The sequence below is a fragment of the Salvelinus alpinus genome, chromosome 14 (genome assembly GCF_045679555.1).
Source record: "Salvelinus alpinus chromosome 14, SLU_Salpinus.1, whole genome shotgun sequence".
NCBI classification, from domain to species: Eukaryota; Metazoa; Chordata; class Actinopteri; order Salmoniformes; family Salmonidae; genus Salvelinus; species Salvelinus alpinus.
In genome coordinates, this window is record NC_092099.1 from 33,867,040 (window position 1) to 34,011,218 (window position 144,179).

Sequence of the window (144,179 nt, forward strand, 5' to 3'; positions counted from 1 at the left end):
TGTATTGAGACGTTCGACAAGCAGGTGTCCACATACACTACATGACCAACAGTATCTCTATATCCGGCTGGCCTTTATTTTACCCAGACAAGAGCGACCGCAGGCTTCCTTTTCCCTTTTCTGTTCCCTGGATGTAAAGCGATTTTCCGCACCTGAAAATGTCCTTGCCCGTTTCATAGGCAGTCAACCCGCCTATCGAGTCGTGCACGGCGAACCGTGGTTGGCGCGCGCCTATCGCGCCCCACTCCGTATTTTTTTTTTTATACCTAAACAGGAGGAAGCATGCGCCAGAGCTCGCGGGAGAGAAAGAAGAGCGTTGACAGCACCGTCGCATCTTCGTTTTTCGAGGTTTAAGTCAAAGGATTACAGCATCAATTCTTCTCGTCCAGAGTCTATGAAAACTTCAGTTTGAAACGGTACGATACAGGCTGGCTTCTTTGTGAAATACTTGCGTCTTATGCGCGTCGATTTCTGTGTGTTTCTGACAGTGTGTGATTGTGGTAGGCCATCTATCGAGGATTCGCTGCTGGTAATGTCCTGTTCCAAGGCAGCTGTGTCACCTCTTATACCAACTACTGCATGGTTACAACGATTAACCTAGTGAGATATTTACATCTGTACAGAGGTTCTGGTGTGATTGATTAGGAATTGAGAGGTTGTGGTGTGATTAGGTATTGAGATAAACTGACAGAGAGAAAGATAATGCCTCTAGCACGCTAATATAATGTTTCCATGCCATATCGAACATGTTGAATGTTTCCATTTATTCCAGGCTATTTGTTGATTGACATTGGCATGGTTTTAGAGACATACAATTTGATTATTGAAATATTATGTTCTGCCAGAGTTATATAGCCTAGCGGAGCCTAAAATACAGACTTCCAGCAGGGCATGGGAGCCACGCAAATTGATGGAACCACAATTCATAATTGATAAACAGTTTAGCCTACTATTCGATGTAGACCCATTTGCTAGTTTAATCCACTGTTTTGAATGTTTTTTTTTTTTTTTACAGACAAATAGAAAACTGTTGGCTAAATCTGGGATCTATTTAGGGTCAAATCAGCCTAGCATGCTAGTACTTCAGAAAACCGTTATTGGTATGGCGAGAAAGAGCATGTTGGTTAAGTGGATCCAGAGAGCGATGCTTTTACTTTGCTACAGTGATGGTGAGTCAAACACTTCAGCTCGCTGCCTGGTGGATGCCCTTGATAACACGTCACCTGGGCAACCGATTCAGCACCAAGGAGAGCGGAGAGAGGGGGGGGTGCAATCATTCGGGGAACGTTAGTGTGGTTAGATTGGTAACACTCATAGTGCTGTGTGTAGACTAAGGGAAGTGAATATAACTCAGCATGAATTACACAATGTGCCTAATGGAACCTCGGCTAAGAGCCTTTGGATGAAAAATCTTATTTAATATCTCAGTTAGTAATATCTCAGTTAGCCGCACTGTATGTGTGTGTGTCTGTCTGACTATGCAAGAGAACATGAGTCATCTATAGAACTGACTGTACCTACTATTACATTAGATGTGCCTTCTTATGAAAATACAATTATACAGCTGAAAGCCAGTGCAGCTGGTAACAAAGGACCATCATGTTGGAAAGGTTTGTCCTTGAAGTCTGTATTAGATGTACTTTCCATATAGGCATAGATATAGACAGGCTGTGGAATTTAAAAAACACATTTTCCCCTGAGAATTACAGTAGAGAGAGACAGAGTGCAGGGGCTGGTGGTTGAGCTAGTCTTAATTGAAATTGCAAATTACATTTTCCATCTATTAATTGAATTGTTGCAGGCTGCAAATATGGCCAACCGTATTAATTGTATTTATTAAGGACAAAATGCAATGTTTGATTACAGATTAATTTGAGATAATATAATTATGATATGTCTAAATACTAAACAGATGGGTGAATTATGAAAAGCAGAGAAGGCCTTTCAGAGACCAAACAAACATCCTTCACTGCAGGCTGGTGAGTGATGTTACATTAACGTGATTCAGACAACTAAATATTAACTCACAGATTGGAAGAGAGAGAAAGGAGGAGAGGGGAGAAACTGGTATAAAGTTGACAACATAACAACATCAGTCAAATTTCCCAGGGGGCATTGGGGTTGTTTTGGAAAACATGGCATGAGTTCAGAGAAGATAACTGAAGTCAGTAAACAGCCTCAACCATTAAAACAATCACCACTGAGCAGAGACCGAGAGAGAGACCGAGAGAGAGACCGAGAGAGAGAGACCGAGAGAGAGAGAGAGACCGAGAGAGACCGAGCGAGAGAGAGAGATGGGAAGAGAGAGACTGAGGGAGTGAGAATGGAAGATTGTTGAGTCAACTCTTTACATTCACACCTCTCTATATTGAATGAATCCAGTGACCTTGCATATTATTGCTCTATGAATGGCATAATATAACACCAAATCACAGAGTTAACAGGATGGCACTGCTGTTCATTTTGTACACACAAACACAGCTCTACCTCCATTGACCCCACACTGTTCCACACACACACAACCACTGGCACTGATTACTGTGGCAGTTACTGATGAGCTGTTACATTATAGCCTGGTTCTGCCCCTTTAAATAGGTTCAATACATAATCAAGTCTACAATTACAGAACTGATTCAGAACTTGTGTTTAAAAGAAACACAAGCTGTGTTTGCCATCGATCCCCAGCCAAGGGAATTAGACCTTCTCTCTCTCTCATCTCTCTCTCTCATCTCTTGATTTTAGTAACACTCCCAGCTGGGTCCTGTAGGCAGACACAAACTATGTTTGGAGATTTAACGGGACAGAATACACAGCTGCTGTGTGTGTGAGAGTGTGTTAGCTGCATGTCTGTATCTTGCTGTCGTTATGGAGCCGAATGGAAATGGACACTGGAGAGCCTGAGGAGGAGATGGTGATGGGATTACCCATGGCATGCCTCTCCTCTTCACATGCATTCACATGCACACACACACCCTCAGTGGTCATTGTGTGAATTAGAAAGCTCTTCAGTCACAGTGTTTCCTTCGCCCAGGGCTCTGACTGCTGTTTCCTCCCTGGCTGTCTCACACTGTGGTGGGAGAATCTCCCCTCATGTGTGACTACTGTCAGAGATGGCCTGTGTGAGTAAGTGTGTGTGTGTGTGTGTGTGTGTGTGTGTGTGTGTGTGTGTGTGTGTGTGTGTGTGTGTGTGTGTGTGTGTGTGTGTGTGTGTGTGTGTGTGTGTGTGTGTGTGTGTGTGTGTCTGTCCATGTGTGTGTGCCTGTTTGCCTGCCTGGGTATGTGCCTGCTTGCCTGCCTGTGTTTGTATGTGTGTGTGCCCAATTTTAAGCTTCTGTCAGTCAAGGAAAGTTGAACTCAAGTCAGTCAGGCTGAGACTTGGCAGCAGATCAGACCAGGCACATCTAATTGGGATTGAAGCACATGGAACAACAGGCAGGAAATACAATTAGCTGCCTCTCTGCCTGCTTGCCTGCTTGCCTGCCTCTCTGTCTGAGGGGGAGGGAGGGAGAGAGAGAAAGAGGGGGGGGGAGAGAGAGAGAGTTCAGCTTTATCTGACTATTAGCGTGTTTTTATCGTGTGTGTGTGTGTGTGTGTGTGTGGTGAAACGGAAGTGGCATGCATTCAGCACAATCTATCTTTCATCAGTTAACATGATCCTTTTAAATCTGTAAAACAGCTACATTTCACACAGTATGCATGTTCTGAACAGTCACATTTTCCTTTGGTTGAAGTTGTTTTTATTTCTGTGTAGAGTCGTTATAGTTAATTAATTGGCTGTGGTCTAGCACTTCCAGTCCTGTTTAAAGATGGAGATAATACTGTGGTAAAAGAATGAGGCTAGCTCTTTTGAGGGGTGTTTTTCTACTTCCCCCCATGATATTTAAGTCCTTTAACTAGGCTGGGGTCTGGCTGGCTGGCCGTGTGTGTGTGTGTGTGTGTGTGTGTGTGTGTGTGTGTGTGTGTGTGTGTGTGTGTGTGTGTGTGTGTGTGTGTGTGTGTGTGTGTGTGTGTGTGTGTGTGTGTGTGTGTGTGTGTGTGTGTGTGTGTGTGTGTGTGTGTGTGTGTGTGTGTGTGTGTGTGTGTGTGTGTGTGCGTGCGTGTGTGTGTGTGTCTGAGTGTGACTCTTGCTTTTAGGGCTGGAATTTTCAGTATGTGCATCAGGGTCTGGACTGTGCCTTAATTTGTCTTTGGAGGGAGGTGTGTGTGTGCAAGTAGTGTACTCCCTGTGTGTGTGTGCGTGCGCGTGTGTGTTTGATGTATTAGAGGGGTTAAACAGGGGTGTTGTAGATAAGGACCAGACTCTCGCTCTTCCTATTACCAAAGAAGAATGACACCGCTCCCCCACACACACACACACACACACACACACACACACACACACACACACACACACACACACACACACACACACACACACACACACACACACACACACACACACACACACACACACACACATACACACATACACACATATACACACACATATACTGTAGTATATACTGTTAAAACTTCTTACGGCTGAGATCCCGTTAACGGGATCGACTTGACAACAGCCAGTGAAAGTGCAGGGAGCCAAATTCAAACAACAGAAATCTCATAATTAAAATTCCTCAGACATACAAGTATTTTACACCATTTTAAAGATAAACTTGTTGTTAATACCACCACAGTGTCCGATTTCAAAAAGGCTTTACGACGAAAGCACACCATCTGATTATGTTAGGTCAGTACCTAGTCACAGAAAAACACAGCCATTTTTCCAGCCAAAGAGAGGAGTCACAAAAAGCAGAAATGGAGACAAAATGAATCACTAACCTTTGATGATCTTCATCAGATGACACTCATGGGACTTCATGTTACACAATACATGTATGTTTTGTTCTATAAAGTTCATATTTATAGAACAAAAATCTTAGTTTACAATGGCGCGTTATGTTCAGTAATGTTTTGCCTCCAAAACATCTGGTGATTTTGCAGAGAGCCACATCAATTTACAGAAATACTCATAATAAACATTGATAAAAGATACAAGTATTATACATGGAACTTTAGATACACTTCTCCTTAATGCAACCGCTGTGTCAGATTTCAAAAACACTTTACGGAAAAAGCACACCATGCAATAATCTGAGTACGGCACTCAGACACAAAAACAAGCCATACAGGTACCCGCCATGTTGTGGAGTCAACAGAAGTCAGAAATAGCATTATAAATATTCACTTACCTTTGATGATCTTCATCAGAATGCACTCCCAGGAATCCCAGTTCCACAATAAATGTTTGTTTTGTTTGATAAAGTCCATGATTTATGTCCAAATACCTCATTTTTGTTCGCGCGTTTAGTTAAAAAAATCCAAATTCATGACGCGCAGGCCAGACGAAAAGTCTAAAAATTCAATTACAGTTCGTAGAAACATGTCAAACGATGTATAGAATCAATCTTTAGGATGTTTTTAACATAAATCTTCAATAATGTTTCAACCGGAGAGGTCCTTTGTCTTTAGAAACGAAAAGGAACACAGCTACCTCTCACAGGGACGCGCCTGAGTGAGCTCATGGCACTCTGCCAGACCCCTGACTCAAACAGCTCTCATTCCCCCCTTCTTCACAGTAGAAGCATAAAACAAGGTTCTAAAGACTGTTGACATCTAGTGGAAGCCTTAGGAAGTGCAATATGACCCCATAGACACTGTATATTGGATAGGCAAACCTACAAACCTCGGATTTCCCACTTCCTGGTTGGATTTTCTCTCAGGTGTTTGCCTGCCATATGAGTTCTGTTATACTCACAGTCATCATTCAAACAGTTTTAGAAACTTCAGAGTGTTTTCTATCCAAATCCACTAATAATATGCATATCTTAGCTTCTGGGCCTGAGTAGCAGGCCGTTTTCTCTGGGCACCTTATTCATCCAAGCTACTCAATACTGCCCCCAGCCATAAGAAGTTACATGCAAGACAAGCCATCATGAGTCTGATTTGATACGTATCTATCTAACATTCTATCACATTAGCCTTGGTGATGTTTTTCATTTATTTCACCAGTCAGATTAGGCTATTTGGTGCTGTTTTTCATTTATTTCACCAGTCAGATTAGCCTTGGTGCTGTTTTCCATTTATTTCACCAGTCAGATTAGCCTTGTTGCTGTTTTTCATTTCACCAGTCAGATTAGGCTATTCGGTGCTGTTTTTAATTTATTTGACCAGTCAATATAGCCTTGTTGCTGTTTTTAATTTATTTATTTCACCTATCAGATTAGCCTTGGTGCTGTTTTTAGTTTATATCACCAGTCAGATGAGTCTTGGTGTTGTTTTTCATGTATTTCACCAGTCAGATTAGCCCTGGTGCTGTTTTATCATTTATTTCACCTGTCAGATTAGGCTATTTGGTGTTGTTTTTCATTAATTTCACCAGTCAGATTAGCCTTGGTGCTGTTTTTCATTTATTTCACCAGTCAGATTAGGTTTGGTGCTGTTTGTCATTTATTTCACCAGTCAGATTAGGCTATTTGGTGCTGTTCTTCATTTATTTCACCAGTCAGATTATCCTTGGTGATGTTTTTCATTTATTTCACCAGTCAGATTAGGCTATTTGGTGCTGTTTTTCATTTATTTCACCAGTCAGATTAGCCTTGGTGCTGTTTTCCATTTATTTCACCAGTCAGATTAGCCTTGTTGCTGTTTTTCATTTCACCAGTCAGATTAGGCTATTCGGTGCTGTTTTTAATTTATTTGACCAGTCAATATAGCCTTGTTGCTGTTTTTAATTTATTTATTTCACCTATCAGATTAGCCTTGGTGCTGTTTTTAGTTTATATCACCAGTCAGATGAGTCTTGGTGTTGTTTTTCATGTATTTCACCAGTCAGATTAGCCCTGGTGCTGTTTTATCATTTATTTCACCTGTCAGATTAGGCTATTTGGTGTTGTTTTTCATTAATTTCACCAGTCAGATTAGCCTTGGTGCTGTTTTTCATTTATTTCACCAGTCAGATTAGGTTTGGTGCTGTTTGTCATTTATTTCACCAGTCAGATTAGGCTATTTGGTGCTGTTCTTCATTTATTTCACCAGTCAGATTATCCTTGGTGATGTTTTTCATTTATTTCACCAGTCAGATTAGTCTTGGTGTTGTTTTTCATTTATTTCACCAGTCAGATTAGCCTTGGTGCTGTTTTCTTTTATTTCACCAGTCGGATTAGCCTTAGTGCAGTTTTTCATTTATTTCACCATTCAGATTAGGCTATTTGGTGCTGTTTTTCATTAATTTCACCAGTCAGATTAGGCTATTTGGTGCTTTTTTTCATTTATTTCACCAGTCAGATTAATCTATTTGGTGCTGTTTTTCATTTATTTCACCAGTCAGATGAGTGTTGGTGCTGTTTTTCATTTATTTCACCAGTCAGATTAGCCTTGGTGTTGTTTTTCATTTTTTTCACCAGTCAGATTAAACTATTTGGTGCAGTTTTTCATTTATTTCACCAGTCAGAATAGCCTTGGTGATGTTTTTCATTTATTTCACCAGTCAGATTAGCCTTGGTGCTGTTATTCATTTATTTCACCAGTCATATTAGCCTTGGTGTTGTTTTTCATTTATTTCACCAGTCAGATTAGTCTTGGTGCTGCTTTTCATTTATTTCACCAGTCAGATTAGCCTTGGGGATGTTTTTCATTTATTTCACTTGTCATATTAGCCTTGGTGCTGTTTTTCATTTATTTAACCACTTAGATTAGCCTTGGTGCTGTTTTTCATTTATTTCACCAGTCATGTTAGCCTTGGTGCTGTTTTTCATTTATTTCACCGGTCAGCTTTGTCTTGGTGCTGTTATTCAGTTTTTTCACTGGTCATATTAGCCTTGGTGCTGTTTTTGATTTATTTCACCAGTCAGATCAGCCTTGGTGCTGTTTTTCATTTATTTAACCACTTAGATTAGCCTTGGTTCTGTTTTTCATTTATTTCACCAGTCAGATTAGCCTTGGTGCTGTTTTTCAATTATTTCAACAGTCAGATTAGCCTTGGTGCTGCTTTTCATTTATTTCACCTGTCAGATTAGCCTTGGTGCTGTTTTTCATTTATTTCACCAGTTAGATTAGCCTTGGTGCTGTTTTTCATTTATTTCACTAGTCATATTAGCCTTGGTGCTGTTTTTCATTTTTTTCACCAGTCAGATTAGCCTTGGTGCTGTTTTTCATTTATTTCACCAGTCAGTCTAGCCTTGGTGTTGCTTTTCATTTATATCACCAGTCAGATTAGTCTTGGTGCTGTTTTTCATTTATTTCACCAGTCAGTCTAGCCTTGGTGTTGCTTTTCATTTATATCACCAGTCAGATTAGTCTTGGTGCTGTTTTTCATTTTTTTCACCAGTCAAATTAAGTTATTTGGTGCTGTTTTTCATTTATTTCACCAGTCAGATTAGCCTTGGTGCTGTTTTTCATTTATTTCACCAGTCAGATTAGCCTTGGTGATGTTTTTCATTTATTTCACCAGTCAGATTAGCCTTGGTGATGTTTTTCATTTATTTCACTTGTCATATTAGCCTTGGTGCTGTTTTTCATTTATTGCACTAGTCATATTAGCCTTGGTGCTGTTTTTCATTTATTTCACCAGTCAGATTAGCCCTGGTGCTGTTTTTCATTTATTTCACCAGTCAGTCTAGCCTTGGTGATGTTTTTCATTTATTTCACCAGTCAGATTAGCCTTGGTGATGTTTTTCATTTATTTCACTTGTCATATTAGCCTTGGTGCTGTTTTTCATTTATTTCACTAGTCAGATTAGCCTTGGTGCTGCTTTTCATTTATTTCACCAGTCAGATTAGCCTTGGTGCTGTTTTTCATTTATTTCACCAGTCAGATTAGCCTTGGTGATGTTTTTCATTTATTTCACCAGTCAGATTAGCCTTGGTGATGTTTTTCATTTATTTCACTTGTCATATTAGCCTTGGTGCTGTTTTTCATTTATTTCACTAGTCATATTAGCCTTGGTGCTGTTTTTCATTTATTTCACCAGTCAGATTAGCCCTGGTGCTGTTTTTCATTTATTTCACCAGTCAGTCTAGCCTTGGTGTTGTTTTTCATTTATTTCACCAGTCAGATTAGTCTTGGTGCTGTTTTTCATTTTTTTCACCAGTCAATTAAGTTATTTGGTGCTGTTTTTCATTTATTTCAACAGTCAGATTAGCCTTGGTGCTGTTTTTAATGTATTTCTCCAGTCAGATTAGCCTTTGTGCTGTGTTTCTTTTATTTAACCACTTAGATTAGCCTTGGTGCTGTTTTTCATTTATTTCACCAGTCAGTTTAGCCTTGGTGCTGTTTTTCATTTATTTCATCAGTCAGATTAGCCTTTGTGCTGTTTTTCATTTATTTTACCAGTCAAATTAGGCTTTTTGGTGCTGAATTTCATTTATTTCACCAGTCAGATTAGGCTATTTGGTGCTGTTTTTTATTTATTTATTTCACCAGTCAGATTGGCATTGGTGCTGTTTTTCATTTATTTCACCAGTCAAATTAGCCTTTATGCCTTTTTACATTTATTTGACCAGTCAGATTAGGGTATTCGGTGCTGTTTTTCATTCATTTCACCAGTCAGATTAGGCTATTTGGTTCTGTTTTTCATTTATTTCACCAGTCAGATTAGTGTTGGTGCTGTTTTTCATTTATTTCACCAGCCAGATTAGCCTTGGTTCTGTTTTTCATTTATTGATTTCCCCCAACAGATTAACCTTGGTGCTGTTTTTCATTTATATCACCAGTCAAATTAGTGTTGGTGCTGTTTTTCATTTATTTCACCAGCCAGATTAGCCTTGGTTCTGTTTTTCATTTATTTCACCAGTCAGATTAGCCTTGGTGCTGTTTTTCAATTATTTCAACAGTCAGATTAGCCTTGGTGCTGCTTTTCATTTATTTCACCTGTCAGATTAGCCTTGGTGCTGTTTTTCATTTATTTCACCAGTCAGATTAGCCCTGGTGCTGTTTTTCATTTATTTCACCAGTCAGTCTAGCCTTGGTGTTGTTTTTCATTTATTTCACCAGTCAGATTAGTCTTGGTGCTGTTTTTCATTTTTTTCACCAGTCAAATTAAGTTATTTGGTGCTGTTTTTCATTTATTTCACCAGTCAGATTAGCCTTGGTGATGTTTTTCATTTATTTCACTTGTCATATTAGCCTTGGTGCTGTTTTTCATTTATTTCACTTGTCATATTAGCCTTGGTGCTGTTTTTCATTTATTTCACCAGTCAGATTAGCCCTGGTGCTGTTTTTCATTTATTTCACCAGCCAGTCTAGCCTTGGTGTTGTTTTTCATTTATTTCACCAGTCAGATTAGTCTTGGTGCTGTTTTTCATTTTTTTCACCAGTCAATTAAGTTATTTGGTGCTGTTTTTCATTTATTTCAACAGTCAGATTAGCCTTGGTGCTGTTTTTAATTTATTTCTCCAGTCAGATTAGCCTTTGTGCTGTTTTTCATGTATTTAACCACTTAGATCAGCCTTGGGTGCTGTTTTTCATTTATTGATTTCCCCTATCAGATTAACCTTGGTGCTGTTATTAATTTATTTCACCAGTCAGATTAGGCTATTTTTTGCTGTTTTTCATTCATTTCACCAGTCAAATTAGCCATGTTGCTGTTTTTCATTTATTGATTTCCCCTATCAGATTAACCTTGTTGCTGTTATTCATTTATTTCACCAGTCAGATTAGCCTTGGTGTTGTTTTTCATTTTTTTCACCAGTCAGATTAGGCTATTTGGTGCTGTTTTTCATTTATTTCCCCAGTCAGATTAGGCTATTTGGTGCTGTTTTTCATTTATTTCATAAATTAAATTAACCTTGGTACTGTTTTTCATTTATTTCACCAGTCAGATTAGGCTATTTGGTGCTGTTTTTTATTTATTTCACCAGTCAGATTAGTCTTGGTGTTGTTTTCATTTATTTCACGTTTTTCATTTATTTATTTCACCAGTCAGGTTAGTCTTGGTGTTGTTTTTCATTTATTTCACCAATCAGATTAACCTTGGTGCTGTTTTTCATTTATTTCACCAGTCAGATTAGCCTTGGTGCTGTTTTTCATTCATTTCACCAATCAGATTAACCTTGGTGCTGTTTTTCATTTATTTCACCAGTCAGATTAGCCTTGGTGCTGTTTTTTTAATTTTTTTATATCACCTATCAGATTAGCCTTGGTGCTGTTTTTCATTTATTTCCCCAGTCAGATTAGCCTTGGTGCAGTTTTTCATTTATTTCACCAGTCAGATTAGCCTTGGTGCAGTTTTTCATTTATTTCACCAGTCAGATTAGCCTTGGTGCTGTTTTTATTTATTTTTATTTCACCTATCAGATGATTAGCCTTGGTGCTGTTTTTCATTTATTTCCCCAGTCAGATTAGCCTTGGTGCAGTTTTTCATTTATTTCCCCAGTCAGATTAGCCTTGGTGCAGTTTTTCATTTATTTCCCCAGTCAGATTAGCCTTGGTGCTGTTTTTCTATTATTTCCCCAATCAGATTAGCCTTGGGTGCTGTTTTTCATTTATTTATTTCACCAGTCAGATTAGCCTTGGTGTTGTTTTTCCTCTCCCTTTGATGCTCTGCTAGGCATCTAAATTATATTCTGGGTTGGAAAGCCTTATGAGAACATTCACTCCCAGTTGTTTTGTGATTCCTATCTTCAAGTCATGCTTTTTGTTGTTAGAAGTAGGGGGAGATGAGGGCCCTATATGCAATGGTTTCAATGGCATGTGGTATTATTATTCGTATCGAAAATGTTGTGAAATATTTCACAAGTTGTTGGACAGAATAAGTACCATGAATACCATACAGTTTACTATATTTCCAGGTAAATAAAGGAAGTTAGTTGTCCCCACTGTGGTGGCCATTGGCCAACCAAGCCATCCTCATACTGTTTGTGTTCTGGTCTACAATCAGAGCAGGGGGAAGGTTTGGCATCTCTTCTCTCTACTGACCAGACATGTACTGCCATAGATACTGCAGCGCATCGTAGAATATCACGTTACACACTGATGCTGTTATACACTTAGTTGAGTGTTTGTGCGTGTGCTTTTGTGTGTGTGTGTGTGTATAGGTGAATGTGTGGTTGTGTGTTTTGGGTTCATTACAAGGTTTAGATACTGTAACATCATGTAGATACACATAGTATACCAAACATTAGGAATACCTTCCTAATTTTGAGTTGCACCCTTTGCACCCCCTTTTGCCCTCGGAACAGCTTCAATTCGTCGAGGCATGGATTCTACAAGGTGTCCTAAGTCTTCCATATGAATGCTGGCCCATGTTGACTCCAATGCTTCCCACAGTTGTGTCAAGTTGGCTGTATGTCCTTTGGGTGATGGACTGTTTTTGGTACACAAAGGAATCTGTTGAGCATGAAAACCCCGCCAGCGTTGCAGTTCTTGACACAAGCTTAGCAGCTACTACCATACCCCGTTCAAAGGCAATTCAATATTTTCTCTTGCCCATTCACCCTCTGAATGACACACACACAATCTCAAGGCTTAAAAATCCTTCTTCAACCTGTCTCCTCCCCTTCATCTACAGTGATTGAAGTGGATTTAACATGTGACATTAATGAGGGATCATAGCTTTCACCTAGATTCACCTGGTCAGTCTATGTCATAGAAAAAGGTGTTCTTAATGTTTTGTACACTCAACGTTAGACTGAGGCCTGACCACTTTGTGATGTTCATGATGTTCTGATAGGTTAGGGCTGTGGTATGGAGAATGCAGTGTGTGAGTAAAATCTAAACACATTTCAGACAGGCAGTCCAACTGTCCTACAGATACTTATGGAAAGCATTCTTCCACTGCTAGAGTGTGTATGTGTGTGTGTGTGTGTGTGTGTGTGTGTGTGTGTGTGTGTGTGTGTGTGTGTGTGTGTGTGTGTGTGTGTGTGTGTGTGTGTGTGTGTGTGTGTGTGTGTGTGTGTGTGTGTGTGTGCATGCATGTCACTGCTTACTTGTTTTAATTCTGAATCTCTCTCTCTCTCTGTGTGTGTGTGGACATCAGTACATAGAGCCAGTATAGAGACAGTGAGGGATGTGTCCTTATTACAGGCCAGTCTACAGTGGGAACAAAGAGTGATCATTGCAGTCAGTCTGTAACACTGGGAACAAGCTGCCTCTCTCTGCTAGCCTGACAGAGACAGACACTCCTGCTGTCACAACACTGACTGGGCTTTACTACTGGAATAGCCTCAGAATATTTCTCCCTCCATCCCACGTTAATGTTAAACCAAACGAGATGGATGTAATGCAGTGAGAGGTGTAGGTTTTATTAAAACAGTTGTTGAGGGAGAGGATGAGAGCTGTCTCTGCAACCCATCCCCCATCTCTCTTCTCCATCCCCCTCTTCTTCTCCATCCCCCTCTCCTTCCCCATCCCCCTCTCCTTCCCCATCCCCCTCTCTCCTCTCTCCCCATCCTCTCTCCTCCTCCTTCTTCTCTCTATCCCCTTCCCTCTCTCCTCTGTGTCCTTGTTTGGACAGGGAAAGGGGGGATACCTAGTCAGTTGTACAACTGAATGCTTTCAACTGAAATGTGTCTTCAGCATTTAACCCAACCCCTCTAAATCAGACAGGTGCGGGGGGCGAAGGCCAGTGGCATATGCTACAGGTATATAGAGTAAAATAGGGACAGCGCTGCCAGAGGTGGTGTGTGTAGAGCCCTGCAAGCTGCTGTGGGGTGATGGGATGTTTCTGGACAGTAATGGACGCTGAGAATGGAAGGAATCAGAGTGGCTGTCTGTCTTTTCTATGATTGTGTGTGTGTGTGTGTGTGTGTGTGTGTGTGTGTGTGTGTGTGTGTGTGTGTGTGTGTGTGTGTGTGTGTGTGTGTGTGTGTGTGTGTGTGTCTGACAATAGGGGACAATAGACTTGCCTTCAAAATACTTGTTTATTGTTACCAATGTGTTTCGCCTTCATCAGGGAACAGGTTTTTTGTTATTCTTAAAGTCCCTGCTTCCACCAATCCTCATCTTAACCCGCATTTCAGTGGAGGGACGTTATGAGCAGAGGGTGATGAAAAGATAAAAGAGAGATGACCCAAAACTGTTAATGGACTAAAATAGGTCATCTTTCTATAGCGCCTTCTGTTTTAGTCTAGATACTTACATTTCTCTGTTTTAGTCTAAATACTTACATTTCTCTGATTTAGTCTAGATACTTACATTTCTCTGTTTTAGTCTAGGTACTTAAACTTCTCTGTTTTAGCCTAGATACTTACATTTCTCTGTTTTAGTCTAGATACTTACATTTCTCTGTTTTAGTCTAGGTACTTAAACTTCTCTGTTTTAGCCTAGATACTTACATTTCTCTGTTTTAGTCTAGATACTTACATTTCTCTGTTTTAGTCTAGATACTTAAACTTCTCTGTTTTAGCCTAGATACTTACATTTCTCTGTTTTAGTCTAGATACTTAAACTTCTCTGTTTTAGTCTAGATACTTACATTTCTCTGTTTTAGTCTAGATACTTACATTTCTCTGTTTTAGTCTAGATACTTACATTTCTCTGTTTTAGTCTAGATACTTACATTTCTCTGTTTTAGTCTAGATACTTACATTTCTCTGTTTTAGTCTAGATACTTACATTTCTCTGTTTTAGTCTAAATACTTTAATTTCTCTGTTTTAGTCTAGATACTTACATTTCTCTGTTTTAGTCTAGATACTTACATTTCTCTGTTTTAGCCTAGATACTTACATTTCTCTGTTTTAGCCTAGATACTTACATTTCTCTGTTTTAGTCTAGATACTTAAACTTCTCGGTTTTAGTCTAGATACTTACATTTCTCTGTTTTAGTCTAAATACTTTAATTTCTCTGTTTTAGTCTAGATACTTACATTTCTCTGTTTTAGTCTAGATACTTACATTTCTCTGTTTTAGTCTAGATACTTACATTTCTCTGTTTTAGCCTAGATACTTACATTTCTCTGTTTTAGCCTAAATACTTACATTTCTCTGTTTTAGTCTAGATACTTACATTTCTCTGTTTTAGCCTAAATACTTACATTTCTCTGTTTTAGCCTAAATACTTACATTTCTCTGTTTTAGTCTAGATACTTTAATTTCTCTGTGTTAGTCTAGATACTTTAATTTCTCTGTGTTAGTCTAGATACTTACATTTCTCTGTTTTAGCCTAGATACTTTAATTTCTCTGTTTTAGCCTAAATACTTACATTTCTCTGTTTTAGCCTAAATACTTAAATTTCTCTGTTTTAGCCTAAATACTTAAATTTCTCTGTTTTAGCCTAGATACTTTAATTTCTCTGTGTTAGCCTAGATACTTTAATTTCTCTGTTTTAGCCTAGATACTTACATTTCTCTGTTTTAGTCTAGATACTTACATTTCTCTGTTTTAGTCTAGATACTTAAACTTCTCTGTTTTAGCCTAGATACTTACATTTCTCGGTTTTAGTCTAGATACTTAAACTTCTCTGTTTTAGTCTAGATACTTACATTTTTCTGTTTTAGTCTAGATACTTACATTTCTCTGTTTTAGTCTAGATACTTACATTTCTCTGTTTTAGCCTAGATACTTACATTTCTCTGTTTTAGCCTAGATACTTACATTTCTCTGTTTTAGTCTAGATACTTAAACTTCTCGGTTTTAGTCTAGATACTTACATTTCTCTGTTTTAGTCTAAATACTTTAATTTCTCTGTTTTAGTCTAGATACTTACATTTCTCTGTTTTAGTCTAGATACTTACATTTCTCTGTTTTAGTCTAGATACTTACATTTCTCTGTTTTAGCCTAAATACTTACATTTCTCTGTTTTAGTCTAGATACTTACATTTCTCTGTTTTAGCCTAAATACTTACATTTCTCTGTTTTAGCCTAAATACTTACATTTCTCTGTTTTAGCCTAAATACTTACATTTCTCTGTTTTAGCCTAAATACTTACATTTCTCTGTTTTAGTCTAGATACTTTAATTTCTCTGTGTTAGTCTAGATACTTTAATTTCTCTGTGTTAGTCTAGATACTTACATTTCTCTGTTTTAGCCTAGATACTTTAATTTCTCTGTTTTAGCCTAAATACTTACATTTCTCTGTTTTAGCCTAAATACTTTAATTTCTCTGTTTTAGCCTAGATACTTTAATTTCTCTGTGTTAGCCTAGATACTTTAATTTCTCTGTGTTAGTCTAGATACTTTAATTTCTCTGTGTTAGTCTAGATACTTTAATTTCTCTGTGTTAGTCTTCTGTACTGAGCTCACGTCCTATTACCTGCAGTCAATGACCAAATGGCCTGGAATATTATTCATATATTTTATAATTACATCATTAATAACAATTATCCAAAAAAACATCTAATTGTAACCCTAACCCTAAACCTAACCCCTAAGCTTAAAATAGCCTTTGTCCTCTTAGGGATGTGGGAAATGTCCCCACAAGGGAGAATTATCTTTGTTTTACTATCCTTGTGGGGAACTGCGGGTATTTTCGGTCCACACAAGGGTGAAAGTACGGGGGTGAGAAAACGTTCACATCTATAACGATCAACCATCTGGAGAAAGCTAACTACAGCAAAATGTGTTTATCATAATAATATGACATCATTTAAAATATATATATATATTATATCCTCGTAAATTAGTAACACAGTACATGTTATTTTAGCTAGTGAACTGAATATTTATTTTGAGTTGATAATATGAAAACAACATCATTTTATGACCATAAAAAAGTTATATATTTAATGTTGTAAATTTCACTCAACTATAAGTATTGTTGCCTGCAATACAGTATGTTCACACAGAGCCTCTGGATAATCAGCAGGCAGAGGGAGGTGATGGTACACGTGTACCTGTCACAACTCACACACCTTTCTTGGAACCTCTGAATTAATGTTGCTTAGCAACAGGAGGAGACGGGCATCTGTTAAATTTGTTATTCGATTGATGTTTACCTTCACCAGCCTATCTTTTTAAGACACTAGAGTAGGAGCAGAGGCTAGAGGTGGACATGGCATTGGGCTGATCTCCTTGCACAGAGTGTTTCTAGGAATCCCAGTCTGTCAGCCAGTTATCTGTGTTGCTCTGTCACTGTGAGAGGAGGACTTTTGGATACAGACGGACATTAGAAGATAGGGGACCGCTCATCTCCCTCTTCTATCTATTATCGTTAAATGAAGTGCTCACTCACTCACAGACCTCCCCCAGGACACACACACACACACTGTGCTCACCCTCTCTCAGTCCTCCCCCAGGACACACACACACACTGTGCTCACCCTCTCTCAGTCCTCCCCCAGGACACACACACACACTGTGCTCACCCTCTCTCAGTCCTCCCCCAGGACACACACACACACACTGTGCTCACCCTCTCTCAGTCCTCCCTGAGTTGTGTAGACAGTCAGTGCAGCACCTGACTACTGAGTATTTAGTGTAATTTCATCTCTCTCTCTCCGTCTCTCTCTCCCTCCTTCATCCCCCTCTCTCCGTCTCTCTCCCTCCTTCATCCCCCTCTCTCCGTCTCTCTCCCTCCTTCATCCCCCTCTCTCCGTCTCTCTCTCCCTCCTTCATCCCCCTCTCTCCATCTCTCTCCCTCCTTCATCCCCCTCTCTCCGTATCTCTCTCCCTCCTTCATCCACCTCTCTCCGTCTCTCTCCCTCCTTCATCCCCCTCTCTCTGTCTCTCTCTCCCTCCTTCATCCCCCTCTCTCTGTCTCTCTCTCTCCCTCCTTCATCCCCCTCTCTCTGTCTCTCTCTCCCTCCTTCATCCCCCTCTCTCCGTCTCTCTCTCCCTCCTTCATCCCCCTCTCTCCGTCTCTCTCTCCCTCCTTCATCCCCCTCTCTCTGTCTCTCTCTCCCTCCTTCATCCCCCTCTCTCTGTCTCTCTCTCCCTCCTTCATCCCCCTCTCTCTGTCTCTCTCTCTCTCGCTCTCTCTCTCTCTCTCTTTCTCTCTCTTTCTCTCTCTCACTCGCTCTCTCCACCCCCCTCACTCTCTCTCTCTCTTGCTGTCTCTCTCCCCCTCTCCCTCCCCCTTGCTGTTTCTCTCTCCAGCTCTCTCTCAGCCCTTAGCTCCAGGTGGCTACTTACCTCACTCTCTGGTTAATTTCTCTAACATTTAGAAGAATTAGTTGCCGTCTGAGCGTGTCAGCGTGTCTTAAAATGTTTACTGGTCTAGCTAGAGCTGTTTTTCATGGGGTTGCCACAATTACTCAGGGCTTTTAACATGAACTATAAAAACAATATAATGTAATCGTTTGAGGAAAAAAAAGCTCCATTCTTAGCCAAAGTGATTTAAATTGAGTGTTTAGACAGTTTTGTAATCACATAGAGTTTATTATGATTTGAGTTGACAGGACAGAGGTGAGCATGTCGTTTTGTAATTATTTGTCTGAATGTTGTCTTAATGTGTATTATTGTGCCACATTATTCTCAGTTAGTGTGTGTGTGATTCTTTCTCCAATAAGCTCTCACAGTTCATCCATGTTTCTCAAACGTCAAATTTAGTTGTGGTTACTTCACTGTATCGTTCCAAGGTTAAGTTTAGGCATTAACTCCAAAAGGTTAAAGGGAAGAAAGAAAAAATAACTCAACTTCATATTCATCATCTCCAGCACCACTCCAACATCAACATATGTGAAAATTGCAAGTTTCTATTGTCACGTTCTGACCTAAGTTCCTTTGTTATGTCTTTATTTTTAGTTTGGTCAGGGCGTGAGTTGGGGTGGGCATTCTATGTTGTTTTTCTATGTTTTTGTTCAGTAGGTGATTTTCTATGTATTTGGCCTAGTATGGTTCTCAATCAGAGGCAGGTGTCAGTCGTTGTCTCTGATTGGGAGCCATATTTAGGTAGCCTGTTTTCCTTTGTGTTTTGTGGGTGGTTGTATCCTGTGTTAGTGTTTTCACCATACGGGACTGTTTCGGGTTGTTTGTTTTTGTACTTTTGTTATTTCGTTCAGTGTTCTGTTTGATTTATTAAATATATCATTATGGACACTTACCACGTTGCGTATTGGTCCGATCCTTGCTACTCCTCCTCAGACGAAGAGGACGAAAACCCGTTACATCTATGTTTTGTAGTAAAATAGATAGAGGAAGATACTTTTAGTCATGTGGTGTATGTGGACACCTGCTTGTTGAAAATCTCATTTCAAAATCATGGACATTAATATGGAATTGGTCCCCCCTTTGCTGCTATAATGGCCTCTATTCTTCTGGGAAGGCTTTCCACTAGATGTTGGAACATTACTGCAGGGACTTGCATCCATTCCGCCACGAGCATTAGTGAGGTCGGGCACTGATGTTGGGCGATTAGCCCTGGCTCGCAGTCGGCGTTCCAATTCATCCCAAAGGTGTTCGAAGGAGTTGAGGTCAGGGTTTTGTGCAGACCAATCAAGTTCTTCCACACCGATCTCGACAAACCTTTTCTGTGTGGACCTCGCTTTGTGCACAGGGGCATTATCATGCTGAAACAGGAAAGGACCTTCCCCAAACTGTTGCCACAAAGTTGGAAGCACAGAGTCATCTAGAATGTCATTGTATGCTGTAGCATAAAGATTTCCCATCACTGGAACTAAGGGGCTTACCCCGAACTATGACAAAAAGCCCCAGACCATTATATCCGGCAAACCCAGGTATGTCCGTCGGACTGCCAGATGGTATAGCGCGATTCATCACTCCAGAGAACGTGTTTCCACTGCTCCAGAGTCCAATGGCGGCAAGCTTTACACCACCCAGCCGACGCTTGGCATTACGCATGGGGATCTTAGGCTTGTGTGCGGCTGCTCGGCCATGGAAACCCATTTCATGAAGCTCCTGACTAACTGTTCTTGTGCTGACAATGCTTCCAGACAATGCTTCCAGAGGCAGTGTTGCAACTGAGGACAGATGATTTTTATGCACTTAAGCTCACAGAACGGGACCTCTGAGTGCGGATGTGGCCTACCACTTCGCGGCTGAGCCGTTGTTGCTCCTAGATGTTTCCACTTCACAATAGCAGCACTTACAGTTGACCAGGGCAGCTCTACCATGGCAGAAATTTGACAAACTGACTTGTTGGAAAGGTGGCATCCTATGACGGTGCCACGTTGAAAGTTATTGAGCTCTTCAGTAAGGCCATTCAACTGTCAATGTTGTCTATGGAGATTGCATGGCTATGTGCTCGACTTTGTACACCTGTCAGCAACGGGTGTGGCTGAAATAGCTGAATCCGCTAACTTGAAGGGGTGTCCACATACTTTTGTATATATAGTGTAAGTGTTTCCAATGACCTCATCAGTGTGAATCGTGAGATTTGAATCAATTATGAGTAAGCATTGCCTACTAATTGGTTGATGATGTCATTGAAACTCTTTCTCTATCTTTTTTACAACAAAACATAGAAACGCGCCATTTTCACATATGTTGATGTTGGGGTGGTGCTGGAGGTGATGAATATGAAGTTGAAAATTGTGAAATTTCCCTTAAAGGTAAGGGTTAAGGTTTGGTATAGGCTTAAAACTAAAATATCTTTCTATCGCTGGATTTGAACGTGCAACCTTTGGAATCACAGGCAGAAGCTTACGGCCATCCTCGTCCACAACACCTGAACAAAACCCAAACCTACTTGAAGGTAACAGCGCTCACTGTTGCCCCTAGTGGTCGGTTTCCACGTCATCTGCCGACGTCCTCAGACATGGCTAGACGTTGAAAACTGACTTGTATCACGGGTGACCTGGCTGTCTTTCTATCAAGTGAATATGATGTACAGTGGCAAGAAAAAGTATGTGAACCCTTTGGAATTACCTGGATTTCTGCATAAATTGTACATACAATTTGATCTGACCTTCATCTAAGTCACAACAATAGACAAATAGATAATAGACTGGAGTCAGGAGTCAGCTAACCTGGAGTCCAATCAATGAGATGAGATTGGAGATTTTAGTTAGAGCTGCCCTGCCCCATAAAAAACACTCACAAGATTTGAGTTTGCTATTCACAAGAAGCAGTGCCTGATGTGAACCGTGCCTTGAACAAAAGAGATCTCAGAAGACCTAAGATTAAGAATTGTTTCCTTGCATAAAGCTGGAAAGGGTTTCAAAAGTATCTCTAAAAGTCAGTCCACGGTAAGACAAATTGTCTATAAATGGAGAAAGTTCAGCACTGTTGCTACTCTCCCTAGGAGTGGCCGGCCTGCAAAGATGACTGCAAGAGCTCAGTGCAGAATGCTCAATGAGGTTAAGAAGAATCCTAGAGTCTCAGCTAAAGACTTACAGAAATCTCTGGAAGATACTAACATCTCTGTTGACGAGTCTACAATACGTAAAACACTAAACAAGAAAAAAGACATTGCTGCACATCTGAAGTTTGCTAAAGAGCACCTGGATGTTCCACAGCCCTACTGGCAAAATATTCTGTGGACAGATTCAACTAAAGTTGTGTTGTTTGGAAGGAACACACAACACTATGTGTGGAGAAAAAAGGCACAGCACACCAACATCAAAACCTCATCTCAACTGTAAACTATGGTGGAGGAAGCGTCATGGTTTGGGGCTGCTTTGCTGCCTCAGGGCCTGGACAGCTTGCAATCATCGACGGAAAAATGAATTCCCAAATTTATCAAGACATTTTGCAGGAGAATGTAAGGCTAGGTCCACAACAGAAGTTAGGTCAACAACAGAAGTTAGGTGATGCAACAGGGCAACAACCCATTAGACAGAAGTAAATCAACAACAGAATGGCTTGAACAGAAGAAAATACACCTTCTGGAGTGGCCCAGTCAGTCCTGACCTCAACCCCATTGAGATGCTGTGGCCTGACCTCAAGAGAACGGTTCACACCAGACATCCCAAGAATATTGCTGAACTGAAACAGTTTTGTAAAGAGGAATGGTCCAAAATTCCTCCTGACCGTTGTGCAGGTCTGATCCACAACTACAGAAAACGTTTAGTTGAGGTTATTGCTGCCAAAGGAGGGTCAACCAGTTATTAAATCCAAGGGTTCACATACTTTTCCCAACCTGCACTGTGAATGTTTACACGGTGTGTTCAGTAAAGACATGAAAAATTGTTTGTGTTATTAGTTTAAGCAGACTGTGTTTGTCTATTGTTGTGACTTAGATGAAGATCAGATACAATTGTATGACCAATTTATGCAGAAATCCAGGTAACTATAAAGGGTTCACAGACTTTCCCCCCCCACTGTATATGTGTGTCCTCTCCTGTGACTGGTGTGTGTGTGTGTGTGTGTGTGTCCTCTCCAGTGAGTGTGTTGTCTCCTCATTAATGTTGCATCAGTCTCCTGTGAAGTGCTCAGGTTTGAACTGTATTGAACTGTATGTGTAACATGATCCTCTTTCCCTTCCCATCAGCACCACAGCACAGGGAGGGTTTTGTGTGCGTGCGTGTGTGTGTGTGTGTGTGTGTGTGTGTGTGTGTGTGTGTGTGTGTGTGTGTGTGTGTGTGTGTGTGTGTGTGCGTGTGTGCGTGTGCGTGTGCGTGTGTGTGTGTGTGTGTGTGTGTGTGTGTTAAATCTGTACTGAGCTTTAGAGAGCCTCTAGGGCTATAGTGGGGGAGACATTCTCACACTCTCCTCACATCTGTCTCTCTCACTCTCTTTCACACACACACACACGCACACTGCAGTCTGTGGCGAGGGTAGATGTTTTCCATCCAGTCTAATGTGGTACAGTGATATCCAGCTGAAAGAATAGTTAAAAATGTAATGACTTTTGCAGAAGGCTGTGATTTCATTGGAAACAGTTGGGCGCGCAGGGGAAAATCTCTAATCCCCTTTATTGAAGGGACTCTCAGTGATCTTCCTATGGGAATTCTCCCCCCATAAGACTCTGTGGAGGGTGGCAGGAGGGAGAGAGGAGGGGGCAGGAGAGGGAGGGTTTCCATGAAATCCCTTTGTTTCAGTATTCCCATTAAAACTCAGCTAGGATAATCACATAATGCGAGATTTATAACATACGGCTAATCTCAGAATATGATCACATCTCTTCCAAATTTAAATGATATATCCCAAAAGTTTTTTTAAATGAAACGTGTTCAAGGTGTGATTTGATTCAGTTATAAAAAAAAATCTGAAGTTGCCTATATGTGTTTCTTTACCTTTTTACATTCCCAAAGATTTGTTTAACAGAGGTTTGGATTGGCTAACCTGGAGACAATGGAGACTGCAACAATTGATCTACAGACTCAGAAGACCCTTCCTCTGTCCTGTGATATGGCTGATAGCAGATCTACGCTGTAGTTATACATATTTAAAATGCAATAGGCTCTGCTTCACCTGTCTCTGTCCTGTAGGCAGGTCCAGTGGGCTGCAATGCATCGTGCATAATAACATATCACATAGCAACCTTGCTGTATCAGAGGATGAAAGAGGACATGAAGGGGAGAAGAGAGTATATCTGAGACAGTTTATGTACAGTAGAATGTGAAGCCTCTGTTCTATTTATACTCAGCCAGTCAGGAGACACTACTGGAGTCCAATCAGGAAACAAGGGCTTACTGAATACATTCTGTAGTGTACACATGCTATTCAATGAGGAAATGGAAGGATGCTATACACATTAGGGTTGAATATTTTCCTGGTATTTTACAAATGTTCCATCCCGAGAATAAATCACTTTTCTCCGTGTAACCCGGTATTTCCCGTCAAAACCGGAAGTGTCATTCAAAAGCATTATAAAGCATATACTGTAAATAGGCCTATGTCTAGATTTGATTAGAGCTTTGATTGAAAAATTCAATCCTGACGCTACCTGAGCCTGATGAGCAATACATTAAATACATTTTATGAGGCCTACATTAAAGTATTTTTAATGAGCCCAAGCCCCCCAAAAAACGAATGATTGTGCCATTATTCAATACATATATGATATAAGCTACTGCACATTACTTATGACAGCTAGCTAGCTATATGCTCTTTTAGGTAAATAAATGAAACTAGCTCCAGTAGGCTAATCATTTCGAGTGTGAACTGTGTTACTGTATTGTATTAGATGGACTGGAATTACACACATCGTTCAAACCATGATAAAGCAGGGAGAGAACAAGTGCAAAGTATAGGCTAGCAAATTTGATTTTAATTTTGAAATATAACCGGGCCTATTTGTTTAATTAGTAGACTGACGCATATATACCGTTTATAATATTTCCTCTAATGTTATTAGGCTACCTCCTCTTTCTCTCTCTATTGTTGCTTCATTCCTTCCTCGCTTTCAACAGTTAAATGAAATAAGTTTTGTTGTCCATCATTTTAATGACATCCTTGAATAATATAGGACTATAATTAGATGCAGAAGGCTTTCACTTCTCTTCACGAAGATTGAATGTTTATGGGTCTGAATAAATGACTGTTATAGCCTACCGCCATCGCGTGTTCTCTCTTCTTTCAAACTACCTGTGAGTTCTATTTAACATTCAGCAACAAATTGCTTGCATCCCTCTTCGCATAGTCTATTGGTATAAGAAATGCTAAAAAATTATGTCCAGCAAGCTTTTCTAGTCTAGCTTTTCCTGCATGGGACTCCAAGAGCTAAGGAGCGGTTTTTAAGGAGAGGCCAGCGGAGCACAGAGAGGGTATAAGTTAGAAGCTTATTAGGGGCTCCCGAGTGGTGCAGTGGTCTAAGACACTGCATCTCAGTGCTAGAGGCATCACTACAGACCCTGGTTCGATTCCACAGCCGTATCACAACCGGACGTGATTGGGAGTCCCATAGGGTCCAGCATCGTCTGGGTTAGGGTTTGGTCGGGGTAGGGTTTGGCCGGGGTATTTCCGGGTTAGGATTTGGCCGGGGTATTTCACTTATGTAAATAAGAATTTGTTCTTAACGGACTTGCCTAGTCAAATAAAGGTTAAATAAATAAATATTATCCATCATCAGTAATTAGCTAAATATAAGGCTAATACTGGATTGAAAGAGGTAGTCTAGGAGATCTATATATAGGGATATACAGTATATCAATCTAGATAAGGATTATCTATTTTGGATACAATTTGAATGTTGATAGAGAGAATGTCTGTGAGAGAGTGCTCGTGGGTGCACAGATTTAAAGCAATGATATTCGAGTGATAGGCTGTTTTAAAAGTCTCTGCAGCTGCAAAAAAATATATACAGTTGAAGTCGAAAGTTTACATACACTTAGGTTGAAGTCATTAAAATTCATTTTCAACCACTCCACAAATTTCTTGTTAACAAACTATAGTTTTGGCAAGCCGGCTAGGACATCTATTTTGTGCATGACACAAGTAATTTTTCCAACAATTGTTTACAGACAGATTATTTCACTTATAATTCACTGTATCACAATTCCAGTGGGTCAGAAGTTTAAATACACTACGTTGACTGTGCCTTTAAACAGCTTGGAAAATTCCAGAAAATGATGTCATGACTTTAGAAGCTTCTGATAGGCTAATTGACATCATTTAAGTCAATTGGAGGTGTACCTGTGGATGTATTTCAAGGCCTACCTTCATACTCAGTGCCTCTTTGCTTGACATCATGGGAAAACCTAAAGAAATCAGCCAAGACCTCAGAAAAAAAATTGTTGACCTCCACAGGTCTGGTTCATCCTTGGGAGCAATTTCCAAATGCCTGAAGGTACCACGTTCATCTGTACAAACAATAGTACACAAGTATAAACAGCATGGAACCACGCAGCCGAAATACCGCTCAGGAAGGAGACGCATTCTGTCTCCTAGAGATGAACGTACTTTGGTGCGAAGAGTGCAAATCAATCCCAGAACAGCAGCAAAGGACCCTGTGAAGATGCGAGGAAACTGGTACAAAAGTATCTATATCCACAGTAAAATTAGTCCTATATCGACATAACCTGAAAGGCTGCTCAGCAAGGAAGAAGCCACTGCTCAAAACCGCCATAAAAAAGCCAGACTACGGTTTGCAACTGCACATGGGGACAAAGATCGTACTTTTTGGAGAAATGTCCTCTGGTCTGATGAAACAAAAACAGAACTGTTTGGCCATAATGACCATCGTTATGTTTGGAGGATAAAGGGGGAGGCTTGCAAGCCGAAGAACACCATCCCAACCGTGAAGCACGAGGGTGGCAGCATCATGTTGTGGGGAGGAGGGACTGGTGAACTTCACAAAATAGATGGCATCAGAGAAGGACAATTATGTCGATATATTGAAGCAACATCTCAAGACATCAGTCAGGAAGTTAAAGCTTGGTCACAAATGGGTCTTCCAAATGGACAATGACCCCAAGTATACTTCCAAAGTAGTGGCAAAATGGCTTAAGGACAACAAAGTCAAGGTATTGGAGTGGCCATCACAAAGCCCTGACCTCAATCCCGTAGAAAATTTGTGGGCAAAACTGAAAAAGCGTGTGCGAGCAAGGAGGCCTACAAACCTGACTCAGTTACACCAGCTCTGTCAGGAGGAATGGGCCAAAATTCACCCAATTTATTGTGGGAAGCTTGAGGAAGGCTACCCAAAACGTTTGACCCAAGTTAAACAATTTAAAGGCAATGTTACCAAATACTAATTGAGTGTATGTAAACTTCTGACCCACTGGGAATGTGATGAAAGAAATAAAAGCTGAAATAAATCATTCTCTCTACTATTATTCTGACAATTCACATTAATAAAGTGGTGATCCTAACTGACCTAAAACAGGGAATTTGTACTAGGATTAAATGTCAGGAATTGTGAAAAACTGAGTTTAAATGTATTTGGCTAAGGTGTATGTAAACTTCCGACTTCAACTGTATATATATATTTTTTCAATAAAAAAATAAGGTGACCCCTGAAAGCCAGATGGAGATGGGTAAATTAGACGCACATTCTGTCTTTATATTACTATAGCATAGGCTATGCTGCAGCAAATGTAGGCCTACCTGTCACAAGAAAGAAAGTTACCAGGATGAGATGATAGGTCTACATGCATTGTGAACCGTGCTCCATACTGAGATGGTCTGTCCCCACCCTGAGCGTTGATGATTCATCATGCAGAGGCCATAGAGAAGCCAGATTTAGATATCAGATATAATTTAACAGTTCAATTTCATGCCATGCTGTTCATATAAATAATTTATTATAATTCACCAGTTTTCAATGAGGAAATGGAAGGAGGCTATACACATGCTATTCAATGAGGAAATGGAAGGAGGCTAATCACATGCTATTCAATGAGGAAATGGAAGGAGGCTGTACACATGCTATTCAATGAGGAAATGGAAGGAGGCTAATCACATTCTATTCAATGAGGAAATGGAAGGAGGCTGTACACATGCTATTCAATGAGGAAATGGAAGGAGGCTAATCACATGCTATTCAATGAGGAAATGGAAGGAGGCTGTACACATGCTATTCAATGAGGAAATGGAAGGAGGCTGTACACATGCTATTCAATGAGGAAATGGAAGGAGGCTGTACACATGCTATTCAATGAGGAAATGGAAGGAGGCTAATCACATGCTATTCAATGAGGAAATGGAAGGAGGCTGAACACATGCTATTCAATGAGGAAATGGAAGGAGGCTGTACACATGCTATTCAATGAGGAAATGGAAGGATTACCAGGACGCATACTCAGAATATACGCTGACCAGCTGGCAAGTGTTTTTTTTAGCCTCTCCCTAACCCAGTATGTAATACCTACATGTTTCAAGCAGACCACCATAGTCCTTGTGACCAAGAAAGGTAATCTGCCTAAATGACTACCGCCCCATAGCACTCACATCTGTAGCCATGAAATGCTTTGAAAGGCTGGTCATGGCTCACATCAACACCATCATCCCAGACACCCTGGACCTACTCCAATTTGCATACCGCTCCTCAACAGATCCACAGATGACGCAATGTCTATAGTACTCCACACTGCCCTTTCCCACCTGGACAAAAGGAACACCTACGTGAGAATTCTGTTCATTGACTACAGCTCAGCTTTCAACACCATAGTGCCCTCCAAGCTCATCACTAAGCTAAGGACCCTTGGACTGAACACCTCCCTCTGCAACTGAATCCTGGACTTCCTGATGGGCCGCCCCCATATTGTGAGGGTAGGCACAACACATCCGCCACACTAACCCTCAACACTGGGTCCCTCAGGGGTGCGTGCTTAGTCCCCTCCTGTACTCCCTGTGGCCACACACAACTCCAACACCATCATTAACAATCTCACCCTTAACGTGAGCAGGAACTGATCGGGGACTACAGGAAAAGGAGCGCCGAGCACGCCCCCATTCACATCGATAGGGCTGTAGTGGAACAGGTCGAGAGCTTCAAGTTCTTTGGGTTCCACATCACCAACAAACTATCATGGTCCAAACACCTCAAGACAGTCGTGAAGAGGGCACGACATAGCCAATTCCAATTCAAGAGGCTGAAAAGATTTGGCCTGGGACCTCAGATGCTCAAAAGGTTTTACAGCTGCACCATCAAGAGCATCCTGACTGGTTGCATCCCCATTTGGTATGTCAACTGCTCGGCATCAGACCACAAGACGCTACAAAGGGTAGTTCGTATGGCCCAGTACATCACTGAGGCCGAGCTTCCTGCATCCAGGACCTCTATACCAGGCAGTGTCAGAGGAAGGCCCTAACAATTGTCAAAGACTCCATCCACCCAAGTCATAGACTGTTCTCTCTGCTATCGCACATCAAGCTGTATGAGAGCTCCAAGTCTAGGACCAAAATGCTCCTTAACAGCTTCTACCCCCAAGCCATAAGACTGCTGAACAGTTAATCAAATGGCTACCAGGACTATTTACATTGACCCCCTTATTTTATTCAAAAAATGCACTGACTCTCTTGCACAGGCTGTACAGTGCCTTGCAAAAGTGTTCACCCCCTTGGCATTTTTCCTATTTTGTTGCATTACAACCTGTAATTTAAATAGATTTATATTAGATTTCATGTAATGTACATACACAAAATAGTCCAAATTGGTGAAGTGAAATTAAAAAAATAACTTTAAAAATTCAACAAAAAAAAACAGAGAAGTGGTGCGTGCATATATATTCCGCCCCTTTGCTATGAAGCCCCTAAATAAGACCTGGTGCAACCAATTACCTTCAGAAGTCACATAATTGCGTCACATGATCTGTCACATGATCTCAGTATATATACACCTGTTCTGAAAGGCCCCAGAGTCTGCAACACCACTAAGCAAGGGGCACCACCAAGTAAGTTGCACTACCAAGTAAGTTGCACCATGAAGACCAAGGAGCTCTCCAAACAGGTCAGGGACAAAGTTGTGGAGAAGTACAGATCAGGGTTGGGTTATAAAAAAAAATATCCAAAACTTCGAACATCCCACAGAGCACCATTAAATCCATTATTAAAGAATTGAAAGAATATGGTACCACAACAAACCTGCCAAGAGAGGGCCGCCCACCAAAACTCACAGACCAGGCAAGGAGGGCATTAATCAGAGAGGCAACAAAGAGGCCAAAGATAACCCTGAAGGAGCTGCAAAGCTCCACAGCGGAGATTGGAGTATCTGTCCATAGGACCATTTTAAGCCGTACACTCCACAAAGCTGGGCTTTATGGAAGAGTGGCCAGCTTTGTACTCTGGTTAGATGAGACTAAAATGTAGCTTTTTGGCCATCAAGGAAAATGCTATGTCTGGCACAAACCCAACACCTCTCATCACCCCGAGAACACCATCTCCACAGTGAAGCATGGTGGTGGCAGCATCCATCATGCTATGGATATGTTTTTCATCGGCAGGGACTGGGAAACTGGTCAGAATTGAAGGAATGATGGATGGCGCTAAATACAGGGAAATTCTTGAGGGAAACCTGTTTCAGTCTTCCAGAGATTTGAGACTGGGACGGAAGTTCACCTTCCAGCAGGACAATGACCCTAAGCATACTGCTAAAGCAACACTCAAGTGGTTTAAGGGGAAACATTTAATTGTCTTGGAATGGCCTAGTCAAAGCCCAGACCTCAATCTAATTGAGAATCTGTGTCATGACTTAAAGATTGCTGTACACCAGCGAAACCCATCCAACTTGAAGGAGCTGGAGCAGTTTTGCCTTGAAGAATGGGCAAAAATCCCAGTGGCTAGATTTGCCAAGCTTATAGAGACATACCCCAAGGGACTTGCAGCTGTAATTGCTGCAAAAGGTGGCTCTACAAAGAAGTATTGACTTTGGGGAGTTGAATAGTACAAGTTTTCAGTTTTTTTGTCTTATTTCTTGTTTGTTTCGGGAAAAATGCCAAGGGGGGTGAATATTTTCGCAAGCCGCTGTATACACGCACACATACTACACTGACACTGCAACACACCCACACACACCCGGACACACAAAACACACACACACATGCAAATTGACATTGCTGCTGCTCTCTGTTTATTATCTATGCATAGTCACTTTACACCTACCTACATGTATATAAATACCTCGACTAACGCTTACCCCTGCACATTGACTCGGTACCGGTACCCCTTTTATATAGCCTCGTTATTGTTATTTTATTGTGTTCCTATTTTTCCTTTAGTTTATTGAGCAATTTTTTTTAACTAACTTTTTTTAAACTCTGCATTGTTGGTTAAGGGCTCGTAAGTAAGCATTTCACGGTAAGGTCTACACTTGTTGTATTTGGCGCATGTGACAAATCAAATTTTATTTTATTTATGTACATGCTATTCAATGAGGAAACTGAGGTTATACAACCTGTTCAATTAGGAAATATAATGTTACTGTATACATGCTATTGATTCTCATTCTGTTTCTCCTTTATCTCACTCCATTGAGTCTAAATGTATACATACAGATGTAGGATTTTAATTTGAGCCAGTTTGCTACAGCAGGAAAATAATCTTGCAGCAATAGGACATTTTTCGTTAGGGCAAATCAAGTCTGACATTTTAAAGTGGAAATTACAAACTTTAGTAGCCTTTTTCAACCTTGAATACACTACAAGTCAGAAAATTCTCAGCAACAAAATAATGATCAAATGTAGATCCTACATTTGTATGAACAGTCATGTACAATTAGTACTGTTAACCTTCTGGAATTTCAAACCATCAGATATTCACTGCTGTTGATATCTAATGCAATCAGTCATAGACACTGCTACACCCGTGAGTGCTAGTGTGTATGCATGTGTGTGTGTGTGTGTGTGTGTGTCATTACAATATTATGGTGTGTCTCTCAGCAGGCTGGGGGATAAACCCATCTGTTTTTGTTGCTGAGTTAATGATGGGTGGAAAGAGAAAAATGTATTTGCCTTGCGCTAGGCTAAATGTGCCTGCCTTTACCTTGTGTCTGGCTGCTGGGCTGCTTGGCTGTTTGGTTGTTTGTACGTGTGTGGAAACGGTGACTAAGACCCAGCCTCTCCCTCCATCCCATCTCCCCCTTTCTTACATTGTCTTTCCTTGCCTCTCTCTCTCTCCCTCCCCACCTCTCCCTCCCTCCCTTTTCACCTCTCCTTCGCTCCCCACCTCTCCCTGCCTCTCCCTACCCACCTCTCCCTCCTCCCCCACCTCTTCCTGCCTCTCCCCACCTCTCCTTCCTTCCCCACCTCTCCCTGCCCCTCCCTCCCCACCTATCCTTCCCTCCCCACCTCTCCTTCCATCTCCTCCCTCCCCATTCCTCCCCACCTCTCCCCATCTCTACCTCCCTCCCAGCCATTCAGTATTACTGAGGTAATGATGGGAGTTGAGATCTGTTGACAAACTAGAGCAGCGATGCATTCAGACTCCTTTACAACACAAACGTTGTCTTTCTGTTTTATTGAGGACAAACTTAATTCAAGCAAGTAGCCTACGCCTGGAGAGTGAACGGGGGGAATGCTTAGATAGGATCATAGTGTATTCCACAACAGGAGAGAAAGGAGAGTGATTCTGCTTGATGCTCTCCTCTCTCTCAGGTTCATACACAGCAGCACAGAACAGAACAGTGCTGTTTTATAGATGAAAGTCTTTTTTCCAGGCTAGTTTCCACCAACTCTCATTAAAAGTACTGCGTTCCTTCTCCGTCTAAATGTTGCTGGCATGCTAATGGTAATGGTCAACTGGAGCCTTCTCCAAAAGCTCTTAGCTCTGATCCCTTCTCAAGCTGTTGACTGTTTTACTGATGGGGAAGAGAGCGAGAGAAGGAGGGGGGAGAGAGAGAGAAGGAGGGGGGAGAGAGAAGGAGGGGGAGAGAGAGAGAAGGAGGGGGGAGAGAGAGAAGGAGGGGGGAGAGAGAGAGAAGGAGGGGGAGAGAGAGAAGGAGGGGGGAGAGAGAGAGAAGGAGGGGGGAGAGAGAGAGAAGGAGGGGGAGAGCGAGAGAGAGAGGGGAGGAGAGAGAGAGGGGGATGGAGAGGAGAGAGAGGGGGAAGAGAGTGCTAGGGAGAGAGTAAGATAGAGGGGGGGGGGGTCTATAGACGATGTAACTCCTACAGTATGCAGTGAGTCTTGGCTTGGGTTACAGCAAGGTATGATAACATGGTTAAAGAATGGTTATGACTTCCCTCCAATGAGAGAGCAGAGATTCACCTCATTTAACCCTCTGAAGATTAGGTGGGTCAGTTACAGTAGGATGCTGTCAGACATCTGTCTCTCTCTGTAAACTATTAGAAGCTCTTCTAAAAGCTACTGGAGTATATTTCTTATGCATCCTACCTTATGCTTCCTAGCTACCATGTGCCTCCTAGCTATTGTATGCCTCTTAGCTCCTAGATACCCTGTGCTTCCTAGCTCATAGCTACCTTGTGTGTCCTAGCTCCTAGCTACCTTATGCCTCCTAGTGCCTAGTTACCTTGTTTGTCCGAGCTCCTAGCTACCTTGTGCATCCTAGCTGAGCTGGCTGTAGCTTGCTGTTTTTTTCCACCTCCATGTCATTAGCAGTGATTTATAGGTTTGCCTGTTGAGACACTGATGGTGCCATGCCACTACACCGTGTTAACCACATCAGAGCACCAGCCTCACCCCGCTCCTCCCTCTCTCTCTCCTCCTCATCTCTCCTCAGCCCTCCTCTTGCCGTTGGGTTGATTAATCACAGCACAACCCATGGGCCTCACTGCACAACCATCAAATGCAAACACGCACACATGCACACATACACAATCACACCCACATACGATTAGCAGACCTTTGTTTTAGCAGCCAGGGTATCAACAATAGCCATTGTATTTCCAGTGTATAGTATCCATTCTACCCAGACAGTGTAATAAATAGAGGGTTGTCAAGGGAGACCCAGAGCTGTTCTGTGACTGGCTGGTTATCTCACAACATTTCCTCCCTGCCATCAGAATGCCACTAGACTGCAGCACAGCCATCTACCAACATGTCTGCTCACACTGAACATAATTGCCTAGCACAGATGTGCCTGTCTGGCTGGCTGCCCAGTATTAAAGAAGTACATATTCATGCTCCCATTCACACTGGTATTCACTCCTTGATGTGGTGTGGTTAGGCTGTCATAAAAAAAGTGTGTGTGTATGCCTGTGTGTGTGTCTGGATGTAAATGTGTGTTTTAGTACTTAAATAAATCCACTGTATTCTCTGTCTCCCTCAGTATTTAGATATTATATCACATGAAATTCCCTGAGAGTCAGCTTGTCTGCTTTGCTCTGGGCATAGGAACGCCTGCTGTTGTCGTCCATATGGACACAGCCATGCTAGAGGCTCTGTGGCTCTCTCACCAACACACAGTCACACACACTAACCAATGTTTGTTATGTTGAATATGTCTCCTTCTCTGTAAAGAATTACACATCTTGTGTTGTTGGAAATTATAAACATATAGTTATAATTAAATATTGTTAAAACAAAGATATGGGGAGAATGGACAGATGGAGAGATGGAGAGATGGAGAGATGGGGAGAATGGAGAGATGGAGAGATGGAGAGAATGGGGAGATGGAGAGATGGAGAGATGGGGAGAATGGAGAGATGGGGAGATGGAGAGATGGGGAGAATGGAGAGATGGGGAGATGGAGAGATGGGGAGAATGGAGAGATGGAGAGATGGGGAGAATGGAGAGATGGGGAGATGGAGAGATGGAGGACCTGCTGTTTATGTCTGGATGTTAGGCCATGCTACAGAGGGCTTCACTGTGGTGTCTGTTTAAACTGACCTGGAGGGACCTCTGCCATACGGACACTACTGGCACTGAGATCATCAACACATGAACTCTGACTGAACTGAACGGCTGTTTGGACCCCAGGAAGAGTAATGGGAATCCTAATAAATACTAAATACTAAAGCCTGAACAAGATATTTAACCATACCATGATGAACTGACTTCTTCACAGATTCATCATCTAATCAGGTATTTTGTGTCCTCTCTGGGTGGCTCATTGTGAACAGTAATTTTATTGCTCTGTCTGTCAGTCTGTCAGTTAGTGTTCATCTCTAACTGCCCTGTTCTCCTCCCGTCTGCTGTCTAAGGGTCATCTCTGGGCCAGCAGGAGGGGCTTGCCAGTGTCTTCTTCCATGATGTAATTATCCCAGTCATGTCGTAAAGCAGTCTACAACTCAGTCCCGCCCTGAGCCACCAAACACACACGTACCCACCTGGCGCCCAATGGGTCAACCCTTGAATGAGACAAAAGGGGGGTGGGACAGTATTATGTCATTGTCTGATTCCTCTTCATCATATAGCCAGTTTTCCCAGCTGCAACAGTAAGGCTAGGGCAGGACTGCTCTCTGTCTCTGGGTCTCTCTCTCTCTGGTCCTCCCTGGCTTTGGGGACAGGGTGTGTGCTGCCTGCATGCTATCGCTGATCCATACACCAGATCTAACATCTGGACTGCCTGCACCTCAATAATCTACAGAACCTTCCTCTCCATTACTCCATCTATTCTGCACTGGTCTGAAAATAGAGAGGACAGGAGACAGAGAAGAGGGAACCACTTGTTGAGGTGCAGCATTGGGCTGACAGTGGTCTTGAGTTGACAGTTACATAGCTGCTTTACACCTGTTCCTGCTCTCTCCTCTCCTCTCCTCTCCTCTCCTCTCCTCTCCTCTCCTCCCTCCTGTCTGTTCTCAGGGACACTCCCCTGCAGCAGATGGATGGTTCTCAGCTGGCTCTAGAGGATATTGATCATCAGGATCTAAAGAGTTTCTCTCCATGGTCATTTTCATCATCTGAGCTGTAGCTAATGGATTCACTTCCTTCTTGTGCATTGTTCACTGAGTTTGAGTCAAAGAGGGAATGAACGGCCTATTGGGTTTGCAAGAATAGCCAATGTTAGCCAAGAATGTGTGTGTGTGTGTGTGTGTGTGTGTGTGTGTGTGTGTATGTGTGTGTGTGTGTGTGTGTGTGTGTGTGTGTGTGTGTGTGTGTGTGTGTGTGTGTGTGTGTGTGTGTGTGTGTGTGTGTGTGTGTGTGTTTAAATGGAAGGGCATCAGGTGTATGACATCACCAGAGCCAGATCATGGTAGTCTGAGAGAAGGTAATAACACTGGATTAACAACGGATTAACAGCCTCACTGTCGCAGCATTCTGTTTGCTCCCCCTCTTCCACCTCTCCCTCTCCTCCCCCTCTCCTCCCTCTCTCCAGCTGTATAGCCAACTCCATGTGACAGGAGAAGAGTAGAGGTAGTAATGGAATTTACATCTTGATATATCAGGCTGCTATAGCTGTATCTGGAGCAGAGGTGATGGATGGTCCTAACCGTGTGCTGCAACACCACACAGCACAGCATTGCCTGTGTGTGTGTGTGTCTCAGTGGGTGGGTGTGTGTGTGTGTGTGTGTGTGTGTGTGTGTGTGTGTGTGTGTGTGTGTGTGTGTGTGTGTGTGTGTGTGTGTGTGTGTGTGTGTGTGTGTGTGTGTGTGTGTGTGTGTGTGTGTGTGTGTGTGTGTGTGTGTGAGTGTAATTTACAGCCAGAGATGGTCACTCTCAGTCCACTCTATCACTGTGATGTATGGAGGAGAGAGAGAAAGAGAGAGAGAGGAGGATAAGATAGCAGGGAGAGAAAAGAGGAAAAACACAAAGGGAGAAATGCAAGGTGGAGGTAAAACAGGCATCTGGTGGAGGGCTGGCTGCAGAGTGGGACAGAGAAGGGAGAGATATAGAGAGAATGATGACTTGTTTTGCTGTGGCTGTAGCTTCTGTCCTCTGACTATAGAGGTGACTATAGATCCTAGGTGTCAGGGCAGGGGATGGATGGAGAGAGGTAAGGAATGGAAAGAGGGAGGGAGGGATGGAGGGAGAGAGGGAGGAACGGAAAGAGGGAGGGAGGGATGGAGGGAGAGAGGGAGGAACGGAAAGAGGGAGGGAGGGATGGAGGGAGAGAGGGAGGAGGGGATGGATGGAGAGAGGTAAGGAATGGAAAGAGGGAGGGAGGGAGGGAGGGATGGAGGGAGAGAGGGAGGAACGGAAGGCCCGACTGGCGCCATACACTCGTTCATCTCTGCCAGCCTGCTGCATATTTTGGGGGCAGAGGCCTGGGCATGAATATATGATTCTGGAGCTGTGTGTGTGTCTGTGTGTGTGTGATGCATTGATGCCTGGGCGTGAATATGATTTCCATGATGCAGTTGTCCAAAGGCCTTAAGGAGCAGGGCAATGCAAAGGCTGAGAGATAGTGTGTGCGTGCGTGCGTGCGTGCGTGCGTGCGTGCGTGCGTGCGTGATGCATTGATGCCTGGGCGTGACTATGATTTCCATGATGCAGTCGTCCCAAAGACCTACTTTGGAGTCCAACACTAAAGCAGCAGCTTATAGAGACTATTAAAATCACAACACTGCCTCTGTTGTTTTCATTTATCAGTCATCACCAGTCAGTCAGTGTGGATATGGAAAGTCTTTTGTCAATAGATTCATCTGTAAAAAAGTCAGTTTCAATGTGTTGTCCTTACTTTGCCTCTATGATCCGATACTAAACATGCTATACATTCTAGACTGGGCCGTCCTCCTCCTCCTCCTCCACCTCCACTCAGAGTTTCCATAGACCCTGCACATTCCTAGGGTTTCTGCTCCATATCACCATTGCTGCGGTTCACATCGCATGTGTTCTGCCCCAAAAGGACCTAGGCCTAAAGGCATTGGCTTCTGTGGTTTGTGATCTCATGTCTAGACCAGCTGTCTCCTGCCTGCTCACAGTGGTTCTCTCTTTCTCTCCACTTTGCCATCACACCCACAGCTGAGTCAAGGGAAAATATGACATATCTTCCTCTCCATCTCTCCCTCTCACTGCATCTTCCTCTCTCCCTTTTTCATTTAAAAGGTGCTCGGGACATTAAGGGGTTTCACTGATGTGAGATTAAACTGGGAACGAGGGAACTGCAGTATGAGACCTAGAAGGATGGGGAAATGATGAGAGATCGGAGAGGAGACAGGACACTTTATTCTCACTCTTCTCTTCCCACAAATCTTTCTCTCTCTCTCTCTCTCTCTCTCTCTCGCTCCCTCCTTCGCCCTTTCTCTCTTTGTGTGAGAACTAATGAGCTGAGCATTAGTTGTAGATAACATTACTATGGCAACAGGACTGAAATATCTCTCATCGAAATAAGACATCAATGTTTTATGTCATTCTCTTCCCAAACACTGCTTACTAACACAGACTGACACAGACGTGCTTCTACACCTGCATTGCTTGCTGTTTGGGGTTTTGGGCTTTGTTTCTGTACAGCACTTTGTGACGTCAGCTGATTTAAGAAGGGCTTTATAAATGAATTTGATTGATTGATTGATTGACCTGTAAAGCTGAGAAAATATGCATTTGCAATATGTACATGTTAGTAACTAAACAGGGGTTCTCAGAGTCTCTTAGTGTCTTTAGGAGAAATTGTCTGTTGTGGTCACACAGCTTTAGTGCTGCACTGTGGTTTTGGATGTTAAATCATGTGTTATTAGATAAGTATCTTCATGAGACGTTGTCTGTCTCTGCAAAACAATATTGGCATCTCCTTAACATTACCAGAGCCCGATTGCACAGACAACACATCACACTGACTGAGACAATGGGCCTCTGTTGAAAATCAGTTCTAACTAATATCTCAGAGTTGTCAGGATGTGTCAGAGAGTGTTTATGATGGTATTATATTTATTTTATATATTTTATATTTCTGATGGTGAGCACCAGTGTGTTGTAATCAGTAGATATGGTAATATGTCTTCAGGGAGCTCCAGTGATGAGGACAGATTGACGGCTCATTTAGGTTTGGCTCTGGTGCAGTGGGCGGACATCTTGGATTGCCTCAGCCTTCTCCCTCACTGGTTCAGCTCTGTCACTGGATTTTTGAGATACGACTGTTATAAGTCATTCTTGAAAGTCGTGCAGTTTGAGTAGCTATCTTTGTTATTAAGTGAACTACAGTACACTTGTGTGATGAGTAACCATGCCTGAGACCTCAAGACGCATGATAGCTCCCAGAGCGAATGCCTGAGTTTTAGCTCTTTGGGCTAACACAGTCTTAAGGTGTGTAGAAGACCTGGTGTCGACACACCAGTAGGTCACATCTTGCTGCCTTAGAGAGAATGTGTGCTGGTTAACACTGGAGGAGCATGCTTGGTGTTTCTGAAGCCTGCTCTGTTTTCTTTAATAATTCACTGTCCTCAATACTGACCTTAACCTGCCCCTTTCCTAGCCTCTTTATCTCCCCCCGCTCTCTCTCTGAGGGCTTCTCGCCGTGTCACTACTGTAGTGGACAGTCTAAACACGTCCTGTCCTCCTCTCTCCCTATGTGTTAATTCTTTATAGCTACAGTGAAAAAGACAAGGGCATGTCACATCCACGTGTGCTCTCATGCATAACACCACGGCTTGTTTCTACTTGTGTTAAATGGAGTTGTCTGCCAAAGGCTCTTTGAATCATGTTTGCCCTTGGAAATATGTTTTGAAGATCCGGGCGGTTAAGACTGGAGTTTGTTTTTCACACTAGCAGTTACACAGACTAGCAGTCACACTTCAGGCTTTATTCTGATGCCTCAGTCAACATCACAGATGAAAATGCAATCTGAACTGAAACACTATGAAATGAGAAGAGTTAGGCCCAAATGTGCGAAATGTAACTAGATACTGTATATTCTGGATATAAAGATATTTATAATGACCATTGGTAATCACATTTGAAAGTCAAATGCACCTTCAAAAAGACAAATGTGACTCACCACCTGGATTTGGTCTTATGTAGCAAAATGTGAAATTGTTTTTTACATTGGATAAAAGTAGAGACTCTACAAAATGGTATATCATACACTGCATTTTTGAGGAGCAATGGGAAAGTAATTATGCTTTGAAAGTTGATAAACTTGTAAACTCACTTTTGAGAAAATGGCCTTTGAATGTTTTGGTATCTAGTGAAGAGCTCTTCTTTCACACTTGGACTTTGGCCGTTGATTTGTTTACCTCTGGATAACATGAAAACTGCCTAACCAGCTCAGCTGGCAAAAATGTCATTAGGCTTTTTTGCCTACGTTTACTGACACCGGCCATATTCAACGGGTGTTGTACACTTTAGCTTAAGACATGTAGATAGCTAGCTAGATAGGTAAACAATGAACCTAGCTAGGTAAACAACATGTAAGATCACACACGTCACGTTAGCTAATGAGCCAGCCAGCTAACGTTAGCTAGTTAAACAACAATGAACATAGTGCCAAATCATGTCATTACTACCCTGCATGAATCTACTGGGAGCTATCCAACCAGGTTCAATGTTAGCTAGCTAACATTAGGCTGTAACTAGCAAAGCAAACGGCTGTGGGATACGAATAATAACGTCATACACGTAAAAAATTAAATTAAATAAAAAATAATGACAAAAACGGAGAGAAGAGAAGGGGTTAACAAACAACGTCTGTCACACACATTCAAAGTCAAGACAGTTAGCTAAGGAGCCAGCCAGCTAACGTTAGCTAGCTAGCTAACAGTGCACTGTAGCTTAAGACATGTAGCTAGCTAGCTAGCTAGGTAAACAATTAACATAGCTAGGTAAACAACGTGTAAGATCACACACTTCACGTAACGTTAGCTAACGAGCCAGCCAGCTAACGTTAGCTAGTTAAACAACAATGAACATAGTGCCAAATCATGTCGTTGCATGAATCTGCTGGAAGCTAACCAACCAGGTTCAATGTTAGCTAGCTGGTAACGCTAATGAACTTATCCTCTGCAGCAGAGGTAACTCTGGGTCTTCCTTTCCTGTGGTGGTCCTCATGAGAGCCAGTTTCATCATAGCGCTTGATGGTTTTTGCGACTGCACTTGAAGAAACTTTCAAAGTTCTTGAAATTTTCCGTATTGACTGACCTACATGTCTTAAAGTACGGATGGACTGTCATTTCTTGTTGCTTGTTTGAGCTGTTCTTATCATAGTATGAACTTGATATTTTACCAAATAGGGCTATCCCCTGTATACCACCCCTACCTTGTCACAACATTTACATTTACATTTACATTTTAGTCATTTAGCAGACGCTCTTATCCAGAGCGACTTACAGTAGAGTGCATACATTTTATTACATTTTTTTTTTTTTACATACTGAGACAAGGATATCCCTACCGGGCAAGAGCAGACGCTCTTATCCAGAGCGACTTACAGTAGAGTGCATACATTTTATTACATTTTTACATACTGAGACAAGGATATCCCTACCGGCCAAACCCTCCCTAACCCGGACGACGCTATGCCAATTGTGCGTCTCCCCACGGATCTCCCGGTTGCGGCCGGCTGCGACAGAGCCTGGGCGCGAACCCAGCCCAGCCTGGGCGCGAACCCAGAGACTCTGGTGGCGCAGCTAGCACTGCGATGCAGTGCCCTAGACCACTGCGCCACCCGGGAGACACAACACAACTGATTGGCTCAAACGCATTAAGAAGGAAAGAAATTCCACAAATAAACTTTTAACAAGACACACCTCTTAATTGAAAAGTATTCGAGGTGACTACCTCATGAAGCTGGTTGATAGAATGCCAAAAGTGTGCAAAGCTGTAATCAAGGCAAAGGGTGGCTACATTGAAGAATCTCAAATATAAAATACTACATGGTTACTACATGATTCCACATGTGTCATTTCATAGTTTTGATGTCTTCACTATTATTATACAATGTAGAAAGTAGTGAAAATACAGAAAAATGCTTGAATGAGTAGGTGTGTCCAAACTTTTGACTGGGACTGTAGGTAGGAACTCCCGAATGTCATTTTTGGTGAGTTTGAACATTTACATGCGAATGTGAACGAGAGACAAAGTTTTCACGCATGCTCGTCTGAAGGAAGAACAGTACTGTCTCAAGAGCATCATGTGTCTGTGTGGAGCCTGGAGTCGCTAGGGCAACGGGACTGCTTGCTCTATTCAAAGTAGATGGGGGAGGAGAAGACGGGCAAGAACAGAGAGGAGAAAAACAACCGATAGGAAATCAAGACGGTGGCAGCTGTACACATACAGTGGGGCAAAAAAGTATTTAGTCAGCCACCAATTGTGCAAGTTCACCCACTTAAAAAGATGAGAGAGGCCTGTAATTTTCATCATAGGTACACTTCAACTATGACAGACAAAATGAGGAAAAAAAATCCAGAAAATCAAATTTTTATGAATTTATTTGCAAATTATGGTGGAAAATAAGTATTTGGTCAATAACAAAAGTTTATCTCAATACTTTGTTATATACCCTTTGTTGGCAATGACAGAGGTCAAACGTTTTCTGTAAGTCTTCACATAATTTTCACACACTGTTGCTGGTATTTTGGCCCATTCCTCCATACAGATCTCCTCTAAATTCTCAAACATGGCAGACAGCTAACAATATTATGTACCTTAACTTTATTAATTCAGCCATGTACTTAGATTAACTAGCAAGTTACATTTAGGGGTTGGGTTGACGCAGAATTCTGCATTTTTCATGTAGGAAGAAAATATAAAACACATAAGAAATATCTTGCTGTGTTTTGTAAATACAGATGTAAAATGCTTGTTATTATAATTTCTGCTCGGCATCATACTAATTTTGTGCTCCAGTTGCACTTGTTGACTCGGATGAGAATTAACGATGGGATCCTATCAGTAGAAGATGCTCTGACTGATGTGTAGCTACTTTTTCCCAGTACTTTTCTCGGTGTAGCAGCCAACTTTTCTCAGGTAAAAATATTAACTTTAAGCAAAACATTAGGAAATGTAGCTGGCTACATTCTTTCTATGATAAAGATTAGAAATATGATGGCCATGTATTGTTTTTGCAAAAAATACCTTGCTTTTTCATTGTAAGCTAATTTACTTGTGCGGCTGCCAGCCAAACAGTGTTGCACTTCCATTGTCATCTGATGAAAATAAAGCTATTTTCTGCCAATTGTGTTGCACTAATGTATTTTCTGTGAAGGAAAACCATAGTTGCACGTCCCTGATCACTCTATTGATGCAAAAAAAACACTGTTGACTTTCATTATAAAACTGGACCCCTGTCAATACACAGATATGCCCCTGCTTACTCCTGTTCTGCTATTATTAAAATGTATTGAAAAACTTCAAATAAATTGTTACAATGGTATTGACACTATTGAAAAACCATCCCTTGGCTATTTCCAAATACTGTATATACGGTATAATGCCCAAGCCTAATTTTGTTATTATTCATAAATATTATATTGTTTCTATGATTCAGATCCAGAATAGCAGAGTGAGAGTAGTAACTGTAAATTAGTATTCAGTACTTAATTACATCTCTGTGCCTTTGATCACAGTGTGATAACAACTAGCACAAGGCCTGCTAGTGTTGACAGCCCTCACCACGTCTATCTCGCCAACCACAGCACAACACAGCAGAGGAGTACAGCAGCACAGTAGCACAGCCATTGTCAAGGTGTCAATAGACAACATGTCCCTCCTTGCTACTGAAGAAATGTACTAATGTCTGACAAATAGACGCTGTATGGTGGGGAAGGAAGAGGGGTTTGAAAGCACAGAGAACCTCCTCCCTTATCTCTCTCTCCTTCTCGCTCTCTATCATCTCCTTTCCCCTCTCTCTCTCCCTCTCTCTCAATCTCTCTCTTATTTTTCTCTCGCCTTAAGGCTTTCTGTTCTTTAATTGCTGTGTATCAGACGAGGAGTTGCTGCTGCTTGCTCTGTGAATAAGCTCCTCCATGCAACGGTGGTTCCATTACAATCACCAGAGACTCATCTGTACAGGAAAGGACTGTGTGTGTGTGTGTGCATGCAAATGGCTGTATCTTTGCGCGTACGTGTGTGTGTGTGTGTGTGTGTGTGTGTGTGTGTGTGTGTGTGCGTGCGTGCGTGCGTGCGTGCGTGATTCAGTGGTGGTAGCTTGCAGCAGCACCCAGAATAGATTTAGCTCTTTGTTACATACCGAACCATCTCAGATTCGGAATTGAATAAACGTTATTGTTTGCTGCTGTAGCTCTCAGGACAATAAAGCAGCAGGATTATTGTGGAGCGTTTAGTGAGAGGTTCGTGTCGACTGTGCGTTTCAGCGATAAAGAACCGTAGCTCATCCTCAGTGCTTCATTTCCTGTGGTTATTCATTAGCAATAAAATAAACATTCTAGCAGAGCAGTAATCAGTTTTTTTCACATCTCAGTGTTCTGTACTACCACACAGTCCTATAGCAGACTCAGCCACATAGCTAACATTTTACATTCTACTCATTTAGCAGATGCTCTTATCCACAGCGACTAGGGTTAAGTGCCTTGCTCAAGGGCACAGACTGATTTGTCACCTAGTCGGCTTTGGTATTCGAACGAGCAACCTTTCGGTTACTGGGCCAACAAGCTTAATCGCTAGGCTACCTGCGTCCAAAAACAAACATTCCTCACAGAGAGAGGAATAGGTTATAAAGACATTGTCTAGATTGTAAATCACATTTTTAGGGGTCTAGCTTGGTCATTCTGTCAGACCGGACGATTTAACCTTTATTTAGGCAGGTTATTCTGAACTCATTAATTTAAAATCTCTTTTGCACTAGCGAGCATCAGCTCGGAGGCTAATCATAGTCTGACAACGGACAAAAGAACGGTTAGGACATTGGTCACATCAGCGTGTGTAAGAGAGAGAAGGAGATGAGACCCGTACGTTACCACGCGTTGCGTCAAGTGGCCTGGAGTTCCAGGAGAAATAATTGGAGTTATCTCCAATTTAATTTGGATCTCTGCCGCTGTCTCTCATGCCTCTCTCCCTCCCCTCCTCCCTCCTCTGAGGAGTCTCTTCTCTCTCTCCCTCCCTTCCTCTCTGTTCTCCTTCTCTCTCCTCTCTCCTTCTCTCTCTCTCTCTCTCTCTCGCTCTCCTTTACCTCCCTCTCTCTCTCCTCTCTCTCTCTCTCTCTCTCTCTCTCTCGCTCTCGCTCTCCTTTATCTCTCTCTCTCTCTCTCTCTCTCTCTCTCTCTCTCTCTCTCTCTCTCTCTCTCTCTCTCTCTCTCTCTCTCTCTCTCTCTCTCTCTCTCTCTCTCTCTCTCTCTGAATTAATATGTGCAGCGAAAACATCTGTGTCTCTCATCAGAGCTCTGGAACTCAAACTGCTCGGCCTGTCCAAAACTTGAAGGTGTGTGTGTATGGAGGGAGAGACCTTAATGATTGCGATAGGGTCAGGGAGACTATGCTTAGGGTTGTATGTATAAGTATGTGTGTGTATAGGCGTGAACATGTGTGTGAGTGTCCAAGCTCCCTCTGATTGCAGTCTGTGTTGTATTTGCAACACTCTGCTGTTCATTAACATGGGGTCTCTTCCTGGATATTATTTGTCTGAGTGATTGGTTACACATGTTCAGCCAGGGTTGATACACAACTCCCAGCTCTCTACACTGCCTCCTCTTAGATGTGGTTCCCTGTGCGTGTGTGTTTGTGTGTGTTTGTGTGTGGGCATTTTTAGTTTAAACTTGATTATAATTAGATGGGAAGGGAACATACGGAGCTGCCTTAGCTCACTGAGTCTGTCAATCAGCCCGATTAGAGAGCTGCTATACAATACACTGCACACACACACACACACACACACACACACACACTTAGCCTACTGACTTTCTGATATTGTCTTTATCAACGTCTTGGCTTCTGAATGAACATTTTCTCATTGATGACGTGAATCAAACTGATGGAGATGTGTGTTGCCTAGCTGAGCTTTTCTTATCTGGTCTGTCTTTGTCCTCTCTCTCTGTCTCTCTCTCTCTCTCTCTCTCTCTCTCTCTCTCTCTCTCTCTCTCTCTCTCTCTCTCTCTCTCTCTCTCTCTCTCTCTCTCTCTCTCTCTCTCTCTCTCTCTCTCTCTCTCTCTCTCTGGATGTGTCTATTAATGGCACTGGCTGGCTTTGCAGTAGATGTCCTTGCAGGGAACTGACAGAACATATTCCCTGACACCCCCCTCCTCTTCTTCCTGACACCCAATTAAAACAATCATAATTATTTTTACCCTACTCTGCAAATGTGTGTGTGTGTGTGTGTGTGTGAAGAGGGTTTTAGGTTTACGTTGGTTTACATTAGGTTAACGTTGCATCTGTGTGTGTGTGTGTGTGTGTGTGTGTGTGTGTGTGTGATCTCCATGCCCTATGTGTTGTAGATGTAGCAGACATTATACTGCTGTGGGAACAAAAGCCACAACTCGGTTGTTGTTGCTCTCTGTGATCTAAACTCAGACTGTTGCCTTTTTTAGAATGATATCATTACCCTACACGGCTTGCCCCTTCTCTCTCTCTCTCTCGACTGTGTAAATATTCTTAGCCCAGATTGACACTGTGTGTGTGTGTGTTTTTGTGAAATGTCGAGCGACGCTAATTGGGCCGTCCTGCAGGGTTGGGGCTGTGAGCAACAGAAGGGAAGGTGTTTAAAATGCAGAGAGCAGTCACGGCTGGAGGAACGCTACAGCTCTCATACGCACACATATACACACCCTCTGGTCTCTCTCTCTCTCTCTCTCTGTCCATCTGGTCACTTTCTGTGTGACTAAGAGCCATCACCCCCTCACAAGCTGCAGGCTGCAACTTCCACCACCCCCTGCTCTCACGGTGTGAACATTCTCCAGCCCACTTTGCTGGAAAGCTAAACAATTGATATGCTGTAGATCTTAGTGTTTATACAGTTTATATAATGTACATCATGATGTTTTTGTACTGTGTCTGTGTATATAGTGTATTGCATTAGAAAGCCCCTACTCCCTGTCCCTGTTTCTCTCTATAGAGACACTCCCCAGCCCCAGTGGTGTGGACAGATCGGCTTAGCAACTGAGGGTCAAACAGATACACGAGGGGGTCCAGGAGCCAGGGACGGTGAGCCAATCTGACAGGGAGGATTGGATTCAGGGTTAAGAGTAATGTGTGTGTATATACTGTAGTATGTCTATGTATGGGTAGAGACAGTTGGCAAGGAGCCAACCTGCCCCTCGGCCTTCTGGGAGTCTGACTGTCACTCAACATCACGATCAAATCTAACACACTTCTCTGACAGACACTTCCCTTTGGGTTTCCCTGGTGTGTGTGTGAAAAAACAGGCCAGTCTTATGGGGTTGCCAGTTGTGAGCTTCTGGCATAGAGTTCTCATTAGCCAGCCCTATGAGGGTTCTCATGTCTCCCCAAGAACACTTCTCACAACCTGGCAACATATTGACAGAGCCGCCACTCCTCCCCCCTCTGGTCCTCTCCTCCCCTCCTCCCGTCCTCCTCTCCTCCTCACCTCTCCTCTCCACCCATCTTCTCTCCTGTCTCAGCCCTAAGTGGATTAAATGGATGTGAAATGCGAGCTGGAGCACTGCTAATAGCATTTCTTGAATTTTAAGCGTGCCATGCTGGATTGATTCACATGGTAAAGTGGCCGGTATTGTAACGGAGACAAGCAGTGTGTCTACAATCACTCTAATGGGAATAGTTGATGTCTGGGAGTTGTCTGGACAAACTGTACTATATTTAAACAGAATACACAATTAGCAGTCTGAGGCATTCACATGAGTTCAGTTTATCACACACACAACACCCAGATTTAGCCAGGCAGATCGCACAAGAGTGACTTCGAAATTGGACGTCTATCCATGTCCTGAGGACGTCGAGAAAAGCCTTCAAAACTGGCCACTAGGGACAACAGTGAGCACTATTATCATCAAGAAGGCTAGGGTGTTGTGGACGGGGGTGGTGGATGGGCGTAATCCCATGAGTCTGGATCAGAAAGTTGCGTGTTTGATCTGAATCAGAATGTTCAATCTGGATCAGAAGGTTTAATACCAGTGGTAGACACTCATTTTAAATGTTTTTGTTTTAAACTTATCCCAAACCTTAAACATTACCTTAATAATTTGGAATGCTTAAACGGGATGTTTAAATCCTATCAAAAACCTTACCCTCTAAATTTGACTTTTGGAGCAAATCCCATGACTCTGGATCAGAAGGTTGCGTGTTCGACCCCAGTGGTAGACACTTGTTTTTCCATTTTCTTCTATTCCGAACCTTAACCTTCGAAATTTGACGTTTGGAGAAACGTGGATTAACGCCTAATTCTGCAGTGAGACTGTGAGAGCTTGTTGGATTTAGCATACATGCTTTAATCTGAGTTGTGATGTGGCCACAGGCTTTGTTATGCATTCATTGTCTCTCTGTCGGTTCCATTTCACTGCAGTTGTGTTTGTGTGTGCGTGTGTGTGTGTGTGTGTGTGTCTGTGAGGGCAGTTGTGTTTTAGCAATATTATGAATTCACTGTCTTTCTTATTTACTCTCTACTGAGCGTGTGTGTATCTACGAGCATGCACAGAATACAACACACACACACACACACACACACACACACACACACACACACACACACACACACACACACACACACACACACACACACACACACACACACACACACACACACACACACACACACACACACATCACAGCGCAGTAGTCTGGCCCCTGTAACCAAGGGTGCTCCTGAATCCCAAATCCTTCTTTCCTGGGTAGCAGCTCAGAAGCTTCTTTATTCTTCAGAAACCCCACGTTCCAAAGCCAGCTCTGCAGGCAGGGAAAGAGAGAGAGAGAGAGTGCTGACCTCAGTATCAGGTGTTAATTGCTGGTTGTTGTGCTGTGTAGACGTTTTTTATGAGAGGCTAAAGCTGCTCTGTTTTAGAGCTAATAATAGACAGGGCTAATTATGAGTCCTGCCACGCTACTGTAACCTGATCAACTGATAATGGTGCTTTGGCAACACACAGCCTACAGCCAATAAAAACACATCACAGGAGTTGGGAGGCCTGGATATCTGCTATAGGCTAGATACAATACATCTATGTGCTTTCTACCATTTAATCACATTTTATTTGAATTGCGATCATGTTTATGTATTATTAAAACCGGGAGATATTTCCTAAGATATGTATTTAGTCCTATAGTGTTGATATTTAATATACCTATCGTTTATAGAAGTTTTCCTCAGATAGCTCCTCTGATGGTTTCAATGGGATTAAATGCATATTGGCTTTGCTTCTGTGACCATCCTCCACAGAGGGCTCTGATCTCTCTCTCTCTCTCTCTCTCTCTCTCTCTCTCTCTCTCTCTCTCTCTCTCTCTCTCTCTCTCTCTCTCTCTCTCTCTCTCTCTCTCTCTCAATTCAATTCAATTCAATTCAAGGGGCTTTATTGGCATGGGAAACATGTGTTAACATTGCCAAAGCAAGTGAGGTAGATATTATACAAAAGTGAAATAAACAATACAAATTAACAGTAAACATTACACATACAGAAGTTTCAAAACAATAAAGACATTACAAATGTTATATTATATATATACAGTGTTGTAACAATGTACAAATGGTTAAAGCACACAAGTTAAAATAAATAAGCATAAATATGGGTTGTATTTACAATGGTGTTTGTTCTTCACTGGTTGCCCTTTTCTTGTGGCAACAGGTCACAAATATTGCTGCTGTGATGGCACACTGTGGAATTTCACCCAGTAGATATGGGAGTTTATCAAAATTGGATTTGTTTTCAAATTCTTTGTGTATCTGTGTAATCTGAGGGAAATATGTGTCTCTAATATAGTCATACATTTGGCAGGAGGTTAGGAAGTGCAGCTCAGTTTCCACCTCATTTTGTGGGCAGTGTGCACATAGCCTGTCTTCTCTTGAGAGCCATGTCTGCCTACGGCGGCCTTTCTCAATAGCAAGGCTATGCTCACTGAGTCTGTACATAGTCAAAGCTTTCCTTAAGTTTGGGTCAGTCACAGTGGTCAGGTATTCTGCCACTGTGTACTCTCTGTTTAGGGCCAAATAGCATTCTAGTTTGCTCTGTTTTTTTGTTAATTCTTGTTAATTCTTTCCAATGTGTCAAGTAATTATCTTTTTGTTTTCTCATGATTTGGTTGGGTCTAATTGTGCTGTTGTCCTGGGGCTCTGTGGGGTGTGTTTGTGTTTGTGAACAGAGCCCTAGGACCAGCTTGCTTAGGGGACTCTTCTCCAGGTTCATCTCTCTGTAGGTGATGGCTTTGTTATGGAAGGTTTGGGAATCGCTTCCTTTTAGGTGGTTGTAGAATTTAACGGCTCTTTTCTGGATTTTGATAATTAGTGGGTATCGGCCTAATTCTGCTCTGCATGCATTATTTGGTGTTCTACGTTGTACACGGAGGATATTTTTGCAGAATTCTGCATGCAGAGTCTCAATTTGGTGTTTGTCCCATTTTGTGAAATCTTGGTTGGTGAGCGGACCCCAGACCTCACAACCATAACCAGAACCAGGTGTTCCAAGGTGGCTTAGCAGTTCAGACGTCTTTTTCCGTATTGTCGTGTCGTGTCCTGTATATATATATATTTACACCTTTTCTTCGCATATCTTTTATTTATTTTATTATCCAAGAACTCAACTACAAACGCTTTCCTGCAAAAGCTTTCCTGCAACCCGCTTCACCAATTACAAAAAGTATTATTTACCTCAATCTGAAAATCCATCGTGGAAGCTAGCCAGGGGCTAATTCAGAAGCTAGCCTGAAAGCTAACCAGAAGCTACTCCGATAGCTAGCCAGAAGCTAATCTGTAGCTGCCCCGAAATTAGCCGGTTTGCTGGCTAGCGTTGGTGTTTCAGCTGCCCACGTTTTGTGGTCATCAGCTATTCCTTTAGCTCGATAATCTACCGGCACTTTTGTGCAACGCGACTCGGACCGGAGCATTCCGGGACTTTTTTTTTTTTTTTTTTTTTCTCAGTTTCCCCGGATTCCAGCCGCAGGCTCTGGACACTTGCACCTTGATTTCGCAGCTAGCTAGCTGCAAACCGTGTGAACTTTAGGCTTACGTCGACCCCGGAGCAAACTCAAATCATGCTGGAGCTAGCCAGCTGAGGAGTTCCATCACCATCCGGACCCGTTTCTTTTGTTGCTGCTGCAGATACGGAACCCCACCGGGCCTTCACGACTGACTGCCGCGACTGACTGCCGACGTTATCTGCCCGAGGGATTTATCCAACCGGCACCTCCGTCCCGACGTTACCTGAACGCTCATCTGAGGCCCGCTAATCGTTAGCTGTCTTATCGGCTGCTATCTGAACAAAACCCCACTACACGGAACCCCACTAACCTACCGACGGAAACGCACGAGGTATCTACAAACAGACCTCCATCCTATGCTGCTACCGATAGCCATATACCCGGCCAGCTGTCTGGATCGCCACGACCCCAACCAACCTCTACTCACTGGACCCTTATTGATCACTCGATTAAGCATGCCTCTCCTTAATGTAAATATGCCTTGTCCATTGCTGTTCTGGTTAGTGTTTATTGGCTTATTTCACTGTAGAGATTCTAGCCCTGCTCTCTATACCATATCCAACCTCTCAGTTCCACCACCCACATATGCGATGACATCACCTGGTTTCAATGATGTTTCTAGAGACAATATCTCTCTCATCATCACTCAATACCTAGGTTTACCTCCACTGTATTCACATCCTACCATACCTTTGTCTGTACATTATTCCTTTAAACTATTTTATCGCCCCCAGAAACTTCCTTTTACTCTCTGCTCTAGTAGCTCTAGGCGACCAATTCTCATAGCTTTTAGCCGTACCCTTATCCTACTCCTCCTCTGTTCCTCTGGTGATGTAGAGGTGAATCCAGGCCCTGCAGTACCTGGCTCCACTCCTATTCCCCAGGCGCTCTCTTTTGATGACTTCTGTAACCGTAATAGCCTTGGCTTCATGCATGTTAACATTAGAAGCCTCCTCCCTAAGTTTGCTTTGTTCACTGCTTTAGCACACTCTACCAACCCGGATGTTTTAGCCGTGTCTGAATCCTGGCTTAGAAAGACCACCAAAAATTCAGACATTTTCATCCCCAATTACAAGATTTTCAGACAAGATAGAACGGCCAAAGGGGGCGGTGTTGCAATCTACTGCAAAGACTGCCTGCAGAGTTCTGTTATACTATCCAGGTCTGTTCCCAAACAATTTGAACTTCTACTTTTAAAAATCCACCTCTCTAAAAACAAGTCTCTCACCGTTGCCGCCTGCTATAGACCACCCTCTGCCCCCAGCTGTGCTCTGGACACTATATGTGAACTGATTGCCCCCCATCTATCTTCAGAGCTCGTGCTGCTAGGCGACCTAAATTTGAACATGCTCAACACCCCAGCCACCCTACAATCTAAGCTTGATGCCCTCAATCTCACACAAATTATCAATGAACCTACCAGGTACCACCCCAATTCCGTAAACACGGGTACCCTCATAGATATCATCCTAACAAACTTGCCCTCCAAATACACCTCTGCTGTTTTCAACCAAGATCTCAGCGATCACTGCCTCATTGCCTGCATCCGTAATGGGTCAGCGGTCAAACGACCTCCACTCATCACTGTCAAACGCTCCCTGAAACACTTCAGCGAGCAGGCCTTTCTAATCGACCTGGCCGGGGTATCCTGGAAGGATATTGATCTCATCCCGTCAGTAGAGGATGCCTGGTCATTTTTTTAAAATGCCTTCCTCACCATCTTGAATAAGCATGCCCCATTCAAGAAATTTAGAACCAGGAACAGATATAGCCCTTGGTTCTCTCCTGACCTGACTGCCCTTAACCAACAGAAAAACATCCTATGGCGTTCTGCATTAGCATCGAACAGCCCCCGTGATATGCAACTTTTCAGGGAAGCCAGAAACCAATATACACAGGCAGTTAGAACAGCCAAGGCTAGCTTTTTCAAGCAGAAATTTGCTTCCTGCAACACAAATTCAAAAAAGTTCTGGGACACCGTAAAGTCCATGGAGAATAAGAACACCTCCTCCCAACTTCCAACCGCTCTGAAGATAGGAAACACTGTCACCACCGACAAATCCACTATAATTGAGAATTTCAATAAGCATTTTTCTACGGCTGGCCATGCTTTCCACCTGGCTACCCCTACCCCGGACAACAGCACTGCCCTCCCCTCTGCTACTCGCCCAAGCCTTCCCCATTTCTCTTTCTCCCAAATACAGTCAGCTGATGTTCTAAATGAGCTGCAAAATCTGGACCCTTACAAATCAGCCGGGCTAGATAATCTGGACCCTTTCTTTCTAAAACTATCTGCTGAAATTGTTGCCACCCCTATTACTAGCCTCTTCAACCTCTCTTTCGTGTCGTCTGAGATCCCCAAAGATTGGAAAGCAGCTGCGGTTATCCCGCTCTTCAAAGGGGGGGACACCCTTGACCCTAACTGCTACAGACCTATATCTATCCTACCCTGCCTTTCTAAGGTCTTCGAAAGCCAAGTCAACAAACAGATTACCGACCATTTCGAATCACACCACACCTTCTCCGCTATGCAATCTGGTTTCAGAGCTGGTCATGGGTGCACCTCAGCCACGCTCAAGGTCATAAACGATATCGTAACCGCCATCGATAGGAAACAATACTGTGCAGCCGTATTCATTGACCTGGCCAAGGCTTTTGACTCTGTCAATCACCACATCCTCATTGGCAGACTCGACAGCCTTGGTTTCTCTAAAGATTGCCTCGCCTGGTTCACCAACTACTTCTCTGATCGAGTTCAGTGTGTCAAATCGGAGGGTCTGTTGTCCGGGCCTCTGGCAGTCTCTATGGGGGTGCCACAGGGTTCAATTCTTGGACCGACTCTCTTCTCTGTTTACATCAATGATGTCGCTCTTGCTGCTGGTGATTCTCTGATCCACCTCTACGCAGACGACACTATTCTGTATACTTCTGGCCCTTCTTTTGACACTGTGTTAACAACCCTCCAGGCGAGCTTCAATGCCATACAACTCTCCTTCCGTGGCCTCCAACTGCTCTTAAATACAAGTAAAACCAAATGCATGCTCTTCAACCGATCGCTGCCTGCTCCTGCCCGCCTGTCCAACATCACTACTTTGGACGGCTCTGACTTAGAATATGTGGACAACTACAAATACCTAGGTGTCTGGTTAGACTGTAAACTCTCCTTCCAGACCCACATCAAACATCTCCAATCCAAAGTCAAATCTAGAATTGGCTTCCTATTCCGCAACAAAGCATCCTTTACTCATGCTGCCAAACATACCCTTGTAAAACTGACCATCCTACCAATCCTCGACTTCGGTGATGTCATTTACAAAATAGCCTCCAAAACCCTACTCAATAAATTGGATGCAGTCTATCACAGTGCCATCCGTTTTGTCACCAAAGCCCCATATACTACCCACCACTGCGACCTGTACACTCTCGTTGGCTGGCCCTCGCTTCATACTCGTCGCCAAACCCACTGGTTCCAGGTCATCTACAAGACCCTGCTAGGTAAAGTCCCCCCTTATCTCAGCTCGCTGGTCACCATAGCAGCACCTACCTGTAGCACGCGCTCCAGCAGGTATATCTCTCTAGTCACCCCCAAAACCAATTCTTCCTTTGGACGCCTCTCCTTCCAGTTCTCTGCTGCCAATGACTGGAACGAACTACAAAAATCTCTGAAACTGGAAACACCTATCTCCCTCACTAGCTTTAAGCACCAGCTGTCAGAGCAGCTCATAGATTACTGCACCTGTACATAACCCATCTACAATTTAGCCCAAACAACTACCTCTTTACCTACTGTATTTATTTATTAATTTATTTTGCTCCTTTGCACCCCATTATTTCTGTCTCTACTTTGCACTTTCTTCCACTGCAAACCAACCATTCCAGTGTTTTTTTAGTTTTTATTTTACTTGCTGTGTTGTACTCACTTCGCCTCCATGGCCTTTTTATATTTTTATTTATTTATACATATATTTGTTTGCCTTCACCTCCCTTATCTCACCTCACTTGCTCACATTGTATATAGACTTATTATTTTTTCACTGTATTATTGACTATATGTTTGTTTTACTCCATGTGTAACTATGTGTTGTTGTATGTGTCGAACTGCTTTGCTTTATCTTGGCCAGGTCGCAATTGTAAATGAGAACGTGTTCTCAATTTGCCTACCTGGTTAAATAAAGGTTAAATTAAAAAAATTAAAAAAAATAAAGGGCAATGGGCTCTATGACTGATTCAAGTATTTTTAGCCAGATCCTAATTGGTATGTTGAAATTTATGTTCCTTTTGATGGCATAGAAGGCCCTTCTTGCCTTGTCTCTCAGATCGTTCACAGCTTTGTGGAAGTTACCTGTGGTGCTGATGTTTAGGCCGAGGTATGTATAGTTTTTTGTGTGCTCTAGGGCAACGGTGTCTAGATGGAATTTGTGGTCCTGGTGACTGGACCTTTTTTGGAACACCATTATTTTGGTCTTACTGAGATTTACTGTCAGGGCCCAGGTCTGACAGAATCTGTGCAGAAGATCTAGGTGCTGCTGTAGGCCCTCCTTGGTTGGTGACAGAAGCACCAGATCATCAGCAAACAGTAGACATTTGACTTCGGATTCTAGTAGGGTGAGACCGGGTGCTGCAGACTGTTCTAGTGCCCGCGCCAATTCGTTGATATATATGTTGAAGAGGGTGGGGCTTAAGCTGCATCCCTGTCTCACCCCACGACCCTGTGTGAAGAAATGTGTGTGTTTTTTGCCAATTTTAACCGCACACTTGTTGTTTGTGTACATGGATTTTATAATGTCGTATGTTTTACCCCCAACACCACTTTCCATCAATTTGTATAGCAGACCCTCATGCCAAATTGAGTCGAAAGCTTTTTTGAAATCAACAAAGCATGAGAAGACTTTGCCTTTGTTTTGGTTTGTTTGGTTGTCAATTAGGGTGTGTAGGGTGAATACATGGTCTGTTGTACGGTAATTTGGTAAAAAGCCAATTTGACATTTGCTCAGTACATTGTTTTCATTGAGGAAATGTACGAGTCTGCTGTCTCTCTCTCTCTCTCTCTCTCTCTCTCTCTCTCTCTCTCTCTCTCTCTCTCTCTCTGCCTCTCTCTCTCTCACTCTCACTTTCACACTCACTCACTCACTGCCTCTTTCTTTGTTCTCGCTCAATTCAATTAAAGGGGCTTTATTGGCATGGGAAACACATGTTAACATTGCCAAAACAAGTGAAGTAGATAATATACAAAAGTGAAATAAACAATAAAAATGAACAGTACACATTACACTCACAGAAGTTCCAAAAGAATAACGACATTACAAATGTCATATTATGTATATATACAATGTTGTAACGATGTGCAAATGGTTAAAGTACAAAAGGGAAAATAAATAAACATAAATATGGGTTGTTGTATTTACCCGGTAGATATGGGAGTTTAGCAAAATTGGATTTGTTTTTAAATTCTTTGTGGGTCTGTGTAATCTGAGGGAAATATGTGTCTCTAATATGGCCATACATTTGGCAGGAGGTTAGGAAGTGCAACTCAGTTTCCACCTCATTTTGTGGGCAGTGTGTCTATTCTTGAGGGCCAGGTCTGGTGATTCTTTCTCTCTCTCTCTCTCTTTCTCTCCTTCTTTCTCTCTCTCGTTCTGTTTAATGGTGCTTTTCTAAAGTCCTTATTAGAGGTCATTGAGCAGTGACTGTTGTCCCAACCATGCCCCTGTCTCTGTGCTGAATGGTACAAGAGGGCTGTCAGTCTTAACGTAGGCTCCTATAGAGGACAAGTGTAAGAGAATGTGGCTTTTGGCACGACTGCTTTACATATAGTAGGACTTTTTGTTTGAATACCAATTTCTTTGTGTAGAAAGGGCTGTTTACAAAGAGCACTGGCTTTCCTAGCGTGGCATTTTAGATGACCTAGCAGAGTTACTTTTTACTGTACCATGTGTTATGTACACTACTGTGCTGAGGGTTCATGTGAGCTAATATAACATCGCTGTCGAGTGAAAACCTCTTATCTCCAAAACAGAAACTTATCCGGAAATTGAAAAATTACCATATTTCCCATTAACGAACATACAATGATGAAACTTCAGAAGCTATTTTGAATAGAGTCACAATTTTCTTGGTCATAGAGTATTGAAACGTTCAGAGTACATTGAGGGGAGTTACTGCTTTCAATAAATGTACAAGAAATGAAAACTGTGTGATAGAAGTGTGTGTGAACACAGGAGTGTTTCCTCTGACTCTTCCTGTGCATCCTCTCTGTTATTATGTGTTATAATGTTACGGCAGATTTCCTCCTCTTCGTCAGAAGAGGAGGTGTAGGGATCGGACCAAAACGCAGAGTGGAAAGTGTCCATATTTACACTATAAGTAACAAAATAATAAAAGAGAATCTAACCGACAAACAGTCCCGTGTGGCACGAACACTGACACGAAATACAAACACCCACAAACACACACGTGAACCTCGGCTGCCTAAGTATGATTCTCAATCAGGGACAACGATTGACAACTGCCTCTGATTGAGAATCATACCAGGCCGAACGCACAAAACCCCAACATAGAAAACAACACATAGACAACCCACCCAACTCACGCCTTGACCATACTAAATAAATACAAAACAAGAGATAACAGGTCAGGAACGTGACATAACCCCCCCCCTCAAGGTGCGAACTCCGGGCGCACCCCCTAAAACTCTAGGGGAGGGTCTGGGTGGGCGTCTGTCCGCGGTGGCGGCTCTGGCGCGGGACGTGGACCCCACCTTAACAATGTCTTTGTCCGCCTCCTTACTCGCCCCCGTGGCCTCCTCCTAACAACCACCCTCCATGTCAATCCCACTATACCAAAGGGCAGCACCGGACTGAGGGGCAGCACCGGAATGAGGGGCAGCACCGGAATGAGGGGCAGCACCGGACTGAGGGGCAGCACCGGACTGAGGGGCAGCACCGGACTGAGGGGCAGATCCTGGCTGGCGGGCGGCTCCGGTGGATCCTGGCTGGCTGGCGGCTCCGGCGGATCCTGGCTGGCTGGCGGCTCCGGCGGATCCTGGCTGGCTGGCTCTGGCGGTTCCTGGCTGGCTGGCTCTGGCGGATCCTGGCTGGCTGGCTCTGGCGGATCCTGGCTGCCTGGCTCTGGCGGATCCTGGCTGGCTGGCTCTGGCGGATCCTGGCTGGCTGGCTCTGGCGGATCCTGGCTGGCTGGCTCTGGCGGATCCTGGCTGGCTGGCTCTGGCGGATCCTGGCTGGCTGGCTCTGGCGGATCCTGGCTGGCTGGCTCTGGCGGATCCTGGCTGGCTGGCTCTGGCGGATCCTGGCTGGCTGGCTCTGGCGGATCCTGGCTGGCTGGCTCCGGCGGATCCTGGCTGGCTGACGGCACTGGCTGCTCCTGTCTGGCGGACGGCACTGGCTGCTCCTGTCTGGCGGACGGCTCTGGCTGCTCCTGTCTGGCGGATGGCTCTGGCTGCTCAACACAGATGGGCAGCTCTGACGGCTCGGGACAGACGGGCAGCTCTGACGGCTCGGGACAGACGGACAGCTCTGACGGCTCGGGACAGACGGACAGCTCTGACGGCTCGGGACAGACGGACAGCTCTGACGGCTCGGGACAGACGGACAGCTCTGACGGCTCGGGACAGATGGACAGCTCTGACAGCGCTGGGCAGGCAGGCAGCTCAGACAGCGCTGGGCAGGCAGGCAGTTCAGACTCTGGCTGCGCTGGAGAGGAGGAAGGCTCTGACAGCGCTGGACAGGTGGAGCAACTGGAGAGAGACAACGGAGAGACAGCCTGGTGCGGGGGGCTGCCACCGGAGGACTGGTACGTGGAGGTGGCACCGGAATTACCGGACCGTGAAGGAGGACACGTGCTCTTGAGCACCGAGCCTGCCCAACCTTACCAGGTTGAATGGTCCCCGTAGTCCTGCCAGTGCGGCGAGGTGGAATAGCCCGCACTGGGCTATGCTGGCGAACCGGGGACACCATTTGTAAGGCTGGTGCCATGTACGCCGGCCCGAGGAGACGCACTGGAGACCAGATGCGTTGGGCCAGCTTCATGACACCCGGCTCGATGCCCAACCTAGCCCTACCAGTGCGGCGAGGTGGAATAGCCCGCACTGGGCTAAGCACGCGTACTGGGGACACCGTGCGCTCCACCGCATAACACGGTGTCTGACCAGTACGACGCCCTCTCACTCCACGGTAAGCACGGGGAGTTGGCTCAGGTCTCCTACCCGGCTTTGCCACACTCCGCGTGTTCCCCCCCCAAGAAATGTTTGGGTCTGACTCTCGGGCTCCCAACCGCGTCGCCGCGCTGCCTCCTCATACCAGCGCCTCTCTGCCTTCGCTGCCTCCAACTCTGCCTTGGGACGGCGATATTCCCCTGGCTGAGCCCAGGGTCCTTTGCCGTCCAGGATCTCTTCCCAAGTCCAGGAGTCTTGGGTTTTTGGCCGCTGCTGCTGCTGCTGTTGCTGCCCTTTTCCACTCCGCTTGGTCCTTTGGTGGTGGGTGTTTCTGTTACGGCAGATTTCCTCCTCTTCGTTAGAACACACACGTGAACCCCGGCTGCCTAAGTATGATTCTCAATCAGGGACAACAATTGACAGCTGCCTCTGATTGAGAATCATACCAGGCCGAACGCACAAAACCCCAACATAGAAAACAACACATAGACAACCCACCCAACTCACGCCCTGACCATACTAAATAAATACAAAACAAGAGATAACAGGTCAGGAACGTGACATATAAATACATTTATGAGGCATTATGAACCCCTCACAGACAGTGGTAGAGGGATAGCATGATATACACTGGAGTCAAACAAATATTTAACGCTGAAATTCGTGTGTGACAGGGCAAATTAGCATATCTATGGCGTGTGAAATTCGCTGTGTGTATTGCAGCTTTGGGCTGAAGTGAACCATTCATGCTCATGGATTACGCTTCGAACACACCGACTGCGTCATTGCATCACTGCTGCATAACATTTTGCGCAGCTAGGCAACTATACTGATGCAGGTACCTTTTGCAAATGGTCGCATGCGGTTGGACACATGGAGGAGAGAATAATTTTCGCAGTATCTTCAAAACCGTGTCTTTTTGACACAACTGCTGACAGCTACAGGGACATAAACACAGAAAATGCTGCTTGGAGACAAGTGTCCACGATAGTAGGATTGCCAGGTCAGTTTAGTAGTGAGCTTGTGCTAGATGTGGCTAGTTAGCGTTAGCTAGCTAGCTAACCTAGCTTGCTAACCTAGCCAATGAGGTGGTCGTTGGTCTCATTGTTGAAAGAGCCTACTCTGCCTATCTTTACTATTTATTATTGCATTTCGCTCCAAAACTGCATTTTGGAGGGAAATTATATTATAGGCTCTCACAATTAATTTGAGCATGTCATCGAATAATAACTGTTTTTATGTAATCACAAATTTTTACTGAATGTGTATGCAAAAAAAAAAACGACATTCATATTTTGCTACTTTCTGTCAAGTCCACTCATACAATTTGATGCATACGTTCGATTTATCGAACGTATGCACCACACAGAACGCACTGCAACTGCCTCTGCAACGCAATGCTGCAAGGCAAATGCAGCGTTCCATTGGAAATGAATGTACTTCTGGTGTATCGAAACGCAATGACGCAGTCGGTGTGTTCGAAGCGTTAGGGCTTTTTCCAATGTCTTCTCAAAGAAATGTGTCAATGTAAAAGGTAAAGATTGAAACGTTGAAGTCAGCAGTAAAAGTGACCTGAAAGATTATGGTGATAGGTGAAGTGAGAGACGGTGATTTTTTTTCCTCCTGTATTTTTAATGAACTGCCCAAGATGGCAAAGAGAATTCAGCTGGACACATATTGGACTTTCTCACTTCTGTGGAATCACATCTCTTTGAAACAAGTGAGAAGCTTATAACTCTAATGTTGATTTCTGAACGTTTTTGTATTCTTAGATATGGACATCCTGCATAACATTTGGGACTGATAAGCACCAGCCACATACCGGATGTGGAGCACATTTAGTTTCATGACACAAGGCGAGACCCAGATGCAGACACAGGAGGCAGATGGTTGGAGTCTTACAATATTTATTAATCCAATAGGGGAAGGCAAGAGAATAGTCGTGGACAGGCAAAAGGGTCAAAACCAGTTCAGAGTCCAAAAGGTACCGAAGGGCAGGCAGAATCAAGGTCAGGGCAGGCAGGATGATCAGGCAGGCGGGAAAGTAGTCCAGAGTCAGGCAGGGGTCAAAACTGGGAAGACTATCAAAAGATAATAAAAAAAGGAGTACGGGAAAAACACGCTGGTTGACTTGACTAACATGCAAGACGAACTGGCACAGAGAGACAGGAAACACAGGGATAAATACACTGGGGAAAACAAGCCACACCTGGAGGAGGTGGAGACAATCACAAGGACAGGTGAAACAGATCAGGGCGTGACATTTCGATCTCTCTCCCACTACCACACTGTCCTGTTATTAAAATATACCTAGGGTATGTCCATCCATCCATACTAGCGTACCACTTAGGATGCATGCCCAATACATGGACTCATTCTATGTAGTATGCTACATTCAGCTTGGAACAGAGCCGTCCTTCTCCCTGAAATGTTTTCCTCCTGTCCTCCATGCTTGTGTTCACTGTGTGTATATTGTTGTGTATCCTGAGCTTGTGTGTGTGTGTGTGTGTGTGTGTGTGTGTGTGTGTGTGTGTGTGTGTGTGTGTGTGTGTGTGTGTGTGTGTGTGTGTGTGTGTGTGTGTGTGTGTGTGTGTGTGTGTGTGTGTGTGTGTGTGTGTGTGTGTGTGTGTGTGTGTGTGTGTCTGCGCCCAGCAGTTCCAGGTCTGAGTGATGCTACGCCTGCTGGTGAAAGATTCAGAGATGTCAAGTGAGCTCCTGAATAATGAACAGGACAGGCGTTCTGTGAATATTTCATGCTGTGTGAAAGTGAGAAGAAATTCTCGGCGGGGTTGGATATTTACGGACAACCATAAGAGAGAAGGGAAGGAAGAAGAGAGAGGAGGAAGATGAAAGATCGGAGGGAGAGAAGGCGTCAGGGAATGAGGGAGAGTGTACAGAAGAAGAGGGATGTGCGATGGAGAGAGGAGGTGGAGGAGTGTACAGAGAAGGGAGGTTAGAGGTAGAGGAGAGGAGGTTTGTCAGAGAGAGGGGGAAGGAGAGAGGAGGTTTGACAGAGTATGGGGGGGGGGGGTGATGCAGAGGGGTGAAGAGAAACAGCCTTGTCACTTGCCAGGAGGGTAAGATGTTCCATCAGGCTGCAGTGAAGACGGTGGAGAGGAGAGAGAGAACAGGAGCAGAGGGAGGAGAGAGGGGGGGTGCATGTCAGAGGGAGGAGAGAGGGGGGGTGCATGTCAGAGGGAGGAGATAGGGGGGGTGCATGTCTTTATGTTTGTGATGCTACATTACCTCACTACTCAGCACGCTGGCACCACCTGGAGAGATAGAGAGAAAGAGAAAGAATGAGAGGGAGGGAGAGAAGAAGAGCCGGAAGACAGACAGTGGAGGATAAAATCTAGCCTAGTGTTTGCCCCCCGTGTGATAGTAGAGTAGATGTTGTCTGCTGTGGCCCATTGGATACATGATTGTCTATGAATAGGAACAGTATACAGTATAGCAGTTAGTGTGTAAAAAGCTGTTCAACGTAGTAGGCTCTGAACTGGGCTGATGCTGCTAAAAGCCCAGAGTCACAACAATGACATAGGCCTCATACCTGACCAGGACTGGAGTTACAAGCTGTTATAAGATGTTATGAGATATTTATTATAAGACAGCTGTGGAACTGTCCTCACAATGACTTGTTTTCACAATCCCGAAATGTATCCACCTCCCTTATAGGCCTGATTGCAATTCTACTTCCACTGTGTGTCTGTGTGCCATTATTATTTGAAGCGCTGCTCAGTGTTTGTAATGTGCTTGTGATGAGAACAGTGGCAGGTCCTATCAGCCTGAAAACACAGTAATGTGTTGACATACAGCAGGTAAATCCAAAAATAACTGTTTGTCACCCTAGTGAGGGGAAACGTTTCAGAAACGGGCATCGCATCCCAAAGCTTTTGAAGGAAGGCAACTGTTGTTAATGAAAAACTGTTCATATGATTGTGTCTTAATTACATCTGGATGGTGTAGCTGGGCTGACTTCATTTCCTGGTGTCAGAGTTGAATAATGATAATTACTGCGGGGTGGTCTGAGACGACGGTGGAGGCGTGAGCGGAATACAGATCACACTGCAGCTAACTAGAGCCCCTTAGGAACCACACAGAGAACAACACGCTTTGTAACAGGAAACATGGAATAAGATATCAACTGCTTTTTCACACCATGGACAGAATGCTATTCAGCCTTTCCTTGAAGAACTAGTGGTTAATTATGTTGATGGAATAGAATCCTCTATAGAGTCCTGTGTTCATTGGCTTACTGTAGAGGGTCACATTCCTCAATTACCTCATTGTGTTAATCAGGGATCAATCAGAATTCTGGCACATTTCACAGGGAAATGGGACGTTCCTACTCAAAACCATTGATTTTAAAGATGACAGTATGGCTGTGGCTGTTGGCAGTGTTATGGGGTCTGGGGGGCGGTGTAATTAGGTGGGAGGGTTAGGGGTTAAAGGTCATCGCTGACACACCCCATAAGACATTTGACAGAAAGCAGGATAACGTGATGTCATGGCAACTGAGTGGCTGGTCAGCTGGGTCTCATTTGGAGGTGTGTGAGTGAGAGAGTTTCATGTTTCAAGTTTTAATGTCTTTCTTGCAAAACTCAAAACCCAACAATGCAATAACAATAACAATCTATTGCTAGAAAAAAAACTGAAATAAGAAATACACAATTAAGTAAGTAAGTAAGCATACTATATTCAGGAAATATTTAAAGTCAGTTCCAATACCATATTTACATGTGCAGGGATACTGGAATGATCTAGGTAGATACATATAGGGGTAAGGGAACTAGGCAACAGAATATATGATAAGGGAGTTTTTCCTAGCCACCGTGCTTCTACATCTGCATTGGTTGCTGTTTGGGGTTTTAGGCTGGGTTTCTGTATAGCACTTTGTGACATCTGCTGATGTACAAAGGGCTTTATAAATACATTTGATTTGATTTATAAATACATTAGATTTGATAAACAGAGTAGCAGCAGCTTGTATGTGAGTGGGTGTGTGGAGTCAGGATAAATGTATGTGCATATTATGTGTGAGTGAGCAAGTGATGGAGTGAGTGTTTGTATGTGTGTTGGAGTGACAGTGTGTGTGAGTGAGAAGGACCATCAGAGTATGCATAGCAACAGTGCAAAGATTGAAATAAAAGGTCAATAAAGATGCAAGGTTAACGCAGATGGTCCGTGTAGCTATTTTGTTAGCTATTTATCAGTCGTATTGCTTGGGGATAGAAGTTGTTTAATTTGATTTATTTTTTATTTTATTTCACCTTTATTTAACCAGGTAGGCTAGTTGAGAACAAGTTCTCATTTGCAACTGCGACCTGGCCAAGATAAAGCATAGCAATTCGACACATACAACAACACAGAGTTACACATGGAATAAACAACATATACAGTCAATAATACAGTAGAACAAAGAAAACAAAAGTCTATATACAGTGAGTGCAAATGAGGTAAGATAAGGGAGTTAAGGCAATAAATAGGCCATTTTTTAAGAGCCTGTTGGTGTCAGACTTGATGCCCCGGTACCTCTTGCCGTACGGCAGCAGAGAAAATAGTGGCTTGGGTGGCTGGAGTCTTTGATGATTTTTCCGGGTCTTCTTTCACACCGCCTGATATAGAGGTCCTGGATGGCAGGGAGCTTTGTAGAGAGAGAGGGGAGAGAGAGAGAGGGGAGAGAGAGAGGGGAGAGAGGGGGGGCTGTAATGCTTAATGTGTGCATGGTTGTCTCTGTATGGGCGGAAGTAGGACATCAGTAACAATGTCTTTCTGATTGCATTGTTCTAATGCTATCTTAAGCTGCAACGGTTTGATTGAAAAACATTGATTTAAGCTGCTTGACTGAACTGCTCTCTTTTTCATCCCCAGGATTTAGCAGATGATAGATGGGATCCTATCTTTAACTGGGAGTCCTCCATCCAACTATCCTTCTCCTTATCTCTCCATCCTGTCCTGGTCTGGTGTGCAGCCTGAGGGAGCTGTGGTTCTGAGCAGACCTCTGGGAGGTAGACCCAGAGAGAGGAGCACACAGGACCTGCTATGGCCAGCGGTACGGACTATAACACTAGCTACTACACCTTCACTAATATGTTAACTACATCTCTGGTCTTCTCCTTCCTCTTCCTAACCCTCCTGTTTCTCCTGTCCCCTGCAGCAGCAGATGGTGTAGGGAGCCTGAGGAGCCTGGGGCCGGAGCAGCACCTCAGTGCCCATGACTATGTGGTGAACGACCACGGTGCCTGGGCCACCGCCATGAACAACCTGGGCATCGTACCCATGGGCCTCGGCAGGCAGCAGCTGGTCTCAGGTAGAGCATTGGCAGGCCTCCATCTCACCCCTTCTCATCGTCCTCACTCTCCTCCCTTATCCCCCTCTCCTCTGCTAACAAACTCTTCATTCTAATTTCTCAGTATTGTCAAGGCCATAAGAAAATAAAGAGTCCCCGTGTTTTGAAACGTTTGAGAAGATGGTAAAGGCATCAGGTGAACTGGGCACTTCCATCCAGAGCCTCCATGGTGGCATCCTACTACTCAATCACCTCCACAGCTCCACCCACTCAGGGCAGGACAGTCAATGATTACTCTAGAACTAGATAGATACCTTAGCCTATACCCCTGTGGCAGGATATCCAGAATGCAGCATGCTCTGCCAAACCAGCGCTGCTAATTGTTGTGTCCCCCATCAGCAGCTAGATAAGACATTATTAACTACACGTTGTTCAGTCCGTGCAGAGAGACTGACTGAGGATAGGAACAATACAAAATAAAATCTCTCTGGTCTCTTTTCTAATGGCCTGACTACATGTGTCTGTCTCTCTGCTGATGCTAATGGTGTGTGATAGCATGTGTGTGTGTGCATCCTATTGTAATTACCATTTTGACAGCGTAGCCAGCGAGGATAGAGAGAAATACATCTGATAAAAATTCATGAGCAGATTCATGAGCAGATTTCGGTCATAGTCTTGAGAGGTCGGAGAAATCCATCAAGACTGAGCTTCAGGATGACTAGCGGCGCTTCTCGTGAGGTGACTTTGCTTAATAGATTCTCACTGGATGATGTTTTGGCCTATGCACACACACACAGGTACACATGTACAACCACACACACACACCCAGGTACACATGTACAACCCCCCCACACAGGTACACATGTACAACCCCCCCACACAGGTTCACATGTACAACCCCCCCAGACACACAGGTTCACATGTACCCTCGCCCCCCCCCCCCCACACACACACCCAGGTGCACATGTAGAACCCCCCACACACACAGGTTCACATGTACAACCCCAGCCACACACAGGTACACATGTACAACCACACACACACACCCAGGTACACATGTACAACCCCCCCCCCCCCACCACACACCCAGGTACACATGTACAACCCCCCACACACACACCCAGGTACACATGTACAACCCCCCACACACACAGGTACACTTGTACAACCCCAGACACACACAGGTACACATGTACAACCCCCCCCCCCCACACACACAGGTACACATCTACAACCCCCCCACACACCCAGGCACACTTGTAAAACCCCAGACACACACAGGTACACATGTACAACCCCAGACACACACAGGTACACATGTACAACCCCAGACACACACAGGTACACATGTACAACCCCAGACACACACAGGTACACATATACAACCCCCCCAGACACACATAGGTACTGTCACGCCCTGACCTTAGAGATCCTTTTTATGTCTCTATTTTTGTTGGTCAGGGCGTGAGTTGGGGTGGGCATTCTATGTTGTGTGTTCTATGTTTTCTTTTCTGTGTGTTTGGCCGGGTGTGGTTCTCAATCAGAGGCAGCTGTCTATCGTTGTCTCTGATTGAGAACCATACTTAGGTAGCCTTTTTCCACCTGTGTTTGGTGGGTAGTTGTTTTCTGGGTAGTTGTCCTTTTCACCAAAGGACCAAGCAGCGTGGTATGGAGGAGCAGAGGGTTCAGGACTCCTGGATATCGGAGGAGATATTGGACGGTAAGGGACCCTGGAGACAGACTGGGGAATATCGGCGCCCGAAAAAAGAGCTGGAGGCAGCTAAAGCTGAGAGGCAAGGCAGCGATATGAGGCAAGGCAGCGCAGCAGGCACGAGAGGCAGCCCCAATTTTTGGGGGGCGGGGGCACACGGGGAGATTGGCGGAGTCAGGCGGTGCCTGACCAGTACCACGCTGCTTCCGGTAAGCACGGGGAATTTGCTCAGGTCTTGAGCCAGGGCGGATTGTGCCAGCTCAGCGCGTCTGGCAGCTCCGGACAGGAGGGAGACTCTGGCAGCTCCGGACAGGAGGGAGACTCTGGCAGCTCCGGACAGGAGGGAGACTCTGGAGGCTCCGGATTGGAGGGCATCGCTGGAGGGTCCGGACTGGAGGAAGACTCTGGAGGGAGGAGACGCAGAGACAGCCTGGTGCGTGGGGCTGCCACAGGGCCCACCAGGCTGGGGAGACCTACAGGAGGCCTGGTGCGTGGAGGAGGCACCAGATGGACCGGGCTGTGGGGGAGCACTGGAGCTCTGGTGTGCAGCCTTGGCACCACTCCTCCAGGCTGGATGACCACTTTAGCCCGGACCCTCCAGAGTGCAGGCACAGGTTGAACCGGGCTGTGGGTGAGCACTGGAGATCTGGTGCATACCACTCGCACCTCTCCCTTAAGCTCAATGCCCACATTCGCCCGGCTCGGGCGGAGCGCAGGCATAGGGCGCACTGCACCCTCCCAGCGCCCCGGAGACACAGCACGCAGAGCCGGCGCAGGATACCCTGGGCCAACCGGCGTACCGGAGACCAAACACGCTGAGCCGGCACAATACGTCCTGGCTGGATGCCCACTCTCGCATGGCACTTGCGGGGGGCTGGCCTATAGCGCTCCGGGCTATGAGCGCGTACTGGCGACACCGTGCGCTTGACACGGTGCCTGACCAGTACTGCACTTCTTCCGGTAAGCACGGGGAGTTGGCTCAGGTCTATCGCCTGACTCCGCCAATATCCCCGTGTGCCCCCCCCCCTAAAAAAAATGTGGGTTCTGCCTCTCGTGCCTGTTGCGCTGCCTTACCTCATATCGCCGCCGCTCAGCTTTAGCTGCCTCCAGTTCTTCTTTGGGGCGGCGATATTCCCCAGCCTGTGCCCAGGGTCCCTTGCCGTCCAATATCTCCTCCCATGTCCATTTCTCCAGATCGCGCTGCTCTTTGTTACCACGCTGCTTGGTCCGTTTGTGGTGGGTAGTTCTGTAACGGTTGTCTTCCTCTTCTGATGAGGAATATGAAGGATCAGACCAAAATGCAGCGTGGTAAGTGTCCATGTTACTTTAATATAACAGAACACGAAAAAAGACAAAAATAACAAAGTGAATGACAAAGAAAAACAGTCCTGAATGGTGAAACAAACACAAAACAGGAAACAACTACCCACCAACACAGGTGGGAACAGGCTACCTAAGTATGGTTCTCAATCAGAGACAACGATTGACAGCTGCCTCTGATTGGGAACCATACTAGGCCAAACCCAGAAATACAACACATAGAACAAAACATAGAATGCCCACCCCAACTCACGCCCTGACCAAACCAAAATAAAGACATAAAAAAGGAACTAAGGTCAGAACGTGACAATGGTGCTACGATGCTCCGAGATACATACTTTTAATTCGCGCTTTGTTTTACCCACATAATTTTTACCACAAGGACAAGTTATAAGATAAATAACTGCCTTAGTGGAACACGTGACAGCACGTTTGATTGGGATCTGTTTCCCTGTTTGAGGGTGTTTGAAGGATCTACATTTGTAAGTGCCATTGCATTGAGCACAGCCATTACACTTGTAGTTTCCATCCAGTAGGGGCGCAAATAGACGTTGTTCAGGGATATCTTGGTGTGGTAAATCAGTGTACCAATTAGTCTCTGAGATTTCTGCCCCACGAGAATACGACCAAGGGAAGGTCCGAAAACACATTACCGAGACTATCATCGGATTTTAGAATGTGCCAATGTTTGTGAACGATTCCCTTAATACACTGCTCAAAAAATAAAGGGAACACTAAAATAACACATCCTAGATCTGAATGAATGAAACATTCTTATTAAATACTTTTTTCTTTACATAGTTGAATGTGCTGACTACAAAATCACACAAAAATTATCAATGGAAATCAAATTTATCAACCCATGGAGGTCTGGATTTGGAGTCACACTCAAAATTAAAGTGGAAACCCACACTACAGGCTGATCCAACTTTGATGTAATGTCCTTAAAACAAGTCAAAATGAGGCTCAGTAGTGTGTGTGGCCTCCACGTGCCTGTATGACCTCCCTACAACGCCTGGGCATGCTCCTGATGAGGTGGCGGATGGCGGGCGGGCCAGTCCATAGCATCAATGCCTTCCTCTTGCAGGAACTGCTGACACACTCCAGCCACATGAGGTCTAGCATTGTCTTGCATTAGAAAGAACCCAGAGCCAACCGCACCAGCATATGGTCTCACAAGGGGTCTGAGGATCTCATCTCGGTACCTAATGGCAGTCAGGCTACCTCTGGCGAGCACATGGAGGGCTGTGCGGCCCCCCAAAGAAATGCCACCCCACACCATGACTGACCCACCGCCAAACCGGTCATGCTGGAGGATGTTGCAGGCAGCAGAACGTTCTCCACGGCGTCTCCAGACTCTGTCACGTCTGTCACATGTGCGTGTGAACCTGCTTTCATCTGTGAAGAGCACAGGGCGCCAGTGGCGAATTTGCCAATCTTGGTGTTCTCTGGCAAATGCCAAACATCCTGCACGGTGTTGGGCTGTAAGCACTACCACCACCTGTGGACCTCGGGCCCTCATACCACCCTCATGGAGTCTGTTTCTGACCGTTTGAGCAGACACATGCACATTTGTGGCCTGCTGGAGGTCATTTTGCAGGGCTCTGGCAGTGCTCCTCCTAATCCTCCTTGCACAAAGGCGGAGGTAGCGGTCCTGCTGCTGGGTTGTTGCCCTCCTACGGCCTCCTCCACGTCTCCTGATGTACTGGCCTGTCTCCTGGTAGCGCCTCCATGCTCTGGACACTACGCTGACAGACACAGCAAACCTTCTTGCCACAGCTCGCATTGATGTGCCATCCTGGATGAGCTGCACTACCTGAGCCACTTGTGTGGGTTGTAGACTCCGTCTCATGCTACCACTAGAGTGAAAGCACCGCCAGCATTCAAAAGTGACCAAAACATCAGCCAGGAAGCATAGGAACTGAGAAGTGGTCTGTGGTCACCACCTGGAGAACCACTCCTTTATTGGGGGTGTCTTGCTAATTGCCTATAATTTCCACCTTTTGTCTATTCCATTTGCACAACAGCATGTGAAATTTATTGTCAATCAGTGTTGCTTCCTAAGTGGACAGTTTGATTTCACAGAAGTGTGATTGACTTGGAGTTACATTGTGTTGTTTAAGCGTTCCCTTTATTTTTTTGAGCAGTGTAATTTGTTCAGAACACTTTGAATAGCGGGTAGTTAGAACGCAAGAATGCTTCTTTTGTACACATGTACAACCCCAGACACACACACAGGTACACATGTACAACCCCAGACACACACAGGTACACATGTACAACCCCCCCCCCCCCCCACACACACACACAGACACACTGTGAGAACTAGCCGAGTGAGGTTCTTCCAGACCAATAAGACTGTTACAACAGTTAAGGAGGACAGGGCTTTAAACACTCAGCTTTAAAATGTCCCCAACATCTGGTTGTAATAAATATGTATGTTTTGTTCTCAGTCCTCTCTAATGTTATTCAAGTCTCTAACAAAAGAACCTCTCTTATATTATATGGATCATATGTAATACTATACATGTTGAGTACCTATAGTTTGGGCCTCTGTCATGATCCCTAGTGAGTCTGTGGTTGAAATGTAACCACACTGATCTCACTGCTATTATGTTTTCACTGATGGATTTATATGACAAACGCTAAGCTCCTTCAAATGTACAGGTACTCTACCATTTTATTTGGACTTCAACTTGTTTCATGAAATCCATTAACAAAGTGATTTTCTCTAAGGATTTGGATAGTTCCACTGTGTTCAGTCCCTATATGTTGCAGCCCTCTTAGATGTCATTGTGAGAGCTGCATTGTGATGTTCATTAGAAGAGCACGGAAGGAGATTTGGAGGCTGAGTTTGTGTAAGCCCTGAATAACTGAATACATGGATTTAACTCAGGAAAGCTGAGAGTTGTATGGAGAAAATCTATTGTAATATGAAACCGTATATATAGAACTATTATTTCACTCGGGGGGGTGGGGGGGGGGGTCACTGCATTAAGTGTGATAGGTTATGTATTTCTTGAGGAAAACACAGATCTGTACGTGACTGGAAAGTCAAGGCACAGTTTGACTGGTTGATTTGATTGGTTTCACCTATCCAACCCTCTCAGATCTGGGATTAATTTGGGAAAGGATGGAAGGAAGGAAGGAAGGAAGGAAGCAGAGCAGCCCATCGTCACTGTAGTTCCATCGGGTCAGTACTGTACAGTCCTTCTCCTCCTTAATGAGCTGAGAGACAGCAGGGACGACTGGACAGCTGGACTGGATCCTCCTTCCCCAGCGCCAAGGAAAAGACGGATTAAGACTGATATCCTCCTGGAGTACAGACCTCAGGTCCAAGAGAGAGAGAGAGAACTGAAATGAGAGAGAGGGAATGAGAGACTGGGGGACAGCTCAGAGACCGGAGGAGAGAGAGCGAAGGGAAAGAAAAGAGAGTGGGGGAGAAGAGGAGGAGAAACATATTGGGGGTTATGGAGTGTGTGTGATGGATGACGTCTCACCTTCACAGTAATTACGAGCAGCTGTTTCCTGAGGGGAGATCCAGAGCCCAGCAAACTCAGCGTCCAGCCGTACACACAAACCTGCTGAGTAGAGGGGGAGAACAGAGGGAGGGAGGAGAGGAAAAGAAAGAGAGAGAGAGAGAGATGAAACAATGACAAATAAACAAAGTGTGAACTCTCTTACCCTGGCAGACGTAACAGAGCACGGCCGGGGCCAATGAGGAAAACTAACAACCTTGAATTATTTTCACCAGGAGGGTAAAAGAAAAGTCCAGAACAAAGAGAGAGGAAAAGAGAAACAGCGTTAGTGGATGATGTAAATTACCTGTTCAGATCATCACAGATGAACGTGGGGAGAGGAGACATGTCATTTACCTGTTCAGATCATCACAGATGAACGTGGGGAGAGGAGACATGTCATGTACCTGTTCAGATCATCACAGATGAACGTGGGGAGAGGAGACATGTCATGTACCTGTTCAGATCATCACAGATGAACGTGGGGAGAGGAGACATGTCATGTACCTGTTCAGATCATCACAGATGAACGTGGGGAGAGGAGACATGTCATGTACCTGTTCAGATCATCACAGATGAACGTGGGGAGAGGAGACATGTCATTTACCTGTTCAGATCATCACAGATGAACGTGGGGAGAGGAGACATGTCATTTACCTGTTCAGATCATCACAGATGAACGTGGGGAGAGGAGACATGTCATGTACCTGTTCAGATCACCACAGCGAACATTTAAATGAGTTTTCCACAGATCCACACAATCTCAGATTACTCCTGATCGTGACTCAGCAGATTTATCTGAGATAATCTTCCAGATATATTTCCTCGTTCGCTTCTCTCTACAACCTCAAGGATTTGCTGCTCCTCTTAAAAACTCCTCCTCTTTAATAAAACACACTTGGCTTCGCAACGCCAGACGCTTTCTCTTCGAGGCTTCGCCAGACACAGCCAGTAGAAGTGATTCTTTGCTTTGCAGCCTGTTAGGATAGTAAATACTGCAGTGTAGGGACTCATGTTGAGCATTGGAATCTTTGTGACAGCATCAAATAGAATCATTCTCCCTCCTACACACACACTCTTCACACTCACCTTTGCTGACAAACTCAAATCTGCAGTGAGGACTTGATTGAGGATTTCATAAATATGAAGTTGCAGTTCTACATTCTTCCATTTTAAATCTGTATCCATGACTATCTGTATCCTCACAGTAGCAACAGGCTTGTGTGACAGCTGCAGTCAGATTGGTTTCTACTCTAAGGTAGATCAGTGTCTGTTCTCTCTCTCATACCCTGTGTGACTGTATAGGGCCTGAGACAAGCAGCAAGGGATATTTCTGTCTTGTTCATTCTCCCAGTCTCATCATGCTGTGTTCTGAAGATATTAATAAGTGTCTCTCTCTCCCTGTTTCCTCCATACAGTACCTGTAACCAAGCCTTTAATTAAACCAGAGCTGGGTCTCATTGCTCCTCTTCTCTCCCTCCTCTCCTCTCCTCCAGACAAACTATTTTTCTCCTCCCTCTCTCCTCCAGATTCTATCTGTATCCAGGGTTTTGATCCAGGGCTGGGTCTCCTAGCTCCCATCAACCCAATGATGGCAGGTATCAGCCTGGTCTCTGGTCCCCCTGGTCCCCCTGGTCCCCCCATCATCAAGGAGATCATCCACTGCCAGAGCTGCACCCTGTTCCCCCAGAACCCCAGTAAGACTCGCACACGCACCAACACACACACACACACACACACCGTCTTGTACAGCTAACCATGTGGGGACACACAATTCATTCCCACTCAAAATCCTAACCCCTAAACATAACCTGTACCCTAACCCTAGCTACTAACCCTAGCTCCTAACCCTAATTCTAACCCTAACACTAAACCCCTAAAAATAGCATTTGACCTTGTGGGGACTAAGAAAAGTGTCCCGTTAGTCAAATTTCTGTTTGTTTACTATTCTTGTAGGGTTAAACACAAGTATAGTTAAACACGTCCACCCATGCACACACACACACACACACACACACACACACACACACACACACACACACACACACACACACACACACACACACACACACACACACACACACACACACACACACACACACACACACACACACACACACACACACACACACTTGCATGCTGTTCTATCCTTTCCGTCTAAATTAATATAAATACATTGATATATGGACTATGGTCAAGAGTTGTCACCAGATGTGACCTGAGCATGCATGATGTTCCAGACCTGCCTCCTCCGTCAACACGGGAGCGCCCCCCAGGGTGTAAGACAGTGTTTGTGGGGGGTCTGCCGGAGAATGCCAGCGAGGAGATCATCAGGGAGGTGTTTGATCCGTGTGGTGACATCATCGCCATCAGGAAGAGCAAGAAGAACTTCTGTCACATCCGCTTCAGTGAGGAGTTCATGGTGGACAAGTCCCTCTACCTCTCTGGTCAGTACTATACTATACTATACTATACTATACAAATAGAATACTATACACATACTATACTATACTATACTATGCCAATGCTATACTATACACACAACACACAAATGAGATGCTCTACCTCTGGTCAGTGGTCAGCATAACTATGTATTTGCAGCAGTTTTAAAGTATTCCTTTTTAATAGAATAAGTATTAACGATACTAACACTGTAGAGGAGTAAAAACAGTGACCTTGTGTCCTGAAGCTCAACACTTAAAGCCGTTACGCCAAGACAGGAGCAGAAATAGACTGTAGCTATGCAGGCTGGAGATGCGCCTATTGATGAGGAGGACTACATGAATAGTTTTGCATTATGAATAGTTGAAAATGTAGAGTTTGTCCTTTCGATTTGCTAATGATCTTTCTGGTGGTATATGGGGTAGAGAATGTAAGCATTTGTAATACTGTATACTTTGAGTGTATCTGACTGTGGGAGTATGAGTTTACATGACTGTATACATCATTTGTCCACAGTATGTTTGTCTGTGTACCTGTGTTGAATGTCTCTGTATGGTTGTGTTTAGTGTACCCGACCTCTAAATGCCCTGTTTCTCCAGGGTACCGGATGCGTATTGGCTCCAGTACAGATAAGAAGGACTCAGGGAGGATGCATGTGGACTTTGCTCAGGCCAGAGACGACCTGTATGAGTGGGAATGTCAACAGAGGCTGCTGGCCAGGGAGGAACGACACCGACGCAAGATCCACGAAGACTTCTTCCGACCACCCTCGCCACCTCCCATCATGCACTTCTCAGACCACGAGGCAGGACTGCTTGCGGAGAGATTGAAAGGTGAGAGGACAAATGAGGATGGTCGCTCTGAGCCCAGATTCGGCGGTGTTGTTTGGTTTTTATGATGAAGTACTGATGAAGTACTGATGAAGTACTGATGTTGTCTGGCTGTTCTGTGCCTCTTATAGCCACCCATCCCACAGCTGACGCTCAGTGTGTGTGCTGCAGATGGACCATGGTGGTGTGTAAACGTGTGTAATCTGTAAACTGGTCCAAGCTGCACACTGTATTACATACTCAGACATGCTTCATTTATTCCTGGTCCTTATTCACAGTATGGACACAATGAAACATACATTCTCATGATTGATATCTTAGTGTAGTACAGACAGAGCAATGGAACATTCCCTTGATGTTATGGTGATTTGATATTGAAAAGAAAATCTGACACAATCATGTTATGTTACAAAAATACAGTTTTCGTTTCTAATTTCTTCTATCATCTAAATGAGTTATTGATCTCACTCTGTCTGCTAGAGCTCTCTCAGACACACTACCCATTCTCTCTCTGCATGAGAAGTACAGTCATGGCTTCCCTTCCCTTCATTATCCATCTATTGTGTTACACTAACCAGCATAGCAGCATGTGAACATTCCTGGACAGAGATCTACGACATCATGCTGTGTTATCATCTGTTCTTTACCGAACAGACAGAGAGACGTAAATAACCCGAGGCAGGTCTGTTCCCTCTTTCCTAGGCAGCCTCACGTTGGGGGGGGGGGGGAGAGACAGAGAGACAGAAAGAGACAGGTACAGAGCGAATCACCTACAGAGAGATGAACCTGGAGAAGAGTCCCCTAAGCAAGCTGGTCCTGGGGCTCTGTTCACAAACACAAACAGACCCCACAGTTGCCCCAGGACAGCAACACAATTAGACCCAACCATCGTCTTCTGCTGGTGGGAAATGTGTGTTGTCCTGTCTCCTTTTCCATTGCTGGTGCTTCATTTCTTTTCCCATTCTGTGCTTTCCTGCTAATATCCCCCCCCCCCCTCTCTCCTTCTCTCTCTCATTTCAATTCAATTCAAGGGGCTTTATTGGCATGGGAAACACATGTTAACATTGCCAAAGCAAGTGAAGTAGATGATATACAAAAGTGAAATAAACAATAAAAATGAACAGTACACATTACACTCACAGAAGTTCCAAAAGAATAACGACATTACAAATGTCATATTATGTATATATACAATGTTGTAACAATGTGCAAATGGTTAAAGTACAAAAGGGAAAATAAATAAACATAAATATGGGTTGTATTTACAATGGTGTTTGTTCCGCACTGGTTGCCATTTTCTTGTGGCAACAGGTCACAAATATTGATGCTGTGATGGCACATTGTGGTATTTCACCCAGTAGATATGGGAGTTTATCAAAATTGGGTTTGTTTTCAAATTCTTTGTGGATCTGTGTAATCTGAGGGAAATATGTGTCTCTAATATGGTCATACATTTGGCAGGAGGTTAGGAAGTGCAGCTCAGTTTCCACCTCATTTTGTGGGCAGTGTGCACATAGTCTGTTTTCTCTTGAGAGCCAGGTCTGCCTACGGTAGCCTTTCTCAATAGCAAGGCTATGCTCACTGAGTCTGTACATAGTCAAAGCTTTCCTTAAGTTTGGGTCAGTCACAGTGGTCAGGTATTCTGCCACTGTGTACTCTCTGTTTAGGGCCAAATAGCATTCTAGTTTGCTCTGTTTTTTTGTTAATTCGTTCCAATGTGTCAAGTAATTATCTTTTTGTTTACTCATGATTTGGTTGGGTCTAATTGTGTTGCTGTCCTGTGGCTCTGTGGGGTCTGTTTGTGTTTGTGAACAGAGCCCCAGGACCAGCTTTCTTGGTGGACTCTTCTCCAGGTTCATCCCTCTGTAGGTTATGGCTTTGTTGTAGAATTTAACAACTATTTTCTGGATTTTGATAATTAGCGGGTATCGGCCTAATTCTGCTGTTATCGGCCTAATTCTGCTGTTATCGGCCTAATTATTTGGTGTTTTATGTTGTACACAGAGGATGTTTTTGCAGAATTCTGCATGCAGAGTCTCAATTTGGTGTTTGTCCCATTTTGTGAATTCTTGGTTGGTGAGCGGACCCCAGACTTCACAACCATAAAGGGTAATGCGTTCTACAACTGATGCAAGTATTTTTAGCTAGATCCTAATTGAATTTTATGTTCCTATTGATGGCATAGAATGTCCTTCTAGCCTTGTCTCTCAGATCGTTCACAGCTTTGTGGAAGTTACCTGTGGTCTCTCTCTCTCTCTCTCTCTCTCTCTCTTTCTCTCTCTCTCTCTCTCTCTCTCTCTCTCTCTCTCTCTCTCTCTCTCTCTCTCTCTCTCTCTCTCTCTCTCTCTCTCTCTCTCTCTCTCTCTCTCTCTCTCTCTCTCTCTCTCATCTTCCTTGTCACCCTGTTCCACTGTCTCTGCTCTCTGTTCAGAGTGGTGTTTGAAAGTGTTCTGTTTCTCCATAATCATATTCATTCAAACAGCCTCTGGTTAATGCTTTTACATTCTCAGGCGGGTAAATAGCTTAAACATGTTCATTACCATATTACAGAGCATTACTCGGTCTCTCTCTTAATTCTTATGGCTGCAATCCCGTTAACGGGATGATATGACAACAGCCAGTGAAAGTGCAGTGCGCCAAATTCAAACAGAAATCTCATAATTAAAATTCCTCAAACATACATCTTATACCATTTTAAAGGTAATCTTGTTGTAATCTTGTCTAGCCAAAGACAGGAGTCACAAAAAGCAGAAATAGAGATAAAATTAATCACTAACCTTTGATGATCTTTATCAGATGACACTCATAGGACTTCATGTTACATAATACATATATGTTTTGTTCGATAAAGTTCATATTTATATCCAAAAACCTCAGTTTACATTGGCGCCATGTTCAGAAATGCCTTCAAAATATCCAGAGAAATTGCAGAGAGCCACGTCAAATAAAAGAAATACTCATCATAAACTTTGATGAAAGATACATGTTTTACATAGAATTAAATATACACTTGTTCTTAATGCAACCGCTGTGTCAGATTTCAAAAGCTTTACGGCAAAAGCACAATATTCAATAATCTGAGAACAGCTTTCAGCCACAAAAGGAAGCCATACAGTTACCCGCAAAATTGTGCATTCAACAAAACTCATAAAAAGCATTATAAATCTTCACTTACCTTTGCTGATCTTCGTCGGAATGCACTCCCAGGACTCCCAATTCCACAAGAAATGTTTGTTTTGTTCGGTAATGTCCATCATTTATGTCCAAATAGCTATTTTGTTAGCGTGTTTGGTAAACAAATCCAAAGTCAGGAAGCGCGTTCACTAAAAGCAGACGAAATGTCAAAAAGTTCCATAACAGTCAGTAGAAACATGTCAAACGATGTATTGAATCAATCTTTAGAATGTTTTTAACATAAATCTTCAGTAACGTTCCAACCGGAGAATTACATTGACTTCAGATGTGCGATGGAACAGAGCTCCCTCTCATGTGAACGCGCATGGTCAGAGCATGGTCAGGTCATGATAGACCTGACTAATTTCTGTCTCCTTCGGCCCCACCTCACAGTAGAGGCATCAGACAAGGTTCTACAGACTGTTGACATCTAGTGGAAGCCGTAGGAAGTGCAAACTCATCCATATCCCACTGTGTATTCAATAGGGTCTTGGTTAAATCGACCAACGTCAGAATTCCCACTTCCTGTTTGGATTTTTTCTCAGGTTTTTGCCTGCCATATGAGTTCTGTTATACTCACAGACATCATTCAAACAGTTTTAGAAACTTCAGAGTGTTTTCTATCCAATATGAATAATAATATGCATATATTAGCAACTGGGACTGAGGAGCAGGCAGTTTACTATTGGCACCTTTCATCCAAGCTACTCAATACTGCCCTGCAGCCATAAGAAGTTAATACAGCTGCTGCTGCTATGAAGGAATGTTATTAGCCTTCAGACTGAGGCTGCAGCAGTAGAGGAAGGCTAACTGGTGATCACAGATGGAAGAAAGAGGAGGGGAAGGTAGAGGGCGAGCAAGAGAGTGTGTGTGTGTGTGTTTGTTTGTGTGTCGGTGTATGTGTGTGTTTGTTTGTGTGTCAGTGTATGTGTGTGTTTGTTTGTTTGTGTGTGTGTATGTGTGTATTTGTGTGTGTCACATTTTAGTGTGTGTGTGTCACAACGCTCGCACACAATAAAAAAGGTTTACCCTACACTACACCACTGGCTATTACTCTAGAGACTTTTAGTTCACTAAGCTTTCCATTAATATTACACATAGCAAAACACTGTGTGATATTTTTATTTGATTATTCATTGAAAAGGGGAAATAGACTTTCATTATTCCCAGTGTTGTGCTGGCCTACAATACCTTCATGTGACTGCATTATAATATGACTGTATGATTGTACGCTGCTGCCTCTCCTGAATAGGACTAGAGCTGTGAGGTGAAAAGTATTTTCAGCCAAGCATCTGTGTGCTCTCAGGTCGTGTTGCAGTGGGTATTGAACTCATTAAACGATGTCTAATTCACTCTGCGCTGTACAATCGGACACGGCTCTGTGGCACTTTTCAATTATTATACAAATGTGAAAAATGCACTCGACAAAGGCCCACGAGACACAGACAGTTAGAGGCTACGCTCGCTCAACAACCAGTTTCAAACCCAGAAATGCATTTTGTGTTCAGAACAGACTGTGTGGTCTCATCCACAGGCTCTCAGAAAATATGAAACAGTCTGATAGGTAACCTCCCCATGCTGTTCAGTTCCTGTGCACTGAAGCACGGAGGGGAAGATAGAAGTAGAATTTCTTCAAAGTACATCGCCATATAATTTCTTTCTTTGAATACCCAAGTGAATTTTTGTAGGCTTTCAGCTTCACCGTTAAAACCTGTTTGGGATAGGGGGTGGTATTTTCACGTCCGGATGAAAAGCGTGCCCAAAGTAAACTGCCTGCTACTCAGGCCTAGAAGCTAGGATATGCATATCATTTTCAAACGTTTCTAAAACTGTTAAAATTATGTCTGTGAGTATAACAGAACTTATTTGTCAGGCGAAACCCCGAGGACAAACCATCCAGGAATAATCTTTTTTGAGGTGACTGTGTTTTCCATTGCATTTCTATGGGAATCTAGATTTCTGAGGCATCTGGTTGCAGTTCCTAGGGCTTCCACTAGATGTCAACAGTCTTTAGAAATTGGTTTATGTTTTTCTTTTGAGTAATGAAGAAGTATGGCTGTTCAGACTGAGTGTCGAGTCTGGTGTACTGTTGTGTTTGGGGCGCGCAAGCATTTTATCCGCTATTGAATACAGTTTATTCCGTCTTAAATTTGATCGATTATTTACATTTTAAAATACCTAAAGTTTGATTAGGAAAGTTGTTTGAAATGTTTGGACCAAGATTACAGGTAATTTATTAGATAATGTGTAGTCATGTTGGGCGAGTTGGAACCGGTGTTTTTCTGAATCAAACGCACCAAATAAATTGACATTTTGGGGATATAACGATGGAATTAATCGAACAAAAGGACCATTTGTGAAGTTTATGGGACATATTGGAGTGCCAACAGAAGAAGATCTTCAAAGGTAAGGCATGAATTATATCGTTATTTCTGAGTTTTGTGTCACGCCTGGCGGGTTGAAATATGATTGCCATGTGTTTGTTTGATAATGTGCTGTCCTCAGATAATCGCATGGTTTGCTTTCGCCGTAAAGCCTTTTTGAAATCTGACACGGTGCCTGGATTAACTGTTTTTATGGTGTATTGCACTTGTGATTGTATGAAAGTTAAATATTTCTAATAATACATTTTTTATTTTGCGCTCTGCAATTTCACCAGATGTTGTCGAAACGTTCCGCTAGCGGAACCCCTAGGCGTAAAAATTACACCACCAGCTTTAAACCTCTCCCGTCCTTCTCCCCCATCATCCCCCTCCAGATGACCATAAGTTCAGTGAAGCGACTGCGGTCCTGTTCACGTGGATCGACCGTGGTGAGGTCAACCGGCGGTCGGCTAATCACTTCTACTCTATGATCCAGTCGGCCAATAGCCACGTCCGGAGACTGATGAGTGAGAAGGCCCAGCACGAGGAGGAGATGGAGCTAGCCAAGGAGACATTTAAAAACTCCCTGCTGGCCATACTGACTCAGTGTAAGCATCTAACTCGACACAGTCTGCACTACCTGTAACACTTTATTGACCTAAACCCTTCCTAGACACAGAGAACTACAGGTACCTCTCACATAGCACTAAAGACCAGTTGTTCTACACAGCTGTGCAGTGATGAGCCTGTAGTTAGGGAGGGTGACAGTAGTCAGAGACCAGACAGAGGTAAGTACAGTACAGTGTCCTGAGGAAACCTCTGTGTGTCTGTCTGGAACTTACTACAGGACCAGCTGATCTACCTACTGTACCTCCCAGGTAGGCATCATAGTACAGTGTCCATCCAGCAGGCACTCTCAAACAATGTCAATGTACACTATGGACTGATATTGAAATTATATGAAATACCATCTGGAAAGACAATGAAACAACAGCACGATTGATCAATGGCTTATGACTGTTTAAATGGTACTATTTAGAGTCTTATTTGTTATGCTCAACACCGAGAAGAAAAACTGAGCTATATAGTCCTCTGGTGTTGGTTTAATATGAAAATCCATGAAGCAAAGTCCCAGAGATATGAATTAAATCACCAGAGTGGACGTAGAGGATGATGAGGGGGTGTAGTTTTAATGTTGACCTGGTCACTGTGCACTTGTCCAGTAGTAATAATGACACGATTTATTACATTTCCTGTTGTTTATTGAAGATGAATATGACAGTATGCAATCAGAACAGAGCTTTAAAGGCAACATTCTTCTACTGGTGGGGAGAATAATGATGACTACAGTAAATACAACACTCCCAAAAGAGTTATGAATGATTAATGACAAAATACTAATTTTATGTAAATGCAATAGTATGTCTAGTATCACAAAGCAAGCCATCCATTGTAGAATGTTGTCTTTGTCAGTCCTGAAGGAACTGAATCGGCAGGTATGAGATGTAAGTACTGTACAGCACTGTGAAGGAGACACCAGGTTACACTATAGCCAGCATTTAACCTAGGAGGCCCTACAAACCAACAAAAACAATGTGTCAAAATCACAGCCCACCCAATGATTCTCAATATGTTGGTGGGTGGTAGAGGTAAATGCAATGGGATCCACGAACCCAGGCTGGCACGATGAGGCTCCTAGTGTCTTCTCTGTGGTGTTGTGCCTGGGTGGTACAGTAGTGCTACATAAAGTCTTGTCTTGACTCTCCTGTTCACCCCAAGTCGAGCAGATCACGGCTGTGTTCACCGCTGCCTCCAGGCAGAAGGCATGGGACCATTTCACTAAAGCGCAGCGCAAGAACATAGACATTTGGAGAAAGCAGTGTGAGGTTGGTACTCTCTCCTTACTCCCCTTATTCCTTGTCATGTTTGGACCCCTCAGGACAGGAGAGATTGACAGATAGACATTCTAGAAGGATTGAGTCCTACTGTGTTTCATGTGTCTGTTGTTGCAGACTGCTGTGCCTTCACAGATACACAGACAGATAGACAGACAGCCATGTTGTTCTGATCTACGGATGCGGTGTGTTCTCTCCTACAATATTATTCGTATACTTTTTTCTCACATTGATGAAACACACACACGCGCGCAGATGACAGTAACTAAAGATCTGAGGCCTCCTAGAAAGTATGAGTGGGTGCTATGGCAACAGAGGCTTCCAGGCTTAAGACAGATCAATAATTAATTGGAATTATAACAAGTCAGCATGCTGGAACATTCTCTACAGGAGGGAAACATATTATGTTAGTTATCACTTTCATTAGAACTAAAGAAAAACACCCTATTGATCTCATGGAATGGGGATATATTTGGTTGTACAAACATTACACAAACCTAGATCTGAATCCTTCATTATTTTACACCACCTTGGTCTTGATTTGGCCATTTTGAGACCATGCCGATTTATTGAAGTGAATTAAAAGTAATGAGCAGGTATTTGAGAGTGTCTACCTGTGAGGGGCAGCATTATCCAGGCAGATGTTAAATATGCTCCAGGAACTTTGGCGACTACTAAGTATGTTTTAAATCTTCCGCTTTGGGCTGGATGTGTCAATGTATAGGTCATACACGCATAATCTATCTGCAGATACCTCCATTAGGCATGGAATCCCTAGTTTGAAAGCGACTGTTTTTCTGGATGCTGTGCTGTGCCATTTCCCCTACATTTCCCCCCACCTGGGCCAGCCCCCTAGCAATTTGTCACGATCGTGTGGAGGAGAGACGGACCAAAACGCAGCATGTGAAAAATAAGACATCTTCTTTTTATTTTAAGAAGGAAAAACGAAACACTTTACAAACTAACAAAACAACCGTGAAGCTACAAAACGAAAGTGCACACACAAGCTACTAACGTTTAGACATAGACAATTACCCACAAACACCTAAAGCCTATGGCTACCTTAAATATGGCTCCCAATCAGAGACAACAATAACCAGCTGTCTCTGATTGAGAACCAAATCAGGCAACCATAGACTTTCCTAAACACCTACACTCAACCATAGACATACCTAGACACATACACTCAACACAAACCCATACACTACAACCAACACCCCCTATACCATATAATCACCCAAAACACACATACCCCATGTCACACCCTGACCTAACTAAAATAATAAAGAAAACAAATAATACTAAGGCCAGGGCGTGACACAATTTGAGTTCTAGCCAATGAGCTTCAGCCCCTTGCCATTTAAGTGACAGCTAGCAAGATGCACACACAGCAAAGCGAGAGAGCGCAATGACGTGGTGCACATCTCTGCAATTTCAGGGGACCACTTTTGGCTTGTGAGCAAGACCTTCAGAACTACTGGCTAAAATGTATACAAAAGTACTGGATAATCTTTTTAACTTTATATGACCATTCATACTGTAAGCCCTCTATGGGCATACTATACATGTCTCTAAGTCAAGTCAGTGAGAAACGAATCATGCCATGTCTATTCTCAAAGCAACCAGAGGTAAGGCATTGATGTGGAAGAAGACACTAACAGTAAACACTATGAAGTGAGTCTTGCTAGCATGCCACCATTGTGAAATCCTTTGTTATGGTTCAGTAGTATGCTTGGTAAGTGTTCAAGTAGTTAAAGTAAGGGAACTCTGCAGTCTGAACCGTCATAGATTAACTATGACAAATGGCTGTGAATTAATTAGCTACTGATGTCAGTATCAACATCCTCCATGACAGTAATATGAAATTCCAGTTTTATTATGAGCTGATAAAGGAGTTGGCAGAAATCAGGAGATCAGATAAGCCTCTAAACACCATTGGATTTCTCCGTCTTCATGCCGTACTGTAGCTTCTAAGAAAAAGGCTCTGGCTGGTTCAGTACTGCAGCTGAGGTTTTCTGTGCTCACAGTCACACATAACAAAACTCTCCCTCCAACCCTCTCTCCCTTTCTCTCTCTTCCTTTTCCTCTCATAACTCTATCCCTCTCTCCCCTAGTTGAGTCATTGCTAAGCATATTTACTTTATTTGAGGAGAGATTTCACAGTGGTGGTATTAGACAGCCTCACAGCTGAGGCAGTACTAGTTATCAGAGCAGCTGGGAGAATGAGATGATTTCTATGCTCCTCTGTCTTTAGTATGTGAAAAAAAGGAAGCATTCAAACTGCCCATGGGCACAGATCTAGGATCAGTTTACATTACCCTCTAAATTCTAACCTTAACCATTGCAGAAGGAAAACAAAACTGAGTCATTCCATGTCATTTCAGCAAGCCATGCTTCGGAGCTTTGGGTGAGATGGTGGGTGTCGAAATCCTCTTTCTTGTGCTTTTTGAGGTGGAATGACTAATTTGACCATAGTTCAGTCTCTAGGGGTAAATGGATCCTCTTCCACCACATACTCTGTCCACAGGTACAATATATAAAGTTAGTAACCATCCTTAAAAGGGCAGTCTGGTTGAAACCATTTTTAGACAGGCATCTGGGTGGGTGTTAAGTACTGAGACACTGAGGTGTCCTTGTTTTGTGATGTGACAGGAGCTGCAGAACGCCAACAGTGAGGAGATAATGGGGATTCGCAGGGAGGAGGAGATGGAGATGTCTGATGACGACTCGGATGAGAGCCCCTGTAAGAAGATACGCAGGGAGGACAACGGTAGGTCAGACACAGGCCCAATCCCAAACTTACCCCTAGGTTCTAGGCCCTAGCGCTTATCTCCTAGCTGCTAGCCCCTAGGCACTGGTACCTTTTAATGATGGCAGACCAGTGTAGCTCATAAATCACCAGACTGCTACAGTATATATTGGTGGTTGATGTTCATGACCTGTCACACAGCCCCAGAACCCTAGACACTGCCAGTCAAATGGCAGGAAGAACGATCCAGCAGGTGGGATGTGATGGGATGTTCTAGATGGGCTGTGGTGGTACAGTGACCAAGCTGCTCAGATTTAGAACACTTCACAATCTATTACTGCTCTGCTCCAAAGCTGCAGCCTATTCTAATGCCTGCTGAAGGAGCCTGTTGAAAGGACAGCAGTGCTTTACTGAGAAGCTCTGAACAGCTCCCTTTGATGTGTCCTGAATACATTACATGTATGGAGGAGGAGAGAGAACAATAGAAACCTCCACTTCCAGTGACTCAGAACCTCACAGGTTGGGTAGAGAGTTGACTCACTGCAGTTTGTGTGTGTATGTGTGTGCGTGCATGCATATGTGTGTGTCTTGTGTCTAACCCTCTCTCCCCTCCTCTCCAGGTGTGTGTCTTGTGTCTAACCCCCCCCCCCCCCCCCCTTCTCTCCAGGTGTGTGTCTTGTGTCTAACCCTCTCTCCCCTCCTCTTAAGGTGTGTGTGGCCAGTCTGGGGCCTCTCTGAGGGAGGAGAATGACTCTCTGCGCTGGCAGCTGGATGCCTACAGGAACGAGGTGGAGCTGCTGAGGAAGGAGCAGGGCAAGGCCTGCCACCCCGACGACCCCGAACACTCCCTCAACACACACACACACCTGCTACAGCAGAGCATGCACAACATGCATCAGGTACATTATTACAGCATCTACGCCTGGATCATATTCCACCTGTGATTCCACTGTTGGGATTGTGCTGATACCAACACTAATTGATATACAGTACCATCAATATACATTATTCTGACTGTCCTGTCTACCGCATTCTCACTCCCTCCCTTTACAACCTGACCCAGACAGACCACAACACAGTCAGACCTCTGCCTGCTGTTGTTCCTGCTTACTGGTGTCTCCTCTGTGGTCATCACCTTCTCTGTTGTTTTTGTCCTCCCAGCACTGTCTCCCTATCTAACTGTGTTGTGGTCTATTGTGTAACTGTCTCTCTGTGTGTCTCCCTACCTAACTGTGTTGTGGTCTATTGTGTAACTGTCTCTCTGTGTGTTTCCCTATCTAACGGTGTTGTGGTCTATTGTGTAACTGTCTCTCTGTGTGTCTCTCTATCTAACGGTGTTGTGGTCTATTGTGTAACTGTCTCTCTGTGTGTCTCCCTATCTAACTGTGTTGTGGTCTATTGTGTAACTGTCTCTCTGTGTGTCTCCCTACCTAACTGTGTTGTGGTCTATTGTGTAACTGTCTCTCTGTGTGTCTCTCTCTCCTCCCAGCAACTGCTGAGTCTGCAGGATCAGCTGAGGAGTAAGGAGGTGGAGCTGGAGCAGGCTAGAGACGAACACCGATACCTGGAGGGAGAGGTCCTAGCCCTGAGAGACAAGGTGAGAGAACATGCATGCACACAAATGTGTAAACACACACACAGACACACACACACACACGAGTGTGGAAACTCGCACTCACTAATCCAGATGGGAGCGTAGGGTTCTGAGTCATGCTGGTTATGAAGATATAGAGAAACAAACGGCAAAAATAACCTCCTTACACATAACAGTACCAGGGTGTCCCTATTACTGATCCTTCAGATAACACACTGTACTGTATTGTATATGAGTACAGAGGCCCCTGAGCTCTGTAGGGTTGGCTGTTGGGTCTTTAACATACTGAGTAACTGACAAGGATAGAAATGTATTTATAAACTGGGTGGTTTGAGCCCTGAATGCTGATTGGCTGACAGCCGTGGTATATCAGACCGTATACCACGATTATGACAAAACTTTGATTTTTACTGCTCTAATTAGGTTGGTAACCAGTTTTATAATAGCAATAAGGCACCTCGGGGGGTGTGATATATGGCCAATATACCACGGCTAAGGGCTGTGTCCAGGCACTCCGCTTTGTGTCGTGCTTAAGAACAGCCCTTAGCCGTGGAATATTGGCCAAATACCACACCTCCTCGGGCGTTATTGCTTAAATATAGTGAAACATACAGACTGCAGGAGGGAGTTAAGGACATGGTTTTGATGTAGTGGCAGTCTAGTATTTATTTTGGCAGGCTACTATAGCTGTCTCTTCAAATATTCTCTTTATCTCCCTCCTCTTTATCTATCTCTGTCTCTTTCTATCGTTGTTTCTGCACACGTTGCTCTCCCTCAGTAGGGGGGCACACACACGCGTCTCTCATCCCCCTCTCCTCTCACTCTCCACACCACTCACTCCTCTCCAAGCCAGAAAGACTCTGAAATGGCTGAAATGGCTCAAACTTCCTCTCAAGACGGTCTGAGAGCACAGAGCCTGTGTGTTTGTCCTTTCTTCTGAGGCTACCCCTGCTCCACCCTGGTCCCCCCCCTTTTTTCCCCAAGAATGAATAACCTTCCATTCACTCCATTTTCATCTGTTATCAAAATGAAAAGAAACAAATATATACATTTACTCAATAAAATTGTATTTTTCAAATAATCTTTGTCAAAAACGTTTGTACACTGAACAAAAATATAAACGCAACATATAGTGGTGGTCCTTGTTTCATGAGCTGAAATAAAAGATCCCATACATTTTCCATATGCACAAAAAGCTTATTTCTCTCAAAATTTGAGCACAAATTTGTTTACATCCTTGTTAATGAGCATTTCTCCTTTGCCAAGATAATCTATCCACCTGACAGGTGTCAGGTGTGGCCAATCAAGAAGCTGATTAAACAACATAATCATTACACAGGTGCACTTTGCGCTGGGGACAATTAAAGGCCACTCTAAAATGTGCAGTTTTGTCACACAGCACAATGCCACAGATGTATCATGTTTTGAGGAAGCGTGCATGCTGACTGCAGGAATGTCCACCAGAGCTGTTGCCAGATAATTGAATGTTCATTTCTTTACCATAAACCTCCTCCAATGTCATTTTTATAGAATTTGATGTCAACGTTGTGAACAGAGTGCCCCATGGTGGCGGTGGGGTTGTGGTATGGGCAGGCATAAGCTACGGACAATGAAGTCAATTGCATGTTATCTATGGCAATTTGAATGCACAGAGATACCCTGATGAGATCCTGAGGCCCATTGCCGCCATCACCTCATGTTTCAGAATTATAATGCACGGCCCCATGTCGCAAGGATCTGTACACAATTCCTGGAAGCTGAAAATGTCCAAGTTCTTCCATGTCCTGCATACTCACCAGACATGTCACCCATTGAGCATGTTTGGAATGCTCTGGATCGACGTGTACGACAGCGTGTTCCAGTTCCCGCCAATATTCAGCAACTTTGCACAGCCATTGAAGAGGAGAGGGACAACATTCCACAGGCCACAATCAACAGCCTGATCAACTCTATGTGAAGGAGATGTGTCACGCTGCATGAAGCAAGTGGTGGTCACTGACTGGTTTTCTGATCCACGCCCCCTACCTTTTTTTCAAGGTATCTGTGACTAACAGATGCATATCTGTATACCCAGTCATGTGAAATCCAGAGATTAGGACCTAATGAATTTATTTCAATTGACTGATTTCCTCATATGAACTGTAAATCAGTATAAAAAAAGAAATTGTTGCATGCTGCATTTATATTTGTGTTCAGTATATATTGTCCCATATAATAATCGGTTCTCTTCATTTTTTGTTCCTAAAAATGTTTACTCTGACTTTGAATACCACTGGCCTACAGCATGGTCAAGCAAATGAATGGTTCAGACAGTTTACTAAACAACTACTGATTTAGAACCACACAGACAACAGGAGCACTGCCTCCGCTATTCCTGCACCATTTCAACGTAAACATTTAAATATCATCAAATCAACTAGGCTACATATGCTTAGTTTAATACACTGAAAACAAACTTAAAGATACCAAAAACAAACAGTGGCACAATGTTTGAATTGATGGTGAGATCAGAATCTACGTTATAATCACTTGCCTGTATCATTGGTCACATGTATGTGGAAGCCTGGCTTCCTTTGGCATCCATGAACACACTCCACTGCTGAGAATAATACAACCCGTGGATGGACAAGTACCTTTCTGATTCTATCTGATTCTGCTAACTGTAACTGTTTTTTCATTGTTATTGGATTGAGATAATGGGAACATCAATAGGAATAGAGCTCCTGTGGAGAAAGAGTGTATTCAGCTGCCAGTGGATAGATGGATAAAACAGATAGATAGATGAACAAATAAAAGGATAGATAGAACATCCAGGGAGGATACATTGTTTCCATACAGTCTAAAGATGCTACATTAAACAACAGCTACTTGGATTCTGCTTCTGTTACTAAGACCATTCTCTATGCCTCTGTTTGTTACCAGGGTTACCAGGGATGAATGGTCAGTACTTGATGTTGGTCTCTGTCTTGTTCTCTGTGTGTCTTGTTTTCAGATGCTGACTAACGGGGATGTAGTGGTAATGCAGGGGACCAACGGAGAAACACCTGAGAAGGTCAGTTCGCCCCAACATACACCACTATACAGTACCCACACAATACTGTACACCACAGGTGGCTGGTGGCACCTTAATTGGGGAGGGCAGCTCATAATAATGTCTGGAACAGAATGAATGGAATGGTATCAAACATATCAAACACTTGGTTTTCATATGTGTGATACCATTCTAGCCATTACTATGAGCTGTCCTCCCCTCTCCAGCCTCCTGTGTACACACACACACATGCAATCAACATCTCTTGAGTGATTTTATTGACCCAGCCAGCCAGTGTGAGGTGACGTCTTCAGGGCAGGGGGTAGGCCTATGCATTAAGGGTATATTGGGGGGGGGGGGGGGGGGGTTGTAGTGTGTTACTGTGTATGTCCCTTGTGCCCTGTGAAAGGCAGAGATGCACTGGTGGGGAGAGGAGAAGGGGAAGGAGAGGGGGGTATCCCAATGGAGTAGCATCAGTAGCACCAGCCACTCTCCTCTCTCTCATAAAAATAGCACTACCCCAATGAGTGCACAAACATCAGCTCACATTGCATTTGTGTGTGTATAAGGACTAACACTGTGTTGTTTGTGTGTCTGTAGGTAGTGAACGGGTGTGTGACCACTCTGTACCGCAGCAGAGACAGGAGGAGTGAAGCAGCCATGAGAGGAGCCCTCACATCAGAGAGAGAGGCTCTGCTACTGGGTACAGTACATATACATTTGATGTATACTACAAAGCATATGCATAATATTATCTGGATTGTTAGATAATATTCATCTGACTGGGAGTGTTTTAATGGTTGGCGTTAGACATGTTGGAGGGGAGCCTATTGTTAATGGGGTGAAACAGTCTTGAAAGCCTGTCTATCCAGCCTGGTCTCAGAGCAAAACATATAATATTTTACTCAAATCCGTGCCACTCCATTTAGTATGAAATGTTACTTTACGTTAGTTTACATTAAATTGGCCTACGTGAATCCGGGACACTCAAATAGGTATGACAATGTTACGTTTGGTATGACACTCGGGGGTATGACACTCGGGGGGCTCCCGAGTGGCACAGCGGTATAAGGCACTGCATCTCAGTGCTAGATGCGTCACTACAGACCCCCTGGTTTGAATCCAGGCTGTTTCACAACCAGCCGTGATTGGGAGTCCCATAGGGCGGTGTAGGCCGTCATTGTAAATAAGAATTTGTTCTTAACTGACTTGCCTCGTAAAAAAAAGGTTAATTAAGGCAAAAACAAATGGAAGGTCGTTGGTCGGGTGTATAATGTGAACGTCTAGCAATCCAAAGGCTGCGCATTCAAATCTCATTCCGGACTTCAGCATTTTAGCATATTAGAACTGCTTACTACTTTTTAGCTACTTTGCAACTATTTATCATGTTAGCTAAACCTTCCCCTAACCTTAACCCTTTAACTTAACTCGTAACCCTAACCTTAACCCTAACCTTAACTCCTAACCTAACAAAAGTATGTGGACAACCCTTCAAATTAGTGGATTCGAGCACAAAGTCAATCTCCATAGACAAACATTGGCAGTAGAATGGCATTACTGAAGAGGTCAGTGACTTTCAATGTGGCACCGTCATAGGATGCCACCTTTCCAACAAGTCAGTTCGTCAAGTTTCTGCCCTCCTAGAGCTGCCCCGGCCAGCTATAAGTAATGGTATTGTGAAGTAGAAACATCTAGGAGCAACAACGGCTCAGCCGCGAAGTGGAAGGCCACACAAGCTCACAGAACGGGAACGTTGAAGGGCAAAGCGCGTAAAAGTAATTTGTCCTCAGTTGCAACACTCACTAACGAGTTCCAAACTGCCTCTGGAAGCAAAATCAGCACAAGAACTGTTCGTCGGGAGCTTCATGAAATAGGTTTCCATAGCCGAGCATCCGTACACAAGCCCAAATTTACCAAGCGTCGGCCAGAATGATGTGACGCTCGCCGCCATTGGACCCTTCACCATCTAGCAGTCCGACGGATGATTCTGGATTTGGCGGATGCAAGGAGAATGCTACCTGCCCCAATGTATAGTGCCAACTGTAAAGTTTGGTGGAGGAGGAATAATGGTCTGGGGCTTTTTTTCATGGTTCAGGCTAGTACCCTTAGTTCCAGTGAAAGGAAATCTTAACGCTATAGCAAACAATCACATTCTAGATGATTCTGTGCTTCCAACTTTGTGGCAACAGTTTGAGGAAGGCCCTTTCCTGTTTCAGCATGACAATGCCCCGTGCACAAAGTGAGGTCCGTACAGAAATGGTTTGTCGAGATCGGTGTGGAAGAACTTGACTGGCCTGAACAGAGCCCTCACCTTAACCCCATTGAACACTTTTGGGATGAATTTGAACACCGACTGCAAGCCAGGCCTAGTCGTCCAACATCAGTGCCCGACCTCACTAATGCTCTTGTGGCTGAATGGAAGCAAGTCCCTGCAGCAATGTTCCAACATCTAGTGGAAAGCCTTCCCAGAAGAGTTGAGGCTGTTATAGCTGCAAAGGAGGGGTCAACTCAATATTAATGGCCATGATTTTGGAATGAGATGTTTGACAAACACTACAAGACCAAAAGTATGCATCACACTAAATGGAGTGGCACAGATTTTGTAAAATATAATATGTTTTGCTCTGAGACCAGGTAGGTCTGTTGTGTTCTTGGATGAAGAACCCAAGGACTGGGTGGAGGGGGGCTCAGGTGAGAGGTACTATGGGTCTGGTTGCCAAGCAGTACTCCGCTGGCCCTGGCCACACACACATCAACTCTGAACGTAGGCACATGGAAAACGCACGTATGCAGGCACACACACACACACACACACAAACACACACATGATCTCTCCCAGCTGCACGCGGCGGTGCTATGGTTGTGTTCACACACAGAAACACACTCCATCGCAGGGCGCCGGGGACACTGAGATAGATGAGGACGCCGTCAGCCAGAACAGAAGAAAAGACAAACCGGTTTCAGGCGAGAGGAGAGACTGACTGTAGAACACAAATTGCCTAATTCTCCCGTGGCTCTTCTCTCCGTCTCCCTCTATCCTCCCCCTTTCTCCTCCCCCTCTACCTCCCCTCTCTCCTCCCCCTTTCTCCTCCCCCTCTACCTCTCCCTCTCTCCTCCCCCTCTACCTCCCCTCTCTCCTCCCCCTTTCTCCTCCCCCTCTACCTCTCCCTCTCTCCTCCTCCTCTACATCTCCCTCTCTCCTCCCCCTTTCTCTTCCCCCTCTACCTGCCCTCCATTTCAGCTCCCAGAAATGTAGTTTCATCACAAAAAGAAAGCAGCTTCTATTCTGATTCTGACTAGAGTCATTTTATTAGCCTGCTTTCCTTTTGTTTCTGTTCACTGTCTGAATCTCCTGTAGGCACAAGCACAAAATAGTTCTGTGCCAATTCTCAGATTAGCAGCTGGAAAGCAGAGCTCCTTTTGGTGCTGCAGGGAGGTAAAAACAGCTTGGTGTAAAACAGAGCCAGGAGCCGGTTGGAGCAGAGCAGAGCAGAGAAGAGGAGAGAAGAGGAGAAGAGAGGAGAGCGAAGAGGAGTAGGCAGATGCACATTTATCTCTTTTAACGCGGCCCACAGAAAGCCAACATGAAGGAGAGGAGAGGCAGAGCTCTCTATCTCCCTGCCAGCCAGCCACCCTGTCTGCTTCCCAGCCTGCCACAGCCAGTGGGGGCTGGTGGGGAGGAGCTATAGGAGGACAGGCTCATTGTAATGGCTGGAATATAATACATGGAACGGAGTCAATCATGTGACTACCATATGTTTGATGTGCTTGATACCGTTCCATTTATTCGATTCCAGCCATTACAATGAGCCCGTCCTCCAATAGCTCCTCCCACCAGCCTCCTTTGACTGCAGCCAACACCGCTTCTGGGCTTGTAATGTTTCTGTAAGGGATACACACCTTTACACACACGCAAACACATACAGACACGCATCCGCATGCATGGACATACACAACATGTCCACAACACGTATAGACGTGAACGCACACACACATGCACACACTAAGACTCCCCCCACACAAACACACCATCCCTTCCCCCCTCATGCAGTGTGGTGGTTCCGTCTGAGTGGTGGTGGCTGAGGGGAGTAAATTAGTCCTGTCTGTAATGGGCAATGTTCCGTCATATAAATCAGGGGAATAAATATTGGCTCAGGCTTCCCAGAGGACCGCACTATATTCTCTCCCCCTGAGTCGCTGCGTTACCTCTGCAGGACCTCTCACAAGTAATCAACTCAAGTGCTGTTTCTACTCGGACCAGCGTTTTCTATGGCGGCGCGGGATGCATTTATTGCATGGCACGTCGGAAAAATGCAGATTGCAGCTCTGCTGGAGAGCTGAAGTTGAACAGCATGTTCTTTCTCTTTCCTCTCCCTGTCTCTCTCTCTTCTCTATCTCTCATCTCTCTCAATGTCTCTCTCTCTCTTCTCTATCTCTCATCTCTATCTCTCATCTCTCTCTCTTCTCTATCTCTCATCTCTCTCAATGTCTCTATCTCTCATCTCTCTCTCTTCTCTATCTCAATGTCTCTCTCTCTCTCATCTCTCTCTCCTCTATCTCTCATCTCTCTCAATGTCTCTCTCTCATCTCTCTCTCTTCTCTATCTCAATGTCTCTCTCTCTTCTCTATCTCTCATCTCTCTCAATGTCTCTATCTCTCATCTCTCTCTCTTCTCTATCTCAATGTCTCTCTCTCATCTCTCTCTCTTCTCTATCTCTCATCTCTCTCAATGTCTCTCTGTTTGTCTCTATCTCTCAATCTCTCTCTGTGTCTCTGTTTCTCTCTTTATCTCTCATCTCTCAATATATCTCTGTGTCTCTGTTTCTCTCTCTATCTCTCATCTCTCAATCTCTCTGTTTCTCTGCAGGCATCATATCTACCTTCCTCCATGTCCATCCATTTGGAGCCAACATCGACTATCTGTGGTCCTACATCCAGAGATTGGACACTACGGTCAGTTTATTGACATGAAATAGTCACTAAAATAGAGAAAGGGAAAAAGCTGGGGGGAAAACTGAAATGGGCATATGAAATCTTATCTAATTGTTACACAAATAGGAAAGACTCGTTAGGTGATGTCACCTGTCCCCATCCCTCTCCCGTCTAGGTGTCAGCGGCTGAGTTGGAGTCTCTGATGGGTCGTCTGCCCAGTGTCTTCAGACAGGAGCTGAGTGGAGTGGGAGCCACGCTGGAGAAACGCTGGAAGTTCTGTGGCTTCCAGAGCCTCGCCTCCATGTGACACAGGGACACAAACACATCATATGACCCAAGACACACACATGGCCTGACAGACCACGTGTGGTACAGGAACATACACACTTCCTGACCAGCCACAAAGCCTGGTGGACACATGAATAGAAGGCGTGTCAAATCCACAGACTGTGTTTGAACGGTGTGTGTATGTTGTGTATCCATAGACATCCACAGTAAATGGTGATGATACTCAAACACAAAACAGACACTGATGGATCTTTCCGAGGTTATATCTTTGCGAGGGATTTGCTGACACGGAGGTAGAGGGATCCACACGGATCTCCACTTGATGCTGTATAACTAGATCCACTGATGTCAGCCAAGGAGGGCACAGAGCAGACATTCTCTATGGTAACCTAGTGACCAGACCCCAGCCAACAGAACTTCTCATTGACTGGAGTTGTTTGTGATGCCTATTTCTCTGTTCCCTCTCTTTCTCTGTTCTCTCTCTCTCCCTGGAGCAGTTGTGTAACTGATTTGTCAACAGCTGACTCCCACTAGGCTGGGAGGGATCCAGGAATATCGGACTGCTGCAATCGAAATATGGATGGGAATGGGGAAAATTTGAGAATTGGGTTACAGATGTATAACTGTAACCCTTGCTACCCCTCACGTCCAGTGTGTTGTGGGGCTGTTTGCTGTAAAACCCAGTTTCACACTCCAACAGGATTGCAGCGTTAGCCAGCTTCTCCCTCTCTGTCTGTCTGTGACCCAGAACTGACTTTAGTAGCCTACTGATGACTGGTACTGATACTGTTGGGTTGGGTTGGGACTGTACTGTAGGTCTCCACCTCTGGATGTCTCTCTTTGCTCTGGCCTTCTGTGCCCAGTGTGTGCTGTGCGTTCTGCCACTGTTTAATTGGTATCTACTCATTTAAATTATTATGTTTTCTAATGTAATAAAAGGTTTTTATCCAAACATCTTCTGATCAATCTAAAAACATTTTCAATTCAAGAAGCTTTATCGCCATGACAAGCAACTAAATTCACAGGCTGGTAATGGCAAGACAAGGCTGTTAATGGCAAAAGATACACGCTTTTGCATAGATCTGAAATCCTGTCTGTTTTGGTTTAATGTTTGTGATCCAGATAGTGAGCTGATATTCCATGTTGGATGATGTGCTGCATCTCCCTGATGACAGAGGTTGAACAATGTATTAATACTGGATGAGAAGAGAGAGAGAGAGAGAGAGAGGAGGAGCAGAACAGGTTTAATATGTACTCCTCTCTTCTTCTCTCCTCCTCTCCCGGTACTTTCTCCTCTCCTATAGCTTCTGATCATCAATCAATCAATCAAATGTATTTTATATAGCCCTTCGTACATCAGCTAATATCTTGAAGTGCTGTACAGAAACCCAGCCTAAAACCCCAAACAGCAAGCAATGCAGGTGTAGAAGCACGGTGGCTAGGCCAAAACCTAGGAAGAAACCTAGAGAGGAACCAGGCTATGAGGAGTGGCCAGTCCTCTTCTGGCTGTGCCGGGTGGAGATTATAACAGAACATGGCCAAGATGTTCAAATGTTCATAAATGGTCAAATAATAATAATCACAGAAGTTATCGAGGGTGTAGCAAGTCAGCACCTCAGGAGTAAATGTCAGTTGGCTTTTCATAGCCGATCATTAAGAGTATCTCTACCGCTCCTGCGGTCTCTAGAGAGTTGAAAACAGCAGGTCTGGGACAGGTAGCACGTCCGGTGGACAGGTCAGGGTTCCTTGAATTGATCATGTGCTGGTATGCTGTATAGGCCCGATTCCGAAATAACACCTTTCTTACGCACGCTTTTCCTACGCACTTCTCACTAGCTGGTATTCCACACCGTTAGTCTAATATGATCCAGTAATGCTAGTGACCCTCACAAACAACTTACATGGAGGTGACAGAGGAAAGGAAGGTAAACAGAACGGAATGGAATGACGCAAAATGTGAGCTATAAATTGAAGAAAAGGAAAAGGAAAATGACAGTTATAAATGTATGAGGATATTACTGATGGTGGCTCCCAATAGTGGCTAATATTTAACATGATACACATTGTACAATAAAGCTAAGAAAAGCTTAGGCATAGGCTACAATTAAAACGTTCTAAAGTACATATATCAAATTCTGAGGGCCCACAATGAAAATTCTGAATAACGGCACAGATATTTCACAGTGGAAAAGGGGCCACAATACACATTCATCTCCAGGAACATAAGGAACAATTCTCTAAAACAATTGCTATGTGTATTTACAATCACCTTCTCCAAATGGATTACTCATTTACCTAGCTCTTATCAATAGATATTATCCATGTATAAATTACAGTGCATGGAGAATGCTGTTATTTATATTGAAAAAATATAAAGTAGATGCCTTTTCCACTTGGAACCGGCAGGGTCGCTCGACCTTTTCATGGTTTCCTAGCTCGTTAAGGTTGAGGAATAATGAGGAAATTAAGTCAAGGTCAGAATAAGGCTTATACAGTGAGGGAAAAAAGTATTTGATCCCCTGCTGATTTTGTACGTTTGCCCACTGACAAAGAAATGATCAGTCTATAATTTTAATGGTAGGTTTATTTGAACAGTGAGAGACAGAATATCAACAAAAAAATCCAGAAAAACGCATGTCAAAAATGTTATGAATTGATTTGCATTTTAATGAGGGAAATAAGTATTTGACCCCTCTGCAAAACATGACTTAGTACTTGGTGGCAAAACCCTTGTTGGCAATCACAGAGGTCAGACGTTTCTTGTAGTTGGCCACCAGGTTTGCACACATCTCAGGAAGGATTTTGTCCCACTCCTCTTTGCAGATCTTCTTCAAGTCATTAAGGTTTCGAGGCTGACGTTTGGCAACTCGAACCTTCAGCTCCCTCCACAGATTTTCTATGGGATTAAGGTCTGGAGACTGGCTAGGCCACTCCAGGACCTTAATGTGCTTCTTCTTGAGCCACTCGTTTGTTGCCTTGGCCGTGTGTTTTGGGTCATTGTCATGCTGGAATACCCATCCACGACCCATTTTCAATACCCTGGCTGAAGGAAGGAGGTTTTCACCCAGGATTTGACGGTACATGGCCCCGTCCATCGTCCCTTTGATGCGGTGAAGTTGTCCTGTCCCTTTAGCAGAAAAACACCCCCAAAGCATAATGTTTCCACCTCCATGTTTGACGGTGGGGATGGTTTCTTGGGGTCATAGGCAGCATTCCTCCTCCTCCAAACACGGCAAGTTGGGTTGATGCCAAAGAACTCCATTTTGGTCTCATCTGACCACAACACGTTCACCCAGTTGTCCTCTGAATCATTCAGATGTTCATTGGCAAACTTCAGACGGGCATGTATATGTGCTTTCTTGAGCAGGGGGACCTTGCGGGCGCTGCAGGATTTCAGTCCTTCACGGCATAGTGTGTTACCAATTGTTTTCTTGATGACTATGGTCCCAGCTGCCTTGAGATCATTGACAAGATCCTCCTGTGTAGTTCTGGGCTGATTCCTCACCGTTCTCATGATCATTGCAACTCCACGAGGTGAGATCTTGCATGGAGCCCCAGGCTGAGGGAGATTGACAGTTCTTTTGTGTTTCTTCCATTTGCGAATAATCACAGAAACTGTTGTCACCTTCTCACCAAGCTGCTTGGCGATGGTCTTGTAGCCCATTCCAGCCTTGTGTAGGTCTACAATCTTGTCCCTGACATCCTTGGAGAGCTCTTTGGTCTTGGCCATGGTGGAGAGTTTGGAATCTGATTGATTGATTGCTTCTGTGGACAGGTATCTTTTATACAGGTAAGAAACTGAGATTAGGAGCACTCCCTTTAAGAGTGTGCTCCTAATCTCCGTTCGTTACCTGTATGAAAGACACCTGGGAGCCAGAAATCTTTTTGATTGAGAAGGGGTCAAATACTTATTTCCCTCATTAAAATGCAAATCAATTTATAAAATTTTTGACATGCATTTTTCTGGATATTTTTGTTGTTATTCTGTCTCTCACTGTTCAAATAAACCTACCATTAAAATTATAGACTGATAATTTCTTTGTCAGTGAGCAAACGTACAAAATCAGCAGGGGATCAAATACTTTTTTCCCTCACTGTATCTATGTAGACACACCTCCGCCACACCGTAATTTCTTTGATCTCCACACGAACGAATAGCGTGTGAATACCATGCTATTCAAGGTCAGAATACACATAAGGAGAAAAGTTCATAAAAAGGGAATACCGTTACATTTACGTACGCTTAACTCGGGTCGGAATCAAGGCCTATGCTGGTAAATCTATACTGAGAGCATGTTGTAAAGCACCACACACACACACACGCACTTGCATACAATACACACTGTATTGCTTTGACTGATGCAACAGCAGGGTAAGCAGGGGAGTACATGGGAGAATCTGGCCCTGTCTGCTCTGCACTAACCCCTTTCTGCTCTCTCATGGATAGAGGATTGCTGTCACCATGGAGAAAGCAGTATGAATGGTCATAGGCCTGTAATATGCCTGACAAAGACCTGTCATAAGCAGCTGTAGTAGATGGAGAAACCAGACCACTGCAGCCACTGTATCACTCAGATCCATGTAATGCATATAGGGCTCTGGTTCCACTGCTCTTTTCATTCTATTAATCCTCCTATCCACAAAAGAGATCAGCTGGCCAGATGTGATTGGATTGGAGTGTAGTCCATTTCAGAGATGTATATTTAATCCCTGATTGATGCCTGGCAGTGGAGCCAAGGCTTTGCTGAGTTTTCCCTCCATCCCACAGCTCTGCTCTCCATATGATTCCACTTGAGACAAACTCTCTCATCTGCCTCAGGATTTCAGCACACATATTCAGGATGTCCAGCTGGAGAAGACATCAATTAAGGAATCACATCATTCCTCCTCTTTACTCGGTTTGCTGATGAAATATTTGTCCATGGTGAAATATTATGAAATATCGAATATTTTCCCCTAGCTGCATGGCTGCCCCATATTTTGCAACTCAAATAGACAAAAAATAGCTGATGTAAAAAAATGGGAAAATATAGAATGAAAATAGGGTCAGAAATGTTTCCTTACCATGCAATCTGACCAGGAAACACTACCACCCCTACAATTCATCTGTAAATACAGATCTAAACTGAATGATGTCTTGATAAAGTCATATTTGCAGATTCGGCATTTTCCACTGTTCTATATCAATTGAATTAATTAAATGTTTTATTAATCTACACATTATCATTAAGCAATGACATAATTACTCTTATCGGGAATGCCTGGTTGTCTAGACATGCCCTTGATGTCAAAATTAATTCTTAAAATGATCATTTCTGACATTGAACACATTTAGGGTCAATCTCAAAAGTAATTGTTTACATTAATTGATTCATTTAACTGTAAATCTAAGTGACAAAGTATTATTGTCATTTAAGCATGAATGATAGTTACAGTTGTCAGAAATGTGATTAAATGAACCACGTGTAGATAAGCGACAGTATACTGTAGTTCTAAAAGCTGCTTGTACCACAGTCTTCTTTTAGGCTGAGGTTTTCGGAAGGAAGATACATACACATGACAGTTCCTTATCTTTTGGGCCTGGCTGAAACAGAAACATAATCACTTCCATGAGGGATACACACAGTGATTTGCTATTTTTACGCTCCTAAATAGTGAACAGGAATAATCGCAGAGCTCAAGCCGGTGCTGTAAGGCAGCAGACCACAGCGAACTCCGCTGAAACGGCACACACAGTTCATTACACAGTACAAGATTCACAGGAATGTTTAATTTGCTCATGGGAGGCCCAGACAGTTTGTTAATGTTGCCCCTGTGTTTGTACACAGACAGCATGCAGTAGTGGTCCATGATGTATGTGCTTACTCTCCCTTTCTCTGTTTTTGTGTCGTTCATGAACACCATCCCTCCATCTGGGAGTGTAGGGCCAGGCCTGGGAGATGATGATGGTTGCAGAATGACAAATGACCAATGGGACTGGGGAAAACACAACCAAATGTTTACATAAGCTGACATAGGGCCTGTGATGGCTTCCTGTTCTATAAGCCTAATTTAGAATCCCCATCCTTCTCCTCTTGCCTTCCCCCTGTCCCTCTCTCATTCTGTTTCTTGCCGTCCCTCTCGCTCTCTTTCTCCTGTACTCTCTCTTCCTTTCTCTCCCTCTCCAATTCTCTCAATGCAATTCAAATCAAGGAGCTTTATTGGCATGGGAAACATATGTTTACATTGTCGAAGCAAGTGAAATGGATAAACAAAAGTGAAATAAACAAAGTGAACAGTAAATATTAAACTGACACAAGTTCCAAAATAGAGGCATTTAAAATGTCAGATGTCTATATACAGTGTTGTAACAATGTGCAAATAGCTAAAGTACAAAAGGGAAAATAAACAAATATTGGCTGTACTTACAATGGTGTGTGTTCTTCAACTGGTTTCCCTTTTCTTGTAGCAATGGGTCACAAATCGTGATGCTGTGATTGCACACTGGTATTTCACGCCAATAGATATGGGAGTTTATCAAAATGTGATTTGTTTTCAAATTCTTTGCAGGTCTGTGTTATCTGAGGGAAATATGTCTCTCTAATATGGTCATACACTTGGCAGGAGGATAGGAAGCGCAGCTCAGTTTCCACCTCATTTTGTGGGCAGTGGCACATAGCCTGTCTTTTCTTCAGAGCCAGGTCTGCCTACCATGACCTCAATAGCAAGACCATGCTCACTGAATCTGTACATAATCAAAGCTTTCCTTAATATTGGGCCAGTCACAGTGGTCAGGTATTCTGCCACTGTACTCTCTGTTTTGGGCCAAATAGCATTCTAGTTTGCTCTGTTTTTTGTTAATTCTTTCCAATGTGTCAAGTAATTATCTTTTTGTTTTCTCATGATTTGGTAGGGTCTAATTATGTTGCTGTCCTGGGGCTCTGTTTGTGTTTGTGAAAGGGGCCCAGGACCAGCTTTCTTAGGGGACTCTTCTCCTACTCTATGTAGGTGACGGCTGTAACGATTTACGCTGAGAATCGGGAAGCAAGTCCAGGGAGTGAATACATTTAATAAATTAATTAAACAAAACAAGAAACACAAACAGCGCACTGACATGAAACAGCAACAATGACGACTGGGGAAAAAAACAAAGGGAGTGACATATAAGGACAGGTATTCAAGGAGGTGATGGAGTCCAGGTGAGTGTCATTATGCGCGTAACGCTGGTGACAGGTGTGCGCCCTAACGAGCAGCTTGGTGATCTAGAGGCCGGAGAGGGAGTGCACTTGACAATGGCTTTGTTATGGCAGGTTTGGGAATCAATTCCTTTTAGTTGGTTGTAGAATTTAATGGCTCTTTTCTGGATTCTGTATCGGCCTAATTCTGCTCTGCATGCATTATTTGATGTTTTACGTTGTATACTGAGGATATTTTTTCAGAATTCTGCATGAAGAGTCTAAATTTGATTTTTGTCCCATTTTGTGAATTCTTGGTTAGTGAGCGGACCCCAGACCTCACAACCATAAAGGGCAATGGGTTCTATACTGATTTAAGTATTTTTTGCCAGATCCTAACTGGTATGTTACATTTTATGTTCCTTTTGATGGCAAAGACGACCCTTCTTGCCTTGTCTCTCAGATCATTCACAGCTTTGTGGAAGTTACCTGTGGCGCTGATGTTTAGGCCGAGGTTTGGATAGTTTTTTGCGTGCTATAGTGCAACGGTGTCTAGATGGAATTTGTATTTGTGGTCCAGGCAACTGGACCTTTTTTGGAACACCATTATCTTTTGTCTTACTGAGATTTACTGTCAGGTCCCAGGTCTGACAGAATTTGTGCAGAAGGTCTAGGTGCTGTTTTAGGCCCTCCTTTGTTGGAGACAGAAGCACCAGATCATAAGCAACCAGTAGACATTTGACTTCAGATTCTAGTAGGGTGAGGCCGGGTGCTGCAGACTGTTCTAGTGCCCTTGCCAATTTATTGATATATATACAGTTGAAGTCGGAAGTTTACATACACTTAGGTTGGAGTCATTATTAAAACTCATTTTTCAACCATTCAACAAATTTCTTGTTAACAAACTATAGTTTTGGCAAGTCGGTTAGGACATCTACTTTGTGCATGACACAAGTAATGTTTCCAACAATTGTTTACAGACAGATTATTTCACTTATAATTCACTGTATCACAATTCCAGTGGGTCAGAAGTTTACATACACTAAGTTGACTGTGCCTTTAAACAGCTTGGAAAATTCCAGAAAATTATGTCATGACTTTAGAAGCTTCTGATATGCTAATTGACATCATTTGAGTCAATTGGAAGTGTGCCTGTGGATGTTTTTCAAGACCTACCTTCAAATGTAGTGCCTCTTTGCTTGACATCATGTGAAAATCAAAAGAAATCAGCCAAGACCTCAGACAAAAAAATTGTAGCCTCCACTAGTCTTTCATCCTTGGGAGCAATTTCCAAACGCCTGAAGGTACCACATTCATCTGTGCAAACAATAGTATGCAAGTATAAACACCATGGGACCACACAGCCGTCATACCGCTCAGGAAGGAGACGCGTTCTGTCTCCTAGAGATGAACGTACTTTGGTGCGAAAAGTGCAAATCAATCCAAGGACAACACCAAAGGACCTTGTGAAGATGCTGGAGGAACAGGTACAAAGGTATCTATATCCACAGTAAAACGAGTCCTATATCAACATAACCTGAAAGGCCGCTCAGCAAGGAAGAAGCCACTGCTCCTAAACCACCATACAAAAGCCAGACTATGGTTTGCAACTGCACATGGGTACAAACATCGTACTTTTTGGAGAAATGTCCTCTGGTCTGATGAAACAAAAATATAACTGTTTGGCCATAATGACCATCATTATGTTTGGAGGAAAAAGGGGGAGGCTTGCAAGCCGACGAACACCATCCCAACCGTGAAGCACGGTCTAACAAAATAGATGGCATCATGAGGAAAGAAAATGATGTGGGTATATTGAAGCAACATCTCAAGACATCAGTCAGGAAGTTAAAGTTTGGTCACAAATGGGTCTTCCAATGACAATGACCCCAAGCATAGTTCCAAAGTTGTGGCAAAATGGCTTAAGGACAACAAAGTCAAGGTATTGGAGTGGCCATCACAAAGCCCTGACCTCAATCCTATAGAAAATGTGTGGGCAGAACTGAAAAAGCGTGTGCAAGCAAGGAGGCGTAGAAACCAGACTCAGTTACACCTGAAACATTTGACCCAAGTTAAACTATTTAAAGGCAATGCTACTAAATACTAATTGAGTGTATGTAAACTTCTTACCAACTGGGAATGTGATGAAAGAAATTAAAGCTGAAATAAATCATTTTCTCTATTATTATTCTGACATTTCACATTCTTAAAATAAAGTGGTGATCCTAACTGACCTAAGACAGGGAATTGTTACTATGGTTAAATGTCAGGAATTGTGAAAAACTGAGTTTAAATATATTTGGCTAAGGTGTATGTAAACTTCCAACTTCAACTGTATGTGGGAGATGCGGGGCTTAAATTGCATCCCTGTCTCACCCCAAGGCCCTGTGGAATTTTTTGTGTGTTTTTTGCCAATTTTAACCACACACTTGTTGTTTGTGAACATGGATTTTATAATGTTGTATGTTTTCCCCCAACACCACTTTCCATGAATTTGTGTAGAAGACCCTCATGCCAAATTGAGTCAAAAGCCTTTTTGAAGTCAACAAAGCATGAGAATACTTTGCCTTTGTTTTGGTTTGTTTGTCATTTAGGGTGTGCAGGGTGAGTACGTGGTCTGTCCTATGGTAATTTGGTAAACCGCCAATTCAATATTTGCTCAGTACATTGTTTTCACTGAGGAAATGTACAAGTCTGCTGTTAATGAAAATGCAGAGTATTTTCCCAAGGTTGCTGTTGATGTACAGTGGGGAGAACAAGTATTTGATACACTGCCGATTTTGCAGGTTTTCCTACTTACAAAGCATGTAGAGGTCTGTAATTTTTATCATAGGTACACTTCAACTGTGAGAGGCGGAATCTAAAACAAAATTCCAGAAAATCACATTGTATGATTTTTAAGTAATTAATTTGCATTTTATTGCATGACATAAGTATTTGATACATCAGAAAAGCAGAACTTAATATTTGGTACAGAAACCTTTGTTTGCAATTACAGAGATCATACGTTTCCTGTAGTTCTTGACTAGGTTTGCACACACTGCAGCAGGGATTTTGGCCCACTCCTCCCTACAGATCTTCTCCAGATCCTTCAGGTTTCGGGGCTGTCGCTGGGCAATACGGACGTTCAGCTCCCTCCAAAGATTTTCTATTGGGTTCAGGTCTGGAGACTGGCTAGGCCACTCCAGGACCTTGAGATGCTTCTTACGGAGCCACTCCTTAGTTGCCATGGCTGTGTGCTTCGTGTCGTTGTCATGCTGGAAGACCCAGCCACGACCCATCTTCAATGCTCTTACTGAGGGAAGGAGGTTGTTGGCCAAGATCTCGCGATACATGGCCCCATCCATCCTCCCCTCAATACGGTGCAGTCGTCCTGTCCCCTTTGCAGAAAAGCATCCCCAAAGAATGATGTTTCCACCTCCATGCTTCACGGTTGGGATGGTGTTCTTGGGGTTGTACTCATACTTCTTCTTCCTCCAAACACGGTGAGTGGAGTTAGACCAAAAAGCTCTATTTTTGTCTCATCAGACCACATGATCTTCTCCCATTCCTCCTCTGGATCATCCAGATGGTCATTGGCAAACTTCAGACGGGCCTGGACATGCACTGGCTTAAGCAGGGGGACCTTGCGTACGCTGCAGGATTTTAATCCATGACGGCGTAGTGTGTTACTAATGGTTTTCTTTGAGACTGTGGTCCCAGCTCTCTTCAGGTCATTGACCAGGTCCTGCCGTGTAGTTCTGGGCTGATCCCTCACCTTCCTCATGATCATTGATGCCCCACGAGGTGAAATCTTGCATGGAGCCCCAGACCGAGGGTGATTGACCGTCATCTTGAACTTCTTCCATTTTCTAATAATTGCGCCAACAGTTGTTTCCTTCTCACCAAGCTGCTTGCCTATTGTCCTGTAGCCCATCCCAGCCTTGTGCAGGTCTACAATTTTATCCCTGATGTCCTTACACAGCTCTCTGGTCTTGGCCATTGTGGAGAGGTTGGAATTTGTTTGATTGAGTGTGTGGACAGGTGTCTTTTATACAGGTAACGAGTTCAAACAGGTGCAGTTAATACAGGTAATGAGTGGAGAACAGGAGGGCTTCTTAAAGAAAAACTAACAGGTCTGTGAGAGACGGAATTCTTACTGGTTGGTAGGTGATCAAATACTTATGTCATGCAATAAAATGCAAATTAATTATTTAAAAATCATACAATGTGATTTTCTGGATTTTTGTTTTAGATTCCGTCTCTCACAGTTGAAGTGTACCTATGATAAAAATTACAGACCTCTACATGCTTTGTAAGTAGGAAAACCTGCAAAATCGGCAGTGTATCAAATACTTGTTCTCCCCACTGTATATCTCATGGTAGTTATTGGGGTCAAATTTGTCTCCACTTTTGTGGATTGGGGTTATCAGGCCTTGGTTCCAAATATTGGGGAAGATGCCAGAGCTGAGGATAATGTTAAAGAGTTTAAGGTATAGCCAATTGGATTTTGTGGTTTGTATATTTTATCACTTCACTTAGGATACCATCAACACTATAGACCTTTTGGGTTGGAGGGTTTGTATTTTGTCCTATAGATCATTCAATGTTATTGGAGAATTCAGTGGGTTCTGGTAGTCTTTAATAGCTGATTCTAAGATTTGTAATTGATCATGTATATGTTTTTGCTGTTTGGTCTTTGTTATAGTGCCAAAAATATTGGATAATTGGTTTATCTACACATCTCTGTTTTGGATACATAACTCTTCATGTTGTTATTTGTTTAGAGTTTTCCAAATTTCCCAGAAGTGGTTAGATTCTATGGATTCTTCAATTACATTGAACTGATTTCTGACGTGCTGTTCCTTCTTTTTCCGAGGTGTATTTCTGTATTGTTTTAGTGATTCATCATAGTGAAGCAGTAGAATCAGGTTTTCTGGGTATCTATGTTTTTGGTTGGATAGGTTTCTCAATTTCTTTCTTAGGTTTTAGAATTCTTCATCAAACCATTTGTCATTGTTGTTCATTTTCTTAGGTTGTCTGCTTGACGTTTTTTGATATGATAGGGAATCTGAAAGGTCAAATATACTGTCTAGGCTTTCTACTGCCAAGTTTACACTTTCACTATTACGGTGAAATGTTTTGTCCAGGAAGTTGTCTAAAAGGGATTTAACTTGTTCTTGCCTAATAGTTTTTTGGTAGGTTTCTACTTTCCTACTTTGGCTTTGATGCCTCATGATTGAGTATTGCTCTTTTCAGGTAGACTGTGATTTTGTTCTAATCTGAAAGGGTTGTTAGTGAGCTGACAGTGAACGCTCTGAAAGACTCTGGGTTGAGGTCAGTGATAAAGTAATCTACCGTACTACTGCCAAGGGATGAGCTGTAGGTGTACCTACCATAGGAGTCTCCTCGAAGACTACCATTGACTATGTACAGCCCCAGCGTGCGACAGAGCTGCAGGAGTTGACGCATTTTTGTTGGTTGTTTTGTCATTCTTGTGTCTAGGAGGGCATATCTGGGAGGGAATAAATCAAATGTTATTAGTCACATGCGCCGAATACAACACATACAGTGAAATGCTTACTTACGAGCCCCTAACCAACAATGCAGTTTAAAAAAAATATGGATAAGAATAAGAAATAAAAGTAACAAGTCATTAAAGAGCAGCAGAAAAATAACAATAGTGAGACTATATACAGGGGGGTACCAGTAGAGTGTCAATGAGCGGGGGCACCGGTTAGTTGAGGTGATATGTACATGTAGGTAGAGTTATTAAAGTGACTATGCATAGATGATAACAACAGAGAGCAGCAGCGGTGTAAAAGAGGGGGGCAATGCAAACAGTCTGGGTAGCCATTTGATTAGATGTTCAGGAGTCTTATGGCTTAGGGGTAGAAGCTGTTTAGAAGCCTCTTGTACCTAGACTTGGCACTCCGGTACCGCTTGCCGTGCGGTAGCAGAGAGAACAGTCTATGACAAGGGTGGCTGGAGTCTTTGACAATTTTCAGGGCCTTCCTCTGACACTGTCTAGTATAGAGGTCCTGGATGGCAGGAAGCTTGTCCCCCAGTCGGAGGCCGAGCAGTTGCCATACCAGGTAGTGATGCAACCAGTCAGGATGCTCTCGATGGTGTAGCTGTAGAACCTTTTGAGGATCTGAGGACCCATGCCAAATCTTTTCAGTCTCCTGATGGGGAATAGGTTTTGTCGTGCCCTCTTCACGACTGTCTTGGTGTGCTTGGACCATGTTAGTTTGTTGGTGTTGTGGACACCAAGGAACTTGAAGCTCTCAACCTGCTCAACTGCATCCCTGTCGATGAGAATGGGGGTGTGCTCGGTACATTTTTTCCTGTAGTCCATAATCATCTCCTTTGTCTTGATCACGTTGAGGGAGAGGTTGTTGTCCTGGCACACGGCTAGGTCTCTGACCCCCTCCCTATAGGCAGTCACGTCATTGTCGGTGATCAGGCCTACCACTGTTGTGTCATCGGCAAACTTAATGATGGTGTTGGAGTCGTGCCTGGCCGTGCAGTCATGAGTGAACAGTACAGGAGGGGTCTGAGCAAGCACCCATGAGGGGCCTGTGTTGAGGATCAGCGTGGCGGATGTGTTGTTACCTACCCTTACCACCTGGGGGCAGCCCATCAGGTATTCCAGGATCCAGTTGCAGAGGGAGGTGTTTAGTCCCAGGGTCCCTTAGCTTATTGATGAGCTTTGAGGGCACTATGGTGTTGAATGCTGAGCTGTAGTCAATGAATAGCATTCTCACATAGGTGTTCCTTTTGTCCAGGTGAGAAAAGGCAGTGTGGAGTGCAATAGAGATTTTATCATCTGTGGATCTGTTGGGGTTGTACGCAAATTGGAGTGGGTCTAGGGTTTCTGGGATAAGGGTGTTGATGTGAGCCATTACCAGCCTTTCAAAGCACTTCATGGCTAGAGACGTGAGTGCTACAGGTCGGTAGTCATTTAGGCAGGTTACTTAGTGTTCTTGGGCACAGGCACTATGCTGGTCTGCTTAAAACATGTTGGTATTACAGACTCGGACAGGGAGAGGTTGAAAATGTCAGTGAAGACACTTGCTCGTGTCAATGGGCAGCTCTCGGCTGTGCTTCCCTTTGTAGTCTGTAATGGTTTGCAAGCCCTGCCACATCCGACGAGCGTCAGATCCGGTGTAGTTCGATTCGATCTTGGTGCTGTATTGACGCTTTGCCTATTTGATGGTTCGTCGGAGGGTATAGCGGGATTTCTTATAAGCTCCGGGTTAGAGTCCCACTCCTTGAAAGCTACAGCTCTAGCATTTAGCACAGTGCGGATGTTGCCTGTAATCCATGGCTTCTGGTTGAGGTATGTATGTACGGTCACTGTGGGGATGACGTCATCAATTAACTTATTGATGAAGACAATGATTGATAGGAACATATTCCAGTCTGTGCTAGCAAAACAGTCCTGTAGCTTAGCATCTGCTTCATCTGACCACTTTTTTATTGATCTAGTCACTGGTGCTTCCTGCTTTAATTTTTGCTTGTAAGCAGGAATCAGGAGGATAGAATTATGTTCAGATTTTCTAAATGTATGGCGAGGGAGAGCTTTGTATGTATCTCTGTGTGTGAAGTAAAGGTGGTCCAGAGATGTTTTCCTCTGTATGCACATTTAACATGCTGATAGAAATTTGGTAAAATGGATTTAAGTTTCCCTGCATTAACTTGTTATGGCTGCAGGGGGCGTATTGAAAAACTGGAAAATATGTGCAAATTTTCAAACGGCCTCTTAATCAATTTTTGCTCTTACAATATGCATATTATTATTACTATTGGATAGAAAACAGTCTCTAGTTTCTAAAACCGTTTTAATTATTTCTCTAAGTAGAACAGAACTTTTTTTACAGCCCATTTCCTATCCGGAAGTGAGATTTCCAAAATCGATGTCGCTCTTCAAGCCCTTGTCTATAAAAGGGCATGTCACTTAGGACTGTAGAAACACGTCATACGCCTTCCTCTGGGTGTCATGCGGAAGTGAGAGAAGAAATCACTTGATTATCTCATCCTGGATTTGAACACAACCTCTTGGAGTGAGTGTTGCGCAGTTTATTTTTCTTTCTGGGCGCGAAGTAGGACCTGGACTCGGCTCCTGGAAAACACTCTGTAAAGGTGAATATGATCTCTGGCTTCGATTTTATTTGATACATGTCACAATATCATCCTAAAGTATGTTATTTCAATATAGTTTAATTATATTATTGAAATGTATTCTGGACTTTAGACGTGATGCGACGCAAGAATTTTTTCAAGATGGAGAGGTTAGCGTCGCACTGCCAGTGTGCTTGCTAATTCAAGAGGGAAATTGTTCGTTCTGGATCGAAATAAAGACATTTCTGAACAAAGGACCCCTTGGAGAACATTCTGATGGAAGATCAACAAAGATAAGGACCCAATTTGGGATGCTTTTTCATATATCTGTCGAACTGTGCTATGCTACCGTTTGCCTTGAGTCAATGCTGTTGTGATGTTAGCTATTGTAGTAAGCTAATATGACGATATATTGTATTTTCGCTGTAAAACACTTCAAAAATCGGAAATATTGGCTCTATTCACAAGATCTTTCTCTTTCATTAGCTATCCACCATATATTTCTCTGAAATGTTTTATGATGTGTAATTAGTAGTTGACGTTGGTGTCTGTATTTTCTCTGGCTACTCCCGTGCGATTTCTGACTGTAGCTATGATGGTAGCAGTAATGTAAAACTGATTTATAGCTAAAATATGCAAATTTTTTGAACAAAACATAGATTTATTGTGTAACATGTTATAGGACTGTCATCTGAGGTAGTTTTTTCTAGGTTATTTAGGTTGGTTCTAGGTTAGTTAGGTTGGCTTGTGCATGCTACTTGCATCCTACTTGTGCTGTGAAAAATGTCTGTCCTCCTTTTTTATTTGGTGGTGAGCTAACATAAATATATGTGGTGTTTTCTCTGTAAAACATTTAAAAAATTGGACATGTTGGCTGGATTGACAAGATGTTTATCTTTCAAATGCTGTATTGGACTTGTTAATGTGTGAAAGTTAAATATTAAAAAAAAATAGATTTTGAATTTCGCGCCCTGCACTTGAGCTGGATGTTGTCATAGGTGTACCGGCGTCGGGCTGACGTCGGGCTGCAGCCATAACAGGTTAAAGTACCCGGCTACTTGGTGCGCCACCTCTTGGTGAGCGTTTTATTGTTTGCTTATGGCGGAATACAGCTCATTCAATGCTGTCTTAGTGCCAGCCTCTGAATGTGGTGGTATGTAAACAGCTACGAAAAATACAGATGAAAACTCTATAGGTAGTGTGGCAGACCAGGGGGTTGGGTCAAAACGTTTAGTCATGAGTTTAGTACCCCAGGTACTCCACCTCCTCGAACACTAGTTTGCATTTCTTGGGGTGATGTACCGGGCCTTTCCCAATCAGTCGATGAGCTCGTCCACCCTCTGCATGGGGTAGGCGTAGAACAAGCTTATGTCGTTCACACCCCGGAAATCATTACAGATGCGCAGGCTACCGTCCGGTTTGGGCACCAACACGATGGGGCTGCAACATGCACTGTGAGACTCTTCAACAACCCCCATCCTCAGCATAGCCTCCACTTTCTGTTTCACTGCCTTTCTTCGGGCCTCTGGAATCCGATATGGCCTTATTCGTACCGTTTTCCCGGGCCGGGTACGGATGTGGTGTTCAATGAGGGTCGTGCGGCCCGCCGTGTTCTGATCGACGAGCTCCCTGAGCTCTTGCTTCTGGGCTGGGTCGAGGTCCTCATTGCTCGGGACCACCACTTGTACCGTTGGCGTCCTGGGTCCCGACCATAACACGGCCAAGGCTGTCCTCTCTTGCCATTTCTTCAACAGGTTCACGTGGTAAATCTGTTGGGGTTTCCGTCTCCCGGGCTGCCGTATGCGGAAATTGACAGGTTCCAGCTTCTCGTCACCTCGAAGGGCCCATGCCATGTTGCCAGGAACCTACTTTCGGCCGTGGGGATCAAGACCAACACCCTGTCTCCCACCTGGAATTCTCAGGGCTGGGCTCCTCGATTGTAGACCTGAGCTTGGGCGCGTTGGGCCTTCTCCATATGTTCCCTCACGACTGGCCATATGGCTGTCATCCTCTCCCTCATCGTCCCCACGTGCTCTACCACGCTGCTTAAGGGAGTCGGTTGGGCTTCCCAAACCTCCTTGGCGAGGTCCAGTAGGCCGTGTGGCCTCCTCCCGTAGAGGAGTTTGAAAAGGGAAAACCCTGTGGAGGACTGGGGTACTGTTTGGATTGAAACGATTAGGTGGGGTAGTAGCTGGTCCCAGTTCTTCCCGTCCTGCTCGATGACCTTCCACAGAATTTGTTTGAGCGTTTTATTGAACCGCTCAACGAGCCCATCCATCTGCGGGTGAAAGACGGAGGTCCGGATCTGCAGGAGAGCTCACAAATCTTTCATTAGGCGGGACATAAACTCAGTACCTTGGTCTGTCAGGATCGCGTTCGGGATGCCCACCCGGGTAAAGAGGTGGAACAGCTCCCAGGCAATTCCCTTGGACACCGCCGCCCGTAGGGGAATGGCCTCGGGAGACCGGGTGGCATAGTCTACTATTACCATGATGTACCGGTGTCCTCGTGCTGTTTTCTTCTCGAAGTTGCGACACCTGATACAAAAGGTTATTCTTGATTTGGAAATGGGGGTATCGCCAGTCACTCACCCCCGGAAGTAGTTGTCCATCTACCTCTATCACTTGGGCGGCGGCGGCTTTCAAGTTAAGATCCTCCCACTGGGCCGTCCCGAATTGTCCCCTCAGTTGGCCTCCAGGGGGTGTCTCGACTGGCCCCTCGAAATCGAGGAGGGGGAGGCTGGGCTCTTTCTCCTGTGGTTCCCCAGGGGGGTCGGGTTCCAGCACCCCCTCCGACTCCAGACCCGTAGATACAGGTTGGTCAACCGTTTGCTTCCGGGTCGCACAGGCGATGCGTCGTCCTTGCTCTTGTCTTTGGACGGCTCGTACCTTCTTCCTCAGCTCGTGCCCCCACAGGGCCGCGAACAGTGAACAATCTCGTCCCACTAGGAGAGGTACCGGCAACTCGGGTACTGCACCCACCGCCATCTGGCAGTTCCCTTGTGGCGTCACGATGTTGGCCCATACGGTTGGATACTGCTTTGTGTCCCCGTGAACACAGGAAATCTCCCTACCACGTTCGGTCTCCTGGTCCAGCAGGCTCGTGGTTACGAGGGTAACCATACTTCCGGAGTCTAATAGAGCTTCCGTGTCGTGTCCGTCAACCTTCACCGGGACCATGGGTGCAGTTGATTCGTGGTGTGCCCAACAGGAGGTGACGTAGTTCACTGCGTGATCCACCTCGCTTCCAGAGCTTGCTGATGGCATCGACTCCTCTCGAGCAGGGCAATTCCAGGCCACGTGCCCCCGGGCGCCAGACTCAAAACACCTCCTTTGGTCTCCATCTACCTGGGGTCGTCGGTGACGGGTCGGCCCTACCCCAGCCGTCTCTCCATGGGTTTGCGGTCCTTTGGCCCTGCCAACTGTCGGTTCGGGGTACCCAGCAGTGGGGTTGTCCTTCCGACTCCTCGAATGGATTGCCGACTTGGCCCGGCTCCCACTCAGCAGGGCCCGAGTGTTCTGATGCTTCTCCACTGCTTCCAGGAGGCCCTCCAAGGTCTGGGGCGCGCATAGACTCGCTGCCCTCTTCATGTCGTGGGGTAGTGCCCGTAGGAAGCGATCCAGAACCACTTTGTCTAGGAGGGAGAGGGTGGGTACACCGGTTTGGAGCCATCCCCTGGTTACGCGTAGTAGGTCGCTCATCTGGGCTCGGGGGGGATGCGTCAGCTACAAACCTCCAGTTGTGGAATAGTTGAGCCTGATGGGCCAGGCTGTTTCGATGTCGTCATCTTCTGTTAGCTTGATTAAAAACTGGTTTGGATGTGATTCTGTAGACGCTCCTCCTTGTAGCTTCCTGATTTCCTCAATGAGGCGAACGTTTTGTAGCCGCTGTTGCTCCAGCGTTCGTTCCTAAGCCTGTTGGGCTTGTTGGGCCCAGATGAACTGAGCTATCAACTCGTCCATGCTGATGCTGCATAAATGTCAACCCTGATCTGACCACGTTGTCAGAGTGCCTGCATTCTCCACCACTTGTAGCAGACCAGGAGGTTCGGTCAAGACGTTTACACAGATCAGACACGGACAGAGTAGGATTAGCTCAGTTTCAAAGGTGTTTATTAAAACTTCTTATGGTTGCAATCCCGTTAACGGGATGATATGACAACAGCCAGTGACAGTGCAGGGCGCCAAATTCAAACAGAAATCTCATAATAAAAATTCCTCAAACATACATGTATCTTATACCATTTTAGAGGTAATCTTGTTGTTAATCCCACCAAAGTGTCTGATTTCAAATAGACTTTTCAGCGAAAGCACCACAAACAATTATGTTAGGTCACCACCAACTCACAGAAAAATTCAGCCATTTTTCCAGCCAAAGAGAGGAGTCATAAAAAGCACAAATAGAGATAAAATGAATCACTAACCTTTGATGATCTTCATCAGATGACACTCATAGGACTTCATGTTACACAATACATATATGTCTTGTTCGATTAAGTTCATATTTATATCCAAAAACCTCAGTTTACATTGGCGCCATGTTCAGAAATGCCTCCAAAATATCCGGAGAAATTGCAGAGAGCCACGTCAAATAACAGAAATACTCATCATAAACTTTGATGAAAGATACATGTTTTACATAGAATTAAAGATACACTTGTTCTTAATGCAACCGCTGTGTCAGATTTCAAAAAGCTTTACGACAAAACACAATATTCAATCATCTGTGGTCCCGTGTGGCTCAGTTGGTAGAGCATGGCGCTTGCAACGCCAGGGTTGTGGGTTCATTCCCCACGGGGGGACCAGGATGAATATGTATGAACTTTCCAATTTGTAAGTCGCTCTGGATAAGAGCGTCAGCTAAATGACGTAAATGTAAATCTGAAAACAGCGTTCTGCCACAAAAGCAAGCCATACAGTTACCCGTCAAATTGTGCAGTCAACAAAACTCATAAAAAGCATTATAAATCTTCACTTACCTTTGCTGATCTTCGTCGGAATGGACTCCCACAAGAAATGTTTGTTTTGTTCGGTAATGTCCATCATTTATGTCCAAATATTTATTTTTGTAGCGTGTTTGGTAAACAAATCCAACGTCAGGAAGCGCGTTCACTAAAAGCTGACGAAATGTCAAAAGGTTCCGTAACAGTCAGTAGAAACATGTCAAACGATGTATTGAATCAATCTTTAGAATGTTTTTAACATAAATCTTGAATAACGTTCCAACCGGAGAATTACATTGACTTCAGATGAGCGATGGAACAGAGCTCCCTCTCATGTGAACGCGCATGGTCAAAGAATGGTCAGGTCATGGCAGACCTGACTAATTCCTCTCTCATTCGGCCCCCCTTCACAGTAGAGGCATCAGACAAGGTTCTACAGACTGTTGGCATGTAGTGGAAGCCGTAGGAAGTGCAAACTCATCCATATCTCGCTGTGATTTCAATAGGATCTTGGTTGAAAATCGACCAGCCTCAGAATTTCCACTTCCTGTTTGGATTTTTTCTCAGGTTTTTGCCTGCCATATGAGTTATGTTATACTCACAGACATAATTCAAACAGTTTTAGAAACTTCAGAGTGTTTGCTATCCAATACTACTAATAATATGCATATATTAGCAACTATGACTGAGGAGCAGGCCGTTTACTCTAGGCACCTCTGTGCACCTTTCATCCAAGCTACTCAATACTGCCCCTGCAGCCATAAGTCAAAAGAAAATAATAGGTATCCCCCAAGAGACCCTCTCCGGGATACCGTCTTCTGGGCTCCGGGTCTTGCTGTATCCTGTGGGGATCAAAAACTGAACTCCCTTCTGTTACCTCTGGTACCATCCCCAACTACACGGGAGTCCTTTCCTCCCCCAGTCTCTCTCCTGTGTGCTGCCCTTCTGGCAGCTTTATGGGACTTGTACAGCTGGTGAGCAATCAGCCCTTGATTACTCCCCAATCCCCAATCAGCCCTAATTAGTCCTGGCCGGAGAGCCCGTCGAGACCTGGCACTTCCAGCAGATGGAGCCATCGCCTCGTGATGTATACTCCGTCTGTCACCAGGCCTCGACGAGTCTCCCCCTGGTGGCTGACCTGCTGTACGCCACAGTAGATAGTGTGGTCTACAGCTTATCATGAGATACTCTACCTCAGGCGAGCAATAGCTCGAGACTTCCTTAGATATCATGCACCAGCTGTTATTTACAAAAATACATAGTCCGCCGCCCCTTGTCTTACTAGACATCGCTTGTTTTATCCTGCCGGTACAGCTAATAACCAGTTGATAGTGTCGTCGTTCAGCCACGACTCCGTGAAGCATAAGATATTGTAGTTTTGAATGTCCCGTTGGTAGTTCAATCTTGAGCGTAATACTGTCACCTCCAGTTAGGTGTTTGTCCCCCTGTGTGGTGACAGTGTCAGGTTCTTGTCCAGTTCTAGCATTTAGGTCGCCACAGACTAGTACATGTTCCTAAGCCTGGAAATGGTTGATCTTCCCCTCTAGGATAGAGAAGCTGTCATCGTTAAAGTATAGGGATTCTATTGGGGGGATATAGGTAGCTCACATGAGGACATTTTTCTCTGTTGAGAACATTTCCTTATTAATTTCTAGCCAGATGTAAAATGTTCCTGTTTAGACTAATTTAATAGAGTAGGTTAGGTCTGCACTGACAAGTGAGCATACCCTCTTTCACACCTGGTAGTTTGGTGGATTGTACTTCCACCTCTCTGTAACCTAGAGGGCAACCAGTGGGTCCATCTCCTCTATACCATGTTTCTTGTTGGATGACAATGTCTGTATTTGCAATTTCTTTGACGAAGTCACAGTTCCTGCTCTTTAGGCCAAAGGTAGGTGACTTTAGACCTTGTATATTCCAAGATGAGGTTGTAACAGTAGGTGTGAGCAGAGCATGTTGAGCATCTCATACATACCTCATAGTTTGCAGGATGGGGTTTGGGGGGGGTGCATTAGTGGAGGTTGGGCCTGTTGCTCTGCTCAAGGCCTGGGCATATGTTGAGGTACTTGAGCTGCAAAGGAGGGGGGCATGGGGGGAGCAGAAGGGGCATAGGTCTGATCTGGGGGTGGGGGTATAGGGTTTGGCCAGGGTTTGTTTGGGGTGGTCTCAGCTGGGTGAGGTGGTCTGGGTGTAGGTCCTCTTGGCGTGGGTCCTCTCGGGGCAGGTCCTTTGGGAGGGGGTCTTGCTGGTCTGGGAGGGTGTCCATTGCTCTATTTCTCCTGTGTGAGGTGCTGGAGCTGCGGTTAAGGGTGAAGTCCTTCATGGTCCTGGCAAAAAAGGGGTTGCTGTCTTGTAGAGGTGGACCTGCTCATAAAGCCTGTTCAAGTCCAGGGTGGAGTGGTGGGCCAGGTAAACATTTGGGTTTGAGGCATAGTCCCGGGAAATGCTTGCGTTCACCCAGTGTATGGTGGCAAGGTGAATGTCTTTTTGTGGTAACAACCACTTGTGCGTTGGGGAAAGTGGAAGAAGATTTTTCAATCACTCCCTTGAGTGCTGTGTCCACCCTCTCCTGCTGGGCCCTCAGGTTGTTTGTGCCCGTGTGAATTATAATGTGGCTGGGGAAACCTAGTCTGTGCTCTGACAACAGCTCCAGGGCATGCCTAGGATTTGGGCACCAGAGTTTAGCCACTTTGTCTTTAGGAAAAAGCTTATTCTCTTGAATGTATTTTCCATTTGAATCAATGAGGAGCACAGTTTCTGGCTTTTGAGTGTCCTCAGTGGGTCTGAGGTGGGCTGTTCTGCTGGCTTTTCTGGAGGAGTGTCTTGCTCTCTGTCACACCTCAGCTTTCTTACCTCCTCCTTCAGTGCTGTTAGCTGTGCCATGTGTTTCTCTCCATCCTCTTTAAGTTCTCTCACCTCAGTCCAGAGTGCAGCCAGCCGTCCTCTCTATGATGGAGGAGCAGTGCAGTTGTGGGACCTGGGTGTGTTCAGTGCTGGGGGAGTGACTATCCTCATCTGCAGGACAGTTTAAAGAGGTGTGATCAGACTCACTCAGGAAGGGGGAGTCATCACCGAGAGAGAGCTTTTCCTGCTGTGCTCTCTCTTTTATCCCGTAAAGGTCCTGCTGTAACTGCTTGAGGATGCCCTGCACCATTACTGTCCCAGACCTGTAGACGTTGACAAGTTATTCTGAGTTTCCACCCTGCTCTTGTAGCACCGTGCCATGCCAGGGGATGGTCTGTGTGGAAAATGAAGTTGCTTACGTTCCCCTCTTTGTGGCAGTCAGCAAATGTCTCTGGATTGTCCTTGAGGATCTTCTTTTTGCACTTATTCTGTGCAGTGTTATTTTTAATATCCAAGGGGTACTCTACTGTGATGACATCTGCACAGGGATGTGCCATGGCACAGGGGGTTTCAAAGGACTCTGCATTTGGGTGGGGGAGGCTGTGAAACTCTGCTGCCATTGTTAGGCTCAAGAGTTTTCACACATCTCACTTCTCACTTCAGTGCTAATTGAAGCTGCAGCCAGGTCTGTTCTGTCCTAGCAGCTTGGTAGCTTAGTAGCCTTATTTAATAAGCTTTATATAACAAAATGACCTAGAGATTTTTATCTTTGACTGTTTGGCTTCAGAAGTAGGTTCAGACTGAACATTATGGATGGTGTTTCCAGGTTTCCGCTGTGTTTCTTCTGCAGGTTTTGGTTTGTTAGAAGTTTTTTCTTGACAGTCCTTGGTAGTAATTTTGTCCAAAATCAAGGTTTTAAGAATGGAATTTGATTTGGTTTGAAGGTTTTGATGTAGAGGGTAGTATTTTGTATAAGTCCTTGGGGAAAAAATCCAAGTTTATCTACATTTATCCAACTATAATTCTATTTTTTTGCAGAACTCATGAGCCCATGAGCTCATGATCTCTCTCTGCCAATTCTGTCTTTTTTGTTCTCTGGTGTGTGTGACATCACCAGCTAGCTGCTAGCAGATACAGAGGTCGTATAGTCTAGTTGTCTGCTGGGATCCAAGAGTCTCAATATTCTGGAGTAGTTACTATACTCATCTCCTTTCATTGTGTCAAGTTGGCTTCTATTCTTGTCTCCTCTCCTTCATATGCTTGGATCTGAAAACCCAGGATAGGTGGAGTGGAGGCAATATTTGGAAACCCATACAGTCTATCATCTATATCAGTCGACATGAAACAAAGGCCAAGACAAGAGGAAACCATAACATTTAAAATAGTTTGGGAAGTGTCTAGGGAAATTGAGGAAATCTCCCATTGACATAATGTAAGATTTACACAACAGTTCAAACGTTTGATTTATGCACTTGTATTGTATCTCCAGTTATGATTGGGCCCATATGACAGTAAGGAGTAAACAAAGAGAATTGATTTACGTATGATAATAGACAACAGTACTACGTTATTGTGACCTTCAATGACATGGCGGTTATTTACAGTCATTTCTACAATGCAAATAAATATCTTAGAGCGAGAGAGAGAGCTGCACACTGTCAGCTAGGCTACCAACATGTATGCCTCTGGGTCAAGAAATCTGTCGCTGCTTCTCTAAGCTCAGAGGTGTGCTTGTCTGTCTGCTTAGGTAGGTGTGTGTGTGTGTGTGTGTGTGCGCTCCTGTGTCTGCCTGCTAATGTCAGTGTGTGTGTATAAATGAGGGCTCCATCTATAAATATCAGTAGTGTTAGCAGCCGAGGGAGTGCAGACAGCAGCAGCATTATCCAGACAGCCTGTTCTAATGACGTCTGTTGACAGCATTAATTAGCCAAGGGCCTTTGTGTCTTTGTTTACAGCGTTGAGGCATTTCACATTCCACCTGTTTCAAAGCTTCAAATGTCATGCCTCTTTACTGAGGCCTCACTGCATGTGTTGTTCCAGCCATCTCTCTGCCAGACAGACACTCCACCGCGCCCAGCCCTGGAGCAGACATCCTGAGGGCTGATGGTGTAACTTCTCTGGCTGGCCTACATCTGAACAGAACCTCTAGTCCTCCTGTGTGTCTGACAGCACAGCTGCAGGAGGTGAGAAATCCTCTAAGATCTGAGAGGTGAGGACTGACAGGTAGAGAAGAGATTTTATTTGTGTCAAAAGATGAGGGGATGAGAAGAGGAGATGCAGCAGAGCAGTAGCCTGTGTGTGTGTGTGTGTGTGTGTGTGTGTGTGTGTGTGTGTGTGTGTGTGCGTGCGTGCGTGCGTGCGTGCGTACGTGTGAGTGACTGACATTGAACCAGGATCATCTGTGCACCACAACACTGAGTTATCCCACTGAGTTAAAACCAAAACGTGCTAATCTTTCAAATGCTTTCTCAATGAAATTATTGCCACTACGAATGAACATGTCATATGATCTCATAGTTGGCAGATCAAGAGTGGTTTTGACACTCTGTCCTTCAGAATGCCTCTCCCACATACAGTACAATAGAGCTATAGATGTGGTAAAGAGGTCAATGGAACGCAGACTGTGGGGGATAGAAGAAGGACGCAGGATTGGGGCACATAAAACAAATCTGATCTAACAAAGTGGATATTTGTCTAATCCGTCATGATTGATGTATTCTAACAGGCCCACAATGTGGTTACTAAAGTCTGATTTGGATATATTTGGCTGTTTTTGCTGCATAACATGTAGAAGTTGTTTCTTTTCAGGTATAGAAGAAGTGACTGATAAATGATAACTCCTTTTTGTATTAGCTGGTAGCATAGCTGGCATACAGACATCAGTGGTGCTCGTCAAAGTTGTTTTTAACTGCAATGCAGTTGATTGGTGACGATGACATGAACATGTGTTGGGGTTGACATCCATAAATATAGGCACATTTTACTAGCGGGCAATGAGGAGATCTGGGATTCTTCCCCCACAAGTTTCCATGGAATTTCCATTTTTGGGTTGAGTTCCATTGACCTCTTTACTGCAACTAATTAAGTGCATCTTGACATTTTAAATTTGTAAACAACAGAATGTTGAATAACAGTTTCTAAGCAATCTGTGTGAAGTAATTATATTGAGGGAGAACAGAGCAGAGCAGGTGACCTGTCTGGTGGTGTTGTTGTTGTGATCAGAGCTCAGAGCAGAGACCAGTGTGTATCTCAGCATCAGTCACTGGTAAAGGATGACTCCTCATTTCCCAATACTAGCCATGTCCTCTTTTCAACTAGGACGGTGTCAGCTAAACAACCGCTACCTTGAGACTGTCATGCACACTCACAACTAGAATGAGATATATCTATGCATGCACACTCACAACTAGAATGAGATATATATATGCATGCATACACACAACTAGAATGAGATATATCTATGCATGCACACACACAACTAGAATGAGATATATCTATGCATGCACACACACAACTAGAATGAGATATATCTATGCATGCACACACACAACTAGAATGAGATATCTATGCATGCACACACACAACTAGAATGAGATATATCTATGCATGCACACACACAACTAGAATGAGATATATCTATGCATGCACACGCACAACTAGAATGAGATATATCTATGCATGCACACTCACAACTAGAATGAGATATATCTATGCATGCACACACACACAACTAGAATGAGATATATCTATGCATGCACACACACAACTAGAATGAGATATATCTATGCATGCACACACACAACTAGAATGAGATATATCTATGCATGCACACACACAACTAGAATGAGATATATCTATGCATGCACACACACAACTAGAATGAGATATATCTATGCATGCACACACATAACTAGAATGAGATATATCTATGCATGCACACACACAACTAGAATGAGATATATCTATGCATGCACACACACAACTAGAATGAGATATATCTATGCATGCACACACACAACTAGAATGAGATATATCTATGCATGCACACACACAACTAGAATGAGATATATCTATGCATGCACACACACAACTAGAATGAGATATCTATGCATGCACACACACAACTAGAATGAGATATATCTATGCATGCACACACACAACTAGAATGAGATATATCTATGCATGCACACACACAACTAGAATGAGATATATCTATGCATGCACACACACAACTAGAATGAGATATATCTATGCATGCACACACACAACTAGAATTAGATATATCTATGCATGCACACACACAACTAGAATGAGATATATCTATGCATGCACACACACAACTAGAATGAGATATATCTATGCATGCACACTCACAACTAGAATGAGATATATCTATGCATGCACACACACAACTAGAATGAGATATATCTATGCATGCACACTCACATTCATTCAAAATACTCTAGAATCTAGATCATGGCCAGAGTACATTCCCTGAGCTACACGTCCACTCTTTTGTTCTCTCTCACATTCTGTTGTTGTGGACCATATGATCATTCATCTCACTGCTTTTTGCTGCCAGTTGGAAAGAATGAGGAAATATTAAATGTGACTGCTGGATACTCGGCCATATGGTTTGGGTTATGTTATTGTGATATTAACAGTGGAAAGATATTAGTGGGACAGAGAGAGAGTCTTGATCTGATGGTGTGCAGCTCAGAGACATGTGGAGGACATCGCGGCTGCAGCGCTACTGCACTTCTCTGTTATAGCTATATGAGAGGAGAGGAAACAGACATGTGGATCAAAGACCTGTCTGTGTGCCTGTCTGCGTGCCTGTCAGTCTGTCTGCCAGAGTCTATCCACAGCAGCTAAGGATACACCTGAGGATACAATGCATCCAACGAGTTTTGAATGGCAAGAGTGACGGAATTCTAGAACTCAATAGATTGCTCTGGAATGCTATGCTCTGTCTAGAATATTATGAAAGATAATATGATGAATCTGACTCATCACAACAGGGCATGCCACACAATACATTCCTGAGTCCATTCTTGTCTCAGGGTATATCATGTGATATCTTTATGTAAAACATTTGATATGTAAGGGTTGGGATAATGATCAATGAGGGCCTATGCCCAATCAAAAGAAAACTGCAAACTGAATAGGAGACCAAACAAGCAGCAAACAAAGAAGAAAGGCTTTTGAAAAAGTAACAATTTTTCATAAAATTATACCGTTTTCTTAGCTAGCTAAGTTGTTTACCTGTTGCTAGGCAGTTGCTAGGGACATTCCTGAAAGAAGCTAGCTAGCTAACAAGGAGGTTCTAGTTGGCAGAAGAGAAGAAGGGACAAAGAAGGGACAAAGTGGGACAAAATAAGGACAGAAGAAAAGGGAAAGGGGACATTAAGGTGAAGCAGTCCTCTAAAGACACAAAAGACAATAATACAAGAAACAACACTTCTATTGCCTCTCCCTCTATGATACGCACTTCCGGTTTGGTTTGGAGCGAGTAGTTGCATTCCGCTTTGCTCCACAGGTAGTATTACAGGTAGTATTACATTTCATTTCATTACAGTACAACAGTTTGATTTGTTTGATCTTAGCTGGCTACATAGCCGTCTTTGTATCCAAGATAATTGTGTAGTCTTGAGTAATTGTCGAGGTTACCTAGCCAGTTAGAGGTTACCTAGCCAGCTACACTTTCAAACAAAGTCAACAACGCAGCCACTGCTAGATAGCCTATTTCACCAGCCAGCAGTACTATATCATTTTAGTCAATAAGATTTTTTGCAACGTAAGCTTAACTTTCTGAACATTCGAGACGTGTAGTCCACTTGTCATTCCAATCTCCTTTGCATTAGCGTAGCCTCTTCTGTAGCCTGTCAACTATGTGTCTGTCTATCCCTGTTCTCTCCTCTCTGCACAGACCATACAAACGCTTCACACCGCGTGGCCGCTGCTACTCTAACCTGGTGGTCCCAGCGCGCACGACCCACGTGGAGTTCCAGGTCTCAGGCAGCCTCTGGAACTGCCGATCTGCGGCCAACAAGGCAGAGTTCATCTCAGCCTATGCTTCCCTCCAGTCCCTCGACTTCTTGGCACTGACGGAAACATGGATTACCACTGATAACACTGCTACTCCTACTGCTCTCTCCTCGTCTGCCCACGTGTTCTCGCACACCCCGAGAGCTTCTGGTCAGCGGGGTGGTGGCACTGGGATCCTCATCTCTCCCAAGTGGACATTCTCTCTTTCTCCCCTGACCCATCTGTCTATCGCCTCCTTTGAATTCCATGCTGTCACAGTTACCAGCCCTTTCAAGCTTAACATCCTTATCATTTATCGCCCTCCAGGTTCCCTTGGAGAGTTCATCAATGAGCTTGACGCCCTGATAAGTTCCTTTCCTGAGGATGGCTCACCTCTCACAGTTCTGGGTGACTTTAACCTCCCCACGTCTACCTTTGACTCATTCCTCTCTGCCTCCTTCTTTCCACTCCTCTCCTCTTTTGACCTCACCCTCTCACCTTCCCCCCCTACTCACAAGGCAGGCAATACGCTTGACCTCATCTTTACTAGATGCTGTTCTTCCACTAATCTCATTGCAACTCCCCTCCAAGTCTCCGACCACTACCTTGTATCCTTTTCCCTCTCGCTCTCATCCAACACTTCCCACACTGCCCCTACTCGGATGGTATCGCGCCGTCCCAACCTTCGCTCTCTCTCCCCCGCTACTCTCTCCTCTTCCATCCTATCATCTCTTCCCTCTGCTCAAACCTTCTCCAACCTATCTCCTGATTCTGCCTCCTCAACCCTCCTCTCCTCCCTTTCTGCATCCTTTGACTCTCTATGTCCCCTATCCTCCAGGCCGGCTCGGTCCTCCCCTCCTGCTCCGTGGCTCGACGACTCATTGCGAGCTCACAGAACAGGGCTCCGGGCAGCCGAGCGGAAATGGAGGAAAACTCGCCTCCCTGCGGACCTGGCATCCTTTCACTCCCTCCTCTCTACATTCTCCTCTTCTGTCTCTGCTGCTAAAGCCAATTTCTACCACTCTAAATTCCAAGCATCTGCCTCTAACCCTAGGAAGCTCTTTGCCACCTTCTCCTCCCTCCTGAATCCTCCTCCCCCTCCTCCCCCCTCCTCCCTCTCTGCTGATGACTTCGTCAACCATTTTGAAAAGAAGGTCGACGACATCCGATCCTCGTTTGCTAAGTCAAACGACACCGCTGGTTCTGCTCACACTGCCCTACCCTGTGCTTTGACCTCTTTCTCCCCTCTCTCTCCAGATGAAATCTCGCGTCTTGTGACGGCCGGCCGCCCAACAACCTGCCCGCTTGACCCTATCCCCTCCTCTCTTCTCCAGACCATTTCCGGAGACCTTCTCCCTTACCTCACCTCGCTCATCAACTCATCCTTGACCGCTGGCTACGTCCCTTCCGTCTTCAAGAGAGCGAGAGTTGCACCCCTTCTGAAAAAACCTACACTCGATCCCTCCGATGTCAACAACTACAGACCAGTATCCCTTCTTTCTTTTCTCTCCAAAACTCTTGAACGTGCCGTCCTTGGCCAGCTCTCCTGCTATCTCTCTCAGAATGACCTTCTTGATCCAAATCAGTCAGGTTTCAAGACTAGTCATTCAACTGAGACTGCTCTTCTCTGTGTCACGGAGGCGCTCCGCACTGCTAAAGCTAACTCTCTCTCCTCTGCTCTCATCCTTCTAGACCTATCGGCTGCCTTTGATACTGTGAACCATCAGATCCTCCTCTCCACCCTCTCCGAGCTGGGCATCTCCGGCGCGGCCCACGCTTGGATTGCGTCCTACCTGACAGGTCGCTCCTACCAGGTGGCGTGGCGAGAATCTGTCTCCGCACCACGTGCTCTCACCACTGGTGTCCCCCAGGGCTCTGTTCTAGGCCCTCTCCTATTCTCGCTATACACCAAGTCACTTGGCTCTGTCATATCCTCACATGGTCTCTCCTATCATTGCTATGCAGACGACACACAATTAATCTTCTCCTTTCCCCCCTCTGATAACCAGGTGGTGAATCGCATCTCTGCATGTCTGGCAGACATATCAGTGTGGATGACGGATCACCACCTCAAGCTGAACCTCGGCAAGACGGAGCTGCTCTTCCTCCCGGGGAAGGACTGCCCGTTCCATGATCTCGCCATCACGGTTGACAACTCCATTGTGTCCTCCTCCCAGAGTGCTAAGAACCTTGGCGTGATCCTGGACAACACCCTGTCGTTCTCAACTAACATCAAGGCGGTGACCCGTTCCTGTAGGTTCATGCTCTACAACATTCGCAGAGTACGACCCTGCCTCACGCAGGAAGCGGCGCAGGTCCTAATCCAGGCACTTGTCATCTCCCGTCTGGATTACTGCAACTCGCTGTTGGCTGGGCTCCCTGCCTGTGCCATTAAACCCCTACAACTCATCCAGAACGCCGCAGCCCGTCTGGTGTTCAACTTTCCCAAGTTCTCTCACGTCACCCCGCTCCTCCGCTCTCTCCACTGGCTTCCAGTTGAAGCTCGCATCCGCTACAAGACCATGGTGCTTGCCTACGGAGCTGTGAGTGGAACGGCACCTCCGTACCTTCAGGCTCTGATCAGGCCCTACACCCAAACAAGGGCACTGCGTTCATCCACCTCTGGCCTGCTCGCCTCCCTACCTCTGAGGAAGTACAGTTCCCGCTCAGCCCAGTCAAAACTGTTCGCTGCTCTGGCACCCCAATGGTGGAACAAACTCCCTCACGACGCCAGGTCAGCGGAGTCAATCACCACCTTCCGGAGACACCTGAAACCCCACCTCTTTAAGGAATACCTAGGATAGGATAAAGTAATCCTTCTAACCCCCCCCCCCTTAAAAGAGTTAGATGCACTATTGTAAAGTGGTTGTTCCACTGGATATCATAAGGTGAATGCACCAATTTGTAAGTCGCTCTGGATAAGAGCGTCTGCTAAATGACTTAAATGTAAATGTAAATGTATGCGTTTTATGGAAAATAATGAAAGACGTGGAAGGTGTGTTCAACGATGTGCTAGCGGAGTGGAACTGACATTCCACTGAGTTGCATTATTTTCCAGAGAATGCATAGAGCCCCGAGTTGATTATACCTTTGATACGATGGGTATAATGTAACACATTTGCTGCTAAAAATGTGTCCAACATCTACTGCAGTAGCTAGCAAGTTTACTAGATAGTTACAGCAGTTGCCGTGGTAACAAAACAAACATACTTGCTAGTTTAGCTAGCTAACTAAACCATCAGTCCGGCGGCATTTCAAACTAAAAGTAGACAGCCCTGGACCCTAAACCCTCAAATGACGTTTTACACCCGAGTGTACCTTAAATGTCCCTTGCCCAAGCGAGAAAGAGTGATGATCGAAGAGGCAACGTCCTTGGAAATCTGGAAGTTGAGTTTAAAACAACCAACCTAAAGCTATTAATGTACCTAGTAAGCTAACGTATCTAGCTAGCACTCCTGTCAGGTAACGTAAACTCACCCCATTCCGTACAAATGTGCGCAACCGCGACATTCAAACGAGGCTGCAAAGAAAACTAATGCGACTGTGTTGACTTCAAAATCTGGGGTGTGAACTACGTTTCTATTCAAGCGTTGATCGACATGGTAATGGCTCTACAGTATTGGAGAAAGTTGAAAAAACGGACCCTCAGTTACATCGTGACGTGTCATGCCGTAAATTACAGCACGCGTAAAGCAACTATTTCTGTCTTACAATCTCTCTCCACCAGGTGTAGCACTTCTCTCATCGTTTAAAAACAAGAAATGGACAGTGACGGGGGTATGGGGAATACCTAGTCATTTTTTGCGCCTTCACTACAATCGATCATGACTCTCAAAAGACAATGTTTACTTCTGAAGATCACTTTAGCACCGCCCTAAAAACCCGATTCAAATTCGACACAAACCTTCAAATAGGTATGTAATGACACATTATATAAACTCTTTATAGTGTTTTATTTACATTTTAGAGGCGATAAGTTGGACAGATCGAGTGAAAAAAGTCGTTTTCCCACATGATATCTCTCCTTCTCACTATCATGCATTAGTTTCGCTTCCCCACCCGCCAATTTTAAAAAGACTCGACGGAGCTCATTGCCTTCTTGAATCATGCAGAAACGGGCAGCGTGGAGGTCATGTCATTGATTCTGTTGGAAAGGGGAGAAATTGTGCTTTACAATGGTATTGACATTACAGTTGATCTGGAAGTATTATGTTTTTGGGGCGCTAAAATAAGGCCAATGGCGATGTACAAAAGTGAGTGAGTTTACGTTAGCTAGTTTTAAAGTTTGGTCATTTATTTCAATACATTTCAGAATTCCCCAAAATATGTTTATGAACCGAGCTACGTTTTATAGGCTCCTCACTACGAGACTATGCCAACGCTAAAATCAATGTCTATATATATTTTTTTTTAGCAAGCTAGCTTTATATTATTTTCTGACATGCCGAAAATCTATCCTTGTTGATTCAATTTTACACTTCACGGCCAGCAGAGTTTGACATGTGACTACAGTTTGTATTGCATTGTGGCCATGGTATATTGGCCATATACCACAACCCCCCAAGGTGCCTTATTGCTATTTTAAACTGGTTAACAATGTAATTAGAGTAGTACAAATAAATGTTTTGTCATACCCGTGCTATATGGTCTGATATACCAGGGCTGTCAGTCAATCAGCATTCAGGTCTCGAACCACCCAGTTTATAACAGACTATATACCATGGGTATGACAAAACATTTCATTTTACTGCTCTAATTAATTTGGTAACTTCTTAGGGATAGCCCCCTTTTTTTCAATTTTCACCTAAAATGACCCAAATCTAACTGCCTGTAGCTCAGGCCCTGAAGCAAGGATATGCATATTATTGGTGCCATTTCAAAGGAAACACTTTGAAGTTTGTGGAAATTTGAATTGAATGTAGGAGAATATAACACAATAGATCTGGCAGAAGAAAATACAAAGAAAAAAACAACTGTTTTTTTTCCTACCACCATCTTTGAAATGTAGAAAGAAAGGTCCCTGTTCCAGCCATCACTGTTGTAATTCCGATGGTGTCCTCAAGATGGCAGCAGTGTATGTGCAAAGTTTCAGACGGATCACTTGAAGTATGTGCGAACTAAATGACATTTAGTGTGAAGTCACCCAGGTACATTTGGGCAAATCGTGAAGGAGACATTTGCATTCATATGACATTTTTTCTGCAAGAATATCGTCAAATCTGTATACTTGGACTTTGATTTAGCTTTTTCAGTATTAGTAGCCATATTATAAGTTCAACATTTGCAAAACAACCAGTTTTCATAACCTCATAACTCTGAATATTCTTATAATTGTTGTCCAAAAGGAAAAGGCATGCTGTCGTACAAGGTTAGTAGCTACATTTTACGACAGATATAGGGTTTATGATTGGGCCCATACTCCCGTAAATACCTGGTTTATGATTGGGTCCGGATACTCCCGTAAAGCCCAGCTCATTGGCTATCTAGCTAGCATTGTTTGACCCCAATTGGTGCTTATATGACAAAGTTAGAGTCGTTCAAGTGAAGGCCGACCGCATCATCGGCGTGCCATGAAGGCGTCGCTCTCTGACCAAATATGGTGTCCTATTGGATATACTACACCCCTAATGATATAGTGAAGTCTCGTTATGTTCTAGGATCTCTGAGGAATACATACGAACGTGATTTGACTGGTTGACAACGTTTAGGGTTAGATTTTCACAGATTCCTTTATTTGCAAATTGAATGAGTGGAAATACAAAATCGATCGTGCATGCTATATGGAGCTTTTTAGGATATGAAAAAGGATTTTATCTAACAAAATGACAATTCATGTTATCTCTGGGACCCTTTGGATGATAAATCAGAGCAAGCTTTCAGAACTTAAGTACACATTTCACCTTCAGAGGTGAATTTATCAAACCTATCGCGGTGAAGAAAAGTGTTTTGTTGTTAGGAGCACTCCTCAAACAATAGCATGGCATTTCTTCGTAGTAATAGCTACTGTAAATTGGACAGTGCAGTTATATTAACAATAATTTATACGTACCGACATGTGTTGTGTCTCTAAAATCTGCATTCGCGACACAAGGTGCTGCATGATTCATTTTACTGCTCTAATTAAGTTGGTAGCCAGTTTATAATAGCAATAAGGCACCTCAGGGTTTTGTGGTATATGGCCAATATACCACAGCTAAGGGCTGTATATCCAGGCACTCCGCATTGCATCGTGCTAAGAACAGCCCTTAGCCATGGTATATTGGCCATATACCACACCCCCTCGGGCCTTATTGCTTAAATTATGCAAGCTCTAGAATGCCATTCAAGCCAATCAGTATTCGACAATGCCATGGTATAAATACAGATAACTGCCTAAGTAAAGGAAACACCAACATAGTGTCTTAATAGGGTGTTGGTCCACCACAAGCCTCCAGCATATCTTCAATGCGCCTTGCCATAGATTCTAAGTGTCTGGATGCAATACCATTGTTCCACGAGAAATGACATAATTGTGTTTTGTTGATGTTGGTGGAAAGCGCTGTCTCAGGCACCGCTCCAGAAGTGTTCAATTAGGTTGAGATCTGGTGACAGCTGCGCACACACCCCAAAATCTCTTCTTCTAGCCATGGTAGCCAAAATAATGGGTAACTGGGCATTTTTATACATGACCCTAAGCATGATAGGATGTTTTTAATTGCTTAATTAACTCAGGAACCAGACATGCGAAAAAGCACAAGCTTTCAATATACTTTATCCTCATTTACACAAGTTTCCTTTATTTTGGCAGTTACCTTTATTTTTTATCAGTAAATTCCCAGAGCCCTGCATATGTATGTTTGCACAAGCTGTTAAGAGTTTTTACGAGGTGTGGGTTATAAAAGCGAGTCATTTCCCCTCTCCAGCATGGCAGTACCGCACAGATGCAGAAGCTTGGCAAAACAAACCTTTTGGACAGCAGGAAGCTGGCGAAGCAAAATCTTTTCACACGTGGTAATGGAAAGATACCCTGATGGAGAAGGTGGGGTGGCAGTGGGAGAGAGGGGTCAGGGAAAGAGAGGCTCAGGAGGGCCATGTGGGTTCTTCACAGGGAGAGGAATGGCTAGAAATAGACCCATGCACAGGAGGGACAGCAGAGATCAGCCAAGCACACAGAGCCCTGACCTGTACTACAGCAACACACGAACAGTGCATACACTACCACACACACCTGACGCACTTAACCTCTACATCAGGGATGTGCCACTGGCGGACCCGTTTTGTAAGCCCACGGACCAATAAAAATATTTTTTATTGGTCCGTGGTCCAATAATATTTTTGTGGCCGCCACCGCCATAAATGTTGCCCATCCCTGCTCTACATGATAATCAATAGCTTTCCAACAGAGACAGACATGTTCACTGGAACATCAGTTGGGAACTGCATTCTACCAGAATGAGGTGTATTTTAATGATGCCCAGTTAAAGCATGCTGGAATGAAGGCATTTGCAACATGGTGCAGATTACATGGCTGTCTAGCCTTCCTCTTAGATATGTGGAAAAACCTACTGCAAGCTGCTGGTGAAATGGCTCACTTAAAAGGTAAAGTGTCACAGCTCACTGCAGGAGCTTCAAAAACAGCTCTTACCCAATGTTCACTCTCTCATCAGCACCTGCAGATGCTGCAGCACTGTTAGTAATTTACTACAATGGCATCTCAGCGCAGAGGAAAGGGACTAATCACAGAAACACAATAATGAGTCATTGATTACCATTACAGAAATTGCTTTATTCAGCAAACTTTGATAAATTACTAACCGCGTTATTCACACACACTGCTCAGCTAGGCTTGGTCTCTGTCAGTGTGTTGTCAATTCATACAGAGTTGATCTCAGTGGTCATAATGTCTTTACCACACAGAGGAATAAAAAGGTAACAGAAATGTTTTAATTTGTTATTCTATGGAATATTATTATCTTGTATCTTATGGTACAGTGTATTTACAGTAGACATGTTGACTTTTGTAAAGTTATAAGTACAGGTGACCTTCAACTTGAAAGATATCCTTGTTCAGGAAAGGTTTCAGAATAGTCTCTGGGGATGGTAATGTCTTAGGGCTGGAATAAATAGATCTGTAATATACTGTAGTCCAGGAGGTCAGAGGGGTGATGGGGGCTGTAGTTTTTTTTTTATCAGCGGCGTTGGTCTTTATCCAGTAGGTCCTTGGCCTCGTTGATCTTGGCGGCCATGTAAGGAGATCCACCTGGAGAGAGAACATGCATCCGCTTCTCATCAATGCCCGTCTGTTTAATCCTCTTTTTTCTTCCCCTTGTTACCCCCCATTCCATCGCTCACCCCTCTATCCATTACAGGTGAGAACAATATAACAGTCTACACATGGCATGCAAGCTGTTTCCCCAGACATAAAAAAAACCTCAGTGACATCTACTGTCAGGAGTAGAGGACTTCAGTAGGCTCAGTCATTAACCGTCTCAGTCACATCCAATCACCTTTTATAGTGCTTTAACACACGGTGGAACACTAATCACTATGGAGCACAGGAAATGGGTGTATGCTGAGCTAGCACAAACTGAGGTTGGGTCGCATACTAATTGTCTAAAGTGACTTCCTCTCCTCATCTCCTACCCCCACCACACTGCTCTGAAAACACATGATAGAGATTTCTGTGTGTTCTGAGGCAGAGTGGTCTGCTCAGCTCACAGGGCCAATGAGTACAGCATCCTGGGAGTAGTAGTCTGCTGTGTGACACTACCAAGACAGCCTGAGGGCACAGGTGTGTGTGTGTGTGTGTGTGTGGCCATGTTCCTTAGTAGCCATGTGTGTATACTGCCCCCCCCAGGTGGTGTGTTTTGTGTCAGCAGAAGCAGTACTCTGTGTGTGTGTGTGTGTGCGTTTAGGGTAATACATGAGTGTTATTGTTTGCAATAATGACAGAGAGCAGGTCCTGACGAAGGCCTCAACTAGTCTGCTAATCAGTCACTGACAAAACACAGAGCCGGCCTGGCACGGCCTTCAGCACACTCACAGGGAAGGAAAGATACTAAAAACAGGGCTAGAGGCCTAGAGAGGCAGAAATAAAGAGCAGTCTGATTCCCTTTCTGAAATCTCGTCATCTTGCTCATTGGACCTTATTGGCTCAAATACAGGAAATAATGAGAGGTAATTAGCCGATCATTCCAATCCATTACTCTGACCAGGAATCGGTCCACTCTTTCCAGTCCAGACCTGGCTGACTGACAGACCAGACCAGACAGACAAGCTGTGGGTTATTACCCTCTCTTCTCCATCGATGTCCCAGTAACCAAACACATGAAAATGAACTATAATAGATACTGTGCTACCTCCTGAAACAGAACACAAAGCCATATCCAAGGATGACAGTATTGATGGATGTTCCTACAGGTGACCCTATAGAGCTTATAGCCCCATATTTCATCCCCTATTTATTCTTTGTCCCCCTCCTCCCTCTCTCTCTCTGTGTCACCTCAGCCCTTATCGCCCAGTCAGAGAGGAATCCCACAGGCCATTTCTCACTGAGTAAAAACTACACGTTGTGTGTGTGTGTGTATTCCTCTCAGGAGAGGGAAAAACAGTGTGGACGAGTGTGTAAAACTAGATGCTGTGTATGCGCGTGACTTTGTGTGTGTGTGTGTGTACACACCTCTCAGGAGAGGGAGACCGAGGGAGGCCATTAACCTTGATAGAGGAGAGAGGAGGCGAGTGCACAAGCCTGACGCTGGGAAAAACACTTTGTATATGGGTTCAATAAAGACAGGTGATATGCTGTTCACACAAGAACCAGTAATAGGAGATCATCACTGTATAATTCACTCAGTTGGCTCCAATCTGTTTTTTCTCATGTCCAGTAAATTGGGATTAAACTGTCAACTGACCTTTATCTGGGTGGTTGAGGACCATGATCCTCCGGTGGGCATCTCTCACCTTGGACTTGGTGCTGGTCGGGCTGTAGGAGGGGAGATATACAGGATTGGGATTAGAAGAATGTACAAAATAGGGCTACACACAGATTTAGCACAGGATTACAGCACCATCTAGTGGTCAAATAACATTCACAAGTTCAAATCAAATCAAATTTTATTAGTCACATACACATGGTTAGCAGATGTTAATGCGAGTGTAGCGAAATGCTTGTGCTTCTAGTTCCGACAATGCAGTAATAACCAACAAGTAATCTAACCTAACAATTCCACAACTACTACCTTATACACACACACAAGTGTAAAGGGATAAAGAATATGTACATAAAGATATATGAATGAGTGGTGGTACAGAACGGCATGGCAAGATGCAGTAGATGGTATAGAGTACGGTATATACATATGAGATGAGTACTGTAGGGTATGTAAACATAAAGTGGCATAGTTTAAAGTGGCTAGTGGTACATGTATTACATAAAGATGGCAAGATGCAGTAGATGATATAGAGTACAGTATATACATATGAGATGGGTAATGTAGGGTATGTAAACATTATATTAAGTGGCATTGTTTAAAGTGGCTAGTGGTACATTTTTACATAATTTCCATCAATTCCCATTTTTAAAGTGGCTGGAGTTGAGTCAGTATGTTGGCAGCGGCCGCTAAATGTTAGTGGTGGCTGTTTAACAGTCTGATGGCCTTGAGATAGAAGCTGTTTTTCAGTCTCTCGGTCCCTGCTTTGATGCACCTGTACTGACCTCGCCTTCTGGATGATAGCGGGGTGAACAGGCAGTGGCTTGGGTGGTTGTTGTCCTTGATGATCTTTATGGCCTTCCTGTGACATCGGGTGGTGTAGGTGTCCTGGAGGGCAGGTAGTTTGCCCCCGGTGATGCGTTCTGCAGACCTCACTACCCTCTGGAGAGCCTTACGGTTGTGGGCGGAGCAGTTGCCGTACCAGGCGGTGATACAGCCCGACAGGATGCTCTCGATTGTGCATCTGTAGAAGTTTGTGAGTGCTTTTGGTGACAAGCCGAATTTCTTCAGCCTCCTGAGGTTGAAGAGGCGCTGCTGCGCCTTCTTCACAACGCTGTCTGTGTGGGTGGACCAATTCAGTTTGTCCGTGATGTGTACACCGAGGAACTTAAAACTTTCCACCTTCTCCACTACTGACCCGTCAATGTGGATAGGGGGGTGCTCCCTCTGCTGTTTCCTGAAGTCCACAATCATCTCCTTTGTTTTGTTGACGTTGAGTGTGAGGTTATTTTCCTGACACCACACTCCGAGGGCCCTCACCTCCTCCCTGTAGGCCGTCTCGTCGTTGTTGGTAATCAAGCCTACCACTGTAGTGTCATCCGCAAACTTGATGATTGAGTTGGAGGCGTGCATGGCCACGCAGTCGTGGGTGAACAGGGAGTACAGGAGAGGGCTCAGAACGCACCCTTGTGGGGCCCCAGTGTTGAGGATCAGCGGGGTGGAGATGTTGTTACCTACCCTCACCACCTGGGGGCGGCCCGTCAGGAAGTCCAGGACCCAGTTGCACAGGGCGGGGTCGAGACCCAGGGTCTCGAGCTTGATGACGAGTTTGGAGGGTACTATGGTGTTAAATGCTGAGCTGTAATCGATGAACAGCATTCTCACATGGGTATTCCTCTTGTCCAGATGGGTTAGGGCAGTGTGCAGTGTGGTTGCGATTGCGTCGTCTGTGGACCTATTGGGTCGGTAAGCAAATTGGAGTGGGTCTAGGGTGTCCGGTAGGGTGGAGGTGATATGGTCCTTGACTAGTCTCTCAAAGCACTTCATGATGACGGAAGTGAGTGCTACGGGGCGGTAGTCGTTTAGCTCAGTTACCTTAGCTTTCTTGGGAACAGGAACAATGGTGGCCCTCTTGAAGCATGTGGGAACAGCAGACTGGGATAAGGATTGATTGAATATGTCCGTAAACACACCAGCCAGCTGGTCTGCGCATGCTCTGAGGACGCGGCTGGGAATGCCGTCTGGGCCTGCAGCCTTGCGAGGGTTAACACGTTTAAATGTTTTACTCACCTCGGCTGCAGTGAAGGAGAGCCCGCAGGTTTTGGTAGGGGGCCGTGTCAGTGGCACTGTATTGTCCTCAAAGCGGGCAAAAAAGTTGTTTAGCCTGTCTGGGAGCAAGACATCCTGGTCCGCGACGGGGCTGGTTTTCTTTTTGTAATCCGTGATTGACTGTAGACCCTGCCACATACCTCTTGTGTCTGAGCTGTTGAATTGCGACTCGATTTTGTCTCTGTACTGGGACTTAGCCTGTTTGATTGCCTTGCGGAGAGAATAGCTACACTGTTTGTATTCGGTCATGCTTCCGGTCACCTTGCCCTGGTTAAAAGCAGTGGTTCGCGCTTTCAGTTTCACGCGAATGCTGCCGTCAATCCACGGTTTCTGGTTTGGGAATGTTTTAATCGTTGCTGTGGGTACGACATCGTCAATGCACTTCCTAATGAACTCGCTCACCGAATCAGCATATTCGTCAATATTGTTGTTGGACGCAATGCGGAACATATTCCAATCCGCGTGATCGAAGCAGTCTTGAAGCGTGGATTCAGATTGGTCGGACCAGCGTTGAACAGACCTGAGCGCGGGAGCTTGTTGTTTTAGTTTCTGTTTGTAGGCTGGAATCAACAAAATGGAGTCGTGGTCAGCTTTTCCGAAAGGGGGGCGGGGGAGGGCCTTATATGCGTCGCGGAAATTAGTATAACAATGATCTAGGGTTTTTCCAGCCCTGGTAGCACAATCGATATGCTGATAGAATTTAGGGAGTTTTGTTTTTAGATTAGCCTTGTTAAAATCCCCAGCTACGATGAATGCAGCCTCAGGGTGTGTGGTTTCCAGTTTACAAAGAGTCAGATAAAGTTCGTTCAGGGCCATCGATGTGTCTGCTTGGGGGGGAATATATACGGCTGTGATTATGATTGAAGAGAATTCCCTTGGTAGATAATGCGGTCGACATTTGATTGTGAGGAGTTCTAGATCAGGTGAACAGAATGACTTGAGTTCCTGTGTGTTGTTATGATGATCACACCACGTCTCGTTAATCATAAGGCATACCCCCCCGCCCCTCTTCTTACCAGAAAGATGTTTGTTTCTGTCGGCGCGATGCATGAAGAAACCAGCTGGCTGCACCGACTCCGTTAGCGTCTCTTGAGTTAGCCATGTTTCCGTGAAGCAGAGCACGTTGCAATCCCTGATGTCTCTCTGGAATGCTACCCGTGCTCGGATTTCATCAACCTTATTGTCAAGAGACTGGACATTGGCGAGTAGTATGCTAGGGAGTGGAGCGCGATGTGCCAGTCTCCGAAGCCTGACCACGAGACCGCCTCGTTTGCCCCTTTTACGGCGTCGCACAGGGTCGCCGGCTGGGATCAGATCCATTGTATTGGGTGGAAGGCAAAACACTGGATCCGTTTCGGGAAAGTCATATTCCTGGTAGGAACGATGATGAGTTGACGTTAATCGTATATTCAGTAGTTCCTCCCGACTGTATGTAATGAAACCTAAGATTACCTGGGGTACCGATGTAAGAAATAACACATAAAAAAACAAAATACTGCATATTTTCCAAGGAACGCGAAGCGAGGCGGCCATCTCTTTTTCGGCGCCGGCGCTGAAAGTTGCAGTAAGAACATCGAGTTCTTCTGACCGCTAACCTATTCAGGTGTTCTCTTCTCCCTAATGTGATTGACAGTGTGAAATGTAACTAAACCAGGAAGAAGGATGACTAATATAAACCCATCAAAGACAGAGAGAAATCAAACCCATCCTTAGCATGAACACAGACTGAAATAAAACATTGGGTACACACCCGCACAAACAGGCGAGCATGACACACACACACACACTTCCGCCAGTCTTACCTGATACCAAGGATGAGGCTGGCTTCTCGCTTAGTCATCTTCTGGTCAAACCCTCCTTTATAGTAGTGTGATGAGAAGGCCTGGAGAGAGAAGAGATGTTAGTACACACACACCTAGAAATTATTCAACTCACCCACTGACTGTCTAGAAACGTATCCTTTTCTACTCCTTAGTGTAAATGCTTAGAGTAAGAAGGGTGGAAGTGCATTCTGTGGTACATAGGGTTCATTAACTCCCTTCGGTCAAGCACTGCCTCATTGTCACACAGTACACACTGGTGGAAACTGCCAGACACACGCACAGTGTGAGGTCTGATCACTCATCCATCTCACGTCACACACTGCTTTATTCACACACACAATGTGGTGAGAGAGGGCAGTGGGTGCATCACCCTGTCTGGGAACCTGATGTGGAGCCTTTGGTCTGTGGAGCCATAACTCAGGTGCAGCAGGGGAAACTGAAGACCATGAGTCAGTCCACCAACTACCCACCCTACAGACAGTCAGTGGAATAAGTACTACACCACAAACATTGGTGCTTGGTGACTATCTGATGGAGCAATACATGAATCCCCCAGATTTGCAAATATGAGTCTGTAGGGTGGTGGGATAGTTTTCGGCAAAACCAGTGGGGGTCATCGTTGATCATGCATAGTTTCAGAAAACAGTGTACCAAGACATACTAACAATCAGTTGGAGTTCATTAGAAGTTGCCCCAAAAAAACATATAGGTCTACATGGTTAGACAAGTTTTCATCTCCGCTTAGGATTGTGATGAACCACATAACCAAGTTAGTGGGTTACTTACAGAGGTGGGCATCTTCTTAGCAGTCTGTGACAGGACTTGTCCTAGAGGCTTCCACAACTGGAAGGCATAACGACCTGAAACACAATACATATTTATTGTCCTACACACACAGACCCCTTTCCACTGGTCACCACAGTTATGTTCTTGTCCTCTATTTTTTTTAAACATTTTATTTAACCAGGTAGGCCAGTTGAGAACAAGTTCTCATTTACAACTGCGACCTGGCCAAGATAAAGCAAAGCAGTGCGACACAACAAAGAGTTACACATGGGATAAACAAACGTACAGTCAATAACACAATAGAAAAATCTATATACAGTGTGTGCAAATGTAGTAAGATTAGGGAGGTAAGGCAATAAATAGGCCATAGTGGTGAAATAATTACAATTTAGCAATGAAACACTGGAGTGATAGATGTGCAGAAGATGAATGTGCAAGTAGAGATACTGGGGTGCAAAGCGGCAAAAAAAAAATTAACAATATGGGGATGAGATTGTTGGGTGGGCTATTTACAGATGGGCTGTGTACAGGTACAGTGATCAGTAAGCTGCTCTGACAGCTGATGCTTAAAGTTAGTGAGGGAGATATAAGAATCCTGCTTCAGTGATTTTTGTAATTCGTTCCAGTCATTGGTAGCAGAGAACTGGAAGGAAAGGCGTTCAAAGAAGGAGTTGGCTTTGGGGATGACCAGTGAAATATACCTGCTGGAGTGCATGCTACGGGTGGGTGCTGCTATGGTGACCAGTGAGCTGATATAAGGCGAGGCTTCACCAAGCAAAGAATTATAGATGACCTGGAGTCAGTGGGTTTGGAGACGAATATGAAGCGAGGGCCAGCCAACGAGAGCATGCAGGTCGCAGTGGTGGGTAGTATATGGAGCTTTGGTGACAAAACGGATGGCACTGTGATAGACTACATCCAATGTGCTGAGTAGAGTGTTGGAGGCTATTTTGTAAATGACATTGCTGAAGTCAAGGATCGTTAGGATTAGAGGTCGACCGATTAATCGGGGCCGATTTCAAGTTTTCATAACAATCGGAAATCGGTATTTTTTACACCTTTATTTAATCTTGATTTAACTAGGCAAGTCAGTTAAGAACACATTCTTATTTTCAATGACGGCCTAGGAACGTTCTGCCTCGTTCAGGGGCAGAACGACAGATTTTTAACCATGTCAGCTCGGGGGATCCAATCTTGCAACCTTACAGTTAACTAGTCCAATGCTCTAACACCTGATTACATTGCACTCCACGAGGAGCCTGCCTGTTAGCGAATGCAGTAAGCTAAGGTAAGTTGCTAGCTAGCATTAAACTTATCTTATAAAAAACAATCAATCAATGACTGTCATTGCTCCAATGTGTACTTAACCATAAACATCAATGCCTTTCTTAAAATCAATACACAAGTATATATTTTTAAACCTGCATATTTAGCTAAAAGAAATCCAGGTTAGCAGGAAATATTAACCAGGTGAAATTGTGTCATTTCTCTTGCGTTCATTGCACGCAGAGTCAGGGTATATGCAACAGTTTGGGCCGCCTGGCTCTTTGCGAACTAATTTGCCAGAATTTTACGTAATTATGACAACATTGAAGGTTGTGCAATGTAACAGGATTATTTAGACTCATGGATGCCACCCGTTAGATAAAATATGGAACGGAATAAACGTTTTGTTTTCGAGGTGATAGTTTCCGGATTAGTCAAAGGTATATGGTTTAGAGAGAAATAGTCGACGCGTTATAATTCCTGTAATAACTTGTGGCTGAATTTGAAAGGGGTTCCTTTGTTATTTTACCGTTCATGTCTTCCATAGCGAATGTCTTGATCTACTTCAAATAAGGTCTGTGTTTCGTGCAGGCTTAAACCGCCTCGACGTTTTGATACCCGTGTAAATCTCACTAGGATAAGGTAACGTTTGTCAACATATTTTCATAAATCCACTACATTTTTTTTTCTTTGCTTATATTTAGCCAATATTGATCAGAGTTACCGTGTCCTATGGATATCTACACAGTTATAAAATTGGCACGGTGATGTAAGCCTACACAAAACACAGACCTTATTTTAAGTGAATCTAAAAATATCCTATGGAATAAATGAAGGAACTATTTGTAGATGTCCACATATTCTAAGTCAGAACCGTCCAGAGTAGTGATGCTAGACAGGCGGGCGGGTGTGGGCAGCGATCGGTTGAAGAGCATGCATTTAGTTTAACTTGCATTTAATAAGAGCAGTTGGAGGCCACAGAAGGAGTGTTGTATGGCATTGAAAATCGTCTAGAGGTTTGTTAACTTCTTATGGCTGAAGGGGCAGTATTGAGTAGCTTGGATGAAAGGTGCCCATATCAAACGGCCTGCTCCTCAGTCATAGTTGCTAATATTTGCATATTATTATTAGTATTGGATAGAAAACACTAAAGTTTCTAAAACTGTTTGAATTATGTCTGTGAGATTAACAGAACTCACATTGGCAGGCAAAATCCTGAGTTGAAATCAAAACAGGAAGTCAGAAATCTGAGCTTGTATGTATTCACTAGAGTCCCTAATGAAATCCCCTTGAGATATGAATGATTGTGCACTGCCTAGGGGTTCCACTAGATGTCAACCATCAATAGAAATTATAATGAGACTTCTATGGTGTTGTGGGAGAGAATGATAGCAGAATCAGTCAGGTGTCCATCAAGCAGCCATTTTCTGATCATGCTTATTCCTCATGGTAGTCACTTGCGTTCCATTGCTCACGAAGACAAGAAAGAATACTCCGGTTGGAACTTTATTGAAGCTATATGTTAAAAACATCCTAATGATTGATTCTGTACTTAGTTTGAAATGTTTCTTCGACCGGTAATATCACTTTTTGAAGTTTTTGTCCGATATAACGCTGACCAGAATTAGTGTTTGGATATGTAAACCAGACGCGCTAACAAAAGAAGGTATTTGGACATAACAGATTTTTTCTAACAAAACAAACATTTATTGTGGACCTGGGATTCCTGGTGTGCTTTCTGATGTAGATCATCAAAGGTAAGGGAATATTTATCATATATTTTCTTGTTTATGTTGACGCCATCTTTGCGGTTGTGGTGTTTTACTTTTGAGCGCCGTCTCAGATTATAGCGTGGGTTTCTTTTTCCGTAAAGTTTTTTTGAAATCTGACACAGCGGTTGCATTAAGGAGAGGTATATCTATAATTCCATGTGTATAACTTGTATTATCATCTATATTTATGATGAGTATTTCTGTTGAAACGATGTGGCTATGCAAAGTCACTTGATGTTCTTGCAACTAGTGAATCTAACGCCTCAATGTAAACTCCGATTTTTTTATATAAATATGAATTTAATCAAACAAAACATGCATGTATTGTGTAACATGAAGTCCTATGAGTGTCATCTGATGAAAATAATCAAAGGTTAGTGATTCATTTTATCTCTATTCTGGTTTTTGTGAAGCTATCTTTAGCTGGAAAAAATGGCTGTGATTATTGTGGTTTTGTGGTGACCTAACAATCGTTTGTAGTGCTTTCGCTGAAAAGCCTATTTGAAATCGGACACTTTGGTGGGATTAACAACAAGATTACCTTTAAAATGATATAAGACACATGAATGTCTGAGGAATTTTAATTATGAGATTTCTGTTTTTTGAATTTGGCGCCCTGCACTTCGACTGGCTGTTGTCATATCGATCCCGTTAACGGGACTGCGGCCATAAGAAGTTTTAAGCAGGGGGACACGTCTGGCACTGCAGGATTTGAGTCCCTGCGGCGTAGTGTGTTACTGATGGTAGGCTTTGTTACTTTAGTCCCAGCTCTCTGCAGGTCATTCACTAGGTCCCCCCGTGTGGTTCTGGGATTTTTGCTCACCGTTCTTGTGATCATTTTGACCCCACGGGGTGAGATCTTGCGTGGAGCCCCAGATCGAGGGAGATTATCAGTGGTCTTGTATGTCTTCCATTTCCTAATAATTGCTCCCACAGTTGATTTCTTCAAACCAAGCTGCTTACCTATTGCAGATTCAGTCTTCCCAGCCTGGTGCAGGTCTACAATTTTGTTTCTGGTGTCCTTTGACAGCTCTTTGGTCTTGGCCATAGTGGAGTTTGGAGTGTGACTGTTTGAGGTTGTGGACAGGTGTCTTTTATACTGATAACAAGTTCAAACAGGTGCCATTAATACAGGTAACGAGTGGAGGACAGAGGAGCCTCTTAAAGAAGAAGTTACAGGTCTGTGAGAGCCAGAAATCTTGCTTGTTTGTAGGTGACCAAATACTTATTTTCCACCATAACTTGCAAATAAATTCATTAAAAATCCTACAATGTGATTTTCTGGAGAAAGAAATTCCCTCATTTTGTCTGTCATAGTTGAAGTGTACCTATGATGAAAATTACAGGCCTCTCATCTTTTTAAGTGGGAGAACTTTCACAATTGGTGGCTGACTAAATACTTTTTTGCCCCACTGTATATCCATCCTGCCCTGCCTTTCTAAAGTCTTCGAAAGCCGAGTTAACAAACATATCACCGACCATTTCGAATCTCGCCGTACCTTCTCCGCTATGCAATCTGGTTTCCAAGCTGGTCATGGGTGGACCTCAGCCACACTCAAGGTCCTAAACGATATCATAACCTCCATCGATAAAAAACAATACTGTGCAGCCGTCTTCATCGACCTGGCCAAGGCTTTCGACTCTGTCAATCACCGCATTCTTATTGGCAGATTCAACAACCTTGGTTTCTCTAATGACTGCCTCGCCTGGTTCTCCAACTACTTCTCAGACAGAGTTCAGTGTGTGAAATCGGAGGGCCTCTTGTCCAGACCTCTGGCAGTCTCTATGGGGGTGCCACAGGGTTCAATTCTCGGACCGACTCTTTTCTCTGTATACATCAATGTTGTCGCTCTTGCTGCTGGTGATTCTCTGATCCACCTCTAAGCAGACAACACCATTCTGTATACTTCTGGCCCTTTGGACACTGTATTAAGCCAGTACATGTCCAGGCCCGTCAAGTTTGCTAGAGAGCATTTGGATGATCCAGAAGAAGATTGGGAGAATGTCATATGGTCAGATGAAACCAAAATATAACTTTTTGGTAAAAACTCAACTCGTCGTGTTTGGAGGACAAAGAATGCTGAGTTGCATCCTAAGAACATCATACCTACTGTGAAGCATGGGGGTGGAAACATCATGCTTTGGGGCTGTTTTTCTGCAAAGGGACCAGGATGACTGATCCGTGTAAAGGAAAGAATCAATGGGGCCATGTATCGTGAGATTTTGAGTGAAAACCTCCTTCCATCAGCAAGGGCATTGAAGATGAAACGTGGCTGGGTCTTTCAGCATGACAATGATCCCAAACACACCGCCCGGGCAACGAAGGAGTGGCTTCGTAAGAAGCATTTCAAGGTCCTGGAGTGGCCAGTCTCCAAATCTCAACCCCATAGAAAATCTTTGGAGGGAGTTGAAAGTCCGTGTTGCCCAGCAACAGCCCCAAAACATCACTGCTCTAGAGGAGATCTGCATGGAGGAATGGGCCAAAATACCAGCAACAGTGTGTGAAAAACTTGTGAAGACTTACAGAAAACGTTTGACCTCTGTCATTGCCAACAAAGGGTATATAACAAAGTATTGAGATAAACTTTTGCTATTGACCAAATACTTATTTTCCACCATAATTTGCAAATAAATTCATTAAAAATCCTACAATGTGATTTTCTGGATTTTTCCCCCTCATTTTGTCTGTCATATTAGAAGTGTACCTATGATGAAAATTACAGGCCTCTCTCATCTTTTTAAGTGGGAGAACTTGCACAATTGGTGGCTGACTAAATACTTTTTTGCCCCACTGTAGGTCTACAACAGTTTGGGTCTAGAGTGTCTCCCCCTTTGAAGAGGGGGATGACCGCGGCATCTTTCCAATCCTTAGGGATCTCAGACGATACAAAAGAGAGTTTGAACAGGCTAGTAATAGGGGTATAATTTTAGAAAAGAGAGGGTCCAGATTGTCTAGGCCAGCTGATTTGTAGGGGTCCAGATTTTGCAGTTCTTTCAGGACATCAGCTATCTGGATTTGGGTGAAGGAGAAATGGGGGAGGCTTGGGTAAGTTGCTGTGGGGGGTGCAGAGCTGTTGACCGGGGTAGGGGTAGCAAGGTGGAAAGCATGGCCAGCTGTCAAAAAATG

At 44.0% G+C, this 144,179-nt stretch overlaps 2 protein-coding genes across 2 annotated transcripts in view; one reads left to right on the forward strand and one right to left on the reverse strand.

Annotated features, from left to right (window-relative positions):
- The first annotated feature begins 238 nt into the window (after positions 1 to 238).
- On the forward strand, positions 239 to 95,270 carry LOC139538819 (ecto-NOX disulfide-thiol exchanger 1-like). Its single transcript, XM_071341290.1, has 15 exons — positions 239 to 416; positions 64,054 to 64,234; positions 64,340 to 64,492; positions 72,550 to 72,717; positions 73,261 to 73,467; positions 74,062 to 74,295; positions 80,225 to 80,437; positions 81,609 to 81,715; positions 84,377 to 84,494; positions 85,182 to 85,372; positions 85,963 to 86,070; positions 89,060 to 89,119; positions 89,699 to 89,801; positions 93,966 to 94,051; positions 94,206 to 95,270. The coding sequence occupies exons 2-15, from the start codon at positions 64,225 to 64,227 to the stop codon at positions 94,335 to 94,337; spliced, it is 1,890 nt and encodes a 629-aa protein (XP_071197391.1). The 5' UTR covers positions 239 to 416; positions 64,054 to 64,224; the 3' UTR covers positions 94,338 to 95,270.
- Positions 95,271 to 131,132: 35,862 nt separating this feature from the next.
- Positions 131,133 to 144,179, reverse strand: part of dnajc15 (DnaJ (Hsp40) homolog, subfamily C, member 15) — a 20,289-nt gene continuing 7,242 nt past the window's right edge. Inside the window, exons 3-6 of the mRNA XM_071341291.1 lie at positions 138,015 to 138,088; positions 137,208 to 137,287; positions 133,279 to 133,349; positions 131,133 to 131,627 (exon numbers count right to left, since the gene is read on the reverse strand). Coding sequence (XP_071197392.1) covers positions 131,557 to 131,627; positions 133,279 to 133,349; positions 137,208 to 137,287; positions 138,015 to 138,088 — 296 coding nt within the window. The 3' untranslated portion in view covers positions 131,133 to 131,556. The remainder of the gene's footprint in view (positions 131,628 to 133,278; positions 133,350 to 137,207; positions 137,288 to 138,014; positions 138,089 to 144,179) is intronic.

Excerpts from the sequence above, each read along its gene's own strand:
- LOC139538819 (XM_071341290.1), top strand. Across the intron at positions 86,071-89,059 it reads TCCTAGCCCTGAGAGACAAG|ATGCTGACTAACGGGGATGT; the intron begins GTGAGAGAACAT and ends TCTTGTTTTCAG. Across the intron at positions 89,802-93,965 it reads GAGAGAGGCTCTGCTACTGG|GCATCATATCTACCTTCCTC; the intron begins GTACAGTACATA and ends GTTTCTCTGCAG.